Source organism: Prionailurus viverrinus, chromosome D2 (genome assembly GCF_022837055.1).
Source record: "Prionailurus viverrinus isolate Anna chromosome D2, UM_Priviv_1.0, whole genome shotgun sequence".
NCBI classification, from domain to species: Eukaryota; Metazoa; Chordata; class Mammalia; order Carnivora; family Felidae; genus Prionailurus; species Prionailurus viverrinus.
The window spans coordinates 23,942,067-24,086,245 of record NC_062571.1 but is presented as its reverse complement, the minus strand read 5'-3'; the positions used below and the strand labels follow the sequence as shown (position 1 = coordinate 24,086,245).

Here is a 144,179-nt window from a genome sequence, read left to right as displayed (position 1 = left end):
GATCCTGACTTTATTTCCTTTGGATATATACCCAGAATGGGATTGTTGGATCAAGAGAGACTTTCTTTTGCAGGAATTGTTTTTGATTGTCTCAAGATGGAAAACAACTCAAATCAAAAGACTCTGAGATACTGAAGCCGCTTTTATAACTGGCTCCCAAAGAATGTTCTTAAAATCCCTTTTTTTTAAATTAAAATTTTTTTTAATGTTTGTTTATTTTTGAGAGAAAGACAGAGCCCAAGTGGGGGAGGGACAGAGAGAGGGAGACACAGAATGTGAAGCAGGCTCCAGGCTCTGAGCTGTCAGCACAGAGCCCAACAAGGGGCTCAAACTCACAGACTGTGAGATCATGTGCTGAGCTGAAGTTGGACGCTTAACTGACTGAGCCACCCAGGAGCTCTGTTCTTAAAATCCTGACACCATAAGGAAAGTATACACTTGTTGGTATACTTGAAAGTATATACTAAGGGGGATTGTCAGGATTTTCTTATACCCCATGGACACTTGGACTATGTGACACTGAGGGTGCCTTACAGTGCCAATATTATCCAGGAATGTGAAAGTTCTTTCTTCAACAACTTTCTTTCCAAGTGAAGGACATCCAGCTTTTGACGGAGTGTCAAAGGATAGGAAGGATGATAGGAAACCCACTACTTTAGCCAGGTATTGTTTGGGATTTCTGTCATTGTGAAGATTTATCTCCCTACCCCCTATTGCTTCCACAGAACCTCTCTTCTAGAAGAAAAAGGGCCCATCAAATCCCTCCTCACATGACAGATCTTCAGTGTTGTCTTAACTTCTCTGAGTCATTCTTCATTGGGCCAAACATCTCTATGGTATTAACTGCTGTCCAGGTGTTTTATCATCTTGACCACTCCTGTGGAAACTCCAGCTAGTTAGGGTCTATATTTAGAAGACAGCATGAGGAGCTGGGGGTGCTTAGGTGAACAGAATTGTAATATCAACACTGAAGGTGGTGCAGTATCCTGGATGTGATCTAACCAGTGCAGAGCAGGCAAAGGTTCAGGAATCTCTTTCTGGAATCTTCTCATGTTCTTGTTTATAGGAGAAACATCTGCCTCCAAATACCGAAGTAATCCAGGCTCGTAGGCAGTGCCTGAGATTTGATATTTCTGCTCTGATACCCAAAGAACCACGTAAAATCAAATTTATTCGAAATCTAAACCGTGATCTCTAAACTGACACCACATTCAGCTCCTCCTCCTGACTTTGCTATTTCTGAGAGTGAGACACAGATTCTTCCATGCATCTGTGGTTCCTCCTTTTTCTCTTTCCCCTCCTTCCAAATGGCTGTCATTCCTCCTCCGTGGGGCATCCTGCTTCTCCTAGTCCCAGTTGCTTTCCCGATTATTCAGATCTGCCTTTCTACTGATACTGGGAATGGAGAAAACATAGACATTCCTGTAATACTTTATACAATCAGACTTTCTTTGAAGGTCACACCTAGGAGGGAGTCCTGCAAGACAACGGCTCTTCGGCAGTGCTAACCTGGGTTTTCCTGAAACACACATGCAAGAGGCAAAAGGGGCATGTGACAAGAAGAAAATGGAGAACGAAGCTATCTGTCTTCTGAAAGAGCCTAGTGTTGAAAGGGCCGTGGGGCAAACACAACCTCAGACTGGATCATCATCTACAAACAGTTAAAACAAAAGTTACTCCAGCCACTGCTGCACCCAGAGGAGTGGGGCAGAGGTTCTGATTGAGAACTTTGATTTCCCACAGATTGTTTGAGTCTTAAATGAAATTTGGAAAGGTTCCCTGACATCAAAGGCTGTTCCTTTTGGCTAATCGATTGAGTATGTTGTGTCTGTCCTCCCCCGAGTCCCCCACGACTGGGAACATATGTCAGATTCTCCCTTTGCCAGTAATTTGGAGGCTTGTGATAATAAAACATCCTTTTTCTACGTAAAAGGAAGGGTGGTCCTGGGGAATGTTAAAGCAGCAGAAAACAGCAATGATTTACTCCTCTCTGAAAAAAATATACAAAGCGTGATCCATCCATATCTGAATATCATTTGCATAATTTGAAAATAAGACATTGAGGGGAATAGGCCCAACCTCACGATCCTGTTCACGTTTACATCTGGAACAGCTGCCAGGGCCTCTCGGAGTTGATTTTGTTCAGTTCTGCAGGGCTGACTTGAAATCCAGGCAGAAAATGAAAGTGAGCAAATTTACCTCTGGCATTCAAAGAAATGCTTTTGGTCAAAGTGAGTATTTCTGACCATGACTCATTTTCAAAAGAAGCATTGAATTCGCTTTGTCATCTTTGCCTGGATCAGGCTCAATCGGCCCTTTTATGACTTTTAAAATATCCTGTATAGCCAGGATGGCATTTATTAGGCTTCAGCTATTCAATATTGCATTTCAATATATAAAAGTCACTGTTCAATTGAATATTGAGTTTTCTAAGGAAGTAAACCTAAAGAAAAGAAATTTGCAAGAATCTAAAATAAATGAGTTTGAGGAAGATCAAACTGCCCTTTTGGCTGTTTCAAAGATCAAAAGATCTCTCTTTTATAGAATTCAGGAACAACGTGAATAGCCTCTTTCCTCTACCGCAAAGCCCCATTTTTTTACGATCATTGATAGCTTGGGACTGCACCATAATGGTATGAAAGGCCCTGGGGAGGCGGGAAGATGGTTGCATTCCCGAAAAGCACCCAGGACTTTTGCGTCTGAAATAGCAGGTTTTTCATTTAATTTAATCTTGAGCCCAATAGAGTGAGAAAATGAAAATCTGTCCTCATCTCCTTCAGGAGGAGGGGTGGCCTTGAAAGGCTTGAGAGGGTCCCCTGAAAATTGTTTTTAAAGCCTGCGTGGTATTTTTGTCTCTACCTCTCACGGATGCTGGATTATATGTAAGGAGGCTCTCTTTAAGGTCATACTGCCCTACGGCCCACATAACCTTAGAGAGTTACCTAATCTCTACCTATGTCCCTATTGCTCCCTGTGTAAACTGGGGATAATATGTACCTCTCTGACTTAAGTTTCCTCCAACCTGAGGGCCTTTGCTGGTGCTGTTCCTTCAACTTGACCAACTTGTGTGCAGCCCCCAAGATTCAACTGGACTGGCTTTTCTTCTGGGAAGTATTCCACAAAACCTGAGACCTAGTTATGCTAACCCCCTTCCCCCATCAGATAGGGTGCTATGGTTTTTCCTTTGTAGCACTTGCCCCAATTACAGTTGATAAAATTCTGTGTGAGTACTGGTGTCCTATCTGGTTCCCCCTGTAAAGGATTAGGAAATGGAGTTTGTTCATCAGTGTCTACAATAAAAGGAAAACCACTAAGTGTCGAGTGAATGAAATTAATGGAGAAAAGTCCGTCACACAGAAGGTGATTGGGAAATGGCAATTCCTATTTTTCCAATTGTGAGCTCCACAAGTATTGGGGTAGCGCCTCCACAGAGTGGCTGCTCCAAGAGCATCTCTGGCTGTGCAGATGAACTTCATTGATCATCTTTCCCTCCAACTGCCCGTTCTTCACCTGCCCATTTCTTTGTCTTCTCTCTGAGAGTATGTTATTGACTTTCAGAGAGATTCTTGTTCATCCCCTTATGATGCAAGTTTTCTCTTTCCAGGGATGGTCATGACTTCATAGAGCTCTCTCTCTGACATATCTGCAGCGAGCGATGAGAAGCTGGGTGGTGACCAGGGTGTTTCCTGCCCTGGTTAGAGGATTGAGTGGGAGTGGGGAGGGTTGGGGACGTCAGCCCAGTAAACCTTACAAATTGGGTTCACTTTTAAACATCACCGTCACCATTGTCATCCCCATCATCATTAACAACTAGCAACAACTACTTTGCAGTTTAAAAACGCTTTGCTTCCCTGTCTAGGAACAAAACATTCTCATCAGCATTGTAAACCATTCATGTTTGGAAATTTACCATTAGAATCCTGTTGCTTGGGTTGAGGCAAGTACCCATGAGAAATTACTTTTTTAGTTATTAACTACCTTATTGTGAATTAATTTGTCAACTCATTTCATCTGAGAACATAAGGCACTTGGTTGTCTGTGTAGGAAGAAAGTGTCTTTGTCAGAGTTTAGTTGCAGTAACAGAATCCAGTCTAGCTATTTTTAGCAGAAATGGAGTTAATGGACAGAATCAAGAGTTTACAAAAACCCCTAGAAGAGCTGGAGGAGAAATCTTTCAGCCAGATGTTCAGGAATCACACCCTAGATCAACACCCCAGAACCTGCCCAGAGAGGAGCTGCTCTCTCTGCCACGATCTAGAAAGTCATCCCCACAACTGCTGACTATTGTACGTCACTGTGTCTATTCCAGCCCACACCAGCAAAACACATGCCCTTTGCTGGCCTCTCAGTAGCCACGGTGCTAGGGGTTGGACCCTGGAGAATCTGTTAGAGTTCCCACCTGTCTCTACACTTGCTGGCTAGTGTAGCTCCCACCTCAAAGTCTACTTCCACATTTCCTGGAGGAGTGTCTCGTTGGCTGAAGCTAGGTCCCATGTGGAACCCAAACTGTAGAGCACTCTGGGAAATGATACCACTTAGCCTGTCAGCCTCTGCAGGGCCATACAATGTCAATTAAGGGGTACAGATGGACTAGAGTGAACCAGCCTGGAGATTCTACCACAGGAGCTGTATGGTGGGAATGCAGGGAAGCTTTTTTGAGAGAGAAATGGAGAAGTTTTTTTCTATTTATTTATTTATTTATTTAGAGAAAGAGAGAGCACAAGTGGAGGAGGGGGAGAGAGAGAGAGAGAGAGAGAGAGAGAGGAGAGGGAGAATCTCAACCAGGCTCCACATGGTCAACGTGCAGAGCCCTGTGAGATCATGACCTGAGCCGAAATCAAGAGTCAGATGCTTAACTAACTGAGCCACCCAGGCACCCCAGGACTGGAAACAATTTTGACTGACCTCACAACTATGCCTAGACCTAGTCCCAGTTATCAGTAAATGCAGTATCGGGGAGACATTATGGTTTTCTTTGGATAGGTGGTTTTAAGATCTGCTTATAAACTTATTTGAGTAAATAGCCTCCTTCTCCTATGCCCTTGACATTTACGGTGGGGTGTTGGCTTGAAAACTGGTTCCCATATAAGGAGGGCAAGGAGAGACCCAAGAAGGAGGCAAACCACTCCAGATGGATAGGTGGAATATTTAGTAAACAAGGCAACTTCCATATGAGGCTTGTCTTGGGAAACTGCAAAATGAGTAGATGTCTGTACCCTCCTGCCAGAATCCTTAAAAGTTAAAATAGAGGTCTTAACTGGGCTCAGTCATGTATACTGTCCAGATGGTCTCAGCAACATATTGTTCTCTCAAGGCTACTTCCCTGAAACTGGCTCCCAGTGTGGGAACAATGGGTAGAATCTTTGTTCCAAGGACAGGGGAGGTGGTGGGGAGCCCCTGATTGTCGGGGTCCAGTTCACAGGTAGGCTGGTGGTCAAGTCCCCTCAAGGACCTCCTCCAATATGTTTTGGTTCCTTCCTTACCAGGGGAGGCAAGGTATTCAGATTCACCTGCAGCTGAGTGGCCTCCCTTCAGGTCTATGTCTATTTGACTTAGAAAACCACCACAGAAACCAATTCGACAATAAATTTCATATTAAAAAAAAAAAAGAAAAGAAAAAGAAAACCACCACAGTGGTTGAAAAGAGAAGCTTTGGATGTTACCCAGGAGTGTGTGGCACTTTTTTACCTACCAGGTAAATCTGTTTCCCTGATGAGGAGATCCCAAATGAAAGCTCAGAGTTACTCATTTTGAATGGATCATGGAAATCCCTCCGGGTTTTGGAAGCAGGCAGTCAGTAGTGCTAGCCCGCCATCTTCTTTTTAACATTCAATCCAGCAAACACCTTAAGCTTTAATAAACATCTTCTCCTTTAATAGTGTTGACTCCAAGCTAATAAGGCAACTAACGAATCAAGTGAAGGTAAATTTCTCATTAACAATTTATTTAACTTTGTTGAAGAGAGCAATTCCAACTTCTGCTAATTGAGTTTGTAACAAAAAGATGGATCCATTTTACTACCACCCTCAGGACCTTAATCAAACTCTGGGAAAGGTAAAGTAACTCTCATTAGCAGACTAAGAGGTAAAATCCAGGATGGAACGGAAGGTACCAGAACACTGTTAAATTCCAAAAACTTCAACAGGATTATAAAGCAGAGGCACAGACTGGCATTTCACAGTATTTTGAATTTTATTTGCCAGAGGAAGAGCCCTTTGACTTGAAGCTAAAGCCGTGTGTAAGACTTTGAAGATGCTGGCTTTAGGGGGTGGGTGATGTGTTCAATTTCTCCCCCTTTACTTCAGATCCCTCTGTGGAAGGTGGAAACACGTGCTGGGTAGACCTGTAAGGGGACTTACCCTTTGCAGCTGATCCAAAGCCTTTCCCTCTGGCTCCAGGAGGTGGCTGTAATTTAGGAGTTTTATAACGAAGGTCTGAGCAGGACTGCCTAACGGGACAGCCCTGCAGGCAGAGGGACATGTGGCGTGTCTGTGATCGGCCAGTGATTGAATTTGAAGGGATTTAATAATTCTTGAAATTCTCAGCTTTTTCCTGAGACTTTCCTCTGGAAGCCTGATTAAATGCGTATTATTTCTTCTTAAGTGATTTTACAGGTCGTTTATTTTGGATTTATGAGTATCAACACATTTTAAAAGGTATTAGTGAGCAGTACTGCTGCATACTTGTTCTCTAAATCATTAACTTTACTCTCTATCAGCATCAGGTAATAAGAAATCTTTCAAATATTACTTTGTTTTTTCTTCTTATGTATTCATTCAGGCAACAAATATTTTTTAAACACCTTCTGTGTGCTAGGTCCTTGAGATATTCCAATGAACAAGACAGGCATGGTCTTGCTCTTACTACATTGTAGAAATTAACAAAAAAAAATGTTTAGTAAAGTTCATATTATTGTGAAGTCATGGAGAATAAATTTGAATTTAAATTAGTCTTCCCTTCCCAATCAACACTGCAACCAACAAATCAAGTTCTATATGGAGAGGCACAAACAGGATATGATTCCTCTGTATTTTCACATATGCTACTGTGTAGTAGCATTTAAAGTAGGAAGATGAGGTGAATTGGGGGAAAAACTCTCCCTTTTCCTCTGTCACCTTCCCCTAAGGTACCTGTTGTATAGAATTTGAAATTGTCCCATTGTTCTAAGTCTATAGCTCCAAAAGAGGAAATGTCTATAGTGCTGGCAGAAACCCTTAGGTTGTCTGTCTTGGGAGGCACATCTAGCTTTTACACCTGCCTCTAAAACCTGCTCTTTGTCTGTTCATGGGGCTGGGGTTGTAAGGTTCTGGGACCAAGGTAAAGGGAATGTGAGTGACTCATTTGAATCATGATGGAGAAGAGAATCAAAAGGTCCAAACCAGATAACTAGAATGATCTAGGAAACAGGAGAGGTGAGGCAAATAATAGCAGAAAGGCTAGTCATGAGGTCAGAAACAAGGTAGGTCCAGGTGAGGATTCAGAATGGGGGCCGTAGGTAATGTTGGGCCCCAGGGAGTGTTGGTTCTCTGTATTGATCCGAAGCCAATTTTTGTATGTTGTGGGTGGAGCCTTGCCAGCGAGAAAGCTCCTGTTGGGACTCAGTATGTGGGGCCCCCCAGAAATGGCCAGCTGTGCCAGCTGGAAGTCTCCCTCAGAACAGCCTGTTCTCTTCACCCTTTGGAGAAACCTGGATGAAGAAGGATGAGGCAGAAGAGCCAAGGATGCTACCATTTTCTCAGAAGATAATGCAAAACAGAGAATTCAGCCATGTCTATAAGGCTTGAGACTTGACAAAGTACTTTCCCACCCATCTCTCCCCATGGACCAGATGCAGGTGGGTAGCTAGGGGAGTGTAATTCTCCTTCCTTGACAGATGATGAAACACAACGAAGGAGCAAGTGAGTTTAATGTCACATAACTATCTCGGGTCAACTTAGGGCTTCAGCCAAAATCTCATTCCAGCGGCAACTCTCTTTTCAGTACAATTTACATAATATTCAAATGATATGTAAAAATAAGCAAATGATGAAGCAGAGCATTACAAACGTATTGACTCATTGGTACGTAAGTTGTGGGATTGTAGCCAAGTATCTGTGATTCGTTTAAAAGCTTTGGCAATTCCCCCTGGCTGTCTCCTTTTCCACCATTTTGGCCCTGATCGGCACTGGCAGAAATGTGTCGCTGAGTGTTTACCACACCTTCTTCCAACAACATGCAGACCGAGCATTCCATCTATGGCCACAGTCTTCAGGGTAATTAAGATCTGGAGTACCAGGAAACATTTTATTCAGTAAGATTCCACTCATTTGCTTATTCAGTTGCTAAATTATCTTCCAGAAGTAAATCAGAAGGTTTTACCATTCTATTTGCTTGCTTTAGTTGGAAAATCTGAGGGAAATGAGTCTAATTCACTCTTCAAATTTCTAATTAAAACTTCTTACATTTCAAACTTTTTGACAGAAAAAAAAAGACAAGAAACATTGTGTAGAAGGCAGCTCTGAGAAGACACAATCCATGTGTGATTGCTTGAGCAGGAAGGGTTAAATGAGGCAACAACAAAAAGCTGCTTGTTTTTGCTTGCTTAAAAAAAAATTCAAACCATCTCCAAATGTAGCTTAATCCATTTTCAGACTCTATACATTATGCATCAAGGTTTTGTACAAAAGGAATTTGAGAGGAGTGTTTGCATGAAACCACTTCAGTGGATTAAATTTGCAGTTCAGCATATTAGACTCAAAAAGTATACAAGACATTTGAGAGTCCTGCCTCCTTCCCTTGTGTACAAGGTTCCTACTTCAGGTAAATAACTATAACTTTTTAAGAATGGGTAGATTCCATCAGCTGTCCTCAAAAAAAAAAAATAAGAAAGGATTTTGTGTCCCTTCCACTTAGTGATGACAACAAAAGCTTAAAGAAGAGAAAGAAGAGAAAATTGAGAAGGTTGGTCTCAGTGATTCTGCAGATCCTGAGGTTCTTTCAGGCAAAGCCACCCTACCCACGGTAGAAAAGCTAATGTGACAAGTCATTCCCAATAAAAGGAGTGCACACAGATACCTCTGTAGTAACTATAGACGTTACTCAGCTTCAGTGCAAAGTTGAGTTGCCACTATGGTTAAACATCTGGATCAAAAGCTCAGAAGTGGTCACCCAGATGTCTTCACCTAGTGGATGCCAAAAATCATTGAGACCATTTATGGGTGTTTGTAGGGCCAGCTGTATTTTTATTTCCTGTTTAAGTCATGAATTGTTGGAGTCTTGGAAACATAGTATCTCTTTCTTCTTTTAAAAAATTTAGTTTTTATTCTTTATTTTAGTGACAGAGAGAGAGAGAGAGAGAGCACACAAGTGGGGGAGAGGGGCAGAGGGAGAGGGAAAGAATCTTAAGCCGGCTCCATGCTCAGCACAGAGCCTGACATGGGGCCTGATCCCATGGCCCTGGGATCATGACCTGAGCTGAAATCAAGAGTTGGATGCTCAACTGCGCCGCCACGCAGGCACATCTTTATTTCTTTTTTTTAAAGGATGATCCACACTCAGCATGGAGCCCAGTGTGGGGCTTGAACTCATGACCCTGAGATCAAGACCTGAGTGAGCCAAGACCAAGAGTCCAACGCTTAACCAACTGAGCCACCCCGGGGCTCCTATTTCTTCTTACCCAGAGAAAATTCACCACTGAAGGGACACCCTTTATGGTGGCAATCAAGCAAGGGTCTGGAGAACCTCCAAAGCAACCCATTTCTGGACTGTTAATGATGGGAGGTCCTAAACTGACAGGTGAAGTCTAACCCTGGCATCATTACTGTTATAAGCCATGGGCTGTCCAAACAATCTAGAAAGCATCTGAAAGTTTCTATAGTAACTTGTATTTATTTTTTTTAAAGTGTTGAAAAGTTCCCAGTAGCATGGCTGGTTGCCTGGGCTACAATGTTGTGTTGACAGCTCCGGTCCTTTTCCTGGCGGCTGAAGACCCAGGACAGTGACCAATGAGAGGGCAGCATTTTTTCCTGAACTTTTCATTAGGCTGGTGATTCATTTTGAGACCCACATTTTATGAAGGCTGTGAATTCAATGCAATGTAGCTGTTGAGGTGTCTACATTCAAATTGGATTCCATTAAGTTTATGACGTGATTAAATGTCTGAATCATAAGGAGTCGGGGTTGAATTTATGTGCCTTCTGAAAGCACTTTCGAAGACTGGCAGCTTCGATGAGTGTAATATGATGCATGGGATTGAGAGAACAAACCTAAAGAGACACCAACTCAAAAATAACAAGGATCTGAGAATTGAGGTGGGTGTCACTCTTGGACATAGAGAGTGGAACTGTTATTCAGCGTGCATATTTTTTTTCCTTCAGAATATTTAATTTGGAGCATTAGAAGGGACTTGAAAGCATTGATTGGGGTGCTTGTTAAAAATGCCAATTTCTAGGTCCTGCCTTCTGATTTGGAAGGGATGGAGTTGGGTACAGGAATTTGAGAACTCACTAGGGAAAACACTGATTTAATCATCTTTCATTTGGTCAACTGATGTGCCTCTTCCATGACCTAGCTCACAGTTAGTGGTAAGAGCACAAGACTCAGAACAAGATCTCTTCAAGGTATCCTCAGAGATCTTTCATCACCCACTTAGTTCTTGCTCATCCACATTGATATTTATGATGTGGAAATGATCAGGTGTGACAGCTATGTGTGCCGTGTTCAAAAACTAGAGAACAACATGAGATGGCAGAAAGAGTGAGTCAACGGCATACTGCATGTTACCAAAAAGGAGTTCTAATATCTCAACAAAATTTTTGAAGTACATCTTAACACGTCAGGGTTAAATGGGAGTTGCACAGTGCTATTTGAGTCACTTTTAGACAATTTCTGGCATAATAGCACACAAAATACTTTCATTTCTGCATTTCCCTTTATTGATTTCTTTGACTTTAAATACATCAAATATATAGCCCTTGGAAATTCTAGAATTGATGAAGTTACAAACTTTTTCATTATTCTGACGATTTGTATTTATTCTTTAATTCTTTCATTTGTGAATCTGTTGTTCAGATCCTTTGAAATTTTTCTATTGAATTGTTAGCATTCTTTGTATTGATTTTAAAGAGATATTTATATATTAAAGCTATTAATTCCATATCTGTCATACATCTTGCTGAAAGCGTTTTTCTCTTTTATTTTTTTTTCTTTTTCTTTTTTTTTAACTTATGGTGAATTTTCTTTCACATGGAGCACTTCAAAATTTTTCTGTAGTTAAAATTATCCTTTTTGCCTTTCTTTGTGATGTTGTTTCATTGCTTTTTATTTGTTAAAGCTTTTCCCATCACAAGATTAGGAAAAGAATCATTTACTCTTTCTTCTAGCTGTTCTGTAGTTTTAACATTTGCATTTGCATTGAATGCTTTAACCTATTGATATGCTTGGTAAAATGTAACAAATAGAACGTGGGTATGTAACAAATAAACATTTTTTTTCTCAGTTTCTCCTCCCAGCATGATTTCTTGTAGATTTCTTTATTTTCCCATCTCTCCTGAAACTAGAGTTATTTTTATCCCTATTGTATAGATGAGTGAACAGAGACTTAGACAGTTTACACTGATTTTATCTACAGGGGGCAGGTCTAGGAATGGATCTCAGGACTGAGGGACTCCAGATTCATCATCTCAGCCACCCAAGTAAATTTTGCTGTAAAACAAATTCTTGGTATGAAGGCCATTTTAGGGTTCTCTATTCTGTTTCACTAATTTGGCGGCTATTTTTTCACTAACACCATACTTTAAAATATTTTACCTTTGTAATGTTTTTAAATTGGAAAGCCCTTGCCCCTTCTATTCTTTCAGCATTCATGTTGATCTCAGACTAGCATTGGCAATTACAAACCCTGAGATTTTCCACTGGAATTACATTTGAAAAGACATCTTTACTATATTTAAACATTGCATCTAGCAAAAAGGCCCTGTAGGGGAGTTTTATATTTTTCTTCAGACAGGTCCTTTACATGTCCTATTTTCACCGTAAGTATTTGGTATGTGCGTCACTACTGTAAGAGACTTTTTTTCCCCATTATATTTTGTAATCATTGTTAATTTATTGAAAAATCAATAATATTTATTTTTAGCTGATTTCTTTTTTTTTTTTTTAGAATGGGGCTTCATGGGCTTTCAATGTAGATAATCTTATGATCTGAAAACAATAGTAATTTCAGCTTTGTGTTAATTACACTTTTAGTTTCTATATGATGTTTTATTGTAGTGGTAGGAAAAGCTCCAGTGCCAGTGGTGAAAAGAGCCAGCCAGCCAGTCGGCTTGCTTTCTGCTCTCCTTTCTGCAAAATATTTATGAAGTACCTACTTTGCCAGGCACCGTGCTAGACGTTGCAGACAGAGCACAGTCCCTGCCCTCCTAGAGCTATAGCCTGGACTGGGAGACAGATATTAGACAGGTATTCATACAGTTACTCCATTACTTACTCCCCTTGTCTCATTCTTGGCTTAAATGAGAATACATCTGGTCTTTCAATTTTAAGCCAATTTGAGACATTCTTTAACATGCTGTGTTCCTTTAAGACTAGTTTCTAGGTTTTGAAAATCTGAAAGTTTTAGGAAAAGGCTTTTCCGTGTCACCTCCTTTTACCAACTGTCAATCATTTTATAAACAATAAACCCGAGGCACAGCGGGGTAATGTGGCATACCCACCATTCTGCGGTTTCTCCTGACAGAACCCTCTGTGGAGTCCAGCTCTAGAAGTGGTCTCAGGACTAGAAGGGCAATGTGTCTATTGCTTTTTGAGAACAGTAGCCTTTTTGGGTGGCTCTTTGTGCTTCCCCTTGTCCAAACGGTACCTGCTGCTTTCTAATGGTTTCCCAGAGAGCACAGGGAAGATACCCAAGCTTCCAACAGCTTGGTCCAGAAGCTGGCAAAAGGGCAGTGACAATGCAGGCTAGTGTATAGCATCAACCTGTTAGAAGCAGTGTTTATTTCTCATTAGTTAAAAACATAAAGTTAATTAAAGTGTATAGGAAATACAGCAAACATTTTAATCATCACCAGTACTCTCACCACCAAGAGATAACCTCCATTTTGTTTGAATGCTTTTTCTTTGCCTATCAAATTTTCTGCAGAAAACACATTTCATATTAAATGATAGATTTTTCCTTTTTTTTCATTCAATATTGTATCATAAAGAATTCCCCAAGTCTGTAATTGCCTCATCTTTTTGTTTGTTTTGTTTCCTCAGTTTAGCCCTGACACATGAGTTTTGCTTTGCAATGCTCTCATGATTCATCTGGCTATTCATTTTGAAATAGTTCTAACAAATAAAGGAGCCTATGAGGACACCTTGAATAAAGACACTTAACTGAATCTGAAATAGCCACACTTGGTTGAATGAATGATGGCCATGTCATCAAAATTTCAGCAGAAAGGAAATGGTAATAATAATTCAATATGAATCTAGCACCTTAAGAGCTGAAAAGGTTTGGTTTCAAAAATTTCTAGCTATTATTCATAGACATGTTGGAATGCAGGTAGCTTCTTCCATGGCAAACATTTAAAAAACCACACCTGGGGCGCCTGGGTGGCGTAGTCGGTTAAGCTTCCGACTTCAGCCAGGTCACGATCTCGCGGTCCCGGAGTTCGAGCCCCGCGTCAGGCTCTGGGCTGATGGCTCGGAGCCTGGAGCCTGTTTCCGATTCTGTGTCTCCCTCTCTCTCTGCCCCTCCCCTGTTCATGCTCTGTCTCTCTCTGTCCCAAAAATAAATAAACGTTGAAAAAAAAAAATTTAAAAAACCACACCTACCCATAAGAGGTAACAATCAGCACCAGTAGCGTAATCTTTGGAAAGGACAAGATTTCTTTCTCCCCCACCCCCCACCCCCCGCCTCTCTCTCTCTTTCTCTCTCTCTCTCTCTCTCCCTGTCATCCATCTATTGCTCTCTCTAAATTTGGAATTTGAGAATTCTGAGAACAGTAGGATATTCCGAAGCATGAAATGTTGTGGATGGGGCAGATGTGTGGTTGCCTACCCGATGGCCATTCTTGCTTTTCTCTCTGACAGACGCTCAATTAAAAAAAAAATAATGTTCATTTAGTTTTGAGAGAGAGAGAGAGAGAGAGACAGAAAGAGAGAGGCAGTGTGAGTGGGGGAGGGGCAGAGAGAGAGGTTAGACACAGAATCCGAAACAGGTTCCAGGCTCTGAGCTCTCAGCACAGAGCCCGATGCAGGGCTTGAACTCACAACCTGCAAGATCATGACCTGAGTCGAAGTTGGACACTTAAACGACTGAGACACCCAGGTGCCCCAGAATCTCAATTTTATAGTCTCAACTTTGTCTATGATCTGCGTGTGTCTTTTATTTTAACCCATCTACTATCCAAACCAGAATATTTCAGAAACACATGTTCATTTTTAGAAATAAATATGGTTAATATCGACAGCACCCAACATATCAATACTTCCTCTAATAAGGGACTTAGCCAAGTTCCTGTAGAGGTATTTAGTAAATAATTTTTAGTGAATTAAAGAATACTTCAGCTCCGGAAATAACCTGGGTTGAAAGGAAAAACTACTAGCAAATTAATAATTTAGAGTCTTATTTATACTTTTCTTATTATATTAGAGTAATCCCCAGCTAACCATAGACATTTAAAACTTCACAGGCCTCTCTTAAAGTAGAAAGTATTTAAGGTGTGTCCTCTCATGGGAAATTCCTGAGTGTGCAATTCATCACACTTGTGAGGCTTAGTCAATTATTTCATAGACTGTCAGTCTAGGAAGGGGCCGTGGGCTTATATAAACTAAGAAATAATTACCTTATGTAATAAAACTATAAGTAGGTCCCTAGTTAATGAATTTGCTAGTTGTTTTCCCAGTTTATAGACATTGACCCATGTGAGACATATTACATATGCATAAACACAGACATATTCATGGAGTTAATTAGGGCACGCTAAATTGCTGTAGCAGATAGACCCAGGAATGAAGTCACTCTAAGGAATGGAAGTTTATTTCTCCCTCATAAGATAGTCTGGACTTGTGATCCAGGTGGGAAAGTGTCTCCTGCCGCATGGTCACTTAGAAACCTAGGCAGATAGTTGCTCTATCACCTTCAAATTGTCACTCTCCTCACTGCCATCCAGCAGAAAGGCGGAAGAGAGAGCAGGGGGAGGAGTTGTCTGGTCTTGAGCAATACCCTTCAGGTAGCGCCTTTCCCTTCTGTTCACATTTCACCGGCTGGAGTTTAGTTACATGGCCACACCCAACTGCCACGTGACCTGGGAAATGGAGTCCCATCATTCTAAGAGAACAGTTTTTGGTGGACAGCTTCTGACATGCATGTGATGTTACAGACAGAGCAGTAGGCTGGAAGAGTCTCCTGAGTGATCCCACCCTGTCTAGGCTCTTTTCCACTCTCCCCACTGCGATTAGAATCATCTGTGCACAGTGCAAATGTGCTTGTCCTTCATCAACAAGCCCCATATCTCTTAAGACCTTTCAATAACTCCTCACTGTATTTCCGAAAAAGACAAAACTATCCTGACATACAAGGCTTTGCATAATCTAATCTCCTCTTACCTAAGCATTTTCAATTTTGCAAGATATTCCTTCTCACTATGAGGCTCCTGCCACATGGTCCCCTTTTCACATTCTCTGCTTCCCGTGTTCCCTTTTCTCAGGGACTTTCACACTGGCTGTCTCCTTGGCATGAAAACCCTTTTCTCCCCTCTTTGCCTCATTAGTGCCTATTGATCCTTTAAATGTGACTCTCCCAGTGGAACCTTTCTAGATTTGGTCAAAATCCTCTAAATAAGTTCTCACTGTAGAAGAGTGTATCTTTTTTTTTTCCCCAAGCACCCATTACTCTTTTGCTTTTTGCCTGTGTGACTGATTAAAATCTAGTCTTCTCCCAATAGACTATAAACTGCACGAGGTCAGCAATTATGTCTCTTTTAGCATAGATTCTTACCCACAGAAGATACTTAATAACATGTGTTGAACATAAATATGTTTGGATAAATGAATGAATGAATGAATGAAGATCTGTATTCTACTTTTGGCCCTGCCACAAATTAACTGTGTGATCACAAAGTCTTCCCTTTTCAGGGCCTCAGTTTCTTCATTGTGAAAGGGTTGAATTAGATGATGTTTAAGACCTTCAGCACCATGATCCTATGGTCCTACAATTTGAAAATTGAATCCTGTGGGTCATGAAGTTTGTTCAATCACTCAGTTACATTTCCTAAGCAGATGTAGCAAGTTCTGGGTCTGGCAAGGTAGAGTGAGAACACTAATTGTTTCATTTTGAGTTTCAGTGCAAACTTTATGCTAATCCATAAAGTCCAATAACAACTGAAAAGAAGATTGGAGAGGGTTAATGAAAAATAATAGTATTAGTTATTATACAGAAAAAGGTAAGTAAATAAAATCCACAAACATTTTGTTGATAGTTGTAAGATTAGCTTCTGTAGGGGGTTGGAAGATGAGCACTGTTACTTTCATTTTGGTTGAATTTAAAACTTGGTTTTATGAAGGTCATGTATTGACAATGAATGAATATTTCATTGGTGTAAGAACAGGTTTTTTTCCACTTTTTTGATTTTGAGATTGATATTCAATAAAAAGGATGAATATCCAAGCTATTTTACCCCCCTTCCTTTTTTTTTTTTTTTTTTTTTTTTTTTTTTTTTGTGATAGAATGGCAGAAGATCATTTTCCATGCCTGATTTCAAGTTGTTGGTTATCACTTACCTATATCATCTATCTATCATCTATCTTCTCTCCTTTTATCTATTTAAAAATAGCAATTTCCATATTAAACCCATATTATATAAGACAAGGAATGCTCATTGAGAGAAGTCTTAGTAGGATCTAGAGGAAATTTGCCTGAGAACAGCTTGAGAGACTGGAGCCATCTTATTAATGGCTGATCTCTTTATTTAAGGTTGGCTGATAGACCATATTATCATGTTATATTGTGGAGTTGGGTACTTAAAAGGAACCAATATACCCTTGCTTTTATAAGTCATGCACGTCTTTAGAAAGTTTCAACATCTACCATGGAACTGAGAAGGTAAGGTGAGGCAAGACTGATGATGCTTGTAGTTTCTCTTAAAAATGGGACCTTTATGAGCATTTCTTTTTCCTCCTAGTTTGCAAGATGGCTCTATCTGATTTTTCATGTGTCACTAGAAAGGGGATGTCACTACACGAGTGGTGACATCTGATTGGGGGCATCTTTCCTTCTAATTAATTTTGTTTTGTTTTGACATAGATTCTTCTAAATTAATAGATAATTTTTAAGAACAGTTTTAGATATACAGAAAAACTGAGTAGACAGGAGAGACACTTCCCACATACTGTTCCCCTGCCTCCCCACAGTTTCTCCTATTATTACTAATTATTACTGTTATTACTTGTCTTACATTAGTATGGTACATTTGGTACAGTTAATGAACCAATATTGATATATTTTATTAAGTAAAGTTCATCTTCATATGTCTTTGCATTTCCTTTTTCTGTTCCAGAATCGCATCCATGATTCTACATTTCATTACTTGTCATGTGTCTTTAAGCTCCCTTTGACTATTGACATTTTCTCACACTTTCCTCATTTTTGATGACCTTGATGGTTTTGTGTGGTACTGATCAGGTATGTTGTAGGATGCTCTTCTATTGGACTTTGTCTGATGTTCTTCTCATGATTAGTCTAGGGTTATGCATTTTGGGGAGAAGTATATATGCCATCAACATGATTTATGACTACTGATGTTGATATTAATCATACTGAAGAAGCAGCATTTGCCAGGTTTCTTAACTGTAAGGTACTCTTTCCATATTGTATTCTTTGGAAAGAAGTCACTATGCACAGCCCACATATAATGATGGCAGTTACGGTCCTCCTCTTTTGGAGTAGAGTATCTACATAATTTATTTGTAATTCTTCTGCAAGGGAGATCTGGACCAAGATTCTTTTAAGTAGGTGGGCTTATTTGGATTTGGGGATATTCTAATAAGCATTTTGTGGCTATGATTATGCATATATATTTTTAGATAAGGCAATATGACCATGGCAACATGATGGGGTGGAGAAGGTACTGGATTAGGAATGTGAGGTCTAAGGTTGCAAACCAGCCAGGTTACTTATCAAAAATGTGACCTGGGTATACACATCTCCTCTGAGAGCTGCTTTGTGTGATCAGAAGTTCTACTTGGCAATATCACCTTACTTGCCATCTTCGCTGTCTGGAACAAATGTTCCATGGCGTGGCCCAACGCTGGTTTCTTTTCGTACCCTGGTTTCAGCTTGAAGGTCACCCCATCCAATCAGAGTTCTCAGAGCACCCCAGGTAAGGTACCTCTCCCATATCCCAGAACCTTCTATCCCATGGCTTTGTATTAATCATTACCATCATTTATTGTTATCTAAGATCCTCTTATTTGTTCACTTGTGTATCATCTGTTTCTAGATTATAAACTTTATCAATTCTATGAACTCCTGGAAGTCAAGGACCTTATCTATCTTACTACATTTGTCCTACCTAGAAAGTGCCTTGAATATATTAAAAGGAAGACGCTGGGGCACCTGGGTGGCTCAGTTGCATAAGTATCTGGTTGTTGGTTTCAGCTCAGGTCATAATCTCATAGTTTGTAGGTTCAAGACCTGTGTCGGTTTCCATGCTGACAGTGTAGAGCCTCCTTAGGATTTTCTCTATCTCCTTCTCTCTGTTTCTGTCTCTGTCTCTCTCTGAAAATAAATAAATAAACTTAAAAAAAAATAAGAAGAAATAAACATCAAATGACCATTGGAGACATCTGCAGTGAACATTCTCTGAAGCTAAAAATTAAGTAAAATAACACAAAACTCTTTGGTGGCTCTGACCAAGAAACGAGATAAGCCAATCTCCACAGCTGGTGCTTCCATGAAAAAGGGAGTGATCCTAAAAACAAAAGAGATTTTTAGTATTCTTTCTTTGTTTTGGAATTTGAATTCCAACAAGATGGTATTATTTTGCTTTAGATTCCTTTTTGCTTGGGAAACTTAAATTAATAGGTATTTTGGCTGCCACGAAGGAGTACTGACTTCTCTTATTTAACAAATCAATGTCCAAGGGGAAAAAAAAAGACTTTGATGTCCAGAAGAGGGACGTCTTCCTGAGGCTCTCTGAAATTTGAGATGTCAGAAGTATTTCTCCTCTACAATTGTTGGGAAAAGGAGCACGTTTATTCTCTAGGGGAACTGAAGCATAATGAAATGCAATCTAAGAACATGCAAACTTATTATCTACCAGGATGGTTGAATGGTTCCAATCAAATGGAGGATAGAAATAGGGGCTTTATATTCGGATTTTGGAAAAATGACTCCACAGCTATATTTGGGCGCAACAGTGCCTGCAAATACCTGAAATTGTGGCAGTCTGTGGCTGTTCATAACATAATGAATATATTTTCTCTTTGAAACTTATCATGGGGGTGAGGAAAAAAGTGCCTCAAATTATTCCTGCAGATGGAAGAAAGATATCTTCCTGTGGATGGTAAGAGAAAGGTTGCTGCTTGTCTAAGTAATAGGTTGGTATTGGTTTTTAATTGGCTCTTCAAAAGGCTGCCTCTGTGCCAAAGACTGCTTAGAGTCAGTGAACCCTGAGACTTAAAAAAGTTAAAATTTTTCTTTACTTCTCCCACTCATAGGAATTGCTAAGAAGTGGAGGTTAGCATCATTAGCAGTAGGAATCCTTCTATGAAAATACTATTTTCCTTGTCTCCATGGATAGAAGTCCTAGCACCAGGGAGATGACCTTTCTAAAAAATACTAATCTGGTGTCAATTTCTACTTAAAACTTATCAACAAGTTTCCATTGTTATTAGTTTAAAAATGAAATTCTGTAATGTGGTCTACGGGACCCTGGGAGAGCTCTGACTATGGCTAAATTGTTCAGCCTCTCCTTGTGTCCCAGGGACTTTGTACATACTTCTCTGCCTGAAATTCCTCTTCCTTCACCTTCTTTTGTCTAGTTAATTCTATGTACTGCTCAGTCCCCAAATGTAAAAACCCATGGGACACATTCCCGACCTCCCAGACTAGATAAACTCCTTTGTTCAATACTCTCATAATTTCCCAAAGTTTGTCTTTATCACAGTTAGTATCTGTTTCCCCTATAGATTATCAGGGCAGAGACCAAGTCTGTTTGGCTCACTACTAAATGCCCAGGGATATAGTAGGTACTCAGTGGCTATATACTGGATAATGAATGAATGAGTGAATGATAATGAATGAATGAATGAACACAGCTGAATTGTACATTTCATTCTTGCATAACTTTTCTAAATACTTAATATGCTAATGATAAGATGAGTTTTTCTTTTTAAAAAAAATTTTAATGTTTATTTTTGAGAGAGACAGAGTGTGAATGGGGGAGGGGCAGAGAGAGAGAGGTAGACCCAGAATCCAAAACAAGCTCCAGACTCCCAGCTGTCAGCCACAGAGCCTGACGTGGGGCTCGAACCCACAGACCATGAAATCATGACCTGAGCCAAAGTCAGTTGCTTAACCGACTGAGTCAACCAGGCACCCCAAGTTTGTTCTTTTATTATATAACTAATAACTAATAAAAGAAAGTCCAGTGTTTACTTTTCACAGTTTCATGTTGGCAATGAGAACTCAATGAAGATAAAGGTGAAGAATGTAGGGTTTGTGATCATACAGGCCTAAGTTCAAAACCTGTTTCTACCACTTACTGGTCGTGTGATCATGGGAACAGTACTTAAAAATTTTCTGAGTTTCAGCTTCCTCATCTATAAAATAGATCAGCCCTGGGTTTGAAGCCCTCATCCATCAAGTAGTAATTGTACAAGTTGGTTCAAGTTAATAATCTCTTTAAGTTTCAGACTCTATAACTATATAATGAGGCCAATAATTCCTATCTTTCTCTGTCCTAGGCTTATTAGGAGGATAAACACACAGACACACACACAGACACATGCAAAGGCACACATACACACATTTGCCTATAAACATACCAATGGTGCTCAATTTGTGTAGAGTAAAAAGATAAAAGCAAATTAACACAACAGTGTGACATTATGTGCTACCTATCAGAATACCAAAGATAAGAAATTGGCCAATGCATGTTGTCAGTAACAATGCAGAGAGAGATAGGCATTCTCATACACTGTTGGTGAAATATCTTTTAAAGGCACTAAATTTGACCTAGAAACTTCCCTTCCTAGGAACCATACAATCACATGTGTTTATAAAAATGGCAATGTAGCATTGTGATAGTAAATTACTGGAAACAATAAAAAGTTCATCAATAGGACTAGTTTAAAAGTTATGAAATTGATAAAATGAAATATTATATGGTCATTAAAATGTAGAATTATCTCCAAAATATATTATTTGATGAAAAGGCCAAAGTAAACAACAGTGCAAATTACGTTTTTTAAAAAAGATCACTCTCTACAAGCATCCAGTGTTTAAATGGGTTAAAAATACTTCTCTAAGAATTTACTGGAAGCTGCAGTTGGCTTGTGGGGAGAGAAATGAGGGTGCCCAGATTGGGTGAAATTTATTTTTCATTGTCTGCACTTCGTTTTTGTTGTCTTTAACTGAGTGCATATATTCCTTTATAAACTCAAAATTAATTGAAATGAGCTGCTGCTACCATGGCTGCTCTTCCTCCTGTTATTAGAGGGTAGGGTTAGGCGACAACAGAGACCTCCGGGGTCCTCCAGCATGAAAGATGTAGGCGGCACAGTGGCAAAGTGGTTACCAGGGGAGGACACACTGGTCTACAGGTGCCAATAGAGAGACAGAGAAGGCCAGGAATTCTGGCAAAGAGGCTGATCAAACATCTGGGCAGTGGGTATGAGAGATGGCCTGTGCCTTTTCGGGTATCCTAAGAGGCGAACAGAAGCCAAACCTGACAGCAAGTGTCCTTTAATATGAATTTATTGGATCCTTATAACTACCTCAAAAATAAGTATCATCCTCATTGAATAGATGAGGAAATAGAGGTTGTGTAGTTTGTTCAAAGTCACATACTAGCCAGTGGCGAAGCCAGTCTTTTCCAAAGGCATGCCTTAGGTGTGCTTATTAGTATCTATGTAGTTTTAAGGGATCTTACTCCTACTTTTTTATTCACTTTTAGACTGCCGGTACTCTTGTTCAAAATAAGCACTTTATTAGAAATGCGGGTCCACTCTGTGCCAATGATTGCATTTGAAGCTGTGCTTGGTGATTTCCAGGAGCTCCTTTATTCCATTTGTGGTTTCTCTAGTTTCACCTCTGTTTTCCCTGGAGAAAAGACTGCTTGGCAAAATCAAGCCTCACAAGCCCTCCTACTGATCTCCTGTGGCCATCAATGTTTTCAGCTGGGAAGGACAGCTCAAGGAAGAAGCACAGCGTATCTCCAGGCCTTCCAGACTAGGAACCGATGAACAATAAACATGGCTTTATCTTAAGGACCACTCTTGGCTTTACTGATCAGCACAGTTAGAAAACTATCAAATGCTGTCAGGTCTGTCTCTACCTCAGATGAATACATTTTGGGCAATCCATCTGATACTGATAGAGAAGGTAAGGTCTGGCCCAAAGTTAGGATGTAGATAGAACATATTCAACCAAGTACCTCTGGTTCCGGTATAAACTGGGAATTTCTTAAAGGAACTCTCCCCTTCCTAGTAATGTTCTCCATTCTAGGATACTCTGAAGTCTAAGAAATTTGGAAAGGATATAGCTCATAATTAATTTAATTTATCCAACCTGAAACAATCAATTGGCAAATGGATATTTTTCTTCTAAAATTATATTTTCATAAAGGTATTTAAAGGCTTGAGATGTTTTCAATCATTCTACTGCAATATAATGGTTAATTTTAAGAGCTCTGTGAGTTTGATTTGTATTTAAGATTTTTACAATCTATATATAGGTTGGTCTTTAATAACCATTTATACATTGCTTCTTTTTATATAGGTCATGTATTCTCCTGGGAGAGTAACAAGATTAGAAATAACAAATACGGTACAGAATAAATTAAAGTGTTTCAAACTGCATTATATAATTTCAGAAAATTGGTTTCACACTGAAACGTTTAAATAAGAAAACCAAGCGATTTAAGGGGAAAAAAAACCCATAGTATATGCATTTTAATTGCTATTGTTTAGCAAGTTTTATCCTTGGCCATGTGGTTATCTGTTCACAGGGCTCCAGTAATGTGGCAGTTCATTGGGTCAATATGGATAAAATTATTATTATTTTTCCTTATTTAAAAAAAGCAGGCTTCATTCTCCCTGAAGATGAATAGCATTTATTAGTCAAAATGTCAAAGGAGTATCGTAATTGTATTTTTATATATAATTCTCCAAACTCTTGTATACAGAATGTTCTTATTACACTTAGTGCAATAAACTCAGAGGCTGTTATGGGACAGGAGATAGCAAAATGGGGGCCAATACTTTTCTAATTACTTAGGATAATAAAAAGTGGGGCTTGGTTTCCCTCTCCCAACGAAAGGAAGGATATCTGCTGCTCTGGAGAGTCTATTATTCTGGCTGGTTTTATTTGTTTCTCTGAAGTTTAGCATCACTCTCCTTGCACTAAGTCCTCAGGCCTTTTTCAGTTTTTCTATTCGTGCATTGAAGGCCTCTTCCTGTATTTGCAGCTTTTCGTTTATCTCGGTCTGTGAAGACAATCATAAAAAAGTGGTTATGATGAAGCTATCTTTTGCTGCACATTGTCTTTGCGGTTTTGACATACTATAGTGCCTAAAGACAGACATTATCCCTCACACACCTTCCTGTTTTGCAGACAGAGCCGTGTTTCGGCCTGTAGTGATGTGATAACACTCTATCATATTTCTCCGCACACTCCCCATGTATAGCGTGGCTGCTGCGAACAGGAAGTGGTATTTGGACAGCCATTTTTCACACAGCCTCTTGTTGGCAGATAGGCTAATTTATCTGTATTTTCAGACAGACTTTACCAATAAGCACCGAATCAGAATAACTGCTCTGGCCTCAGTTAATGCGCTCTTGTTGGTACCCCCACCCCTGTTCAATGATGTTTTTGTCTCCTGTGTAATACATTCTAAATGGGATCCCGGAAAGCCTCTGTTGTGGTATAACAACTCAAATAATCTCACAATTAGAACAATTCTGATAATTAAGAATATTCATCATACATTATAACTCTTGGAATTATGCCACTTTGTGGTATAGTTTTGGTATAAAAAAGTAAAGCGATTGCTGACAGGTTTTAGTGTTTGCTGCAGCTGTGATAGCATTTAGCCTCTGGCAGTGATATTCTGTGGGCTGACATTGCTACCTGCACAATTCCAGAAATCCTTTTACATTATCTGAACATTAGTAGTCCCGGAAATGTCTTCCCTTTTTCATGATAGATAATAAAATTAGGTATAGAGAAACCAGTGGTAAGCAATGTGGTAAATCTAGTGTTTTGTTTAGGGGATTTTAAAAATGTTTATGCATGTATGAGGAGTAGTTTCTACACATAAGTACTAATAAGCAATTCGAAGTTTAGAATGTGAACATCTGCAATGTAATTTGATGTCCTCAGGGTAACTGTATTTTGAGAAAACATCTATTATTTCAATTTTTACAGAATAAATTTAAAAAATCAAATACTGTTTTGGTCCACATATAAATTTTCATTCTTATTTATTTATTTATTTATTTATAAGTGTAACCATAACAGGTAGTTTCGAAATGTATACCCTGGTTACCTTACCTGATGAGATTTTGTTTCACCTTCACTGGTAAGAATCAGTATTTCTGAGAAGATGGCATTGGTGTCAACAATTCTGGATCCTCATGAAAGTATCCTTCTTCTTTGGTTCAAGTTTTATCAAGCCCTACAAGTTTTATCAAACTCTGGCCTCTGGTTTCCCATTGTATTCGTTTTTTGTTTCCTGGTGTTTAGGTGGAGGAGGCAAGGAAGAATGAACTTGGTTCTCAGGGTTACAAAGGAACTCTGTCATTGTTTAGGAGTCACTGATCCCCTTGGGCATGATTTTGGTAGATCTGGAAAGAGCACTGGTCTAGGAGCTGGAGACCAAGGGATTAATTTAGTTACATAATCTTGGACAAGTCACTTGGCTACCTTGGGTATTAGTTTTTACCTGAAAAATTAAGTGATTGATAATTAAGTATGTTAACATTACATGCTAATTTTTAAATTCTTAATTCCAACTCTTGATTTTGTGATATATTCACCAGTGTTATATTTCATTAGTATGACTTTGTGAATTTTTAAAAATTTTTTTAGAGAGAGCGATCGAATGCAACTGGGGGAGAGGGGCAGAGGGAAAGAGAAAGAATCCTAAGCAGGAGCCCGATGCGGGGCTGAATCCCTCAACCTTGGGATTATGACCTGAGCCGAAATCAAGAGTCTAACGCTCAACTGACTTACCCAGGGACCCCTTGAGAAATATTTCTAAAATGTGTTACTCTTGTTTCTTTCTGGCATGCAACATATTAGACCATATAGGTTTGAAGAAATAATCTTGTCTCAATTCCAGAGGATTGGGAAGCACTACTCTAACTAAACAGTTAATTCTTTCCACTTTCAATTCATGTGTTCTATGTCCACTAATAATTTCATTTCTTTTGACTACGGATATGTACTAGCATTGATCAGCCTCGGTTTCCCTGTGTCACCAGTGTTTTCACATTAACCTGTAGATCTTTCTGGTATTTCACTGAAACAAAATTCACGGACACAGGTGTGGGCTTTGGGGAGAAGGTTCATGTGGGTAAGATGTGTACCCAGCAGCACAGTGCACTGACAGAGGGGAGCTACGTTTCACAGCTCTGGACTGCGGTGATCAGTACTTCAGTTCAGGCACAACCAGCAGAGCCTGGATGAAAAGACTCCCTGTCTGGTCAAGAATGAGATTGTCAGTCTACCATGTCTCCTTGTTATTCCTCAGAACACTGCTGAACAGATAAGCTGTCCTAAGACCACTAGCAAGTGAAAGTTTCTATTTATTTTAAGGGAAGAATGGAAAATCCATGATCTGGGCTCAACAGCTTCTCAATGACCACTACCTTGTGGTGATGTCAAATTCAGCTTTTCTAACCTGGAAATTCAAATTTACCTAAAAATACCTAATGTCCCAAGATGGCAAACTTCCTTCAAGGTTTTCACATTATTTTACCCTATTGCTTAGACAGGGCCAAGAGCCAACATTTAATGTAAGAATTTAGTGTTAGTATTCATATTTCTCTGAAATGTAATTCTTTAAATATATTAAAGTTTGCTCCATTGGGTATAATTTTTATTATACAACTCAGGGCCAAAATAATTTCATCTTGAATGTATCTTTAAAATTAAAATACCTAAACTATATAAGCTTAAAATGTTTGCTCTCTTCAGTAATAATTTTAATTAACATCTCAGGGCCAAGATAACTTCATTCTTAATAAATCTCTAGAACTATAAAGTGAGTCGATGGGAAAGTAAGTGGATTAATATACAAAATGTAAAGATTCACACTACATTCTCTGAAATTTCTGAGCTATAGAAAGTGGAAAATGCCTGAAACCACATTGGAGAAGGAGCTCTAAAAAAAACTGAACCCAAAACATGAATTTTCTAACTGCCTTTTCCTCTAAAAATCATAATAACAGTATGGCTCTTAAATAAAGGAGGGAAAAATATTGGAAAATTTAAAACATCTTACAAATACTCATTCATTAAATGTTCCCACAGCAATTCAGTGTATTCATACCCTAACCACTTACAGGGGGCTACCTTTGAACAGGCATGCTGCAGTTTTAAGGGCCATTGACGCTGGAAGGCAGGGTTTAGAAGGCGAGAATAACTTACCCATCTAAAACAGGGGAAGACATTTAGGTAGGCAGAGAAATAATTAAACTTGGAACCTGACCAAGACACAAGGGTAAACACTGAAATAGTGCCACACCACGGTAGTATTAAAGTATCCAAAGTAGCTTGGTCATGATATTAGGGGTTATGTGGTTTTTGTGGGTAACACTGGAATTAGAACTAGAATCCAGGTCATAGCTTCCACTTAGGGCCTTTCATCAGTTTCTGACCCTGGAAACTCTGGACAAATGATTTAGTCTTCCTGTGTCTATCATTTTTCAATTTATTTATCAGGGAAGTGCCTGGCTAATTCTCATGTAGTTTATGAGGATTATTAAGCGAAAATACATAAAGGGGTTTGTTATCTTGAGACATTGTGTAAATCCACATCACCAAGCCATTTTATTGAAAAATTGGCAGTAATTGGCCCAGGCTAATGTCCGTGAATACACTGAAAATGGAAATGGTTGTGGCACCTAAAGGATCCGCACCTCCCACCCCTCGTCCACGTTCTTTCTATGTCTAATCACACTGGGATGAACCAGCTAATGAACATCCAGGCCTGGCAAGGTTGGCTTCAGGCCAAAGGGACAATAACACGCACATATAACAATCATACTCTGTTACAGAGGAGTGATATAAATGCTACAAACACTAACAGTAAAAAAAAAAAAAAAGTCAATGAATAGTTAAAAATACACTGCTCACTCCATGGAACATGGCCTCGGTAAAGATGTTTTCAATTTGGGGGCCTGCAAACAATTCTATTACTGTCTAGTAGTTCCTCAGCAATAATTTCAGAGCTGTAGGATGGCAAAGGAGCCCAGGGCCATGATTATACATAAACTATATTTAGATGAAACGTTATCAAATCTATAAAGCAGATATGTTCTGAACTCAGTTTATTTCAACTGCACTCTGCCCTTCCACACAGTAACCAGCTATTACATTCATGGGGTTGTTAACAATAAAGCTTTGTGTGAAACGTGTTCTACCACTATTTCTGGTAAACACTAAACACCCCTTATTAAGCCGAGGACTTTGGCTGATTCTGTTCATATCAAATCATTAAACGTTCACATAAATAGTGCATTAACATTTGATGATTAACAAGTAACAAGGTATGCTTATGCCAAGCTAACTAATCTTTTGCTCTTTCTAAATTAGTTGTTAATACAGTATGCTTTTTATATATAGTCTCATGTTCAGATAACAATTAAATCTTTCCCTGAGATGCATTAATATTTGAAACATGTAGTATATTGTTCTATTGATTCATAGTCATTTCTATAAGAAATTATAAATCTTCTTCAAATTTGCAATTCACTTGGTTAATCATTTTGCCTGGAAAATGATGCAAGCCTTTGTGTTGAGGTAGAAGTGGTTTTTGTCTTGGTTTGCTTTGTTTTCTTGGACAGGAAAAATATCCATGCACAGAGTTGAACTGACAGATACATCATTGACAGTTGCTACCAGGACAGCTGTTCCATCACTATTTCCATGCAGCCTTTGGTGTAAATTGCTTATTAGTGATATGTAAAATGGAACAAAGTATCTGAGAGAAAACCTTTCTCAGAGAGTAACCTCTGGGAGTATCTGAGAGTACCTGAGAGAAAGATTTGAAAACCTCTCGTTAGAAATTTGGTGAGAAGACTTCCTGAAGAATCAGTGTTTACTGTTAGCAATGTACTCCATTTACTCTTGCAGGAGCAATGTTTACAGTATGACAGGCACTAAGTCTTTACCGTGTTATTTTTTCGGTTTCAGTGCCAGATGATTTTGTAAACTGGCAACACACAGCACACTAGGTGCTGTTAGTGAATCTGTTTTGTGATCTTCTGGAATCTCCGATGACTCAACTGAGAATTATGTGGAGATGTTGAACTGAGGTCCTCCATCATTAAGCATCCCTCTTGTTAGCAGAGTGTGGATAATATTTACAGACCTAAGGTGGAGGTTGCCTAATTAACCAATAATAATAAAGTAAGTGAGCACGCTATCAAGGCTGAGTACCTGAATGCCGATTAAAATATCATCTGTGACTTGACCCAGCACTGATTTTATATCTTCAATGGTGAAACCCACTAAAGGATCCGCATCGGAAATGTTGGCTTCTGACTGGAATTCCTCAGGGACTTGTTCTTGATCCAACCCCTGGAATATCAAAAGAGAACAACACTCAAGTGATTTCAGGAGCGTTCAGTGATCTATATGTAACCTCAAGTTCTCTTGGCTACTTTTCTACAAGGAATGATGCCAGTTCGAAGGAGAATTTGATTTGCTATTATCCTGCATTTTCATTATTCATGAGCATCTTGACAGATCAAGTCACGGTGGCAATCAGTGCTTACTCTTAGGAAAGTGGAGGTGGAGACTGGGGAGGCTGGAGAAGGAGAGATTAAAATTGCTAAACCGTTCTCATCTGGCCCATCTGTGAAGCAACCCTAAAAGAAGTATTTGTATTAAGGTAGGAAAAATCAGAGGGGAAAGAAAATGGAAGAGCATTTGCTTTCTTTCCTTCTGCCCTTAGAGAATATAACACTGAGATAAGGTGAATTAGGAGACAAAAGGAAACATACCTTCACTTCTGCATCCAATGTTGGGGGTGGTTCTATGAATGTTGAATAAATGTCAAATGAGATTCCTTCTTCTAGAGGATCTGGGAGGAGACCACCTGAAGGCTTGACAACCTCTATCATTTGCTGGAGGGGAAGAAAAGAACTGTATCATGACAAAGCCTTTGGTGAGTAACCATAGTTTTGGCCAATCCATTAATTTCTCTCTATATATTATAATGAATATATAATATATAATACATAGCATATATTATATAACATATATAATAGGTAATCAAATTAATTAAAAGTATATGAGATTTAATATATAATTATATATAATTAATATAACTACACATATAATATATAATATTTATATTTATAAATATATAATATTTATATATTAAATATATATTTATATAGTTCCAATTCTATTATATTTTAAGTGCTATCTCCTCTGAATTCTTGACACCGCTGCCCTGTTAGTTCTCTATTGCTTTTTGGTCTCTGTATCTCTGTATCTTATAATTAGCATTTTATTCTTCCCACTGTCTTATTCTCTTTCTATACTATGTGGTTAGAACTTTATTTTATACTGCCTTGATCTTTAACTGTTTTATGTGTCAGTGTGTCCTTCCTGCTGCCTACAAGCTCTCTGTAGGAAACCATGTTTTAGATCTTCTGCATGCCTTATCCAGTTCTGGCAGAGGTTGGGTTCTTGAAACACCCAATGACAGCCTAATGGTGATTGATGTTACTCAGCAGAGTGCGGCTGTTCTTGGGGGCAATAACAGAGTGGCCACCAAGAACTTCGTGATGAGGACAATAAAGGCTCTAAAGGTTAATGTATAAAAGCCAGCACACTGTAAATCAGGGGGGATTTGCAAAATCAACCAAAAACACTGGGGACAAGACAAGACTTTACCGTGAGCATTGAATAATTCTAGCAAATGTGCAAATTTCAGGGAGGGTGATGGGTGGCCAACAGCAAAAATGAAAAACAGGAGTCAAAGAAGTCAACTTAGGCAGTGTCCATTCCACCCTGACTCGGAGGTTAGAAAGAGATGAGGTACTGATGGGATCAAACATCTGAATCATTTAATTAGTTCCTTTTGTTCTGATTCCATGTTTGACAAGCAACGTTTTGATCACAATTTGACTTCCCATCTCAATTGATCTGTAAAGACATGCTCAGTTGAGTGCTTTGATTTTCATGCCTATTACATTCTTCACTGTAAATCAGTACATTGATGTTCTAGTTTGTATAGTAAGCTCTCACGAGCTAATTTTTGAAGCCCTGAGGTGAAGTCACCCACTGTCTGCTGACAAACTCAGACCCTGAGCATACAAGTTTAAAGACAAAACTCTAGAAATGCAGAATATCACCAAATATTCACCATCCTATGGGACCTGGAAAATCTGAAGTCATCATACATTAATTTCTGACTTCTCCACAATAGTTCATGTTAACTTACCTGTTAAATATGTAATAATGTAATAATGTATAACTTACATGTTATAATATTTCATCATTTGAATATTAATACTATTATTTATTACGATAGGTTTGGGAAGGTCTCGGAAGCTAAGCTATTATCTAGCCATCCCCATATGTTTGCATTGAATTCATATTATTAATTTTAATTCAATTTTATAGGAAGTTGCTAGTTTGTATAGATATATAGAAGGACAGAAGTGTTAAAACTTTATAGTCAAGGCAATTTAGAAACCAAGCAATTAAATGATTGTCTTATGGTCAACTCATTACTAGTGACAGGATGGGGATTTAGACCCACTGTGCCAACTTCTTGGCCCATGTGGTTTTCAGTATGCACGTCATCATGCCACCATACTTGGAAATTATTGATATTATCAATTGCTTAATCTCTTCTGTTAGGTGACATCTTATATTGTTGTTCACCAGATTTTCATCTCAAATTGACTAAAGGTTAATCAATATAGAATACAAAAAAAATATCAGAGCAATTCTTTTCTCTCATCATGTTTATACGTGATTTTTTCCCCCCAAATGGGATGTACAAGCATTTTCATCTTCCCACAAAATTATTTGTACCTTTTTTCATCATGCTTGTTTTTCATCCTCCCAAACCTTACATTGCTCTTTATTTGCCCAAACTAGGAAAATGAAACAGCTAAATATATTTTAGTGTCCTTTGCAACATTACAGGTAAAATAAATAAGTTGCACATGGGAATCCAGAGACAAGGGCAGATGATGAGGTATTTATTTAGTAGTATAGACTCTAACAGAAGGTGAGGAATAGGAATTTGGGGGAAGTGGAGTTGAGTTAGACATTGGAAAGAGAAGAGAAAGGAACTGATGGGGTTTCCTGAGTTTACTGTAAGCACTGAGAAAGAAAGCATGAGGTAATCTGCAAAGTAAAACATTTCTTTTCATGAAACAGAATTTTATTTTGTTGCTTTTGCTAAATATGTCTTACAGCTCTGCTTTTCTACACACAGGTAGGGCTTTCTGCTAATTTTCTCTCACCCCTTGGTGGAAGTTCTCAGTAGGTCACCCCTGCATCCTGGTGGTAGCAAATTCTTCCCCCTGCCCCCCTGTGCCCTTCCTTCCATCGGATCATACACATAACTGCAAGCAGATATGGGTGCTCAGTTTTTTCACTCCATCCCTCACATCCCCTTGGTCTGCATTTCTTTATATGGCTCATCCAAAATACCTGCCAACTGCCAGTCTTCCTGGTCTCTGGCACTGGTTGTGTGTGTGTGTGTGTGTGTGTGTGTGTGTGTGCGCGCGCGCGCACTGGGCACACACTTGGGAACTTGGGTCACTCCCAGCTCTACATTATTATTTTTTTGGTGGAGTGAAGCTCCTGTTTATCTCAAGAACCTCTTTTGCTTGATTTTTATGAATATAGCTCATACGGGAATTCATTTGATTTAATTCCTGCACAAAAACTGGGGGTGAGAATTTCTCTTCTTCAGAGTGTCTTGCATACTATCAACGAATCAAATCACAGCTACATTTTTCTCTTTCACAAAGAGTTACATTTGGCTGTGTTAGTAAAAACACTGTAAAGGAAAGAAAAGTCCGGTTTCAGATGGGAGTAAATATAAAGTCATTTCATTAATAATAAGAAACGTACTGTCAAATATATAGTTTGAAATAAACATAATACCAGAAGCATCATAGTGATTTTTCCCCCCACTAAGTAGTCTTTTTCAAAAACGAGTTTAAGGAAAATTAGAATCAATAATTGTGGTGAGAGCACAGAGCCAGCAAATATGTTTAAATGAAACCGTCTGATGCAATACTTTCTTAAAAAAATACAATTAGGCCTTTGTATTTTTTTTTAACAAAACCTCATGTTTTACAACATCACTGGTTCTGTAATAAAATCTATTTAAAACAGAAAGACATGGTCAGCTTTATTAAGTTAGATTTTCTGAAAGAACGTTATAATTTCCTCAAGTCTATGAATAGTTGAAGCAAATTAAATAAAGCTAGTTTTATAACTATTTTTATACATTCCTGTAGCATTGTAATTGTCTCATATTTTTTTTCCTCAAAAGTCTAATACGTTACCTCTTAAACCTCAAAAAATAAAAACAGAAGAAAGATCAAGTGTGTTTATTAAAAAAACACTCCTCTTTGGTACCCTGTGTTAGCAACACCCTTTCTTCTTCTATAAGAGAATAGCACCCATAATCTTCAGATCAAGAAACAAAGGAAAAGACTTTAAGTGACTTGCCTGGGGCCTAATGCTGAGATTAAAAATCAGGAGTTTCTGATTATACACATACATCCATTTGGCCAAATGATTGGTTTTGCTTGACTTTCAAATACCCCCTAAATATTACTTTGAATGTAAAGCAATAAATGTGTTTCTCTTGCCATTTTTGAATGCTTGCACACAAATGGATATAATAAAAACAATCATGTTGTTCCATGTGAATGCCATTTATATTTTTTCTGATAATGAGCAGACCATTTGAACCAAGGTGAGTACATTAAAAGCTCTAATAAAGAAGAGAATAGATTTCTAAACAGAATAATGGACTGTTAAGTGAACATACAATAAATAACATCTACAGATGTGGTCGCTAGAAAATTAGTTTTGCATAACTTACCACTATACATTTCCCCCAGATGTTATCTGTTACATGAAAATTAACTTAAGTTAGTTATATTGTTCATTATGTGCATACTGCATTAGCATTATTTAAGATGGTTTACAATCTGAGCTTTAGTGGAATTGTACTATGGTATTTAAAGAATATCAAGTAAATGGTTTTTTGGCATAATTTAATACTCGTAAGTACAAAATTTCATCGCTGAACATTATGTAGGTTTTAAAAAATCCAAGATCTTTACTTTACAAGCCAAATGAAATCACTAGAATACTTTTAAGACTTTACATATTCAGTATGAAATGGACATCCATCATGGGAATAAATGGTAGGAATTTTGAACCCCCTTGGAACTAAGTACAGGAACAGTTTAGGTTTACAAAATGCTGACAGGAATTAGAATCTGCTTCAGATCTTTACTATGTCTGAGAAAAAGTATAAAAATTTTATCTGAAAACTGCATTACTTCCTGCTTTCTTTTTCTACTTTGTGTGTTAACATCATTGATAGTATCAACTCTGGTTAATTGTTTTTGCTATTTATTTGTTTTTGTTATTGTTTTGTTTTTTATTGTTTTTATTGTTACTTATTTTACTGTTATTGTTTTCCATTGGCAAAAAAGGGTAGATGATTTGTGGGTAGTGTTTGTACTGATGAAATCTATGATCAAGGTGGCAATTATTAAATTATTAAATACAATTATTAAATTATTCAAGATATTAAAAAATGTCATTGAAATGAAAACTTTCCACTGTTTTGAATGGCAGGAAGCAAGATAAATCTGTTAAGCCTTTTCTGAGCGATAGAAATACATACAAAAAACTGGTATGCTTTAAAAAGACATTTGTTTCAAATTGTCAGATGATGACTTCATATGTAAATCAAAACTTACTACAAAATGTCAAAGTTTCAAAAAGCAAACTTTATTGCACACATTTCCCAATACTAACTAAGGAGAAAAGGCACAAAAATTCCTGTAATGTTTTAACTATTTTCTCCCCTTGAAAAAAGGCATTACTCATTTGCAAGTCTAATGAAGTGGTACATGTGTGGTTCTGGAAATTTTTAACAAAAATCGTAACCCATTGCCCACAATATACTACACAAAAAGTAACAACATATGAATGCCACCTGTAAAATGCAATAAACTCTGGTAATGTCATACTGAGGCCATAAATTTGAAATCAAAAGAGAGGAAATTCACAAGCTAAGATTATCAGAGAAACTTCAATTAATCCATTTCTAAAGTGTTTTCTTTTGTGTTCAGGCCATTACAAACTTCTTAATATACCCTGTAAATGTAGAATATCAATTCTGCTACAAGAGCCCTCCTCCCCTTTGCATTTTTGACTTGGAAATAAATTTGCAAATGCAGCACATTAATTTTCTTTCCTGTGCTTAATATGCAGTATTTACATTTTGAAAAGGTTCAAAATGTTGCCAGGCTTCTGCAGGGTATGAATAGACATCTAATAGCAACTTCTATTTTTATCCACAACATACTGGCAGTTTGAACATCTATAACTTAATAGAGCTTTGAGACCACCAGATCCACACGCTAATCACCTGAACGGTGATGGGTGACACAGGACAAGTTAGGACAGGAAATGAAGACTACCCATTCCAGCTGAAGCTGCAAGGAGGAATTTAAGTTGGCAGGCTGCAGTAAACCAAATTGCAGTCTGGCTAGGACACTTGAGTTAACACCTTGTGCCCATTTTTATTTATATCCCCTGATTTGATCTTGTTTAACTTGGGCTTGAAATTTTTTTTTAAAGTTAAATAACTAAAGGAACTGATTCCAGAATATTTTAGACATCTTTAGCATTTCCAAGCCATAGTTCTGCTTAAGGCCAACATTACAATTTGAAAAGAAATCTGAGTACTCCTATCTTAATGACCTCCGACAGCAAAATCCTCTCTAATGAATTTGGAAAAAAAGTACCTTCTCATAATGTAAATGCAATTTAAAAGAAAAAGATGTTTTGATCTGGCTGTAGCATAAACATTTCCTGAGGGATAGAACAATTCTTCAGATACCCAGATATTTTCTAAAGATGGCAATAATCTGGAAGATAGACCACTGAATTACAGGCTTTAGACTTGGCTCTATTCCTAATTGTGTGATGCTAAGAAAATCCCTAGGCCTCAGTTTGTTTATCTGTAAAAGTAGGATAATGATAATTGCTACCTGGCTACTTCGTTGAATTGTTTCAAACACAAATTAGGTAATGTGGATGAAAATTCTGGGAGTTCTTCAAAGGGAAAGTATTATTAAACCCAAAGGTGTATTATTATTATTTATAATTACTGTTATTATTGAAAGGATCATTTTTCTAAAGCCAGAACTGAAAGAGTAGAGTAACCATATTAAGAATACTGGTCCATGCTATGTCTATATGTAATTGTTCACATTGCCCAAAGAGTCCAGCTAACTCAGAAGAATTTGTTAATAAGTACATGCCATCACCCTGTTTCTAAATAGTCACAGCCTTTAAATTACCAAACACATATCCAATGTCATCTTATTTGAAGAATTCCTTGGACCCAAATAACTTCTCTCTGGAGACCTAGATAGCATGACATACTTCTTTGTTGTGTGGCACGCTCAGGACTACAGCAAGACACCTATTTAGAAAGGGAGAATGTTTACATCTAACTTTCAAAAGTAGAAAATCTGCTTCTCCCCCGACCCGCCCACCACCCCCCCCTCAACCCCCGACCCCATTTATCATTCTTTTCACCTTTTGTTTCTCAGCAACCGATGTGGTCTGTGGTTGTCCAGACTGAGTTCATTTCAGAAAGATTTCCTTTAACAGATTTCATCAAAAGTAAAGAGTTAGGGCACACAGGACACATTTTTAGCATGTCCTTCTTGTGAAAATTGAAACACTGGAGCTCTTGAACCTGCTAAATTCAACACTGTACTTCTGATTCTTAGATTGACCTTATCTTGTGACTTCCTAAGGGTCAGAGAGCGAAAGTCTGGCTGGTTCTATTAGATATAGTTGGAAAATAACTAATGCTTTTCAAAAGTATTTTTTAAAAGCCACTCAGAGTATATTTGCTTAGCTTATACGTTAAAACGCATATCCTTGAATTCAGTATAAAGTATTTCAAAAAGTTCTGATCATGGATAAATTTGTTTTGGTTTTATCTTGGTGTTCCATGTAAAGTTTGATGGTTTTTATTATTTAAAATTGAGGAAATACTCTAAATTATCTCCTATTCTAAGAATTTGAAATTAAGTATCAGTATCTGTAAATTAGCATAATAAAGATGATTATGCAATTATCTTTGTGGAAAGCTTGTTTTGAATTTTCAAATATAAATTTTAAAAATTGATTTTATATATGTTGCATTTTAATTACATCGTATGATAACTTCTGTGAAGACAAAACTATTGTATGGTCTTAACACTATACTGAAATTAATTTCATTTAGAAATATAAAGCTTTTTTAGGCTAAATGAGAATATCTGTAAAGTACTCTGAAATCTTTACAGAAGTCAACATAATATTATTATTTCTGACCTCTTGGACAGAAGATGTCTATTTTAAGTAATCTGACATTAAAAATGTGCTGACAAATATAGATTAAAAAACAACACAGGAAGTTGTAAATCAGTTGGTAACCCTTAGCATCAAGGAAATAAGAGACCATGAAAATGTAGTCATTTACTTTAGTCAACCTCAACCTTAATTTTTAACTAAAGAAAATTCACAGAAGGCATGATGTTTACATTTTGGATATTTTATTCATAGTTTGTGTGTTTCCTTTTTCTCCAGTGGGCTCATAAATTATTACAAGGAAACATGTTGTCACAGTTATAAATATTTCCCCCTCAGCTTAGCTCCCTTCACCCACCCCACCCCCCTTTTTTAAATCTCCATTAACTGATTCTTTAACTGCTATAGTCATTCCTCTGTGATCAGCGGGTCAGGCTTTTCTTGCTTAGGAGGGAAGTGCTGCTGATTACTCTTGTGGGCCTGGCATTTAGAAACAAAGCTCTCTCAGGGAGCACCCCGGCCCTTCCTTCCATGCAGGGCAGTCCATTGTTATATACATGGGGGTGTCATTATTTCAGTAACTGAACAAGAGTCTTGTCTTTCCTTCCCAGGAAGAGCTCTAGGCCCTCTAAGTTTCCGAGGCTTTTCACGGAATCTAAATTCTTGGAAATTAACTACAAGACTGATTTTGTGGACAATGGCACATACAGCAATCGATTTTTTTCAAAAAGGCCCTTTCACCTATACTCTGTTAAAAACAAACTGAAATAATAGCAACTCTGAAAATCTTAGGTGGTGTTTGTATTCCAGATTTGAGTGTTTTAGCAATCTGGATTTTTTTCCCTTTACATGCACAGTCAGAGTCTTGGACTGGATCTGTCCCTCAGTAGAGAGTATCTCGGGAACATGTTTTCTTTATTTGTAAAATTAGGGGGTTAGACTAGGTCATCTCTAGTTCAGTCACAGATGCTGTATCCTATGTTACTAAACTTCAAGTGGCCTTTTCTCTATTTACACAAGACTCAAAGTTGCCAGCCTGTGCAGATCCTCAGATTCAGTATTTTTCTGTCACAAAGTTGGAGACTATTTGGATTACAGTCTTCGTACTTAATGGAATCTTATACAGGTTGCAGCTTGTCCATTTATTTCTACTTAATTATCTCCTGCAAACCTGTTTCTCCTTCATTTTCTTTATCTCTCAATGACGTCACCATTTTCTTGGTCTCAGGACTCAAAATTTTGAGATTGTCTTCAGTTGTTCCCTCTCCTTTAGCCCTACCATTCAATCAGGTGTTGGGGGCACCTTCGGATATCTGTCACACCTTCTTCCTTCTTCTTCTTAGCATTCCTACCATGTAGCCTCCAGATCCAAGATCTTGCCTTTAGAGATCCTGAGCTCCAGCCATACTGGATTACTCCCTACTTTCCCACTAAGCATGCTGCTACAACATAGTGGGTGCTCAATAAATATTCGCTGTATGAAAAGAGTGAGCCAGCTAGCCAGACATCAAGGGTGGGGGTCCTTTCCCAGAAGCGAGTCTTGCTTGTGCTGCCCTCTTTGCTGGGAGGGCATTTCTTCCTCATCCAAGCTAGTCAATATTCCATTTGCCCTTCCAGGTTAGCTCATTCACCTCAGTGGAGTTTTTCTTGATCCCCTTGTGCTTCAGAGTTTTTTGTTTGTTCCCCTTGTACAGTACTTGTTACCTTGTACTTTGAGTTATAGCCATGCATGAGATATCTCCCACCACTTTGTGGAAACAACTTGAGGGTATAGACCATGCCATTCATCTTGAGACAGTAGCTCAGGTCTTTGTACAAAGATGACATTCGTTAGGTGTTAGGTACTACATTAGGGTAACATTTCATTTAAGAGTTTTCAGGGCTGGGGTGCCTGAGTGGCTCAGTTGAGCATCGGACTTCAGCTCAGGTTATGATCTCATGGTTCGTGAGTTCCAGCCCCTCATCAGGGTCTGTGCTGACAACTCAGAACCTGAAGCCTGCTTCAGATTCTGTGTCTCCTTTTCTCTCTGCCTCTCCCCCACTTGCATCTTTCTCTGCCTCTCAAAAATAAAGACATGTAATAAAAAAATAAAAAAAAGTTTTCAGGGTTGCGAATTTGTTTGATGTGCTATGATTCAGTTTAAAAGTTTGTCATGAAAAATTATGCCACTTGGAGAAGGAAATCTAATGGTTTGTTGTTGTATCTGTGCAATACCTGTATTTCTCAGTTATGAACGGAGTCCTGGGTACTTGTTTGATTATCATAATGCCAAACGACAAAACAAGCTCTCACTGACTGGATTGCATTGCTTAAACTAACTAATGGTTGTTTTACACAGCATAGTTTAAAATTCTAAATCATTCATCAGAGATACCACTTCCCCCACATAGCTCCTGATGGATGTACCATCAGAAAATCCTTAAGTTTTCTGAGTTGCCCAACTCCAGGCTCCCATGATTCACATTGCTTTTCATAGGCCACCCGCCGGCATCCCCAATCCCCCAAGTACTGTGAATTGAACCCAGTGGAGTTGTGGCAGCACTGGTCACCAAGCAGTAAAATGAACATTGATGATGAAGAAAAGAAGCTCTTGTTTATTGGGAATCTACTCTGAGTTTGGAATGGGACTAGTTAGAAAGCACACTATAAATATTAGGTGCTTCAATTCATACTACATTGTGAGGAGAGGTTTTATTGAACTCATATTTTGGATGAAGAACGTAAAGCTCACAGGGTTAAGTAACTCAGTCAAGGTCACACAACTAGAGAATGACAAATTCGTCAGAACTTGAACCCACATCTCTTTGGCTCCAAAGCCCATGCACCCAACCCTTGGTGGCAAGTGGAATCCCGTGTGTGTGTGTGTGTGTGTGTGTGTGTGTGTATTGTCCCAAAAATGATTCTCTCTGGTTTACAGGTGAAAAAATGGGTTCAGACAAGTAAAATGATATATACACACTAGGGATCTGAAAGTATAAGTTCTCAGGGAATTTCAGAAAGAGTTTGTTCTCTGGTTCCTCACAGTCCTACTGTGCACAGTTCCAAAATACTCAACAAAAGATATGGAGGATTTATTTTTTTTTAAGATGGCAAGATATAAAAGGCATTTGGCTTATAAAGAAATTTGAGAACATGCTTAATTCATTTCTGTAAGCAGGAAAGTATACGAGCATCGGTTTGCTTTTGGTGACGAAAACTGCATGTTCCTGCTCAAATAGCATTTTGTCTCATTTGTTGTAATTGTAATTACTGTTTTCTTTGGAATCACAGTTTTTTTCTAGGAACAGGCATATGCAGAAAAGCAACCAATAACATAGACAGTTAAAAACACATTGAGAAATGAGTATGGTTATGTGAACAAATCTCTTGTGATTATTCTTCCACTGTGTGCTGTAATGTGCTTTAAATCCATTTCCATATTTTTAATTAACACTTAGTTCCAAAAAACTTTCTGGAGGCCATTTACATCACAAATGGAGGAAAAAACAAATTTGCTTTATCAGAAAATTGACTATAGACTATTTTGGTGGCTTTTATTATTTTTACATTTTAATGATTAAAATTAAATATAGTCCGATTACTCACAACAGAAGGCAGTGAAATAATTTTCATGGCTGATATAATTTTAAAGTCAAACCTGGGTGAATGAGATATTAGTTCTCTTGTGGATGAGTTTCATTGTCCATCCTGTGGCTCTAATTCCTGATCAGTCCCATCCATTTCATAAAAGGAATTAGACAACTGTACCAAGTTACTCTTCTAGCAGAGCCCAAGTGGTGCATTGGCTTTATCTCAACAGCTGTCCTATAGGGACTATAGTGTTTGTGCTGTCTTATAGATTTTAGACACCTGTTTTCAGTTTGAATCATTATTTTTTAAATGTCTATTTATTTATTTTGAGAAGGAGAGAGAGAGAAAGGGGCAGAGAGAGAGAGGGAGAGAGAGAAGCCCAAGCAGGCCACCTTGTCAGCACAGAGCCCAATGTGGGACCCAGACCCATGAACCATGAGATCATGACCTGGCCAAGAGTCAGATGTCTCACTGACTAAGCCACCCAGGAACTCCAAATTCATTTCTTTTGAGTGAAAAACAGACTGAACAAACATTATTTTAAAATTCTTTGCCCCCAAAATACGATCTGCTATTTTGAAACACAGTCATTGTCACAAGTAAAAGGCATAAGTGCAGCTCTCAGAGGATGGTTATTCATACCTGGTCCTACAACAAAGGCCACTGTCCTTGTCTAGAGAATGGGGATAACAGTCGTTCCCCACTGCAAGGGTTTTGTAAAGATTAAATCAACATGTGTAAAGCACTTACACAGTGCCAGGCATGTGGAAACAGCTTAAAAACGTGAAGCTTGATTTTTTAAAATATATATTTTCATGTCACATATTTATGTCTACAACAACAATAAATAAAGGGTAGGGTAGGGACTTGGTCTGTTTTGTTCCCCACTTCATTACCTGGCAGGTGGCTAGTAAATATTGAGAAAGTAATAAATATTTACTGAATAATTAAATGTAGGAAATCTTTGTGGTCAATAGACCATTCTATTACCATTTTCCCCCCTGCTATTAACATAGTGCCAAATTTTAAGATTTTTTTCTGTTTCTCTTCCCTGCTACCAGCCCATGCCCCAAACCTCGATCCTCTACTGTGACCTATAACTAAGACTTCCCCTCATCTGCACGTCCAGCCTGGTTCCTTGACTTGACATTTTCCTCCCCATTAATGGTTAGATTCTTCCAAAAGGTGCTCGTGTTAAATGGAGTCCTGCCAAATGAATACATTGTAGTGGTAAGACTGGAATATAAGCATGAGTGTAGCCGGTTCCCTGATGAAGAAATTATTCAGGACAGGAAAGCCCTTGAAGGATCGTTCTGGTTTTCACACTTGTATGAACACAGCCCTGGCATGAGGGGTTGCTAATGAAGCCAGAGAATGTGGCCCAGCATGTTAATTTACTTGATTCAGGGAACTTCCTGGTATTTATAAATGAACTTCATACATTAGGCAACTGATATTTAGATAAGAAAATCAGAAAACAGCACATGCTGTAATATAGTGCTTTAACAGATTGTAATATCGATTGATTCCAGCAAAGCTACCATCATTTAAGTAATCAAAAACAAGCAAGGACAATGAGCTACTGTTTTGAAATCCTGCTAGAAATAAGAAACCAGGACTGAAACCATTCAAATATTACAGGTAAATTGCAAAACTAAGCCATAATACCAATTGGGTTAATCTAATTATACAGTCTGCAACTAAGCCTTAACAGATTTTGGATTGGAGTATCATTGGAAGTTTCAGCCATCTGATTATCATCATTGCCCTAAGATGAAGCTTTTACCTTTGAAGGATCTGGTGTTCAAGGCATGTTTTGAAGAACAGATAGAGTATCAAAATGTTATGAAAAGGCACATTCTATTTCCTCAGCTTCTAGTTGTATTTGAAACATTTTATTTCTGTTCATCTCAGCAATGATTGCAAATACTAAGAAACAACTGGGAAGATGATATTTTACAGTAATTCGTTATTCTAAAGGATACCATTTTCCTTACAGTTTATTTGTTGTAATCACTTTGTTTACTTGCTTATTGGAAAGTAATTTTATTTTTGGTTGTAGACACAGAAGCACAGCATTATAACTGATTTATTCTTTTATTAGATTGATTTTTCTGCTAGTATATCATAAGGCATTTTATTATTTTAGCAAGAATTTTTTAAAGCGTTTGCTGCTACATCTCTGAACTTCACCATCTCACTAGCATCTGTCAGATTTAATCACCTACAGAACTACCTTATAAAGATTACCTTATCAGAAAAAGTGTCAACTTGTGAGCTTAGGTGTGAGAATTGCAAAATAAAGCTGAGCTACACTAACAACTGCTGTGCTAATTTATTGTAAATTATGTTTTTTTGTTTGCAGAGATAAGACACAGAAGTGCTTCTATTTAAATTCATTTCCTATTATTTTAACATAAATACCAAATAGCTCGACAAAAAATGTGAGAACATAGAGTATTCCTTAAATAGGTTCTAGTGATAGTGAAATTTATTTTTTAAGCTATTGGTACCAGTCTTGTCACATTGTTCTAGGTGCAGAATCAGACAGCACAATTAAGGCAAAACACGGATGTTTAGAATATTATATGGAAGTTGCTGATTGTCACGTGAAGAGTGATGATTTATATGATATGAACTGGAAATAATTGCATAGCAAGCTGGTCTACAACAAAGCCTTAATTCACTGGGCTGACACTATAAACTCATATAATGTGTCGACCTGGCACCAGCCATGATAGATTATGGCTGTTCAGAACACATAAGCACATCCCTTTCATGAGCATTCTGGGAACCGTAGTTCAGATGACCCCAGTAAAAACAACTACAATGGTTTTAGCCAAGCTCGTTCTCTAAGAAATGTAAAAATCATGATGAGTCATTATGTTATTAAAATTCAGAACTAGGTGGCAATGAATCACATGAAGTTATCACCTTCAAGTCATCAAAGGGAGTATAAATTGGGTCCTATAAAGTACCATGAGTCTCACTGCATTTTTAACTAGATGAACCTCTTATATAAACAAGGTTTTATTATTATATTTATTGTTATTATTATTAAAACTAGAGTGAAATTTAGTGCACATAAAAGTGAAGGGCTATTGTTGCTAGCTTGAGCCAGAAAGAGGATAGGCCTGTATTTGTAGACTGGTTACGTAGCACTGTCATTACATTTTGACCTATTCTTGTCCTTATGAGTCATTGCCAAACATGGGAATTTGTTTAATTCTTAAAAATGCATTAGTGGATGAGGCATGTGGTAAGAGGTCCTCAAATCAATTTTGTTTTTTAAGTTAAAATAAAATTTTAACATAGTTCTCTCAAGAGAACTTGAGAACCAGCTATAGGTCACCTCAAATGTTTCATTATCCTCTGTCCCCTCTTTTAATACACTGGATCTAGACATACCATTTAAGAGAAAAGTTAAAACACCATTTTGCTGGCTTTGCTATGACCTTCTGCTAGTAAGCTGTATGCTGTATCAGATCACATATTTAAAAGAGTTTTGCCTCGGGGCGCCTGGGTAGCTCAGTCCATTAAGTGTCCGACCTCAACTCAGGTCACGATCTCCGGTCGGTGAGTTCCAGCCCCGCGTCAGGCTCTGGGCTGATGGCTCAGAGCCTGGAGCCTGCTTCAGATTCTGTGTCTCCCTCTCTCTCTGCCCCTCCCCATTCATGCTCTGTCTCCCTCTGTCTCAAAAATAAATAAACGTTAAAAAAAATTTAAAAAAAAAAAGAGTTTTGCCTCTTGAGTAAGATTTTGATTTCAGTTCAATTCAGTTGATCTGGGTGCATTCTATCCAGGTAGGACTTCTGCACTCACAGGGTTACAAATTATAACTGGAGGTGAAGTTAGAAGGCAGGGGATACAAAATCAATTATAACAATATGTGAACATGGCTACAACTGGGCTAGAATAGGGGACTACAAGATTAGTCATACTTTATTTAGCGAATGACTGAATGATGTACTAGGTAGGAGATCAGTCAGACAAAGACACTAGCAAGGAAGGGAAGGGCATGGTGGAGTATGCGGGTGGATACCACTGTCAGCTATCTACTCTTCATATAATGATCCAAACCCAGAGGAATAAGTGGCATTAAACCACTTGAATATAAAAATATCTTAAAACAAATTTGATTCTTGAAGAAGTTGAGCATAATTATTAATTTGAGCATATTATTTGATTATAAGGAAGCGTATAATTGATTATAAGGAATTGAGTGTATTATTTGATTATAAAGAAGAACAGAAGAAATACCATTGTTTGTTAATGGTTACTTTTTTTTTTTTTTTTTTTTAAATTTTTTTTTTTTTTTTTTTCAACGTTTATTTATTTTTGGGACAGAGAGAGACAGAGCATGAATGGGGGAGGGGCAGAGAGAGAGGGAGACACAGAATCGGAAATAGGCTCCAGGCTCTGAGCCATCAGCCCAGAGCCTGACGCGGGGCTCGAACTCGTGGACCGCGAGATCGTGACCTGGCTGAAGTCGGACGCTTAACCGACTGCGCCACCCAGGCGCCCCCAGGTTACTTTTACTTAAAATGTTTATAGCTGGAGGGATACAAATAGGACTCTGGTCATAGATTATGGAAAACACATCGATAGCTAAATATATTTTAAAAATCCAAATATTAATATCTACTGACATTCATGTAGTCTTTTTTTCCCAAGCCCTTGACAAACATTACTGAAGATACATACAGGAATAGCACTGAAATGTTGCTACTCTTTCAAAGGACAAGATGTAGATTCAAGAGAAAAGTAGCAAATGGTTGATCTACTTAAATATAGGTCTGCAGAATATAGGTGTGCATTTGGAAATGAAAACTCACACCACAGTACTTCCCTCCCCAAGCATTTGTCATATTCTATTTCAACTTAATTGAATTAGTGGTTTTATTTAACTCCATTCTCTTACTAAGACACAGATGGTGTTTGTATTTTTTTCTTAGATGGAGATTGAGCTAGTTTAGGATTGTTGCATGACAGTGAGTACCTACCAGGGCTGATGGCATCTCGTCTCTGAGGACCTCAGCTCTGGCTCTGTAGCGCCTCCTAGCATGCGGAGGGCTGATATGCCAGTGCAACACAGGAGTACCTCCTAATGAAGGGCTAGTTTCATTTGGTTAAGAACCAAGACTATCCTTAGTTATCTGCAAGAATCCGCCTGGCTCAAACAGGTTTCATTTATGAAATATTAGATGAAATGAATTGTTGCTGGGCCGCTTCGTGACACTGATTAAAAATATGCCATGTTTTTCATACTTACTTAAACAAAGTGTAAATTACATGGCAATAATCATTTTTAAAGACAAGAGAACATAAAACGTTTAATGTATACTCTTAGGGCTCTTACTGTAAAATATTAATTATTTTATTGCATCCTCAAAGTATGACTGGCAGTGACAGAAATATAATTTGTTTCTTTATATTTCCTGTAAAGATGTTAATATAAATCCAATATGTCTTCAAAAGTTCAGCTCAACTCCCAGCTCCTCCTTAAAGCTTTCATAATTTTTTTCAGAAAACAAGGCACTCTGTTTCTAAAACTCTTACATATACAGTCATTTTTAGCATAGCTTCACTGAGCATGCACTAAAAGCCAAGCACTGTCTAGGCCCTGGGCATTCAGACACGACCAACGCATGTTCCTTGACTTTCACAGAGGTCACAATCTAGAGTATGGGTTGGGGGTTGGTGGGGATGACATACAAAGTAATTTGTAGAATGAAATAATTATTAGAAGTATATGTAGGGTATCTTAGAAGGGTAGAGGGAAGACAGCCACTTCATTGAAGTGGAAAGGAAGAGGGGAAGAGTTAGGGGAAATGTGAAGGGGAGATAGTGCCTGAATTAAATCTTGAAGAATAAATAGGGTTAGCAAGCAGATGGGGTCAGATAGAGAAAATCTCACACAGAAAGACAGACACAATGGAATTTACAAAAACACACTATGTAAGAAGAGCATTCTAGGGTAAGAGATGACACAGTGTTGGTGATGAGCTGGGGTCACACAGGTCTGGGTTTAGTCCCAGCTCTGGTGTTTATTATTAACTACATGACCTTTGGGCAAATCATTTAATTTCTTATATGTCTAGGTTTTTCACCTGTCATATGGGGCAAGTAACCTACTGACTGACATTTAATCAGTAGAACCCATTTTCTTAGGGAGTTGGGGGGAAGATATATCAAAAATTCAAAGCTCAGAGCAATGGTAATAAACATTATCATGTAAAAGTCTAACAACAAAATGAAATTCTGTTTGTTGAATACTAATGTTTTCAATATTTGGATATTTTAAATTTAAAATGTGATTTATAGGGGGATGGGGGGTGCGGGGGAGGCTCAGTCAATTAAGCCTCTGACTTCGGCTCAGATCATGATCTTGATCTCACACCTTGTGAGTTGGCGCCCCACGTGGGACTTTGTGCTGACAGCTCAGAGCCTGGAGCCTGCTTCAGATGCTGTGTCTCCCTGTCTCTCTGCCTCTCCCCTGCTCATGCTCTGTGTCTCTCTCTCTCAAAAATAAATAAACATTAAAATTTTTTAAATGTGATTTATAGTCATTTAGAGTATGTCATGTCCAAGAAGTAAGTGTATGTTTGTCTTTTGCTATAGCTACATTGAAACGATGGGAAAAAATAAAAAAAGAAATCAAAGGCTTTATTTTCCATATGTCCAAATAATATCTAGCAATTTTTAAAACAAGTTTTTTAGCAAAAGTTAGAACAATGCAGTTCCCTCATCCTTTGCTGAAAGGAAGCCTGCTTGATTAATGTAATTAAAGGCTTGCTTGTAACTCAAGACTCAATTAAAAAAATAAATTTGGCCTTATTACTTTACTTCCAACTGGTGGTTTTCCTAGTGTGATTTTTGAGCTAAAATCTGCGCCTGCTTTGTTCATGACACATGAATTGTTTTAGCACATCCTTTCCCCTGCTGTGCATATGATTAAGAAAGCAGAGGTTAAATAGTGCAGTAAAGAATTGGGTAAATTTATTCTATTTTTGTTCATAGTGCCTTTTAGTCCCCCCTCCCCCTTTTTGGGACTGAAAGAGTGCAGAAGCCTATTATCTTTTCCTGAAATAATTTAAGATAGGTTCTTATGCTGAAAGTGTAACTTTTCTCTCTCAACATTTTCTAGTGACTTCTAGTGATTTTGTGATGTCTGTGCTACAGACATTATTTGTATTATCAAGAAAACCAAATGCAAGCACATCCTACCATTTATTGAGTGCTCATGTGTGCTAGGCACTGTGATAAGCATTTTACATACACTGTTTTACTTGTGATAATTCTATGAGGTAAGGAGAGTCATTCTCATTTCTAGATGAGAAACAAGAGGCTCTTAGCAGATGTGGTATTTTTCCAAGATGCCACAATTAGCAAGAGACTGCTAAGGTGCTAACTCTGGTCTACTTCATTCTAAACCTGGGTTCTTATCCATTTGCATTTTTTTTTCTTTTTGTAGGATGAGTTTGATTCAAGTGATTTAAATTGAGTTCTGGTAGAGCATCTTGTATGTTTGGTGTGTTACATGTTAAATTCAATTGAATAGAAATTTTACGCTCATGGAGGACAAAGAGAAGTGAGTTCTTACCCTCCTCGAGTTTACAGTCTAGTGTGGATGTGACTATAATATGAAGCATAATATGATAAGCAGCAAGGAAGGTGGAGTGGCATTGTGGGGGAAATCATGACAAACTCACCATGTCCTAAGGAACTTTGTTCCTGCCCTTAAACCTGCTCCTTCCCCAATCTTTCAGGTAATGGTGTTAATACCCACCTGGCTGTTCAAGTCAGAATCCTGGGGCCATCCTTGATTCCTTCCTCTCCCTCACCCTTTGTGTCCAACACTTTCAGCAAGTCCTGTCATATCTGCTCAGAAATCTATCTGATATCTACTTCTGTGTATCTTCCCTGCCACCACCCTTTCTAAGCACCCTGGACCATAGCCATCACCTTCTAGCTGTGGAAAGTAAGGCTCGCTGCTCCCGTACACAGTAAGGACCATGGACAAGGAGCAGCCAGAGTAGGTTTTGGGGAGCCTGGAACTAAGTTATGATACAAAATTACATACAAAAGTGAATGTATAGAGTGATAAAAGTAGTAACGAGAAATCACATATATCAGAGAGCTGACAAATTCTACAAATACCACAAAACAAAAAAACAAGTTAAAGATCATTAACTGCTTGACCTTACACCTGTAATACATTTTACTCTACTCTAATCAGCTCTTCACATGACAATGATTTTGTAATATTATTTTCCATAGAAAGAAAGGAAAGATTAGTCTTTCCTCTAGCTTGTTAATGGAATTTCAGCCTCACAATTCATTATTGGTTGTATCATGTACATGTCAGGATTGATGTCAAATTTCAGAAAACCTGTATCAAGTTTCCTTTCCTAAATGAATTGCAAAGTTTAAAATTCTCTTTAGGTTCTCTTCTTCAGTGAATAATATAAAATAATCTTTACTACTCGAATGGATGGCACTCATTAACCAATTTGTGTCAATGTCTTCATTGTAGAGCCATATTATAGGTTTGATGTTATCTTCATTGATGTTAGTATTTTTTATAAAAATGCAAGAAATTTAAATCTTTTTACAATGTGTTCATATGATTCACTCCTCTTCACTAATTGGACTATCAAGCAATCCAGAAGGCTATTCATTGTTTCAATTTAAAATGCACTTCTTCCCCTAATTTGATTACTACTTTGGTTATGATCTGAGATTTAGGGGCTTACAGTTACTCATGGATGTCAGAGTAATTTCTATTGATTTAATTGCTCTTCTGTATTGCCCTGGTTTCATATTCTACCAAACTTTGAATTTTTCTCAGTTCTTTAATAAATCAATTTAAAGATGACAAAAGAAGGTACTCTGAATATAAGTCCAAATCACAAGCTGTAATTCTCACTTGTTGAACTAAAACATTCCAAAAGTCTGCCCAAATTGCAGTTAAAATGGTATATTCAAAATTTATTGAATAAAATGTTTGCATTTCATTTGCACTTGGATTTTTCTTCCAAGTCTTCAAAAATATATTTTAGAATTCTTAAAATGTCATTTAACTCTTATTGCAAGACTTGAATAGCTTTATACACTGCTGATAATTATTAGAATTTTCCATTGACTCGCTTGTAGCTCAATACATTTCAAACCTGGTTTCTCTTCCACTACTTACATGTGTTTGGAGCCTGGTCCTAAAGGACACACTCACATTACAATATGACCTTGAACCTTGGACCTTTGTGTCAATATGTCACAGTGGGTGGTAGAAGCCATACCTGCCCAAAGATGGCTAGATATAGATCATTATATGAGAGTTCCCTCTCCCGACTCAATGACCTCTCTAATATATCTAGCTATATACCTCCAACTGTCTGTAGGAAGTTTACACTTTGTCATTCCATTATCACATTACATTTAATGTATTTAACACTACAATTATCATCACAATCCTTACTATCGTTATGAAAATGTCTTTTCTAATTATGTCGATGGCACAATTACTTTCAGATTTTCTTCCTCAAATCGGTACAAGTTTTGATTCACCTTAACTTCTTAGTCTTTCATATCTAAACAGACATCAACTTCTGTGCTACTTGTCTTTATAATATTTCTTACATATGCTCATCCCTTTCCATTTCCATTGCTATATCCTAGGCCTATTTTTTTTTATCATTTCTCAATTTTATAATGTCCTCATTTATCTTTTTGTCTCTAATCCCTTTTCATTTCAAATGTTGTGTGTAACATTGCCAAGTTACTTTGATCAAAATACTGCTTTTATCATGCCAATCTCATGCTTCAAAACTGTAATCTAGAATTGCTTTTTTTTTTAACATTTAAGTATGGGCTCTTATCAAAGATGGAATAAAAAATTAAGTTCAAATTTCTGAGGAATTCAAATTAATATTATTAATTTGGATGACTTGAGTGAAAAGCCAGTCTCATTTTGACAGCAGTCACATTATAGAATATTTTCTAAGTAGAACTTTACTTTTAAGTGATAGCATGCTCAGCCTTTCAGCCAGGAGGAGTTAGCCCTTGTGCCTAAGACATCCACTATTTATCACAAATTAACTTCTCTCCTATGCATATAGAATCTTACTATGTATCATTCTTGAAGAAAATCAAGAAAATAGTCACCTAAACAACTTTCTGTAGGACTTAGTTCTCTTGTAGAACCTCTGTTAAAGTAACTGAAATAAACTGCTAATAAAATATTATAAGTAGAGATTCTGCGTCTACCTTAAACGACTTAAAAAAACCCACTTCATTTATAATAACAATGGCCATTTGTATATAAACAGTGAATACTGCCAAATTCAAATCCTGTCCTACTTAAGAAAGCAATAGGCTGTTTATAGACGGTCTCCATGTAATATTGTCTAAATTATGTGTCTCTATTCTTTAGAGACTAAAATTTTACTATTGGCACAGACTAGGTTGACATTCTGAACTTCTAAGTTATTTACGTTTGAATTAGTGAAATTTTTACTGCTTATAATTTGCAAAAACACTCTAACTGCTACAATGTATATTGTCCAACATAATTGTTAACATATAATGTATACTACCATGTTTATGTTAGAATTATATAAACATACAAATATTTTGAGAGGATTCTCAAATATTTGAAAGGATAAAATATGATACAATATTTTGACTCTGGGGCTATCATTAAAAATGTTTCCGGGGCACCTGGGTGGCTCCTGTTGGTTAAGCGTCTGACTCTTGTTTTCGGCTCAGGTCATGATCTCATGGTTGTGAGACTGAGCCTCACACTGGGCTCCACGCTGGGTGTGGAGCCTGCTTAAGAGTCTCTCTCCCTCTCCCTCTGCCCCTCCCGGATACACACTCTCTCTCTCTCAAAAAAAAAAAAAAGTTTTAAATTTAGTTTTTAAATTAAATTAAAAGTGGCTAACATTTGTTTGTTAATAATAAAAGGTAGTAATGTTGGTGTATTTGGATGGCAGTTAGCTGTTAAAGCGGCAGTAAATCCAAAAATTCAGCTTTAACAAGATACCTTGCCTTCACATAAAAATCCAGAGGTAAGCAACAAAAGGCTATTATTTTGGGGTCTAGTTCCTTCTATCTTGCTGCTCCTCCATGTTGGCCTCCATTCCCAAGATTACCTCATGGTCCAAAATAAGTGCTCCATCAGAGGCCATCCCTTTTATATTCTAGCCAGAAAAATATGAGAAAGGCAGAAAGATCTTGTCCTTCCCCTTTAGGGCACTTCCGTTAAGTTCCAAATTTTACTTCTGCTAACACCCTATCAGCCAGAATTGTTATGGCTAAGTTTACTTATTTATTTACTGAAAAAAAGTCTGGAAAATGAAGTCTATTCCAATCAACTATTTGCCCAGCTGAAAATCTATTAAGGGCAAAATGAAAGAGTGAATTTGGGGAGATAATTCAGCAGTTCTGCCACAGATCATATTGTCCTCATTGACAGTCTCCACTGTCTGATCATAAACCTTATGTGCTAAGGAGATGGTAAGAGCTATGCCATCAAATTACACCTAGCTGTAGCAGGCAAAGTTTAATTTGCCAGTTTTCACTGATGCTGGAACATCAAAGTCACCATGACTGTTAAAAAGTAGAGATGCCAAGCCCTAACCTACGTGTATTGAACTAGGATTATGGTGGGGGAGGTCAAGAGTTTATTTTTTAAAAGTTACAGATGATTCAGGTACATGGTGAGGTTTAGATGGCAGCATGATCCCTTGATGGGACATCTGAACCACTTTATTTCTGAACTGATAAGGGAAGAAAGTATAGGAAACATTGGATTAGAATTGTTAGCATCTCCTTCAATGTTCCTTTCTTCCCTCATTTGTCTGACCTGGTTACCTATTCTTCTCTTCGCCACCAGTCATCAAGCCCTCAGAGCAATTTGCCCATAGCTCATGTGACAAAGGAAGTAGAGGGAAAAAAGGAATTGAGGATTAAAAAAAAGTTTTCTGCAGGCAACTTAAGTGATAGATAAATGACATTGACAGCTATAAAGTGAAGTACTTGAAGGTAAGGGCTTCATCTTTTTCAAGAGGACCTCCAGGGACGATGGCCTGGAAGAGATCAAAAACTGTCGGTGTGAGGGAATACTAAGCTGTATTGGTACCAGACTGGTTTAGCTGGTGTAGCTGTTCCAGGGGCTTTTGGTGGGAAACTGAGACTCAATATTTAAGAGTTACCGTCACCTAGTCTTAGATGGTTTCATTTGGCTGACGTTATATGATTTTATTGACAGAGAACTGCTGTCAGACCTGCCTGGAGCCTAGAAAGAGACAGAAAGCTTCTTCTGTGCTGACTTAGCTTTCTGAGGTGGTCTTCTGAGCCCCACATGTTCCTTTCTGACTGTGGACCACGTGGTGCTTGTGCAGTACACAGTTCTGGGGGTTTATCCTAGATCCCTCTGAGGGAAACTTTCTGCTTGGGCCCCCATCTTACTCCACTGATTTTACAAAGATACTTTAGATTGTATAATTCCTTGTCAATGGAGCTTCCTATATTCCTGGACTTGGAAAATCCCATTTTTCTCCTAGATTCTCTTTAGAACATAGAAGAACAAGGATATGCAGTGCTAAGCATGCTTCATCTAAAATTTTAAGTTACTTTTTAAAAAAAAATTTTTGAGAGAGAGAGAGAGAGAAACCGTGAGTGGAGGAGGGGCAGAGAGAGACAGGGAGACACAGAATTTGAAGCTGGCTCCAGGTTCTGAGCTGTCAGCACAGAGACTGATCTGGGGCTTGAAACCACAAACTGTGAGATCATGACCTGAGCCGAAGTCGGACGTTTAACTGACTGAGCCACCCAGGTGCCCCATTTAAAAAAATTTTTTTGAACGTTTTATTTATTTGAGGGACAGAGAGAGACAGAGTGTGAGCAGGAGAGTTAGGTCACTTTAAGTTAGGTTGAGTGTCTCAACTATGGTTCTAATCTCATTTCACTAAAGAAAACTAACGCCATCCTCCACTCTGTTCCACATTATCTCATCCTATTTTTATTTTAAGATTTTATCCAACACTTCTAGTTTGGATGAGCTTACTTATAATCTCTTTGATCATGGCTATTGCTTCAGAAAGAGCTCCACTTATTTCTCTAGTCATGAATGTTGCCAGCTAACTAATGGTCTATAATTATAGACATTTAAACTTTGAAAAACCAGTGTTTTTCCCTTCTCATTTGCAGGAGACAGATTTAAAGAGATTTATGTGAAGAGACAAAAATCCATTGTATTTGTTGTTGACATAAAGCACTGCAGATAGCTTTCTGGTTTTTGTCTCAACTCTTGTTAATGTTTCCCCCCCACACCCTACTTCTTCAAGAAAGTCTTAATTAGGTTCTAGTGGTTCTTAACACCTGTTTAATTTCCCATTTAAGAAGGAAGGTGGGCTTTAGGCTTTGAGTAGTTAGCAGGCATCTTTGCATTAGCAAATGGAAAAGCTTGGGCAGTAAAGCAGTAGGCTACTGGAGGAAAAGACTAAACACAAAAGGAATAATCAGACACCTAAACCCACACATATGAGGATTTTGCACACATTGAACCTGATTGTTAACATGCACCCAGAGTAAAAAAGGGCTTGGGATACATATCCGTATGAGTGCACATGTGCGTGTGTGTGCTTGCCTCACATGGTAATTAACAACAGTTCCAAACCCCAGAAACTAAGAGTAAAAGGAGGTTTAGAACTTAGAGGTAAAACAAACAAATCAACTTATTTTGAAATAACTAATATGTAACATTAACTTATCCTCAGAAAAAAAAATTAAATCTTGAATTGGAAAAGTAAAAACACTTGAGTTTGAAGAAAGTTGCCTTTTGCATATTTTTGGCAAATATAAATAAGTATATATTCTCGACTAAACTTTTATTGTCATTTTTTCTTTTGTAGTTTAAAAATATTATAGTCTTTATGCTTCTCACAGTAAAACTCCATTTTCATTACATAAATCTAAAAATGTCTTAGATGAAGAATTTGTCTTTCTAGTTAAGGATTTGACTGTGCTCTTTATTCTTTATTATTTAATTATTTAAGGAAAAACCAAGGAAAGAAATCTATTTCAATAAAATAATTAAGAAATATAGATAACAAGCTGACATGCTTTAATTTGTATTTTGAACTGCAAATCTTCTGAACTTTGAATATATCTATATTTTAAAAGTAATTTAACATCTAGTTACAAATGAAAAAAAATGACCAAATTACATCAAACTTCAGTAATTTGAATGTAATGGTTTTGTCACTTAGTTTGAAAATCATCCTCATGGGCATAAAAATGAAGTTTTAACCAAACCTCCACAGGAGGGCACTGTAGTGTGATTCTCGTATAAATTGCAACTACAGCAACCCATTCTATCGTTATCTGGTCCTTGATTAAACATCTAAAATAGTGAGTCTTTCTCCTTAATTAGAAAATTCTAGTTTTCAAAACTCAAGACAGGCAGATTGCATATGTGTCAAATATTTTTTCCTTGATAAAAAGGAATATAGGTAATTTGATCTTTTTATGGCATATATTCAACATAAAATCTTATCTCAAGATACAGTAAAATTGGTATGATGTGTGGTCTGGATGAATATTTTACCAACAGTAGGGATAGTTTAGAACTATGAAGCTAAGCAATCAAAACTAAAAGACATTCAACAGATAAATGCATTATTACTTATAAGTGGTACATTGTTACAAGTAGTATATATAAATAATATATATAAATGTTATTACAAATAATATGTATTATAATGGTATGACTAGCTAACTAGACAGTAGACGGGTAAATCAATCTCAGTGAATGTAGAAAGAGAATCAAAATCCAAGTAGCAAAGCATTTCCAAACTGGTTTACCTTCTCCCAATAAGGCTTTAAAAACATTCACTGTAATGATAAAAATTAAGATTTTTAAAATGTTCCTGGTCATAACTTTCAATGTCACTACTGTATTTTCAAGTTGTTCTTCAGGAGATAAAATATTTTGATACTGAACCAGAGTCAAATCAACATGAAAGTAATTGTAATCTTGGCAGCTACCATGTAAGTCTTTGTGGGCCTTGGCTTGTTATTTTGAGGACTAACAGAATGCCATACAAGTCCAAAAAAGCTATACTGAATAGACAGTTGCATAACATTTGAAGAGTAAAAAGAGCAGTGGTTATAGATAAAGTTACACAGTTCTATGACTGTACATAACAAACCTGTTTCCATTAAGGAAATTAGTCATTTCATTATAGTTTTACCTAAAAATGTCAGGCATTTGGGTAAATCCTAATGATGAAGGAAAAGACTGGCCGAAAGTTAAAGGGGTGAAAATTCCTATATCAACCAGGCTTAACTTTTTGGTGGTACATATCCTTCTTTATGATCAAATACGGATAACTTTAATGTTCTGGGAATTCATAGTTGAAGCAAAATAACATAACTGGAATACAAATCTGACAGTTTTCTGAATCTACATTCTATATTAGAAGAAAACTAAAACTAAAACTTTTGATGCTTCACACCATCAAATGTTGGTTGAATAATTAAATTTGTTGGTAGTTAAAATGCTATTTCATCACTCCCCTGGGGATTCAAGACAGCCTGTTTTAATTTACATATCTTTTCTTTTAGCTCATAGTTACAGATTCTTTAGCCAATAAAGAATTGAAAAAGTAAATTGAAAAGTAATAAAAAAATAAGAAAGTAAGACTTGGATAATCTGTTTGCATATAATAAAAATTACTTTTAAATATTATCTTATGTAAAATTGGCAAATTACATAATCAGATACTTATCATAAATAATAGAGTCATATATCATCAAGGTTTTCTTTGCTTTTTAATGTGGAATCTAGCTAACCAGAATATTCCATTTACTTGATTTTTTGTGTTTTAGAACGTCTGTTTAAAAAAATTTTTTTCCCAGCTTTACTGAGGTGTACTGTTATTTATTTATTTTTAATTTCACATTTAATGGACACATTTTGATGAGTTTGGACATATGCATACACCCATGATACCATCACTGCAATCAGGATTATAAACATTATCTCCAAAAGATTTCTTATATCCCTTTTCTTCTTTCATTTGTTTATTTTTGTGGTTTTATCGCTTAGCATGAGATTTATCCTCTTAAGGAGTTTTTAAATTCGCAATACTGGATTGTTAACTATAGGCACTATGTTGCATAGCAGTTCTCTAGAACTTATCCATCTTGTATATCTTAAACTTCATATGCATTGAATAACTCCCCATCAATGCTCCCTTTATCCCCTGATGACTACCATTCTATTCTCTGCTTCTGAGTTTGACTATTTTATATCTGCCGTATAGGTGGAACCATTCGGTATTTGTCCTTCTGTGACTAGCTTATTTCACTTAGCATAATGTCTTCCAGATCCATCCATATGTTGCTGCAAATAGTAGAATTTCCTTCTTTTTAAATACTCAATAGTATTCCATTATATATGTACCATATTTTCTTTATCCATTCATCCATTGATGGACATTTATGTTGTTTCCACATCTTGTTATTTTGAGTAGTGCTGCAATTAATATGGGGTGCTAGTAGCTTTTCAAAGCCCTGATTTCAATTCTTTTGGCTACCTATGCAGAAGTGGGTTTGCTGGATCATATGGTAGTTCTATTAAAAAATGTTTTTTGGAAGAACCTCTTTACTATTTTCCACAGTGGCTGTACCTTTTAACATTCCCACCAACAGTACAAGAGTTCTAATTTTCCATATCCTTACCAATGTCTACTATATCTTTTCTTTTAAATAATAACCATCCTAGTGGCACCTCAGTGGCTCAGTTGGTTAAGTCTCGGACTTCAGGTCAGATCATGATTTTACGGTTCGTGAGTTTGAGCCCCAAACTGGGCTCTCTGCTGTCAGTGCAGAGCCTTCTTCAGATTCCCTGTACTCTTCTCTCAGCCCCTTCCCTGCTTGTGTGTGCATGTGCACATTCTCTCTCTCTCTCTCTCTCTCTCTCTCTCTCTGTCTAAAATAAATAAATATTAAAAAAATAAAGAATAACCATCCTAACTGGTGTGAGGTAATATCTCATTGTGGTTTTGATTTGCAGTTTTCTGATGATTAGGTATCTTTATCATACCTGTTGTTGATTTGTATGTCTTCTTTGGAGAAATGTCTGTTCAAGCCCTTTGCCCATTTTAAAAGCACTTTGATTTTTGTTTTTGTTTTGTTGCTATTGAAATGTAGGAGTTCCTTATATATTTTAAAATTAACCCTTTGTCATATATATAATTTGAAAGTATTTTCTCCCATACTGTAGGTTACCTTTTCACTGTTTTGTTTCCTTTTGCTGTGCAAAAGCCTTTTTAGTTTGATGTGGTACCACTTGTTTATTTTTTGTTTTTGTTGTCTATGCTTTGGTGTCATAGCCATGAAATCATTGTCAAGACCAATGTCATGAAGCTTTCCCCCTATGCTTTTTTCTAGATTTACAGTTTCAGGTATTATGTTTAAATCTTTAATCCATTTTGAGTTTATTTTTGTGTATGGTGTAAGGTAGAAGTCCAATTTCATCCTTTTGAATGTGGGTGTCCAGTTTTCCCAACACCACTTGTTGAAGAGACTATCCTTTCCCCATTGTGTACTCCTGGCACCCTTGTCGAAGATTATTTCAGTTGTAGTCAAAAGACTTAATGTTAGTAATTCAAAAAATTCACCTTCTGGGATCTATATTAGGGATAGGCCAAGTTTCCATTGAATTTTATATCACTCTTGGATACTAAAATGTCTTCCTTAAAAAACAAAAGTTTTATTAAGGAAACTTTTTTTCCTTTTCCATCTTTCTCTCTTCCCTTCTCTCTTTCTTTCTCCCACTCTCTCCATCCTTTCTTTTATTATTTTTACCAAAGTCGGTAGGTGATACCAGTAGATTTTTCACAAATCTAACATGTCAAAATAAAAGCAAGTTTTAGTTAATGAAAATGCTCCATTGCTTAAGTATAAGCAAAATTTTGCTGCAAAAATTTATTTAATTTACAAGTTTGACTCCACTAAAAAAAAAAAAAAAAAGAAAAAGAATCAGTATTTTGAGGAGTGATTGTTGTTCCTATTTTAGAAACAAGAACAACCAGAAGGTGAAATATGACATTGAGTACTAGAAACCATCACAATACAATAGTTAAAAAGAAGAAGATAATGGGAAGTTTACAATCCTGGATTTTATATGGGCTTCATCTTTGGGTGAATGAAATGGTACACTGTGCTTCCTTGGGCAGGATTATGTAATAAAATCCAATATAAACAGGAGCCAGGACATGTGGAAGTAACTTCTCTGAAGGGCCCACATAAACATTTTCAGTGCTCCCATAATTCAGACTTTAAGATTAAAAAAAAAGATTTGGTCAAAATTGTTTTTTGTCTGTTTTACATTTTTTCTTTTGAAATAATTTCTAATTTTCACATAAGTTATAGAAATAATGAAGAATTCCTGAATAACCATTCATATTAAATTGCAGAGTAATGCTGCATTTCTCATTAGACTTTAGAGTACATTTAAGTAGGATGGCCCTTTCCTATATAATCACAGAACAGCTATTAAAATTAAGTTTGATCTAATATTGCCATATAATCTCCAGACTCCAATAGAGTTTTGCCAATTATCCTAATAATGTCTTTTATAGGTCTAGGATCCAATCCAGAAGAGGCATGTTTGGTATTTAAATATTTCTTCAGTCTCTTTCAATTTATAAGCGTTCTTAACTTCTTTCCTTATTTTCCTTGACCTTGACATTTTTGAAGAGCCTAAAACAGTTATGTTTTAAGATATTGTTCTTTTAGGGTTTATTTGATGTTCCTCATGATTTATCCATTTTTGACAGGAGTACCCCAGAAGTGGTGTTATATTCTTTTCATTGCAGCTTATGAGGAAGCAACAGTGTGAATTGATATTAATGTGTATTTCTTGAATAAGATGGTATTGGTTAAGTTTCTCTGCTGCAAAGTTCATTATTCAGCATATTATACTTATTATTCAATAAACAGTAAGATATGTTTATTGAATATGGGAATATGGGAAGATATTGAGACTATGAAAACATTCATTTCCTTATCAAACTTACACCTTTAGCTTCAGCATTCTTTGATAAATCATGCTGCAATCAATTATTGTTGTGATAGTTACCGAATGGTAATATTCTAATTTCATTTTTCTTTTTGGATATATTAGTTGTTATTCTGTTGATTTTAGTATTTTTTAGATTTAGATTTAGTATTTTTAGATTGTTGATATTAGTTGTTATTCTACTATTTCCCCCCATATCTATTTTTTTAATTCATGTATTTTTGACAGTATTGCTTCATGGATATGTATTTTATTCAAATGGTTACAGTTTGTTACTATTGTAATTTATTTGGATGTTCAAATTGGCTAGTAGGAGTCACTTCAAGCTGAATCCTGTGCCCTTTGAACAAGATTCCATCACTCTTTGTATATTTCTTTGCTTTCTAGCACATTAACATATTCCAGATCCATCTAACTTGTTTTTCCCCAAACCCAAATTCAGCCATTTCTTTTATTGGATAATGGTATTTAGAAACCAAGAGCTGGGCACTTAGCGTGCTCACTGTTACTGAGGTATCATTGTGTTAGGTTCTCTCAGAAGATAATATTAGAAAAAGATTATCATTATGTTATCTATCTATCCATCTTAAAATCCATTAGTTCACACTGATAACTCCAATACCCTGTGGTTTATCGTAGTCTTCCCTCTTACCACATATGTAACTCCCTTCCCCTAGAGTGCAAAGCTCTTTTTTCTTGACATACTTATTTGTTCAATGCCTCCCCCTACCATATGCAGCCAATTTTCAAAGTTGTGCCAATCAAAAGTTCAACCCTCAACATATGCCTCCCTCTCTCTCTCCCTGTTCCCCCCCAGTCAGATTCCAAGATGGGAAAGGGAAATGGATGAAGAAAAGAAGGAGGAAAGGCTTAAGAATCTTGGCTCTGGCCACATCAGTCTCCCATCCTGCTGCTAGCTGTAGTGACTGAACGCTGGACTCTGGATGGATATACTTCATTTCTCCAGCCTCTTGCCTAGTGTGCTGGCAGAAGCTTGGCTCAGTCAAAATTTTTGAAGCTCCAAATTCTGATATAATCTTTTGGAGTCTATTCAATATTAATTGAAACAATCAGGTTATCTATATAAGCATATAAAAGGGATTAATATTGTTATATTCTCTTTCCCTTATAATCTCAAGGGTTAAATATGTTTATCATCTTTTAAGGAAGATATAAAATGCATATAAATATTATATGTTATTCTTTCTTTTATTTGACAAGGGGATATCTAATGAATTTGCTTATGAGGCTAGTTCCCCAATGATATGTTTTTGCCCAGAGATTCACAATCACCTGTGACATTGGTGCTGCTTTGTAAATACCCACAGGCCAACTGCAGTGCTGGCAGATATGTCTCATACTTCCATATTTTGAGAAAGATATTTTTATTGAAAAATATCTGAAAATTGATATGCCAAGTGTTAAAGGCCTTGATATAAACATGAGTGAGAACTATTTTGTATATTTAAAAAGAAAAACAAACAACACAAATAGAAAACTCAACAACGCATAAGAAGACTTACAGAGGTAAAAGGATCTAAAGAAATTAGATAGAGAGATATAATACCCATATCTTCATGTGCATTCAAAACAGGTTAAAACAAAGGAAGGTTGAAAAAATCGTTGTAGTCCTATGACATTATAGTCTAAAAACATTGAATGTGTATGACCCACAGATTTTAAGGCTCTAGAAATAAATTTAAAACCAATTCTGTAACAGATGTTAATGTAAATGATGCTTACAGGCATTGATAAAACACTTTGCCTTCCCTCTACTAACATATTCCATAATTATACTGTGATTTAAATAGTTTATATATAGAGAGATGAATGTGGAACAGGAGAAAAGTAGTCATACATTAGCATTTGGAGTAAGTAATTCAAACATCTAATTGTTCCAGCTCAAGGAATATTTAAAAATATTACCAGTTAGGTGTTCAGAATTATTTTGGTTTATTTTTTATTGAGTCATGCTGATCATTTACAAAATTAGAAAATGTTCTTGATCATTATAGATGCACATTACAGAAAATACAAAAATGGAACAGAATGACAGACAATTATCAGAAAAACATTTCTGCTTTTCTTTTATCCTCGATACATTCAAAAATCACTTTTTAAGACTGAGCTTGTGCTATTTGCAGAGTTATGGATGAAAACAGATATTTGTAGTTATTTTTTTTTACTGGAGAGAAATGTTGTGTGTAAGGGGCTTGATTGTACATTCTTTGAACTCCAGAGCTCTTTTAGATGAATTTTAATTAACTTGAAACAGTTTACATCTCTTTCTTCAATATTCTGAGAAGACTAGTGAAAATCTTACTCTTATAAAAATTATTCTTGAGATTTATGCAATGGCCAAGTCTTAAGTATTTCCATTTGTAACTAGTATAGAATCAAACTAAAATGAAGTCACTTATGTCAAGGACAAAATGGAGACAGTCAGTGCAGTCACATAAAGGAAACTTAACCTAACTTTACAGGAATTTACAGCTCTTTCCAGAAATCAGCAGAGGACACCTGCCAATATCCAAGCACCAGTACTGTTCATGCCATACCTGCACTTCCTGGTTCCCTTGCCTCAGCTACCCTGATCCAAATCAGAAAGAAGAGCAGTAGGCAACAAATCAGCTGAAAAAGCCAAATAACTTCCACATTTATCCCTAAAAAATCTTAGTGTGAGCAACTCAGAACTCTGTTCCTGTAGCCTCCAATTTCTGGGCTTGGAGGTCAAAAGCTTTGTGATAATCTCATCTTTCCACTTTCTTTTATTCAGTATGCAGAGTTTGGTTTTTGATTTCAGAATTATTTGAAAATTCCAGTTTGATTAGTATAGGTATAAAGATCATGATTTTTGTTAAATGGTTGCGTAAGTTTAATTGGTTCAACTCAATAAACATTTACTGAGTACATCCTTATGTTAAAGTCTGTAGGAGATGCAATTAAATAAGAAAGAGTCCTAACTTCAAGAATTTATAATCTAATGGAAGGTGATAGCTTAAAAATTACATTTTGTCTTTCATTATTGCAATTTATACAAGTGTAGTAAATGAAGTGATGTGGGAGTTCAAAGGAAGTCATCCAATTCTGGGCAACCATACATGATTCCACAGAGAAAAATATTTCCTATTAGAATAAGTAACATATCACCTATCACAGTACTTTTTCCCACCAATGAAAATAAGTTTATTGCACTTTAATCATAAAAATGAACAGAATCATTCTGAAAGAGGTCAAGCAATACAAAATAGTAAAATATAAAAGAAAAATAACTAACAATCATCCAAATTCCATAAACCTTTAACATGTAAACATTTCCCAGATGTTATTCTATGTAATCAAATATGACGTAAAAATAAATCCATCTTTTATATTGCTAGGTTTAATATTGCACATGTGTATATTTTATTTTAAGAAATTAGATTGATATGATATAGGTATTTGATAATCTTTCATTGTTTATCTTGTGGGAAAATACATGAGCTCATTATTTTTAATGGGTATTATGTAGTCTTATATTGGATGGATGTATGAATATGTGCTTAAGCAATTTCCTATTGAGGAACATTATTTTCCAAATTTTAATAATTGTAAAAAGCAAAACTAGGATAAAAATCCTCATATCCCGGTACATGTTGACTTATCTTCTTGGAATAAAGCCCTGAAATTGGAATTGCCAGGCCAGAGGATATGACTTTTTAAAATTTTGATACATTTTAACAAACTGTACTCTAGCAGAGTACCAGTTTAAATTTCCACAAACACTGCTGGAGAGTTGTTCACACATGGGCTAACACTCAGGATTGCCACTCTAATAAAGGAAGTGATATCACATTATCTTGTTTGTATTTCTTTGAGCCTGAATGTCTTTTTCGTATATCTAATGGCCAGTTTGTTTCTTCTTTTGTGAAGTGCTGTTTATGTTGTTTGTTTATTTTGCTGTTGGGATGTTTTCTTTCTCCTATTAATTTATAAGATGCTGGGGATATTAATTCTTTGTTTAACATGTGTTACAAATAAGATTTCTCTTTTAAAAATTTTTTTCAAAGTTACTTTTGGTGTCTCTTCCTATTAAAAATGTAATTATGATATTTTATGCTTACAGTCTTTTCCTACATGCTCAGATAGGCCCATCCAGAATTATAAAGAAATTAGAAATTAATTCACTCATATTTGCATCTAGTTCTAATATGGTTTAATTTTTTAACTTCATATATTTTATTTATCTGGTATTTTCTTTGATGTAAGGAGTGTGCTGGTAATGGGCATTTCTCCATTTTCCATATTTCAATCATTGATTTGAATGCCATCTTTATCATATATTAAGATCCCACAAATGCTCACAGCTATTTCTAAATTCTTTATTGTGCCACAATGATCTGTGGGTCTTTTCCAGATCCTGTATCATTGTATCTAATAGGATAAGTTTCTCTTCATTATATAATTTTATTCTTCCAGCTGGAAGAACAATTTTGTTATAGTCTCTCTTGTGAATCTACATACCCTACAATGAGGGTACCTCAGCCACAAATTTTAATAGAATTTTGAATGGCATTGCATTGGATTTAAACATTAAGAGCTTAAATTTTCACAATATCGAGCATTTCTATCAAAGAAAAAGAGATGTTTCTTTTGCTTTTCTGGCCACTTTTTCATTGCTATCTAAAAATTTTCTTGGGGCACCTGGGTGGGGCTCAGTTGGTTAAGCAACTGACTTTGGTTCAGGTCATGATCTCACAGTTCATGGATTCGAGTCCCACATCAGGCTCTGTGCTGATGGCCCAGAGCCTGAAGCCTGCTTCAGATGCTCTGGTTCCCTTGGTCTCTGCCCCTCACCCACTCATATCCTGTCTCTCTCTCAAAAATAAGTAAATGGTTAAAAAATTTAAAATTTTTCTTAGTTTTGCAAATGGAGTTTTTACTCCAATATGTACTTTCTAATTATACTGTTTAAACATAGAAATGCTATTGACTTTTATATTATAATTTTAATTATTAATAGCTACCATACTGAATGCTACTTTTTTATACAAGTTTTCAATTGATTCTCTTGGCTTTTTCAGATAAATAGTTATACAATTTGAAGCTAATAATAATGTTGCCTTTCCTTTTCCAGTACTAATATTTCTTGAACTGAATTGTGTCCTCCCACCCCAAATTAATATGTTGAAGACCTAAACCTCAACATGACTGTGCTTAGAATAAGATAGTAATTAAGGTTCATAACAGTAGAGCCCTGTTCCAGTAGGATTAGTGTCTTTATAAGAAGAGTGACCAGAGAGCTCCCTGTCCTTCCCTGCCACGTGAGGACACAGAGAGAAGGTGGCCATCTCGAAGCCAGGAAGAGCTGTCATCAGAAACTGATCATGCTGGCCCTGATTTCAGACTTCTAGCCTCCAGAACGGGGATAAAATAAATTTCTACTGCTTAAGCCATCCAGTCTGTGGTATTTTGTTATGGCAGCGAAAGCAGACTAATGTACTTCTTATTTTGTTCTCTTATTACACAAGCTCGAAGTCATTAAAAATATTAAATGACAGCAGGAATCCTATTTTTAATGGGATTGCTTGTGGTATTTATACTTCACCTTTAGGTTTGGGAAATGCATACTTTAGAAATGTTAAGCATCTTTCTATTACTATTTTAATAAGAGTTCCTATCAGCAATGTGCATGACTGTTAGATTTTATCAAATGGTTTTTAAATATTTGTCAGTGGGATAACATAATTTTTCTTCTTGTCTATTAAGAAATGACTTATGTTGATAACTCTACTAACAAAACTAATATAACCCTACTCGATCCCAGCATGTTATTCTTAAGTATCACTGAGTTATACTTGCTAAAATTGTATTTGGGTTATTTGTGCCAATATTCACTAGTAAATTGCTTTGTAATTTTCTCTTTTAGATTACTTTTGACAAGATTTAGAATTTTTATCTTGGCTTCATAAACAATATGAGCAGCCTTTCTTTCTGTAGCCCTTGGAAGAGTTTAAATACATGTTAACTATCTATCATTTGAAGGTTAAAAAATTCACCTCTGAAGACTTCCTTGTTTTTAGTTTCCATGCTACAGCTATCTATTGGTGTAGGCTTTCAAAATCATCTTGTGACTGTTTGGATAGTTTGTTCTTTCCTTCCAACCACATTTCTATGCAGGAATCTATGGCCATTATTACTTTTTAATTCATATTTAATTTTGTATCAGTGTTTATCCTTCATGTTTTTCTTTTTTTCTTTATGTTTTTAAATTTTAGGCTAGCTAATATTTTACCTAAGATACTTTCTTTTTGAAGAAGCAATTATTAAATTTATTAATTCTGCTGCTTTTCTTTTTTAAAATTCATTGATTTCTGGTTTTATCTTAATGATTTTCTTCTGATTTCTTTGCTATTACTGTTGTTTATTCCCTAAATTCTTGAGTAAAATGCTTTATTATTTTCTTTTTATTGCTTAATAGTAAACAACCTTAAGGTCCTGTGTAGAGTTTTCCTGTATCCAGTAGGTTTGGCAATTAGTGGTTGAATTGTTTTTTTCTAGCAATTTCGGTTTGGATTTATTCTTTGGCTATAGTCATTTTGGAGAATTTTAACATTTGCAAGTAGCTATTGTTGTGTTGTTTCTTTATACTTTGTTTTTCATTCATAATTTTAGTGAATTACTGTCAGTGTATTATGTACTATTTTTAATACAGGAATTTGTAGAGGCTTTTTGGAGGGACTAAAATATTATATTTTTTAAAAATTTTGGTGACTGCTTAAAATGATGCCTTCTCTGACAGGGATGTCCACTCTTGCCACTGTTATTCAACATAGTATTGGAAATCCTAGCCTCAGCAATCAGACAACACAAAGGAATAAAAACCATCCAAATGGGCAAGGAGGAAGTCAAACTTTCATCTTACACAGACGACATGATACTCTATGTGGAAAACCCAAAAGATTCCACCAAAAAACTGTGAGAACTGATCCATGAATTCAGCAAAGTTGTAGGATATAAAATCAATGCACAGAAATTGGTTGGAATTTCTATACACCAATAATGAAGCAACAGAAAGAGAAATCAAGGAATAAATCCCATGTACAAGTGCACCAAAAACCATAAAATACCTAAAAGTAAATCTAACCAAAGAGGTGAAAAATCTATACATTGAAAACTATAGAGAGCTTATGAAAAATTGAAGAAGACACACAAAAAATGGAAAAATATTCCATGTTCATGGAGTTGAAGAACAAATGTTGTTAAAATGTTGATACTACTCAAAGCAATCTACACATTCAATGCAATCCCTATCAAAATAACACCAACATTCTTCACAGAGCTAGAACAAACAATCCTAAAATTTGTATGGAATCAGAAAAGATCCCAAATAGCCAAAGGTCATTCCTGAAAAAGAAAACCAAAGCTGGAGGCATTACAATCCCGGACTTCAAGCTGTGTTACAAAGCTGTAATCATCAAGACAGTATGGTACTGGCACAAAAAACATATATCAGTGGAACAGAATAGAGAACCCAGAAATGGACCTACAAACGTTTGGTCAACTAATTTTGGACAAAGCAGGAAAGAATATCCAATGGAATAGAGATGATCTCTTTACCAAATGGTGTTCGAAAAACTGGACAGTGACATTCAGAAGAATGAACCTGGACCACATTCTTACACCATACACAAAAATAAACTCAAAATGGATGAAATACTTATATGTAACACAGGAAGCCATCAAAATCCTAGAGGAGAAAACAGGCAAAAACCTCTTTGACCTCAGCTGCAGCAACTTCTTACTCAACAAGTCTCTGGAGGAAAGGGAAACAAAAGCAAAAATGAACTATTGGGACCTCATCAAGATAAAAAGCGTCTGCACAGTGGAGGAAACAATCAGAAAAACTGAAAGGCAACCAATGGAATGGGAGAAGATATTTGCAAGAACATATCTGATAAAGGGTTAGTATCCAAAACCTATAAGGAACTTACCAAACTCAACAGCCAAAAAATAAATAATGCAGTGAAGAAATGGGCAGAAGACATGAATAGACACTTTTCTAAAGAAGACATACAGATGGCTAACAGACACATGAAAAAATGCTCCAACATCACTCATCATCAGGGAATTACAAATCAAAACCACAATGAGATACCACCTCATACCAGCCAGAATGGATAATATTAACAACTCAGGCAACAACAGATGTTGGCGAGGATGCAGAGAAAGAAGATCTCTTTTGCACTGTTGGCAGGAGTGCAAAGTGGTGCAATCACTCTGGAAAACAGTATGGAGGTTCCTCAAAAAATTAAAAATAGAACTACCCTATGACCCAGCAATTGCACTACTAGGTATTTATCCAAAGTATGGAAAGATATATATAAATACATATGTGTATGTATACACACACACACACACACACACACACACACACACACCCCAGAGTATTACTCAGCAATCAAAAAGAATGGAATATTGCCATTTGCAATATTGATGGAATATTGATGGAACTGCTAAGCGAAATTAGTCAGAGAAAGACAAACATCATAGGACTTCACTCAAATGTGGAATTTAAGACACAAAACAGATGAACATAAGGGAAGGGAAGCAAAAATAATATAAAACCAGGGAGGGGGATAGAACATAAGAATATAGAAAGAAATATGAAATACAGAGAAATATAAGAAATATAGAGAATAAGTTGAGGGTTGTTGGAGGGGTTGTGGGTGGGGGATAGGCTAAATGGGTAAGGGGCATTAAGGAAGACACTTGTTGGGATGAGCACTGGGTGTTATACATAGGGGATGAATCACTGGATTTTATTCCTGAAATCATTATTGCACTATATATTAAGTAATTTGGATGTAAATTAAAAATAAATTAAAAAATAAAAAATAATGTCTTCTCTGTTGACAATAATAAAATATAAATATAGTTTGTGTGTGTATATGTATCACATGTTAATGCCTACAGAGGCCATCCACCATGGAAGAACTAAACAACCAAGTAGACAAAATGACTCAGCCAGGTGACGTCAACTAGCTTTTGCTACTAGGCTTCCCATTGCTGGCAAGATGTGCACACATGACTGGCTGTTTTGGCCCTGTGTGGGATGCTCTGATAAGTAATTCTCACTCCAGAGCTCTCCAATGGGGTAGCTGATGTTTTGTAGCTCATTGGCTGTATTGTTCAATATCTTTGTCCAATCCTGTTTCATCCCCCTTTTCTTCACATGTGTTTATGCCTAGTACAGATTTTGCATCCAAACCCCATCTTAGCATCTGATTAAAGGAAACCCAACTTGTGACACTGAATTCTATGGAATGCCTTATTACTTAGACCTCTGCTTCCAGTTGGATTTGGCCAAATGGAGCCACAAGGAGAATGTGAGAGAAAGAGCAGAGAGAAATTGAAGTCAGAGCATTTATTACCCTATTTCCTGCTGCTTTGGGATAGTTTTGGCCTACCCTGTGTTTCTTTTTGACTTCGGTTCCAGCTTTGTGACTCCTTTTCCACGATTCCATAACTTTTTAGACTCTAGTGACAACCTGCCCTTTCCTTTTCCATTCAGGCTTAGGGGTAGTATACTCGTGAAAAAAACAAAACAAAACTAGATTTGCTGCTGTGAAAAATTACTCCCAAATCTCAGTGACTTATAACTATGAAAGTTATTTATTGTTCATTGGTCATGGTGCTACTTCCTGATGTCTGATCTGGGATCCAGGGGATGGAAGAAGCACAAACTAGCTTTAAAAATTTCTGTCCATCTGTTTCATGACATTTCAGCTCACATTTTATTGGCCCAGACAGGTAATGGGCAAGGCTAACTTCAGGGGAGCAGAGAAGTATAAGCCTCCCCATGAAGCAGAAATAGATGAAAGTAATACAATCTGCCAGAGCTCTTAATGTCTTTCCTGCTGTTGCTGGTACATATAGGTACTCACCAGCTTATGGGGATTCTTGCCCCTATGTAAAATAAGGTTTTTAAAAGTTTTTTGATGATACTGTCAGTTTCATTGATACTATGGTATTCACTGAGACTTTTATCATCATTTCCTTTCAACATTATGTAGTTTTTTTTTTTTAGAAATTATAATTACATTGTTTTATGCTTTGTTAGTTAGGAATTGGGCCTTAATTTTATGCTTAGCCAAATTCAGTACTCACCAACCATCTCTCATCCTGTGACTTTGCCATTTCCGTAGTTTTTATTTGGCTGAATCTCTCTATATTGACTGGATTGTGTAGACTAATGGATTTTTCAAAAATGTTACCTGGATATCTAGGAGATATGCTACCTCAAACTTTGTACATCTTAAATTATTCCATATTGTCTGGACATCTGAATACTAATTTGACTGAATATGCAATTTTAGAGTCAAATCTCTTTTCCCTCCAAACTCCATTGACATTGTTCCACAATATCCTTGCATCTAAAACTGCAAAGGAGAATTCTTAAGTCTGTATTTTTGTTTTTGTTTTTTGTTTGTTTTTACTTCCTCCTTTGTTGGTGACTTACTTTTTATTGCTTGAGTGTTTTAGCCATGAAGTTCAATAACTTCACCTGGCTAGCTCAGAGTTTGTCATTCTTCACCTTTTTCTTCTAGAACAGTGACTCTTTTTGTTCTTTATATCCATCCTATCTTCCTTCACTTCAGAAATGTTATTTCAATTATATCTTTGAGTGATGTTTTTTATTCCATTAATTCTGCTGTTTTCTTCAGAGGTGGCAGTCCTACATATATTGGGTTTCCATTGGACCTGTTGCAATCGTTGTCTCTGTTCTTTCCCTCACATTTCTTGTGTGATTTTCTAAAGCTGGTTCTCTGTGTCACGGGTTGGTTTTTCTACTGTGTCATTTCCACTCTTTATTATTTCTGAATATTTTAAGTTCTTCCATGTCATCATTTTTCTCTCTCTTTAGAATGTCAGTTCTTTTTTCATTTTATTTTGTTTCATATCTTTATATGTCATACATGTTTCCTTAATTTCTTTGGAAATATAAAGCATTTATAGTTTAAGTCTTTTCTCTAAAGTTAGTCATTTTCATCTAGTTTTACTAGGCCTATTTATATGTTTCATTCATTTTCCCTCCCTCCCTTCCCCTTTCTCTCCTCCTCTTTCTTTTCTTTTTCTCTTTCTTCCCTCCTCTTCCTCCTTCTTTTCCTCCTTTCTGATTTTTGTTGTTGTTAATTATAGATTCATTTTTTTAAATGCTTATTTATTTTTGATCAAGGGACTCTTTTTCTGGTACGCATTAATGTCATCCCAAGTCAGTAATTGGAAGGTAAGGAAGCAAACCACAAGATAGAACAAACTCTTAACAGAGAGAAGCTTCTTCCAGTCTAGAAATTTCAAACAATCTAGAGAAAAAACACAAAAGGAAGGCTTTCATGCCCTACCATGTAATATTTGCCCCAAGATGGCACCACTTTTGATTAAAAGAACCCCTCAGAGATAACAGCATACTGTTTGGAGAAACCACTTCCCATCTGTTTGGCGATCTTGCTCATCTGCAGAAGAGTAGGCCCTATGCTGAGTATTTTCTGGCTTTTTAAAGCTAACAATAACAAAAAAGTAGGAATCTTTTATTGCAACTCTGTACTGTGTTATAAACTAGAGAGTTTAAGCTTGGCTCTCTGAATCCTCTCTCAATGTGGTAAGAAGAGTATTGTACCAAATAGCTGTTCTGTGGAATTTATAGTAGAGACCTAACTTTCCTTAGTTTCATCTGGAAAGCAAAGAAAAGAGTTTTGTAAACATGCCCATGTCATTGCCTTTCTAAGAAGCCCATTACAATTTTCATAATTTGTTTTAGTAAGACCCAGGAAAGCAATGATCAGACTTAATGTTTGGTGTAAGATATAGGATGTCAGGGCTTTATTAATACTTTCTGAAACTCTGAGCCATTTAGAAGTAAATTATATATTGGAATTATTTTACTCCATTAGTAAGTGTATCCAAGTGGTAATTTATTTAACCTAATGACTTTCTGTAAAATTAACAGTGTTTTCAAAGCATATTTATGAAATGAAAAGTAACTGATGAAAGTTTCTTATTTAGCAATATTGCTGGACTTTTTATAATGAATTTGGATATCAATTTCTAAGCACCCAGAAGATTGGGGCATTGGGTAGAAATAGCCAATTTTTTGGTGAGAAATGTATCCCATCAGATTAATCAAATTTATTTCTATGGCAGAATGACAAGCTGTTAGATCTCAAGAAATAATTATTAATATTTTAATTAGATAAACTTACAGTGGCTTTTCACAGTGAGTTGGTAAATATATTGTTTTAAACTTAGTTTTTTGAACTTTTCCAAAAAATTGTCTACTTTGTGACCTGAGATAACTAACTTAATTGGTTGTATTGACTCAGTGTAGTACTAATCTGTCTTCTGACCCACACTTTGGAAATTAAAACTTATACACACACATACACACCCAAATTCTGACCTTTGCTTCATGTTTAAGTAATAATCTCCTTATGGAAAAACATGCTTATTTTTATACCTTTCTTTAAACAAGCTGGGATTGCTTTTCACAATAATTTGTAACTATTTTAATTTAAACTTAGTTGATTGAGTGTTTTCCAGTAAACTGACTACTTTCTGGACTGAAATGAAAGTTTGCCATGACACTGTGTAGCCCTAACCTGCCTCCTGACCCTGACTTTGTAAATTAAAACACCTACACACATCATCATGTTCAGGGACACAAATACACACCCAAACTCTGACCTTTGCTTCATGTCAAAAATAATAATCTCTTTATGGAAAATCATGCTGAATTTATGACAAACAAGTAGAAATCTTTCATTTCAACTGTACTTCAGGAAGGATTTTCCTATGTTAAAACTCAGTAAAGTTCCCTACTTCATTAAATAGTCTCACAGTCAAGTATGAAAATGGTTTCTAGTTGTTTATTGTACCAAGCCTGAACCGCACTGACTAGCATCCATTTAAAGCTTCTCATAATCTAGCCTGCCTTACCCATTAAATTATATTTTCCAATACTCTCCAATACACAGCGCTGCTCAAGATGAGTAGGCTCTTCCTGCTTATCTGGTTAAAACGTAGCATACTAGCCTCCATAACTTTGCTCATATTGTTACTAATTTCTATCTTCTTGAATCTGGAAAATTTATTGCTAACCTTTTCAAATCCTGCTCTACTTTGTAGGGCCATCTCACTTCCCAAGTCTTCTACCAAATTTTTTTTTTGTGTTATATTCCACAGTGGTTCCTCCCTTTCCTGACCCTTTATCTTTTTTTTTTTTTAAATTAAAGCTTTCCCTAAATATTTATCTTGTCAAATAGACTGCATATACTCTGACATCAGGTACAAGATTACACTCTTAAAATTTTTCAACAGTTATAAAGGATAGCACTGAGCATGTAATACTTTTTTATTGTTAAACAGAACTATGAGAAATATATTTAATTTTCTCTAATTGTAGTACTGGACTATTGACTCTAGGTAGAGTGCAATTTTTTAAGCTAAGTCACTGTTAGGTTTTGCTTTTCCTGTATGGATGAGTAAAGAATTTGATATTATATTAAAAACTACACAAAGGTAATGTGAAGCCTTTAAAATTCTATTAAGGCAGAAAATGGATGATTTTGTTTTCAAAAATAAGAATTCATGGGATAGACTGTATTTCATATATATATGAGAAATGTGGATTCTAATTCAGAGGAAAGATGCCTTTTTTTTCCTCCAGGGTCATTTCCTGAAAAAAAAAAAAGTTTTGTTTTTTTTTTTTTTTTGAGTCTGGTTTTCCTCATCAAGTAAGCCAACTTATGTCAGAATTTCAGAAGTCTTGGAACTGTTCAGGGTTCTATGGGTTCTATTTTCCTCCGACTTTTTTTGTTTCCTTTGTTCTTCATTCCTTGGTTATTTCTTCCTTTTCTTTGAAAGCTTTGTGGGGCTGTTAGGATGAAGTTTTCAGAGCTGTGCCTGGCACATGACTAAGAGCTCAGTAGTGTTACCCATTGTGTTATTTTCATTGTTTCTTTATTATGACACTCCCTCCATGTGAGCCTAGTGAAATATATACAAGCATTATTTAGTATTATTTTGCTTACTTGTATCTAAAAATATGATTAAGTCTAAGGAAGAAAGTAGCAAGTCAAATATTCTCAGAAGTACCTAGTATCGGCTTATTAGAAAGTTTGGATTTTATTCCAATTTTCCTCAATAAATGTTTATTAATCATCTCATATTTGTAAAGCAATGTTGGGGAGGCACATATAATTCAGAAATATATCCTGATAATTTTATACAATATGAATTTCTTATTTCAGCAACTAGAAATAATGTTATTTGAAATGTAGAGGAGATAAGACTTATATAAATAATTCAGGTTGAGAGTTAAAAGTGCCCCAAGAAAAGTACAGATAAAATGAGAGTTCACAGGGGGAAATGGAAGAGCTATTTTCAGTTTAGGGGGTTAATAATTCATAAAAGAGAGGATTTGAAATAGAGATAGTTTTGGACAAGCATAAATTTGAGGGAGGTGGGAAGATGTGATGGATTATGGATGGCTGCAAATCCTGGCACTTCCTGAACTGAGAGGTTGAATTCATTTCCCCTCCCCTGGAAGCCAACCTGGTTCTGTGACTGCTTTTACCAATGCAACTTGGTCAAAGTGACACCGTACTAGCTCTAAGCCTAACCTCAAAGAGGACTGGCAGCTTCCCCTTCCTTCTTGCGAATTTCACTAGTGGGATTCATGTAATGAACACCATGTAATGAGCCCAGCCCCACATAGAGAGACTATGTGGAGAAAGCATACACAGGGAGGTCAGCTTCCAAAAGTTTGCATTTTCTTGATGACTAACAAAGCTGGACACACTTTTTCATTTCTTTTGTGAAGTGTATGTTCAAGTTTTTGCCCATTTTTTGCCCGTTTTTTTCTTATTGGTTTATCTGCCTTCTAGCTTATTGCTTTGTAGCTGATTATCTATTGCAGATATGTCCTTTTTTTTTTCTCATACATTTTATGACAAATTTTTTCTCCCAAACCAGTTGAAGTTTTAATTGTGTCTTTTGTTGGAAAGAAGTCTGTAATGTTAATATAGTACAGTTTACCAAGTTTTTCTTTTATGGTTAGTATTTTTTAAGGCCATTATGATATTTTTTCTGTTTTCTTCTATAAGCCTAAATGTTTAACCTTGATATTTAGATCTATACCTCATTTGGAACTTATCTTTGCTTATATTGTGAGCTAAGAGTCCAGATTCATTCTTTTATTTTTTATTTAAAAAAAAAATTTTTTTTTTCAATGTTTATTTATTTTTGGGACAGAGAGAGACAGAGCATGAACGAGGGAGGGGCAGAGAGAGAGGGAGACACAGAATCGGAAACAGGCTCCAGGCTCCGAGCCATCAGCCCAGTGCCTGACGCGGGGCTCGAACTCACGGACCGCGAGATCGTGACCTGGCTGAAGTCGGACGCTTAACCGACTGCGCCACCCAGGCGCCCCTATTTATGGAGTTACACACTTGATCCAGCATCACTTATTGAAGAGACTACGTTTTCCTATCTGCATTACATTGTCACCTTTGTCATTAAAATGACCATGTACTTGTGGGTCTCTTTCTGCTCTCTTTTATTCTCTTCCAGTAGTCTTTTTGTCCAAAATTAAGCATGTTTTTTTAATCACTACAGATTTACAAATCTTGAAATACGGTAGCATAAACCTTTCAATTTTTTTTTTCTTCAAGATTGTTTTAGCCTTTTTTTGCCTTTCACTATTCTTCACACATTTTAGAATTAGATCGTCAATTCATGCACAAAACCTGCTGGGATTTTTTTTAAAGTTTATTTATTTATTTTGAGAGAGACAGACTCAGCATGAGTGGGGAGGGGTAGAGAAAAAGGAGAAAAAGAACCCCAAGCAGGCTGCATGCTGCCAGCACAGAGCCCTGATGCAGGGCTCAAACTCACAAAACTGGGAGATCATGACCTGAGCTTAAACCAAGAGTTGGAAGCTTAACTGACTGAGCCACCCAGGCATCCCCTGCTGGGATTTTTAATGAGGTTATGTTGACTATGTAGATCAATTTAGAGAGAATTGGCTATCTTTATTATATTGAGCCCTCCAATACATAGCCACTGGTATTCCTTCATTTGTTTAGATGTTCTTTAATTTCATTCATTAACATTTTGTAGTCTTCTATGTATATAACTTCCAGTTAGATCTTATGCTTCTTGATGTTATTATAAATACTGTCATTTTATTAAACTTTATTCCTTATTGTTTCTTGCTGGTATATAGGAAAAAATATTTTTGTATATTGCTTACTTGCCTATAAATTTACAAAATTCTTTTTTAAGTTCCAATAATTTTTCTGTAGATTCTTTTGCATTCCAAATACACAATCAAGTCAAATGTGAAAAATTGTAGTTTTACATCTTATTTTCCCATTTCTATACCCCTAATTTTTTCCTGCCTTATTGCACTAAGATTGCCAGTGTATATGGAATAGAAGTAATGAGAGCGGACATCCTTTTTCCCATTTTCAGGGGAAGTTTTCCATATTTGACCATTAATTATGAGACTTATTCCACATTTTCTAGCAGATTTTATAATGGCTGGGTGTCAGATTTATGAAATGATTGTTCTGCTCCTGATGAGAAGATCATATGATTGCCATTCTTTATTCTAAGGTGTTAAACTGCATTGATTCATTCTCAAATATTAAAAAAAAAACTTGCATTCCTGAAATAAAAAACTTGTTCATGGTGGAGTATCTTTTCATATACCATTGCATTTGATTTGTTAATGTCTGGTTCATTGTATGTTCATACGAGATGTGTCAAGAATTTGTCTTTGTTGTAATGTCCTTACCAGGTTTTGATATTAAGATTATGGTTGTTAAGGTTATGGTTTTGATATTAAGGATATTAAGGTTGATCATTTTCTAAACTTGAAAAGTTTATATAAATTAGTTTTAATGCAGGGGCACCTGGCTGGCTCAGTCAATTAAGCATCCGACTTTGGCTCAGGTCATAATCTCATGGTTCACGGGTTCCATCCCTGCATCAGGCTCTACACTGACAGTTCAGAGCCTAGAGCCTGCTTCAGATTCTGTCTCCCTGTCTGTCTGCCCCTCCCCAGCTCGCTCTCTATCTCTCTCTCAAAAATTAGTAAACAGTGTAAAGATTAATTTTATTTTGGGGGGCCCATGGGTGGCTCAGTCGGTTAAGCGTCCAACTTCAGCTCAGGTCATGATCTTGCAGTTGTGGGGTTGAGCCCTACATCAGGCTCTGTGCTGACAGCTCAGAGCCTGGATCCTGCTTCAGATTCTGTGTCTCCCTTTCTCTCTCTGTCCCTCCCCCCATTCATGTTCTGTCTCTCTCTCTCTCAAAGATAAACAAACATTAAAAAAAGATTAGTTTTACTTCTTTCTTAAATATGAAGATATCTGGCCTTGGAAATTTCCTATGGAAAATATTTTAAGTTAATTTAAAAAATATTTTATTTTAATTCAATTTATTTGATATAGAGTTATTTGAATTTTACAATATTATAATTTTTATATTGTATGAAATTTAGATATAATGTTGCTTATAATATCTTATTATCTTTTTAATGTCTGTATGATTTTTAAAGATCTCCAATTTATTACTAACATTGTATTTAGTGCCATCTCTATCTTTTTCCTTAAATAGTCTTGCTAGGACATTACTGATTGTATTAGTCTTTCTTTTTTTTTTTTTTAAATTTTTTTTTCAACGTTTATTTTTTTATTTTTGGGACAGAGAGAGACAAAGCATGAACAGGGGAGGGACAGAGAGAGAGAGGGAGACACAGAATCGGAAACAGGCTCCAGGCTCTGAGCCATCAGCCCAGAGCCTGACGCGGGGCTGGAACTCACAGACCGCGAGATCGTGACCTGGCTGAAGTCAAGATCGTGACCTGGCTGAAGTCGGACGCTTAACCGACTGCGCCACCCAGGCGCCCCTGTATTAGTCTTTCTAAAATAACCTCATAGGTTAGTTAATTTTCTCTACTGATTGCGAATTTTTTATTTTGTTAATTTCTGCTCTTAGCTTTTTAATTTCCTTCCTTATTCTTTCTTTGAATGTAATTTGGTATTTTTTACATTTATTTTTCTGACTTGTCCCTGGCTCAGGAGTCTGGGTTCTTCTGCCAGCATTAATGAAAATATGAAAGCTAACTTATTAAGTGTGTAAAATCTCAGGCCCTTCACAGTTCTTGACAATAATATTCCCTTATTATCTTTCCAACATTTGTGAAAATTTTAGTAATACCACCTTTCTTGTTGTTGTTACTGGTAATGATGTCTTCTCTCTTTTTTTCTCCACTCAGTCTCCACAGAGACATAAATTTTATCAATATTCTAATAGCTCTGCTTTTTTTCCTTGTTTTATTGGTTTCTATTGTTAATTACTGCTTTTCTTCTATTTATTTTGTGTTTAATCTTCTCTTTGCTAATTTCTTAAGGTAGAAGCTGAGGTCAGAGATATGAGATGTTTTCTTTAATAGTAGAAATTTCCCAGTAAATACTGCTTCAGCATTTATTCCACAAATTTGATATTTTTGGTTTTAATTTTCACCCCATTCAAAAGACTTTTAAAATTCCTTTCTGATTTCTTCTTTGATGAGAACTGTGTTAATTACAAATATGGAATTTTCTGTTACTGACTTCTAATTTAATTCAATTGCAATCAGAAAACGTATTTTGTAGGATTTGAATTCTTTGAAATTAATTCAGACTTGTTTTATGGTCCAAAATATGGACTGCTTGTAAATATTTTTTTGTTTACTTTAAATAAATGTTTTCTTTCTTTCTTCCTTTTTTAAAGTTGACTTATTTATTTTGAGAGAGAGGGACAGACCTCCAGCAGGGGAGGGGCAGAAAGAGAGGGAGATAGAGAAACCCAAGCACGTTCTGTGGTTTCCGCATGAAGGCCAAGCTCAAGCTCAAAAATGATGAGCTAATGACGTGAGCTGAAATCAAGAGTTGAACACTTCATTGACTGAGTCATCCAGGAACCCTATGAAATGTTTTCTGTTTTTGTTCTTTAATTGTCAATTATGTCAAGTTATTCCAAAATATTGTTCAAGTCTTCTACATATTTATTTAGTTTTCTTATTCTGTTAATTATTGAGAGAAAGAGCTCGAAATCTCCCACTGTAATTATGGATTTATCTATTTCTCTTTGTAATTCTATCAGTTTTTGTTTCATAGATTTTGAATCTGTTATTTGGTACCTGAATGTTTAGAATTGTCCTCTTGAATTGACCCCTTTATCATTTTGAAATGAACTTTTTCACTGGCCAATTCTTTACTCTGATATATACTTTCTCTGATATTTATAAAGTTATTCCTCCCTTGTTTTCGTGACTATTAGCCTGGAATATATATTGTACATCTTTTTTAATTTTAACTGATTTGTGTCCTTATATTCAAACTGTGTTTATTGTAGGCATCACATAGCTGGGTCATACAGTTGGCAATTTGATGATCTTTTATTTGAGTTGTTATATTTGATGTGATAATTGATATGGTTAGGTTTACATTTCTACTTAATGTGATAATTGATATAGTTGAGTTTAAATCTACCATCTTGCCATTTGTTTCTATTATCCTGTATGTCCTTTGTTCTTTTTCTTCTTTTTCCTCTTTTGGACTAATGGAGCATATTTTTATTTCATTTCAACTCTGCTTTCTTATTAGTTATATTTTTGGTATATTTTTAGTGGTTAACTTAGGAGTTATAGTATATACCTTTAATCCAGTCTATCCTAAGTGATATCCTGTATCACTCCATGTACAGAAACTTACAGCAATATACTTCCATTTCCCTCCTCTTGGCCTTAAACTACCATTGTCGCACATTTTAAGTTTCTTTATATGTTATAAATCCAATAATGTTTTTATTTTTGCTTTCAATAGTCAAATGTTTATAATTTTTTCATTATTTTATGTTTGTTCACATGTTTACTATTTCCACTGTTTTCATGCCTTTGTATAGATCCAGATATCCCACTAGTACCATTTTCTTCTGCCTGAAAGACTCTCTTACATTTCTTGTAATGTAGTCTGCTGTTGATATCTTTTAAGGTTTTGGTATTTCTGGAAAACTATTTATTTCACATGCAGTTTTGAAAGATATCTTCACTGGATATAGAATTCTATGTTGATAGTTTATTTTCTTTTAGTGCTTCACCATCTTCTGGCTTGCATTGTTGCCCAGGAGAACTTTGCTCTCATCCAATAAGAACTGTGCTCACTCTTATCTTTGTTCCTCCATGTAAAAAAAAAAAAAGATGATGTATTTTTATTCTCTGGTTGCTTTTAAGATTTCTCTTTAACACTGTTTTTATAGCAATTTGGTTATAATATATCATAGTTTAGGTTTATGTGTCTCATTTTGGGGTTTCTTGAGCTTCTTGGATCTGTTAATTTATAGTTTTCAAGAAATTTGGTTAAAGATTTGCCACTATTTCTTTGAATATTTTTTCTCCTTCTCCCTCTCTCTTTCTAGGAGTCCATTACACATTTTTGGCCAGTTGAAACTCACTGACTTGTTTTATCTTCCTCTAGACAAACACAAATTAGAAGTAGATGATTTCAATCCATTTATGGGCTAGAAAATAATGGAGCTGGTTTTCAAACATTATTAAGGCAAGTCATGCCTTTAATTCACCTCTACTCTTAGGATATATCACTCCAGGATCCCAAATAACCAGTTATTTAAATTTTATTTTTTTAATGCCCCTCATACAATAAGACTGCTAAAAGCTCTGCTTGGCTATACAGAAGCTATCTGCATAGCATGTGAGTCATCTGCCCGTCAAAGCTTAAGAATCAGCACATGCCTGGAGTGCATTGCTATCATAAAGTATCAGGCTTACTGATTTACACCTACCTTCCACTTGTGATTTTTATCTCAATCCTGACAGCCTTGGCATACTAACACTCTAATTTTTGTTTTCCTAGTCTTACAAAGTTGCCAAAAGTTCTACTGGCTTTTCTGCTTCTTCAAGACTGCCCTCTTCCCGTTTCTCAATTTCTTGCCTTGTACTTCCCAAAACAAATGTCTCAAGAGGAAAAGCAGCATACAAATACTGGGCTCACTTCTTCTGGGATTGTGGCCTCCTAAGCCCTGACTGCCTCGCAAGATATCCAAAGCCTTCAAATGAATGTCTAAAAAATTATCTACTTTTCTATTTATTCTTGATAAGTGCATGGTCTATTACAAGATAATCAATCCATCAGAGCTGGAAGAAGATGTGCCAAAATAATTATTTTTTGAAGTACTTTTCACATTGGAGAGATCTATAATTATCTCTAAAATTTATGCTTCATTGTTTATTGCCCCCAAAGAACATATTTCTACTGTTCTGAAAAGTGAGAATGTATTTTTTTCCTTTTACCTTTTGACTCTCTTCATCCATTTTCTCCTCCCCTCCTGCTCACACAACCCCTCTGGCAAACCACCAATTTGTTCTATCTGTGAACTTGGTTGTGTTTTTGGGTTTTAGGTTTTTTGGCTTTTTTTTTTTAAATCCCACATATAAGAGACATCATACAGTATTTGTCTTTCTTTGTCTGCCTTATTTCACTTTGCGTAACACCTTTGAAGTCCATTCATATTGATGCAAAATCTTGATTTTGTTCTTTCTTATGGCTGAATAATATTCATACACACATACATACATACATATGTACATACATACCACATCTTCTTTATCCATTCATCCATTGATAGAAACTCAGGTTGTTTCTTTATATTGGCTATTGTAAATAATGCTGCAATAAATATGGAGATGCAAATATCTATTTGAGTTAGTAGTGTTTTTTTGTTTGGGTAAATATCCAGAGGTTGAATTGCAGGATCATGTGGTAGTTCTATCTTTACGTTTTTGAGAAACTTCCATGCTATTTTCCATAGTGGCTGTACCAATTTACATTCCCATCAACAGAGTACAAGGGTTCCCTTTTCTCCACATCCTTGCCAACACTTGTTATCTCTTTTCTTTTTGATAACAGCCATTCTAACAGGTATGAAATACTATTTCATTGTGGTTTTGATTTGCATTTCTCTGATGATTAATGGTGTTCACCATATTTTCATGTACCTTTTGGCCTTCTTTGGAAAAATGTCTATTCTGATCATCTGCCCATTTTTCTGTTGGAATGTTTGTGATTTTTTGCTATTTAATTGTATGAGTTCTTTATAGACTTTAGATATTAATTAGTCCCATATCAGATACATGCTTTGCAAATATTTTCTCTCATTCAGCAGCTTGCCTTTTTATTTTGTGTATGGTTGCCTTTGCTATGCAGAAGCTTTTTAGTTTGATGTAGTCTCACTTGCTTATTTTTGCCTGTGTTGCTTTTGCTTTAGGTGTCAGATTCAAAAAATTATCATCAAGACCTATGTCAAGGTACTTACTGCCTATGTTTTTTTCTAGGGAGTTTTATGGTTTCAGGTCTTATATTCAACTCTTTAATCCATTTTGGGTTTATCTTTGTTTGTGTTATAAGATAGTCATTGAGTTTCATTCTTTTGTATGTGGCTGTTCAGTTTTCCCAACACCATTTATTGAAGAGAATGTTCCCTATTGTATATTCTTGGCTTTGTCTTAAAGTAATTGACCATATATGTGAAGAGTGTACTTCTGAGCTCTCCACACTGTTCCATTGATCTATATGTCTGTTTTTATGCCAATATCATAATGTTTTAAAATTATAGTTATGTAATATATTTTGAAATCAGGGATCATGATGCTTCTAGCTTTGTTCTTTCTCAATATTGCTTTGGCTATTTGGGGTCTCTTGTGATGCCATACAAATTTTAGGATTATTCTATTTCTTTGAAAAATGACATTTGAATTTGATCAGGATTGCACGGAATCTCTAAGAATACTTTGGGTAGTATGGACATTTTAAAAAAATTAATAATTTCAATCCATGAACACGGACTGTCTTTCCATTTGTCTGTGTCTTTATTTATTTTTTTCATTAATGTCCTAAAGATACAGGTCTTTTACCTTCTTGGTTAAATTTATTCCTAGGCATTTTATTCTTTTTCATGTAATTGTAAATAGGATTGTTTCATTAATTTCTCTTTCTGTTTGTTATCTAATAGTTTGATAGTGTATAGAAACAACAGATTTTTGTGTATTTGGCTTTAAATTCTGCAAATTTGTTGAATTTTTCTTACTGTTTTTTGATGGACTACTTAGGGTATTCTATATATAATATCATGCTTACTTTTGCTAAACATTTACCTTTCTAGTGAACTGAACTCTGTACTATGGTTTCTTATTACTAATTAGCGTCCTTTCCTCTAAGCTCATAGAAGTCCCTTTAACATTTCCTTTAAACATCAGTTTAGTGGTGATGAAGTCTATTAGCTTTTGCTTGTCTGGGATATTATTTATCTCTGATTCAATTCTGGAATATTCTTAGTTGACAGTTTTTTTCTTTCATTTTTTTTCTTTCTTATATTCTCCATCTCTTTGTTGAAGTGCTTATCCATTCTTTTCACCAGTTCAGTAAGCATCTTTATGATGATTATTTTGAACTCTCTATCAGGTACATTTCTTATCTCCATTTCATTAAGCTTTTTTTCTAAGGTTTTATGTTATTCTTTCATTGGAAATCTACTCCTCTGTTTCTTCCTTTGTTTGATTCTCTGTATTGGCTTCTATATGAGATAAATGCCTTTCCCAGTCTTGAAGGAGTGCCCTTATGTAAGAGATGATCCTTGTCACTCAGCCCTGCCTCTGCTCTTTGTTGTCTCTCAAACCTTTGTGCTTGTCCAAGCAACCTATTATGTTTTTAATAGTTCCCAGTAGTTGAAGATGTGCCAAGACCTGTCACTGTTCCTAAGGGGAGAATCTCAGCTCACTATATATTCAGGGAATGTCAGCAGCATCACAACTGCTTTTAGGATCCAAACTGTTCAACAGAAACTTAGAGTTTCTCTAGTTAAGTCTACGAGCTCATTAAAGAAGCTAATATAATGAAACCTTTATTATTATCTCTGTTTCTATCCATGTCTGTACACACACACACACACACACACACACACACACACACACATTCAGTATCTAAAGCTTCCAGTCACAATGCTGTATTAGGAACTGGAAATCTCTGGCATAGAACAAAAGGCTTCCATTGACTACATACACAAAAAAAGCTCATTGGAAATTTTATTTAAAATAGTAAGTAGGTAAATTTCTCCTTTTTTGGCAAATTAATGCATTATACTTTTAAATCATTCTGTTTTCAAGTTAAAAATTTAAATTTATAAGTTATGTAAAATGCTTATTTTATGAAGTCACTCATGCTTTAATTCATGTCCTTCATCCTTTAACTCATTTTATAATTTTGAAATGGCAAGTGGAGCTTATGTTACCACAAACATTTCCTTTAATCTGAAAAATGTGATTTCTGAAAAGCCACTCAACACAAATAAGCTCTAAGTAAAGCTTCCTTTTCTAAATCAGTTTAAATTACTTATATTTTAGATAGTGAGGCAGTGCTAGAGCCCTACAAAAAATGAGTGAAGAAACACTGAGTTTTGTCAATTATATGTTTTATTTTTTGTTTGAAGGGAAGAATATATATATATATATATAATAAATCTTTTCTCTTTTTGTCTTTTAGTTTTAGTGGTTTATTGGTTCTTGGGACTCCCTTGTATTTAAAGGGAATTTGTGTAAAGGCACTGATTTCGTGTTTGTGAATTTGTGTAAAGGCACTATGAATTTACCATTAAAATTTGAGTTTTTATGGTTATGGCATAAAGCTAATAAAACAATCCAAATATTGTAGCAATGTTTAATCAAAGGTAACTATCTTAAACTGATTTAATTCAAAATGTCTGGCCCTATTTTAACTTAATGGCTCTATGTCTAAGCAACAATTTAATTTTAGGCTTTTTGTTTATTCCAAGTAAAGCCAAACTATATGTACATTTGTTAGGAATAGTCTTTGGGCAACACCTGAGTTGATGTATCCTATTACAAATGATTTGGGGAACTTCTTTTGAGTACTCTATCTAAACTGTCTCTTCTTATGATTTGTGTAAATAAAAGGGAAAAATTAACTATATATCCTTTGTTATCCTTTGTTTGTCAAAATCAACTGTTGAATGTTAAATATTTTCCACATCTATACATTTTGGATTTATTGAAATGTTTCAGAAGTGGGGCCTCTTCCAAATTCTTAGAGAATTTGAACCATAAAAGGCTTAAAAATATTTTTCAATCCCATAGGCAGTAATCTGACATGCAGGATTTTTTTTTTAAATGAATGGTGTACAGGCTTTCAAAATTAGAAGTTCATGTGTGATCCATCACAGACAACATTATTTCAGTACATATAATGTGCCAGGCACTTGAGATACAAAGGAGGAATAGAAAAGGAAATAAAATTTATGGAGTATTCCATATTTTCCAGATCTCATAACTGTTATATAATTTATTTTTTATAGCACTTCTATGAGTATACAAAGTGTTATCTCAATTTCAAAGATGAGGAAACAACAGCTCAGTAAGATTAAATAATTTGCTCATGATTATAAAGGCAGCAGATGGAGATGGAATTTAAACACACAGAGGGATGCAAAGAAAGGTAAATCATAAGCTGACCACTTCCATTTCATTATCAGAATAAAACATATACTCATTCATTCAATTGCTCACACAGTTGGCCTCTGATATGTGTTGACACTGGGGATCCTAAACTCAAGGGGTTTGCAGTATGGTATGTTGTACTAGATTGCAAGTGCTATGAGAGAGAAATGCCCAAGGTGCTGGAGTTCAGAAGATGGCAAACTTAATTAGCTTGTGAGTTGAGTTGCTGTCCTCTTTTTTTTATCCTCACAACTATGAGAGGCATATATTATTCTTCTCATTTTGTGGATGAAGAAATTGAGCTTCATAGAGATTAAAAGAATTGTAAATGATAGCCCAAATGGTAAGTGGCTGACTTTTGGACAAAGCTCATGTGTTAGCTTGTGTTTTCACTTTGAGCCAAACTTGAAATAGGACTCAGTAATTTTCTGTATTGGTTATCCAGAGTACATTCATTAAGGCATTAGTGACCAGTGTAGATTCTACTGGAGATATTTTTAAAAGAGGATTTCATTGCAGCGCTCTTTTCTAACTGATATTATTAAAAATTCATTTAATGGTTAAAAAAGTATAAACGTGTCATAGGAAAGGCAAATGTGATCCATATCCCAAACACAGTTCTCAGCCTCACTCTCCAGCTCAGAGTTAGCCCACAGAGAACAGTCACCACAGTGACTATCATCACCAGTCATCACCAGTGATGGTACTGATTCCCTCACCAATATATTTCTTAATGCCTTAATGCCAACAATCCAAAGGACACACTCAGGAGTAATGGTTAGAAAGTGGTTAAATAGGTTATACATCATTTCCTCTTCCTGAACCATCTGAATCCTTTCTTTGCATTATAGGAGGGAAATTCTGACACATCGTTCTAATTGACTGTAGGCCACCATTGAGTTCAACCTTATAGTTAGCCAGTCTAGCAGACTAATAAAGCCACTTCTGGGTACTCAAGCCACATTGTCAAGCCCTGAATCCTGAGTAAGTGCACTTACATCAATACATTCATCTTCCTCAAGTTCTATTGTCTCATCTTTTGCTTTATCTTCTTTGTCTAATATCATGTTCCTCAGTATTGCATCCTTGCTTCCCTCTACTCTTGCCCAATAAGTTATCTGGACACCACATATGTATCTGATCAACCCAGTTCAGAATTCCACGAAGGCTAGTTTCTGAGGCCATTCCTATTATCAATTACTCTATAGTCAGGTTCTTTAAGGAAATAGGTCACTAGCCCTGGGTAATTGATGATGGCTTAAGAAAGGGGCTATTTACAAAGATGCCAGCTGGTTTGGGAAGAAGTTACAAGGATGGTTCAGCACCCTATCCGTTCTTGTCCCTGCACCTAATGAGGGAAGAGGTTGGAGCAGTTTCCAGAATTTAGACAGAATGGCTGCACAGATAGGATACGAATCCTATCGTTCTGTGGAGGACATACCCAACATGCATTGACCCAATAGAGAGGGAGCTGGAGGAAAGCCAGTTCAGCCTCTCCCCTCCCACTCATGCCCCTCCACTGTCCCAGCCAGAAGTCAAACCATAAAGGAGTCTACTGATAATTTCCAGAAATGTTGGCCTTCTAAGGCACAAGTAGGATAGAAAAGGGTAGAATGGATCTTAGGGGGCAAACAAAAGTTATCCAAATAATTAGGCCAAATATTTAATGTAGCATTGTCTACGGTATTACAAATGTATTTAGGAAACAGCTATGTTCAATTATAATTGCTTTTACCTAGATAGCTAATTACATTGAATAGGTGACTGCATTCATTTGTGAAAATGGAGCAATTATATATTCAGAATTTCAGTCAAAGAGTTTATCTTAAGGTACATTTTAAGTTTTAAACAATTTATATTTGTATCAGAGTTATGCTTATGTGCATTTAATTATCACATGACTCCAAACATTCATTACTTGACAAAGAATAATAAAGTACTTTCCTTTCTCTTTTCTCAGTTTTGGCAGTAATTTAATATGTAGTAACAGTGACCATTTTCAGAAACCATGTGTAAGCAGAGTATATATATTTGGTTAGCAGTATTTTTTGTAAAAAAAAATAACATGGGGTTTTGTGTAGAAAGCATAAAGAAATTAAAAAAAAATGTAAAAGTAATTAATAACTTAAAATTTTATAATAACATTTATATCATCTTATTTTTTTAGACTACATATTTGGAAGGTCATAAAATTAAACTATGTTCTATTTGTGTTTTAATTATTGAAACTTTTGTGGGTAACCAATATCATGGCATGCTACTTAGCTTAAAAGTGGTCTAAATAATGTCTTGCATTCAGAGTTGTCTTTGGTGCCTGTAGAGATGAAATCAAAGTCTCCACAGAGGAATTCTGGGACAGCAGTAAGCATGTGGACAGTATTCCTCAGGTTTATCTTAAAATGTGGTTACATTGGGGCCTACCTCCTATGGTGAATATTACATATGTTGATACCTAAAGTGCTTAGATAGTTCCTGGCATATTGTAAATGCTCAAATAATTTAGCTCCCCTTCCCCCTAAACTCTTGCCTAGTTACCTCTTATTATCCTAGATCTCCGCCCAAAGATAATTAGCTCAGAGCTTTCTGTGATTCACTATTCCTCAGATTAGAGAAAGCTTTGTAATACAGGTCTTTACTGTAATCTGTATTTTTCCTGTACAGTACTTGGCTTGTAATTACATGCCTGTGGGTTGATTAAATCACTGTCCATTTCTCTTGCCTATTTAGCATTATGAGTAACTGTGTTTGTTTTGCTAACCCATGTCACAAAATGATAGCAGAAAAAATATTTGTAAACAAACTGACTTGGAGAACTGAGTGCAACATCCCAATTGTTTAATAATGGTCTTACAAAAGGTGGCAATAGACACCAATCTGAAAATTACTGACAAGACCCAAAATTGGAAATACATTTATAAGACAGTGATCTTGAACCTGTAATTGTTCCTCAGGATAAAGTGCTTGTTGAGCATTGCCCATGTGTAACTTAAATGCATACCTAACCTTGGTTCCTGAAGCCAAAGAGTGCACTGAGTCCAATATCTGCTTGGCACAGGTACCAGGTGAAGTTGTACAGTTACCAGTAGTAAGCCTTGTTTACAAAAGGCTTAGCTTCAAACACTTAAAATGCTTCTCTCTATAACTCCAGTCTGAACTAATAAAAAAATACTATTTTTCAAATGAATGATTTTTGTTTTCATTAGGCAGAAGAAATTGAAATTGGTTATACTATGAAGAGATATTTATTAAGCACCTATTATGAACAATCCAGATTGCTATATAAGCCTTTCATGGTGGAGAATTTGGTTGTTTTTACTACAATTACAGCAGGCTTCCTCAGAGTGAAGAGCCATCAAAACAGGCTGAGTGGGCTGTGTAACAGCAGCTTGACACAAGGGAGGAGAAAAATGAAAGAAGATGAAAAAATGATCATTGGAGGGGGACTGAAACATGAGGTAAGAGAGGGAGATATCAGCAATTGCTGTAGATGGAAAATATATGACTTATCTGTTGCTATGTAAATTATCCCAAATTGGCAGCTAAAAACCACAAACATTTAGAATCAACCATTCTCTGGGTCAGGATCTGGGGCTGCCTAGGCTGGGTAGTTCTGGCTCAGGGGTTATCACCAGTCAGGCTGTTGGTCAAGGCTGTAATCATTTCACCTTAACCATTTCACCTTGGGGAGAATCCTCTTCCTACATTATTCATGTGGTTGTTGACAGGCTTCAGGTCCTTGCCAAGTTAACCTCTCCAGAAGCTTCCTGAGCATTCTTATGAAACAGCAGTTAAGTTTGCTTACTTCAGTGCAAATGATTCAAGAGACAGATAGCAAGAGAGTGAAAGCAAGCCTCATGGTAATCACAAGATGGAAGCCATTGTTTTTTATAGCCTTATTTTATTTTATTTTATTTTATTTTAATTGTTTTATTATGAAATTTATTGTCAAATTGGTTTCTGTACAACACCCAGTGCTCATCCCAACAGGTCCCTCCTCAATGCCCATCACCCACCCTCCCTTCCCTCCCACTCCCCATCAACTCTCAGTTTATTCTCAGTTTTTAAGAGTCTCTTATGCTTTGGCTCTCTCTCCCACTCTAACCTCTTTTTTTTCTTTTTCTTTATTCCTTCCCCTCCCCCACAGTCTTCTGTTAAGTTTCTCAGGATCCACATAAGAGTGAAAACATATGGTAGCTCTCTTTCTCTGTATGACTTATCTCACTTAGCATAACACTCTCCAGTTCCATCCACATCCACGTTGCTACAAAAGGCCATATTTCATTCTTTCTCATTGCCAAGTAGTTTTCCATTGTGTATATAAACCACAATTTCTTTATCCATTCATCAGTTGATGGACATTTAGGCTCTTTCCATAGTTTGTATAGCCTAATTTTAGAAGTGACATCCCATCAGTTCTGCCATATTCTATTCTCTAAAAAAGAGTATTAAATGCATCCTGCATTCAGGGAAAGGGAAATTAAGGTCTACCTCCCGAATGGAGAAGTGTTAAGGAACTTGTGCACATATATTTAAGAGTGATAGAGGAAACATGAAGGGAGAGGGAAATATCCAGATCTCTGTGTGGTACCTTATGCCTAATGTCTGTGCTGACTTTTTAATGAAAGCTTACAATACAAAGTAAGATTAACTATTTCCCTCTAGTTCCTAGGAATCAACTGCGGGTGTGTGTGTGTGTGTGTGTGTGTGTGTATGTGTGTGTGTTTCAAAAGGCAGGGCAAGACTGAAGGGAACCCTCCTATAGTCAGATAACACACAAATTAACACTGTAAGGCACAACGTTTTAATGTCAAATCCCAACAGTGGTCAGTAGGAAGGGAGGATTCAGCATGGTTTATGGACGTCAGGAATTGCTTCATAGAAGACACACAAGTTGCTTCAAATTGTAAATATTAATATGTGATATATGTTAATATATTTTGCTTTTTATGAAGAAAAGATAATTCAAGTTAGATTTTTGCTGTTTAAACGGAGCAAAAATATCTGTGTTCGTTTGTTAGTTGTGTGTGTCTTTTCCCGTCTAAAATTTTGTATCTCTTTAGTTAAAAGGCCTTAATTCTTTAAATTACTGAGTGCTTGGGGCGCCTGGGTGGCGCAGTTGGTTAAGCGTCCGACTTCAGCCAGGTCACGATCTCGCGGTCTGTGAGTTCCAGCCCCGCGTCAGGCTCTGGGCTGATGGCTCAGAGCCTGGAGCCTGTTTCCGATTCTGTGTCTCCCTCTCTCTCTGCCCCTCCCCCGTTCATGTTCTGTCTCTCTCTGTCCCAAAAATAAATAAACGTTGAAAAAAAAATTTAAAAAAAATTACTGAGTGCTGAATAAGGACTGAAAAACATTCTCTGAATAATGGATAGTTGCACCTATTTGGTTCTTCTTGAGAGAGAGAGAGAAAGAGAGAGAGAGAAAGACAGAGAGAGAGAGAGTCTCCACCCATAACCATTGGCATGATTCTGTGTGTACCAGCAGGCATGCAAATCGTGAAATAAGGGAAAGTAGGTTGCTGTTCCCATCTAAATTCTTATTAGTCCAAAAGCCATGCTCTGGGAGCTATGAAACTCTATATTCATCAGTTAAACTTGCCACGTTTGCTATGGTCATTAGTGCTTCAAGAAAACAAAAGAAATAAGCAATTAAAAAACACCCAACTAACCAAGAAACAAACAAAACTTTACCTCACCTACCCTTATATTATTTCCTTGATCTAGCACAGAGCTAGTTTGCCACAGAAAACTTTGGGGTTTTTATCCTCTTTACTCCTATAGTGTCAATGGTGCTGATGCAGCTGCATAATTTGCATAGAAAGTTGCTTGATTCTGTAGTCAGAATACCAATAAGGTGGCCTCTTTCTAAGCATGTTTATTCTCTCTTGATTGACTCTTCACTTGCATGCTTTTTTGCACAATGCACACTTACTTGCATATTCTCAGCCATCTGTCAAACACTTACCAAGATTTAAGTCTGGCCTCGTAATCAAACTTGAATGCTATGGAAACATTGGTAAATGTATGGCCCAATAGTATAGAGCTGTGACCAAAATCTTCTTCTTAAAGAAAGTAATCAATAAAAAATGTTACTCTACATACAATCTTGGTTGATTTCGTTTGATTACAGAAATTTATAACATTTAAGCCTACATTTACCAAGATAGAGCTAGCTATACATATATAGCAAATGACTTCCTAAACAACTGTAATTTTCTATCTACACCAACTGTAGCAGTCCAACGTAATTTTGAGGCTGTAGAAAAGAATCTACTTTGTCATTTTATTAGTTATGCTGCTTAGAGTAAGACCAGCTCATCATAAATTTTGGACTTTTCTAACAAGAACAACATTTAGAAATATACTCAAGGCAAGAATAAGACAAAATAGCTTAAATTGGAATTATACTAGAAAATCCTAGAAAAATCTAGGATAGATGGCCACACACTTATAGATAACTGACTCAATCACCCATCTAATGCTTTAAACAATTAAAAAAAATCTTTCCACAAAAATCATGCAGCTGAATCAGAATATACTCAATGAAGACATAATTTATTACCTCTCAATTTATTCAATAAAATTTAATATTTGCTTTTTGTTTGCAAGAACCTGTGCTAAGAATCACTCAAAGTGTGGAAGGCATAAGCTCCTGCCTTTGCACATCTTATCCTTTCCATTTCTGGATAATCTATCATTTCAAAAGTGATTGCATATACCTAAGTCAAAATCTGCCCCCAAAATAGCCAGTTACTGGTCTTTGGTGTACCATCTGGGAGTTACACAGACAAGACAAATCTCTTTTTTATCTTGCCAGAACTTTAGATCTGGAGACAGTTATTATATCTTCTCTGAACTTTTTCTTCTTCAGAATCAGTCCTCTGGTCCTGGAAAATCCAGGTTATTTTTCTCTGAACACAGTGTGATTTGAATATGCTCCTTTTCAAATGTGGGCTGCTGAACATTATATAATCTATTTTAGACATGTCTGGACATCTTAGAAAAGAACGAAAAGATCACTTTTTCTTTAAACCAGGAGCTTGGGTTATTAATGGATTCTGCTGAGTATGTAATCACAGTACAGAGACATATTGATTTTTCTTAGACTCTGTTCATCCTGCCACTTCTTACTATCTACTGGCCAGATAGTATCTTAACAGAGTAAATCCCTGTAGCTAGAGTCCTTGTTTTCTAGGTCTTGCTGTGATCACTGTGGACATTTTGGTGATTTATATAACTCATGAATAATAAGATGCTCATCCTTGAGTAATAATTAAATTTTCATTTGCAATAGAACCTTTTGCTTTAGAGAAAAAGAACACTGCCTAATCACATAAACATGAAATGCAGCTCTTCAAAATAAAACAGACATTTTCATAATGTTATGCAATCTTTTAAAGTTAAATAAGAAAGAAAAGAGAAATAATGCTGAATAAGGAAAATAAAAAGAAATAAGATAAAAGATAGTTTAAGTCTTTACTCTGAAAAAAAAGCTATATGCTATAAATACATGATAATTGCAAAAAAAAATCAGGACATACAGCAAGTGTAAAGGGAAAGCAGAGATTACCTGGTACATTATGAACATCAAATGACTATAGCTAACAATTTGGTGTATGTCCTTCAGAGCCTATTCTCTATGTGTAGACAGATGATGATGATAGATAGATAGATAGATACATACATACATAGATAGATACATAGATAGATAGATAGATAGATAGATAGATATGGATATAAAGTTTTAAACTGCAACCACAATAAACACATTTAGGAGTCTGTTTTTTTTACTTTAAATAGTATGAATAATTTTCCATCATAAGCACAATGCTATATGAGTACTTTGTTTTTTAGAAACGAGATTCTTTTTGAAAGTTTATTTATTTATTTTGAGAGAGAGAGAGAGAGAGAGAGAGAGAGAGAGAGAATCCCAAGCAGGCTCTGCACTACTGCACAGAGTCTGATGATGCAGGGATCAATCTGTGCGATCACTGAGCCAAAACCAAGAGTCAGAGGCTTAATGGGCTGAGCCACCCAAGTGCCCCGTTATATGAGTACTCTTAATAAAATGACAGAATTATATTAGAGGTACCGCAAATTTTTAAAAACTTCTTTCTAATGATAGACATTTAGGTATTTCACAGTTTGGGTTCTATTTTTTTTCCCACTGTAAACAAATATATGCAGCCATAGTTCTTTCTGCTCATTGTCTGATTACTTCCTTAGGATAGACTCAAAGTACAATTGTTGGCTCAAAAGGTGAACACATTTCAAAATTTGATATATCTTGCCAAACTGCTCTCTGAAAAGTTTACCAATTTACACTCTTCCCATCAGTATATGAGAGTGTCAGTTCACCACCCTCTGACAACACAATGTGTTATCATTGTGATTTTTGAGAATCTGATAATTTTAGTTCAATTTGCATTTCTTTGAGTACTAGTGTGAATGTCTTCATATAAATTTATTGGCTTTTTACATATTTATCTTCTAAAAATGCTTTGTGAGTTTTTCCATTAGCATGGTCACCTTTTTCTCATTGAATTATAAGAAATTACATAGAATATTAACAATAGTTTTGACTTTCTGTCATTTGTACTGCAAATTTTTTTTTTAGAATTTGTTTGATTTTTGTTTGTAGTGTTCCCCTCCCCTAAAATAGAAGTTATAAATTTTGATATTGTTGATATATTAGTGGCTGTGGTGTCTTAGAGTCTCAATTTATAATGACCATTCCCATTATACAATAAACATTCCCAAGGTGGTGCATATAAAGCAGATTCTTCATAATTAAAAATGACTAATGTAAGCATATTTCTTCTATATCAGGTTTTAATTTCCTAGTAATGGGTTTAATGACTGAGATTTAAAAAGGTTGATTCAGATTTTTTACTTCACACACCAAAATAACATTTTCCAAATAACGTTTTGGATTTAGTTAATGAAATAAGATTTTTCTTCTTTCACATTAACTGATTCGGTAAACAATTATCAAACACTGGAGAAAAACAATAGAAAAAATAATGCCAGTTACCCTGATCTCACAGAACTATGTAATTAGTTCCCAAGATGTAGCTCTATATTTAGAAGGCATTTAATACTGATGAAATAAAACGTAAAAAGTAATGTCAGAGAAAGTATTCTTCCTTCCCTCCCTTCCTTTCCGTCCAGTCTACCCTCCCCCTCCCTTTCTCTTTTCTTCTTTTCTTCCTTTCTTTTTCTATCTTTGATTCCTTGAGAGAAGTGTCCCTCAGGCAGAGCTGTAAGGGAATAATAGGTTTGGATTGGCAGAAAAGAGGTTGGGGAGCATTTCAGGCAGTAGGAAGAGCTTACTTCAAGGCAGCAATAAGTAGGAAACCTGCAATTATGAAAAGGCCAATCAGAGAACTGGTCACAGAGGAGCTGCGATTAATGCCAGTGGGCAAACTGATGAAGAGACTTGAGTGACAGGTTCAAGAGTTTAGGTGCCATGTGATCTGTGATGGAAACCATCTTTAAATTATGCTCTGCCATTTATCAATTATTTTACTGGAGACAGATCCCTGAATTTCTCTTAAAAGATTTATATTTAGGGAGGGATGATTATTTTTCTGTGCTTTGGAGAAAAAGGACTAGAGTGAAGTTTGATAAATTGTATACCCAAGCATCAACCATTTTCTTTAAATGATAGATTCTAAAGTCAGTCACACATGCCAGGTAGAGCAGATAGAGTTATTTTAACACAACGATTTCTGATTGATTTTCTTTAGCAACACCCAATGTGAGTAGGTCAAACTACAAATTATGTCCTGTATGATTTTCCCTTCCAGCAGTTTGCTAATAGGATCATCCAACAAGAAAAAAAAAGCCTTTCTCAAGATTAAAAATATCATCTGGATAAATTTAGATTATTTTGATAGGTACATCTCAAGGGTAAACTGAATAGAAAAAAGATATCTTTATACCTATGCTTCAGCTGCCTTTCTCCTTTTCAAAATATGATCAGACATGCAATGTTGTTTTTGCTGCCTTTTTTTCCCTTAAAGAGGTAAGTGTTTACATAAGTCTCATATTTTGTTTATTCAGGACACCGTAACTTTGGAGTTTAAAAAAATAAAATTTATGTTCCTATCTGGTTATTGCCACCACTCCCCACACAAAACTAACAGTTTTTAAGTATAGTGTCATTAACACCCATAATCTGTGTGGGTTTTGAAATAAGGAAGAAAAAAGTGTTTTCTTTGTTTTTCTTTAGGAATAAGTGCTCAGAACATGAAATTATATACAACTGACATTCACTGATTTTAGGGAGGTCTGAATTTTCTACAGCTGCTGACGTTAAGTTGTATTATTTTGGGTTATGAAACGCTGCCGAAACATGGCTCCAGGCAAGGTAACCACTTAGGTATATTTATCATTCTCTTTAAATATCTTTCTAAGTATACCATATTTATAATACTATGATTCTGCTGGAGTACCCCTTGTGCAAACAGGGCCTCCACCAGCAGCTGCACTGTCGGCACAATGCACAACCCCACTGATTACACAGACTAGAGTGTGACTGGTGCCTCCTGGAGTAGTGCAAAGGGGCTTGTGTGAAGATGTCTGCATGATAAAGCAAAATCCTGAAACATATTAAGTATGCTGGCTTAAACGGCAAAAAAATCAAACTATATCTCTCTATTATATTTTGTAAATTAGGGAACTATCAAAGCAGTCTTATGAGGTTTTTATATTCAAACACAAATATGTTCGTGTGGGGGATATATGTATATATATATATATATATATATATATATATATATAACCTTTGAAAGTACAAATGATCCAAGATTTGATGTGTTGTCACTTTGGTAAAATTAAAATGAATAAATATTTTTAAAATGTACTATGTATACATAATTCATGATATCAATTTTATTTTCTTAGGAAAAATTTGGGATGCTATAGCACAACGCCAGATTTTTACTCTATAAATGACTTTTCAGCTAAACCTAGTTTATACTTAAAATGTGGCAGCAACACACTTGCAAAGTATTTAATTTTATGGATTGAGAGTTCACCTATTTTTTTCTATTCAGTCTTTTAGTTTGTCAACACCCAGATGATCTCTCTCTGTCAATTTATTAGTATGGGAACATGTTTATATACGCCTGCACTTAATTTACAAAATGTGCCCAATACTTCTTGGGAATGTTCTAGGGAGCTCTACCTCCTTATTAGTATTTGGTGCTGTCAGTGCTCCAGCTGGCCATTCTAATAGGTGTGTAGTGCTATCCTATTGTTTTAATTTGCATTTCCCTGATGAAATATGATGTGGAACATCTTTTCATATGCTTATTTGCCATCTGTATATCTTCTTGGTAGTGGTGTGTGTTAAGGTGTTTGGACCATTTTATAATCAGACTGTTGTCTTACTGTTGAGTTCTAAGAGTTCTTTGTATATTCTGGATCAAGTGTATTTCTTGCAAATATTTACTCCCAGCCTGTGGCTTATCTTTACATTCTCATGATATTGACTTTCCCAGAACAGAAATTTTTGATTTTAATGAGGTCCAGCTAATCAACTGTTTCTTTCATGAACTGTGCCTTAATGTTGTATCTTAAAGTCATTGCCATACCCAAGATCATCTAGGTTTTTCCCTGTCATGATCTAGGAGTTTTATAGTTTTGTGTTTTACATTTAGATCTATGGTCCACTTCAAGCTAATTTTTTATGCAGTGTAAGTTTTGTGTCTAGATTCGTTTCTTGTTCCAGCACCATTTGTTAAAAATGCTACTTTGTTCCATTGCATTACTTTTCTCCTTTGTCAAAGATCAATTGAGTATATTTAAAAGGGTCTATTTCTGGATTCTCTATTCTGTTCTATTAATCTATTTGCCCATTCTTTACCATTGTCACACTGTCTTGATTACTTTAGCTTTATAGTAAGTCTTGAAGTTGGATAGTGTCAGTTCTCCAACTTTCTTCTTCTTCTTCAACATTGTATTGGCTATTCTGAGCCTTTTGCATCTCCATATAAACTTTAAAATGAGTTGTTTGATATTCATAAAATAACTTTTTGAGACTTTTATTGTGATTGCATTTAATCTATACATCAAATTGGGAAGGACAGGCATCATAACAGTAATGAGTCTTCCTATCCATGATCATAGACCATCCTTCTCCATTTATTTAGTTCTTTATTTCATTTATCAGAGTTTTGCAGTTCCACTCATATAGACCTTGTACTTATTTTTTCTAAATTTATACCTAAGTATTTTATTTTTTTGGACAAATGGTAAAGTGGCAAAAATAACTACTGAAGATAGGCCTTTAGTAATGTGGTGGTGAGGTATGAGGTTAGAGAACATGTTCTATGGTTCTATGATTACATCGAACATGTTCTATAGTTCTATGATTACATCTCAGTCTTTTAGGAAGCCTGTGCCTCTGGACTGCAAATTTCACAAGAGTTTTTGCCTTTTTCTCCCTCTTTAGATGGGACAGGATGGCTAGAGTGGGTTGAAGTTGGGTGTTTGCATTTGCCCGGGTTGGTCAGACTATGATAACACCTCAGCAGGTTAGACTCTGGTTAACCCCATTCCCTTAAGTACAGGACTTGTTAAGAATAAATAAGTGATCTGGCATATTTTGATATGGTTCTTTTTCCTCTCACCCTGCCAGAAGCACAATGGGAAGGATTAATATTTACTATGGACTTCTGATCAGGCTCTGTGAGGTAAATCTCACAATAGAGTGGGGCCCCTCAGGACTGGGTCCATTTGGAGTTTTTAACTCTCAGAGTTATTGGCACTGAGCCTCCACTGAGTAGTTCATCAGTTATAGTTCAGGTTTTCCTAACTTGGCACTGGGTCATAAGTCTGTTACCACTCATAAGTCTGTTACAATAAGCCACAATGGTCTGTATTTGCCTATCTCTCTAATCTTGGGGGTAACCATTTGCTCTGTGTCCTTCCCTCTCATATGGATCCAAGAGTTGTTGACTTTCAGTCTGTTCAGTTTTTTACTTGTCATTAGGATAGAGTGGAGAATTCAAACTCCTTACATGCAGATGTGGAAACCAGTACTCCCGCCTATGGTTTTTAGAAATTTTACTATGGAATGTTTAGATGTGGACATTTGTATTTGGAGTTCACAGTGAATCAAATCTAAAGTGGTTTAAAGTTTGTTATTTCCAGAAAATGAACTCTTTGAATGTTGTGTCTATCTCCTCATTCTGGAATTGACTTGTTTATCTCTATGTCAGACCTTTTTCACTCTATCAATATTCTTCTACACCTTTTACTGTGTTTATCATGATAGCTTTTGCATACCCATGCTTCATCTTAGTATTTTATTTTGACTTATCTTCCAATTTACCAATTTTCTCTTCATTCATGACTAACCTGTTGTTAAACACATCTATTTGGTTATTAATTTCAATTATTATATCTTCTAATTCCAGAATTTCCATTTAGTTTTTTTAAAAAAATTTTTTTTAACTTGTATTTATTATTGAGAGACAGAGAGAGACAGAGCATGAGCATGAGGGGCAGACAGGGACACAAAGAATCCGAAGCAGGCTCCAGGCTCTGAGCTGTCAGCACAGAGCCCAGTGGGGGGGGGGGGGGGCGGGGAGGGGGGTGTCAGGCTCGAACTCACAAACCTGATCATGACTTGAGCGGAAATCGGATGCTTAACTGACTGAGCCACCCAGGTGCCCCCATTTAGTATTCTTAATATTTTCTAATATTCTGCTGAAATTCACTGTCTTGTATTTTATTTTCCAGAATATTTCTTATTTCTTAAGCGTAATTATTTTACAGTATATGGCTAATAACTCCATTATCTGAAACACTTATGGGTCTGTTTCTATTTCTGTGTGCCTCATACTTTTACTGAGTGATAGACACTGGTTACAAAAACAGTTGGTATTATTTGAAGTGTAGCATGAGTTTGTTTTACTTACAGACGAGGTTAACAGCACTATACATGGATAATCTTAAATTTACCAAAAACTGAGATAACTTGAAGCTGAGGTTCAGTTTATGTGAAGGCTGATTTTTTAAAGTATGGTCCTTTGGAGTCCCAACATGCAACTTGTGGGATTTGCTATATTTCCCTTCTCCTCCAGTTTTTGTTCTCACACCAAACCATTTCTGGCTCACTTGTTGAGCTCCAATTGTTTTGAGTTTTGGTAGCTCCAATACCTTCAAACATTTTAAGTCTTAAAAAAAACTTGTCCAGCTTTTCTAGTTGTTCTCAGTGGAAGTATTGGGGCAAATTATAATTTGTCATTATAGGATATGTCTACTGTTATAGGAAATAGATTTGTTAATAGGTTAGACTCATTTTCCAGTTTGGGGTGAGGTAGAAATCTAGCTTTTTAAATGAAACACATAGCCAATTATCCCGACTGGTTTTAAATGCCACCTTTCTAAATACTTGTATATGTTGTATACTAGAAATACACATATGCATGGGTTTAACGATAAATTTCACATTGAAGGAAAACTAAACTATCATATATAAACTATATAATCAACCAAATGCTAATGGTGATGATGATGATAATGAAGGAGGAGGTGAAGGATGGGGAGGAGGAGAAGAAAAAGGAGGAAGAAAGGACAAGAAGGAGAAGGAGGAAAAGGAGAAGGCATTGCCATATCATATTCTAAAACAGTCTATAAAGTTATGGTAGTTAAAATAATATGGTATTAAGACAGGGACTGGCAAACAGAACGATGAGAACACTGGTCAAAGATGAGACAACTTGAGGATTAATAAGAATAGTAATTAAAATGGATCAAAATGCAAATAAAAATGTGTGCTATTAAGTCAAAGTCTATATTAGTTTCCTATTCCTGCTATAGCAAATTACCACAAACTTGATGGCTTAAAACAATGCAGATTTATTTATTTTACAGTTATGGATATGAGAAGTTCTCAACTTAGCATATTGACAGGGCTGCATTCATTCTAGAGGCTCTAGAGGAGAATGTTTCCTTGCCTTATCCATCCCCTAGAGGCCACCTTAATTCCTTGGTTCCTGGTCTTTTCTTCCATTTTTAAGGCCATCAGTAGCACCTTTAAACTTCTCTCCTTTGTCTCTGACTCTGACTTCCCTTTTTCCCTTTCTCTCTTATAAGAAAGTTTATGATTACACTGAGCCCACTTAGATAATCCAGGATAATCTCCCCCTCTCAAATCCTTTAATTTAGTCAATCTGCAATGTCCCTTTTGCCATGTAAGGTTATAAATTCAGAGGTCCTGAATTTATTGAATTAGCATGCAAGCATCTTGAGGTAGTGGGGGCATCAGTCAGTCTACCACAAGTACTTTTGGAGGATATTAAAAATCCAATTTATTATTCTGAAAACTATTAAAGAAAGGAGAAGAATCTAGCACTCATCCTGTCTTTTCTATATGAACTGTATCTCAGTTGAATCAAATAATTGAAGAGTGGAAGTTTCTATTCATGGAAATATCCAGCCCATAAATGAAAAAAAGCATGATGACATAGAATATCACCATTTTTTAACCCTTAATGAAATAATAGATCTAGGTAATAATGGTCAGTGGTTGCTAACATCACAAAAAAAGAGAAAACCAGACATTATTTGCTTCCTAATATAAATATACAAAACCACCTATAAATTCTTCTTGCTAAACATCTGAACTGAAGTCTAGCCAGTCTTCTGACATTTAACTACCCATTTGCTAGAAACATGGAAGGTAGAGAAATGTTAAGAATACCACAGGAATGCAATTGTGAAAGTAGCTGTGGAAAATTCTATAGGATAGAAGATGTGGATACTTCAACAAACAAATTACAAAGAAATTAAAAAATGCAAATAGTGAGCCTATAAACTTAAAATGACTTAAGAATCTAATTGCAACATAGGTATTTTATTTGGGTGCTATTTCAAACAAACAAACATACAAACAAACAAAGTGATACATAAATAAAACACAAATACACACCAGTTATAAGATAATCAGGGGCTTTTGAACACTGGCTGCACAACTGATGATATTGAAGAGTTACTTTAAATTCATTATATTTTAGAGTCACATATTAAAATACTTAACTATTATGGGCATAAGCTCACGTATGAGAGTTAATATCTAATTCCTTCTATTTTATATATGATTGAAATGTTCCACAACAAAAAAAAATTTTAAGAATTACTTGGTAAAGAGCCACCATAATCATAGCACTATGACTGTGATTACTCTGAGTTTATAGGTTAATTTGAAATGACATGATATCTTCATAAAACTGAGTCTTCTAAACTGGAAACATGTTTTACGTTCCATTTACTCAGAATGAAAAAAAAAACTATCTTTACTAAAACTACTCAATTTTTTTTGTATAATTCTTTAACATTTTTGTTAGGTTCATTTATAAAAATGTTATGGTTTTTATTTTTATCAATGTGATCCTTTTCTATTGGGTTATTATTAATATAATATGAAAATATTTTCTTAATGATGGTTTTATATCATACCATCTGCAAACAATGAAAGCTTTGTGTCTTGTTGTCAATACTTATCTTTTCTTCTATTTCTGACTTCTTTTTTGTTTTACTACATTGGCTAGGAACTAAAAAGCAATGTTGGTAATAATAATTAGCCTTGTCTTGTTCCTGTTGGGCATTTTAACGTTTTCATTAAGATATTTGTAGAGAGTTTTTTGTGTTGGTATATTCTGAGTTAAGAGTGTAATTATTTTTTTTTCAAAGAGTGTAATTCTATATTACTGATTAATAGAAGTCTAGTTAAAGTGAAAAATGAGTGTCTAATTTTCTCAAATACTTTACCATATCTATGGAGATGGTCACTTGGTTTTTCTTCCCTTAATCTGATAATGTACAGAATTACATTAACAGATATCTCAGTGTTAAATAATCCTTAAATATGTGGAATATATCCTATTTGAAGACCCAATCCTCTGCTATATTTCACTTCCTAATATTTTATTTAAGATTGTTGCATCTATTTTCATACCTGAGATTGCCCATAACTTTTATTCTTTTTTACTTTTGGTTATAATTCATTACCAATTCATGGAATAAGTTGAAACATTCTCAGAATTATACTAACTTCAAAGAATGAGTTGAAAGTTCTCCATCTCCTTCTATCCTCTATCACAATTTACATAAAAGGGAATGATCTACTTTAGAAATTTTGGTGAAACTAGCCTGTAAAATTGTCTAGGTCTGATGCCACTTTTACATTTGGATTTTTCAATATGTTACATAATTATCATTCTACTAAGATCATCAATATTCTTTTAAGTAAATATTGGTATAGTTCCGAGTATTGTTTTTTTGTAGATTTTCAAACCTATCAACATGAAATTGTACCTGATATCTTAATAAGAGTTTTCAAATCTTATTTTAAATCTCAAAGATCTCTATTAGTTAATTTTTCAAGAATACAGCAACCTTTAAAACTCTCTTAAGACTATTAATCGGACTTCAAGTCTTCTACCACTTGCTCTATCAACTCTGTTCCTTAGCTATTCTTTGATTTGTTCATAGAGTTTCATGTCTATCTATGATTTTGCTTTCCTCAACTGCTTGGTGATTTGGGGCTGCCATTTAAAATCTTTACATTAGATAATCCTTGTTCACTTGCCTGGCGATGTTTGTGTGCCATAGCTTGCCACTAGAGACTGTAGGAGAGGGGCAAATAAGAATGGTAGCTAGATGCACCAATAAGTTATATTTAGGGTATATTCATGATCTCTCCTGGAAACCTCAGAACTGCTCTCCTCTTCGGTGGCAATGTCCACAGTGGTTTCTTCAGTTTTGGGGAAAATGCTATGGAGTCCCTGTGCTCTGCACAGGCAGCAGAAGTGAAGGAGCTGAATGGCGCAGTTGCTCTGAAAGCAGTTCCCTACATGCTTTTGGCTTTTTTCCCACTAAAGCTTTTCCTATTTCTGTATCAATTGAGCATGCCTAAGGAAACTTCACTAACTCTGTAGCATCTTCTTTGTGCATACAGGGCTGTGGTTTCATCTAACCAGAAATCTATAATTTTACATGTCATAAAATCTTTTATCCATAGCATTGTGGATTTTGAAATTTTTGGCCTCGCATGGGATTTTGGATGGAAGAGTTGTACATGTCGGCTTAATTCACTCTTTTGATAAAATCACTCATCCCTCTTGCAAAGACTCTCTCTGTTTCTTTTGGGGATTTCTTTATCCTCTGTCACCCACTCAATAAGTTCTACTTTAGTCTTCGGGTAGCATTACTCCACTCCTCTGGCCACAGTAGTTAATCAAGGGTGGACACGTGGCATAAACATAGCCAATAATGTTAACACTGTGAGGAATATTTCCCCTTTTTCATAGATGTGCTAAACCAGAGCTGCTTCTATCAGGTCTCCCACCAGTTGGGAGGAAGACTGTCTGCAGTAGAGGGGAACGAGACCAAAGCAAAAAGAATCAGAGAAAAGAGATGAAAAACATCTAAGAGAGATGAAAGATTGAGATACATGCGTGTATACACATACACTCTTAACTACATTGTTTGACTACAGTTAACCTCTGTCCAGCTCACCCCTGTATTTACCAGTTAGTGATCACGTAATACACCTTTCCTTTTTTTAATTGGTTGAACTATTTTGAGTGGAATTTCTTTCACTGCACCAAAAAACTTACAGTACACTGACTATCTCATTCACAACCTTCAGATTTCCTCTTAGATTTCACTTGTTCCTAGAAACCCGTATAAGCTTAAATCTACAAGTTAGGTGTTCCTCTTTGTCTTCTATTTGTTCCCAGAGGATCATAATATTTGGGGCCCTATACTATAATGAATTATTTAATCACCTCTCTCCTCTCATTAGACAGTCAACCCCTTGAGGACAAGAATTGTTGCTTATCACTGTGGATCTCTGGAAGTTAGCACAAAACCCACAATGTCATAGGAACTGGGTCACATGTTGAATGAATAAATAAATAACTTATAGTTGTATCATTTAGTAGATGCCTTGTGCTAAATACCTGAGTAGAACCATGACTTTGGGTATCTGCTATGAGTTTTTGATCATCACCATTGCTAATACCTGAAAGTATTCTTTTTGTGTGCAATTATTAAATGTTATTTGTGGTTTTCAGGTAACAAAAGAAAGAACATAGCAGTTTCCAGATTTCTCTCTGGATGGGGCCTTAGGCCAAGGAAGGATATAGATCATATCCCCTAAGGAGAGTCTGTTTCCCTTACAATTCTTATGTCAGAGGATCTGTGAGCTAATTGCATTGTCAAAACAAGTCTTGGTGAGCTGGCTTAAATGACTGAAAGGTAGTCCTCATCTCTTTAAAGTGAGTGAAACTCATACACTTCATCCTTTCAGGTGGCTACAGCCACAGGTATTTGCTGCCTCCATTCTGTCATTATCCTGGTTTGTTCTGGTTGCTTACTACCTTTTCAACGTATATGATCTGTGAACCACTGAATGAACTACAAAACATGTCATTTATAGAACTCTATCTATCAGAAATATTCCTACATTATGCAGCATCTCATGTCAAGAATAATAATTTACTGAAAATGTGCCTCTATGATCTAAGCACAACATGAAATTTTTTGAAAAAGGTGAGTAGAGATTAGCCAGAAACAATTGCTAAATGCAAACACCAATTCCTTTAAACTAAAACCCAAGAAAAGTATGAGTATGACTTATTTATGTCCTATTAACAACTAAAATTAATATTTAACAATTATTCATAGAGGGGATTTATATATTTTGTTATAATTGCCTATCCACAATTAAGAGAGAAACTAAATTTTGTCAGTGTTCTTTAACTTGAACACCAGCCTGAGAGTTAAGCTTGGAACATTTATGCATTTGTTGTGTGGACCTTGTTTGCTCTCAGAGCACTGAGGTCAGCATGAATAATCACATTAACAGGGCAAGCCTCTGCATCCTGTATGAAAGGTTGTTAATTAAAAAACAGATATTAGCACCAAGGGTTATCAGACACTTCAACAATGTCATTAAATATTATAGTATAATACCTGCTTTGGTTAATCCTTTAAAATTCCAAGAGTGGCCTAATTCCTGAAGACCCAAAATCCCTTCATTAAAGATTATTTTTTATAACTCTGGTCAGCTTGGAGAAAATGTAAATGACAAAGGAAAATAAAAGCACCAATCCCAGTCTACTTTCTCCATTTTATCTTTCCATAAGCATAAATGTCACCTAAATATATCCTTACAACAAAGAAGAAAGGCACGATTGTGCAACTAACAAAGAGAAAAGGGAATTCAAATTCCTTTATGAAACTTTTTCTTGATGATTCTAAGTATCTGCTTATGCTACTGGCAAAGCCATTATCATTTTCCCAAAGTTTTGCTGAATAAATTATATAGCATTGTATTCTAAACTGATAATTTTTGCACCTGTTGCACTATATGATGTAATTCTCTCATGGAAATGTTGTCAGTGAAACTTTGTCAAGTGACACCTAATTTAAGCTCGTATGAGGAGACCACAAAGAAGAAATTTTAGAGAAGTCAAAGGCACAAAGGGCTCCTTGTTTTCCTTCAATTAACTTAAAAGGCCCACATGAGAACAAGTACCCAAATGGAAGATGAGTAACAGTGACTGAGGTGTTTATGAAGTAGGCATTTTATTAAATCCAGAACAACAGCACCCTGGCAGATATAATAGTTGGCACATTCCACCTGGTGCTTAGTATCAAGAAATTAAAAAGATAACATAAATATCCCTTTATTCACCATTTATGTGATTTAATTTTTTTAATACTTATTATTTTTTAAGAGAAAGAGAGAGGGAGGCAGAGCGTGAGTGGGGGAGGGACAGGGAGAGAGGGACACACAGAATCCAAAGCAGGCTCCAGGCTCTGAGCTGTCAGCACTGAGTCCAAGGCGGGGCTCGAACCCATGGACCGCGAGATCATGACCTGAGCCCAAATCCAACGCCCAACCTACTGAGCCACCCAGGAACCCCTATTCATTATTTATTTGTGACCATGGCCACTCCTATGTCTGATACTTCTAGGCAACATAGACTTCTCAAGTAGTTGGGAACCTAAGGAGCACTTTTTATGGCATCTTTAGCCTCCTTAAAGATGTTTTCTTACCTCGGATTAATTTGTAGCAATTATGAACATGTGATTATACATAAAGCTGTTCCAAAATATCTTAAGGTAGACCATTTATTGTAGAAATGCTATTGTATTCAATGTCACTGAATCACTTATGTAGTATTAATTGAGGGGCCACTATGGTTCATTCTACACTATGCTTTGGTAGAAAGGCATCACCTCATCCTTGCCTTCAAGGAAATTACAGTTTGGTTGTGCTGACTATATCAATCCACAAAAAATAATTAGAAAACCATATAGCACAGTGCATATTTATGTGCTTATACGTGTAAAAAGAGTAGCCAATATTCAGCAGAAAGAGATCAACCAGAATAAAATAATAGAATGTGATTAAAGAGTTTGTCTAAACCTTTCCTTTGAGATGTGATGCAATTAAGGAAGGTTTGCTTCATTGAGGAAGTGGGATTTGAATTAGACCTTAAAAATGATTAGATTGAAAAAATGCGATATTAGAAGAGATTTAACTGAATTAATTTATCTCACTTTTCCCAATTTTCTTTGTATGAAGACATACATAACCCGTTCAGCTTTTCTTTGTCAAATAATCCATAAATACATAAAGTATATGTGATTAACAATGCCTTTAATGCGAAAAGACAGCTTATTTTCTTAATCCAATGCTCGCTTTATGTAATTATTCTTTTTGCAAACTACTAGTTGGTTATATTAACACTCGAGTAATCTTGACAAGAAGTTGCTTTAAGCAGTTAAAGATCCAGATGCCGATCAGCATGCATTAAGTGATTCAGCTTAATTGGTTCCATCTAGATAAATTACTTACCTCAGTTCCTATCACAATTTCTTCCCTGGTAGAGTAGAATAGAAACTCATATAGCTTGTAGTGTTGAAATAAGCTGAAATACAAAATAAATGTGCAACTCTGATAAATTTATTTTAGTAAAGAAAGCAAATATGTAAGAGTATTTATGAAAGGGAAATTGTTCATATTGAGCAAGACATTAAATACTAACATGGAGTGAGCTACCTGTTTTACTCCAAATGAATTGTCCAGAAATGGTAAAAAACTAAAGATTTACTTTTTTGAGACGTTGACAGTATAACACAGTACCGAATATAAGATCAGTCAATTAATCTGTGATGAATGGATAGGTTTGGGATAAGGGAGCAATTAAATTGCATCTGGGCTTTTCTTGGTTGGCAATCAAATAATGCAGTGTCCCTAAATAACACCAAACTGCACATTATTTTTCATGTTTTGCTTTAAACTGGAGTCAGTTTCCTCTGGAATGAATGGACTGAAATCTATAATCTACATCTGTATTATTTACTTCTCACATTCTCAAACTGATTCAAGATTAAATTAATCTCTGATAACACCTGAAAATGATGCAGCATGTACTGAAATCCATTTAGGAGTTGTCTGATTTTCCTGTAGAATATTTGTTCACACGTCAAAGAGAGGAATTAATATAAGACAGGTAATTTCTTCAATTTTTACCCTAAAGAGCAGGTGGTCAGTGTCTAAAGACCATGAAGAGCTAAAGAATAGGAGCCTCTTAAAACAAGTATTTCTGGTAAGTTTAAAGATCTCAGCAATGTGTTATTGAGAGTTAAAAATTTACTGAAGGGCTGATTTCTAATATCCTGTTTGTGATAATATTTGAATTTTTCTAATTCTTTTCCTGCTGGTTGGGAAAATTAATAGACTCATAATACAGCAAAATGCCCAAGAACAAAAAAATTGTCTTACTGGTTTCTCTTTCACTCTGGTGCCTTTTGCTATTCAAGAAAATTGATTTTAATATAACTTAGAAATTAACATTTGCAAAATGTAGCTACAGAGCATGTATAATAATGGCTTCTCCTGAATGCTGTAATGGATCAAAGTTTCAATTCATTTGAAATCAATGAAGAAATCCTCAGGCAGCTGGGTCTCTCTGAGTTATATCAGCAGTTGATTTCACTACTAACACAATCCATTAAAAAGTGATGGGTATGCAGACTCAGTCATGGTATTATTATTCTTTTTTTTTTGAGGCGGGGTAGGGGGACCTCGTACATTCAAATTATTCCTCAACACTCAGAAAACTAACTTAGCTTTTGACATTACTTTGATTTGTTGGCTAGAAAATACATCAAGATTAGTGAAGTTTGATGATTCAATGAAGCAAAATAAATTCAAATTCTCCTTTCCTTACATTGCTTACCTAGAGAAAGCTTTAAGGTTAAAAATATTACACTGGCAATAACTGATTGAGTAGAAAAAATAAAGACTGTAGAGTATTTGGAAACAACTTGGCTTCTTCTGTGTGAATTAGTGTAAAATTTTTCTTCCATCTTATGTTACACAAAGAAGTTAATTCATAAATCTTCCTTCCTGCAATTTTATAATCTTTCAGCCTCACTCTCCTCATTGCATATAGGAATTAGATTGTCTCATGCTAAAGGGGAAATTCACTTCTCACAATGAAAATAAAATGCATGACTTGGATGCAGTGGTCAAAGAAGCGAGCTGGGGCAAGACCAGGACTAGGGTAAGATAGATGAGAGGAGGAAGGCACCTAACGAGGCACTTTTCAGGGGTGGGTCAAGTTGCCTCCATTACTTCGCTCTGGTCCCCATCTTGGTTGGGGTCTGTAACTTTACCAGGGAACTATTAGGTAACTTCTTCTGGGAGTGAAGTGACACCTCTGTTATGGGAATACATTTCCTCCCTCTTCCTTTGGAAGGAAGACTTCCAGCTGACTCAAGCCCCTAGACTATTTTGTCAAATACCTTGTCATAGTTCTAAATAAAAGGGAGAAGCCTAAGAAATAAAATGGGTCAAGACATCTGGGCTCACTGCCAGGAAGTATACCCTGTTGTGCACAGAGGGGCAGTGTTGATTTTCTTATATTGAGTAAATGCCTATGCACATTACCTTCACCTAATTTCCAAGGAATAGGTAGAATACACAATGACACAAGTGTAGTGGGACCAGATATATCTAAGTGATGTCTTATATTAAAAAGCTGCAGTAGCATTTATATGTATATGTATATGCATATGCATATGTATATGTATATCATATGTATATGCATATGCATATGTATATGTATATCATATGTATATGATGGAATATACAATTTATATTCTATTAACAGTATCAAACAAAATTCCAATTTTATTGCTAGTTAAGTTTCACGTGGTATGGGTCATGTTCCAAAAACTACTCTTCCTGAATTGACGAGGGCTTACATTGGTTGAGTAAATTTAATATCAGATTAAATTGAAACATGCTTACACTATATAAAACATAATATGAGTTAGCTTCATATTTATAAAACTTCTTTGTAGTCATTAAAATGAAAAATATTATATGGTTTAATTGCCATTAAATGTATATATGTGGACCTATGAGGCATTCTAAATAGGTATTGTAGAAAAGCACATTTCTTTTTATACAACTTCAGTACCAATTCTAGATATCCTACTAACTGATATTTTATTTTCTGTAAAAGGTGCATTTAAAATGTATAAGTTCCTTGGGCAGAAGACATGAATAGACACTTTTCCAAAGAAGACACCCAGATGGCTAATAGATACAAAAAAGATGCTCAACATCACTTGTCATCAGGGAAATACAAATCAAAACCATGATGAGATACCACCTCACACCTGTCAGAATGGCTAAAATTAACAACACAAGAAACAACAGGTGTTGGCAAGGATGCAGAGAAAGGGGAACCCTCTTGTACTGTTGGTGGAAATGCAAATTGGTATAGCCACTCTGGAGGACAGTATGGAGGTTCCCCAAAAAACTAAAAATAGAACTGCTCTACAATCCAGGAGTTGCACCACTAGGCATTTACTCAAAGGATACAAAAATAATGATTTGAAGAGGTAGTGTACCCCAGTGTTTATAGCAGCTTTCACAACAAGAACCAAACTATTGAGAGAGCCCAAATGTCCATCAACTGCTGATTGGATAAAGAAGATGTATATATGTACAATGGAATATTACCCAGCCATCAAAAAGAATGAAATCTTGCCATTTGCAGTGATACAGATGGACCTAAGTGTATTATGCTAAGCAAAATAAGTCAGTCAGAGAAGACAGATACCATACGATTTCACTCGTATGTGGAATTTAAGAAACAAAACAGATGAACATATGGATAGAGGGGAAAAAGAGGAGAGAAGAAAACAAACCACAAGAAACCCTTAAACACCGAGAACAAACTGAGGGTTGATGGAGGAAAGTGGGTGGAAGATGAGCTAAATGGGTGATGGGTATTAAGGAGGGCATTTACTGGAATGAGCACTGGGTGTTGTATGTAAGTGATGAATTACTGGAATCTACTCCTGAAACCAATATTGCACTGTATGTTAACCAAAATTTGAATAAAAAATTTAAAAGTGTATAACTTATTTGAAATCACAATATGAAGATTTAATGTCATCAAAAATAGTTCTGATTTGCTTCACGTGACCAATCTCTCAAACATTTTATGGTTGTTGTTGTTGTTTTTAGAAATGAGAATAGAAATTTTTGGTAAGTAAAGTTACTCTGGTTAGCATTTAATGATGACTAACACTGACATCCCTTCCTAACTTAATTTTCTGAAATGAAATGTCAAGTAATAGACTCATGAGCATCCTTCGATTAAAGAGAAAAGAGGTGCAATCTTGCACCATCTAGAAGATGTCAGTAGGGCACCTGCATAGAGTTGTGCTGCTATGGTTAGCTATCAGTCCTGGTGCCCATCATAAACCCCCTGGGCTTAGAGCTCAGATGTAAAAATGTGTTCTTCAAAGAGAAACCTGGCAGTTTCAAATAGATAAAGAAGAGAAAGAAGGTTGCTATACAAATATGCAGAAAATTCCCCTCACCTAGGGATTACCAAACTCTGATGGGCAAAAAGACCTTGGGGAGCAAGGTTTCCAGTTCTGGATTTCCATTCCCTTCCTGCCTCCAACACAGGGACCTTGCTTTACTCTAATTGATATGAAGGGTACTGCAGCTCTTAGCGAGAGACACACATTAGGAGGTATATATTTTACATTAAGAAATCAAATTATATCCAATGCTATTATATAAAAACATTTTATATCATATTCTATTATTAATTCATGCCAGAAACCAGCATATAAACCTTATCATATTAAACACATTAATATTTAAAAAGCTTCCAGACTACAGCCAGGATCCTTGCCAAGCAAATCATGAGCATGTCTAGGACATCATGCAGCACCCTTTATTTTGGAATTTTAAAGTTTAAAATTGGAAAACACTGCAGTGTATAGTGTTGGAGGAAAAAAAGATATTCTGCAGGAGCTTTTAGTTAGGCAAAAGACAGATTTTTTTTACCAACTCTTGTTTAAATATTTGCAAACTCTCAAAATGTCCTTTGGGAAAGATGCATGCCTCTAATGCAGACCTTGTGACAGATTATATAAAAGGCCAATTTCTTAGTTCACCACTGAAGAATCACTGTAATAAAAATATTTCCCCTCAATTCACCATAATTTCCTAAGCACAGAGAAAAACTTAATGAGTTTAATTGGTTAATACTACAAAGTATTTCAGGGCACACAATAAATTTGAGGAAGCATGGATATATACCTCTCTAACTTCTAGCACAAAGAATTTCAAATAAATGTTTAAATGGAAATTAATGTTGTTCTAAAATGTAAAATTTTGATGTCAAGGCCCACTACCTAAAATATAAAGTCCATTGTAATCAAGTTAGATTAATGTGAAAGAATAAATTTATTAATAAAATGTTATTAATTAGAGATTAAGAGAAAAAATAAATTTTTGTATCATTTATTATAATTCTACATGAAAAAAAATAATTCTACATGAACTTATACTTTTTAAACACAAACCTTTTTTTAAGAATGCAAGATTAGCCAAAAATTCAATGTTTTGAATTTTATTTATTGGATTAAAGATTTTAATATTATCTCATTATTGGCTGGGCTTATTATAGCATAAATACTGTGAATGTCTAAAAATTGAATTGGTTTCTATTTAGTAGACATTTTATAAAATAAAATGAAATGAAAAATAAATGCTACTGAAAGAAAATCCATACCTGATTTTTAAGTAATCGATGATAGCATTGGCTTGTTTTATATTAAAAAAACTCCATTCTTCATTTTTCTGTGAATGGGGTGGTCCTATTTCAGCCATAACTTCTCCAAGCCATTTTATGCTGTCTTCTAAGGACATATGCAGTGCTGAAATAAAACCCAGAGACTCTTAAGCATTATTTTGATAGATGTTTTGGGAACAAAATAATTCAAAATAATTCAAGATGTCCTTAACGTCCAAATATTTACTTTTCCAATATTGGTAAGGCCAATGCTAATAGCAATGTTGTTTTTTAATGATATGTTAGTAATTACATTTTTGTAAAAGAACAGCAACTGACACATCCAACAATAATAAATTACTGTCATGCTACACAATTGTCTAAAGATTTTGTTTCCATTTTAAGATGCACAAATAATTTAAAATCTACCTAAAGATAACTTTAAAATGGAAAATATACTTTTTAAATGATCTTAGAATAAAGGAAAATATGGAAATGACACAATGGTGGTTTGAATTAGCTGCTAAGGAACACCTACGTGGTGGATTCAGTTACTGTAGACAGGAGAGCTGAACTCAGAGCTGAAAATGTAGATTAACAGAGTCAACCAACACTTGGCTTTGGCTGATTGTTACCACGTGGCGATTTGGGACTGAAGATTTTCATTAGATGCCAGAAATATGTATTTTTACGGAAAACATCAAGATATTTTTTTTTTCTCCAAGATACAGACTTATAACTTATGTAAGCTGTTTCTCAAATGCATGGTGGTGGTGAGAGCCAGATGACAGCACAGAGCGAGGCTGACACCACTTTGCCACCATCACCAAAAATAAACAAGTCAATGGTTATGGTCTATTCTCCTGCAACTAAAAACAAACAAGAAAGGAATAGTATCTTTTATGGCATGTGTCAAGTTGAAAAAGAAGTAGATAAATGTCAAAAGCCTTAGGCTCAACATTTACAGTGTCTATAACACAAATATGAACTTCCATCTTCGTTTCCTATTTAATTATGCTCATTTTTATTTGTGGCAGGCAAAATATTATTTCCATCACTCACTCACACACACACACACACACACACACACACACACACACTGACAAGTGATGAGTGTATGGACATGAGACTGAAGAGACTGAGGTGGAGAGTTGAAAATCTCTGGCAAAGATGAGATTGGAGCAGCTGCTTGGGTTGGGGGAGGTGTTAGCTGGGGGTCTGGATGAAGGCTCTGGGGAGCACTGTGCTGCTCAATGTGAGCCCCACCCTCCCGGATCCAACCTCTATCTCTCTTAGGAAACCAGCAGTAAACTTTCTACTTCTTGCTAATGGAGTGCATCTTTCAGGGAGGTCGGAGTGGGTAATGCAGAGGATTTATGAGAACATAAGCAGATTGTTGGATCCAGCCACTTCTGGTAACACAGCTACTCTTTCACTCTGGGATGTGTTATGCCCTCAAATTACTGATCAAATAACAGTAAAATGATTAAAAATCTTAGGAAGACATGATGAACACTAACTTGAAATTTGTTTAGTCTAGATTCTTTTCTACCTGTGGGAATGAGAATGAAGCAAAAAACTGTGTAACAATTAAAATCTGGTTTGATGAATGACAATTGGTCCATTTCTCATAGCGCCCCTTCAGATTTTCTTTTATATATGTTAGACACACAAGTTATTGCTGGGCTTTACTGTATCATTCTAAGGGAAGCTCAGTTATTATTGTACATTTCTTTTCCTATGATAAACTTGAAACTGTTTGGGGATAACTTCAGAAATGAAAAATTTGTTGGATAAAAGCAATTAAAAAATGAATGGATTAAAAATCTGAATCATTTAATTACTAAAATGGTATTAATTAGAGATGCTGGAGGAAAAAGTAATTCTTAGATGATTATAATTCTAGATGTAATTACGTGTATCAAGCACAAAAATACATTTATATGACTATTTTCTTATGTTGAAATATAATTGACACTTTAAAACTGTTTTCTATGTCTAATGTCTTTCTATAGATAATGGCTTTAAAAATTAGGAAAGTTATCACTTCACTTATCTAACTGAAATATTTGCTTTTAAAAATCATATTTAGTGATATGATTAAAATATGAAAGATTAAACCATTTAAATAGTAAGGGCTATTAGAAATCAAAGTTATTCTTTGAAAATTTAGGATAATGAACAAACATGCTAGAATAATTAGTTGGAAGACGTAAGATGGTACCTTATAACTGCCACTTACTAGCTAGGTGATCTAAGTTTCATTTCCTAAATCTGTAAACGAACATAAGACTAACTTTCAAAATGATGGTGCTGTTGTGAGGCTCAAATAAGGCATGCATGTTAAACTCTTGGTAAACTGAAATATGTACACTACTATATTACATGTATATAGAGCTTTCTAGAGTCAGCTCAAAGCTGGCACATTTGATGTAGCAGTAGGAAGGATGAATTCTCAGTCACTGGGGTTGATGCTTGTGACCTTAAGGAGTTATTTAATCTTTCTAAATCTCATTTATTTTTCTCATTTTTAAAATGGGGAGAATAATAGAACTATTTCAAGGTTGTGTGTGAATTAATTAGACAGTATTTGGAAAGCAAATGCACTGACTGGCACAAGATAATCCTACACAAATGTTACCTATTATTATCATTCCTATTTAGGGGGAAATAATTAAACTTCGTGGAACAAAAAAAGTATTCTGTGGCTATTTGCTAATATTCATGTTATATAGAGGAGAATCAATCTAGGCCCATCAACCTGGACAGGGGTCAAATATCCAGTCTAATACTCAACAGCTTGTCCTTGGTCAGACCCTGGAAAAACTAGAGCCCAAAATGAATATTGTTAAGACAATCCTATGTTGCATTATCTTTTAGTTTTGATCCAATGTGATTCCAGGTGAGTTGTCTGCAGAATGCCTTGTGGATAATGCAGCACAAACTTGAGACAAGGAACAGATCAGAAACTGAGTCAGTAGAAAATGCAGTTCCTACGCTAGAATTTTATTAACGGTCAACCACGCTGCAGTCAACAGCCTAGACATGTTCTACGGTGCTTTTTCTGTTAAGATGTTGCTGGATGCAAATGTTCACTGTGTGCTCAGGACTCTACCTCCTCTGAGTCCAAGTATAAACAGACTACCTCTTTCTTTGACACACTTACCTATGATTATATTCTTTCATGATGATAACTATAACCTTCTTATGTTTAAAGGTTTGAGGGAATTTTTTTTTCCTGCCCAAAGGGAAAACTAGATCCCTTGCTTTTTTTCTGGTTAGATTTTACATATGTACTTTCACGCTCTCCTAGTTTATGAGTAGTTGCATGGGTCCTGCTCAAGTTTTTAAAACTCATTTTTGAACTGATATCAACAATATAAAATTTCACATAAAAGAAATATTTTTGAGTCATTTGTAAGTTACAGAAAAAAATAAAATGGAAATATCTTGTCAAATTTGGAATGTGAAGATTCATGAAAATGTTTTACTTTCCTTTATTCTGTTTCTAGATTGTGAACATTAAGCTAAGAGGTTGCAAACCATAGGACTGTTCACGTCATATATTCTTTTTTTTTTTTACCATAAGTCTGTCTGACTTATTTCAATTTTTGCATAGGTGATATATTCACATGGTTCAAAAAACATAGGTGAATGTATATTGTGAAAAGGCTTCCTCACCTTTGTTGCCCACACGTCCACTACCCACATCCTTCCCTACAGAAAAAATTCCCCAGTGCTATTGAGAAATAATTGACATATATCACTGTGTAAGTTTAGGGCACACAGCAAGATGGTTTGATTTATTGTCCAGTGGTTACTGCAGTAGATTTAGGTAACATCCATCTTCTCATATAGACACAATAGAGAGAAAAGAAGACAAAGGAAAAAAATTCTTGTGATGAGAACTCTTAGGATTTACTCTCTTAACAACTTTCTTGTATATCACACCTGGTAACTGTCATCAGCATGTTGTTCATTACATCCCTAGTACTTATTTATCTTGTATGTGGAAGTCTGTAGCTTGACCACCTTCCACATTCTGGTATCCACAATTTTTATGGGTTTGGTGTTTTGTTTCTTTGTTTTTGTTTTAAATTCCACATGTAAGTGCAATTGTACGGTATTAGTCTTTGTCTGATTTATTTCATTTAGCATAACGCCTTCAAGTTTCATCCATGTTGTCACAAATGGTGAGATTTGTTTCTTTAGGGTGAATAACAATGTTCCATGGTTATGTATATATACTACAACTTCTTTATCCATTCGCCCATAGATGGACACTTAGGTTGTTTCCATATATTGGTGATTGTAAATAATACTGCTATGAACATGGGGGTGCAGATATCTTCTTGAGTTAATGTTTTTGTTTCACTTGGATATATTCCCGGAAGTGGGGTTGCCAGATCATATGGTTGTTCTATTTTTAATGTTTTGAGGAAACTTCATACTGCTGATTATTTATATAAATCATTAATTTCTATCAGTATAGATTGGTGGATGTTAATTTTGTACTTTGGATTATAATTCAATACTATCATGCTATTTTGTTCATATTGTTCCAACTTTGGACATTGGAAACTTTTCAGTTGGTTTCTCTATTTCATTGACACACCAACCATCATTTTGATTTTTGAGCATTTACTCTTGGCCACTACAATATGCCCCCAGGCTCATCTTTTATGTTCCCTGCTCCAGGTCTACAGTAAGCCTTCTCTCCTTTTCTTGGAGAATTAAATTATAAACCAAGACCTGGTTCCTGGGTATGCTCATTACTACTGGGATGCTGTCGCTTCTAGGCCTTCTCTGCAGACAGAGCTAAGAAGTATATGTACATACACTTAACTCTACAAATATATGTGTATCTACATTAAGTTAAGTGAGTTCATGCTGATTTATCTCCAGGTGATATTTCTCATTTTTTGCTTTTACAAACATGACTGAAACTAACGACTTTACTTACACGTATATAAGTCAATATGTAGGATAAATTCACAAAAGTGGAATTGCTAGGTCAAAGGGGACAATACATTAGTGAATTTGATAGATAGCTGCTAACCTAAACTCCTCAGGAGGGTTTTAAATACATATTTCCATTAGCAATATAGGATAGTACCTATTTTCTTATAGCTTTGACAGCTGAAAATGCTACCAAAATTTTAAAGTTTTGTCAATCTGACATATGACATTTCTGTGTAGTTTTAATTAGCATTTTCCTTATTATCTTTAATGCTAAACTTTTCATTTAAGAATCACTTGTACTTATTTAGTCATATCCTTGGCTTACTCTTCTATTGAAGTATTGGTCTTTTTCTCCTTGCTTTTTCATGCTTTTTTTTTTTTATATTATAGAACTTAATTGTTTGCTGGTGTCTGAGATACAATAATCTCCCCAGTTTCTTATTCTTTTTTTGATTTTTCTCTTGGTATTTTTTCTTTGTAGACTTTTGGTTTTTATATATCAACTTTAATTATCTTTGTTTTTAGGAATTTTGAGGCATAGTTTTAAAGGTCTTCCCCATCCAAGGTTATAAGGCATTTATCCATGTTTTCCTCCAACATTTTTACAGTTCCATTTATTTTACATTTACATTAAGTAAAAAAAGTGATCCACTTGTAATATACCATGGTTTATGGAAATACGGAGGGTTGGATCCAATTCTATTTTTTTCTAGATGGACACAGTATTATTTACTAAATAGTACATCTTTTCACCATGGATATTTCAGATGTCATTTTATAAAATACTGAATTTCAATGCTTGGGTCTATTTCTAAACTTTCCATTGTGTTCTATTGGTCTGTCTCTTTAGTCATTAATCACTGTGTTCAAATATTTGAGATATTATAACACTACACTACTATTCTAATCCCAAGATAGGCTATAGTTTATTATACTTTTTATTTTTTAAGTTTATTTATTTTGAGAGAAAGAGATAGTGCATGTGCACAAGAAGAGGAGGGGAGAGAAGAGAAAGAGGCAGAAAGAGAGGGAGGAGAGAGAAACCCAAGCAGGCTCCACACTGCCAGTGCAGAGCCTGATGCTGTGCTTGAACTCATGAGATGTGAGATCATGACCTGAGCCAAAATCAAGAGTCGGACACTTAACCAACTGAGCCACCCAGGAACCCCTACACTTTTTAAAGGCAATTTGTATTTGCTTATTTTCTATATTTTTGTTAGAATTACCTTGCCTAGTAAGCCACCTCTAGGCAAAAACATCAACAGAAAACTTGGTAATTTTATTGCGATACTATTATTATACATTAACTTAGTGAGATTTAGCATTTTTTTTTGATGTGGAGTATTTCCATGAATATTGTCAAGTTCTTCCAAATGTTGAAAACTTCCTTGTGACCTTTAAAAGTTCTCTGAAGTTTTTTTCATATAGAACTTGTACATTTCTTTTTAAAGTTTATTCTTAAAAAGTTTGTCTTTTTTGTTAGAGCATATATTTTTTTCTTCCATTAAATCTTTGTTTTTATACATAAGTATATATTTTTAAAATTATTATTAGATTTCCTTAATTTTACTTAATGTTCTTTTTCTGTTTGAAGAGCCCATCTAGGATACCACATTACATTTTGGAGTCATGTCTCCTGAGGTTTCCCTAGAGTGATAATTTCTCAATCTTTTCTTAGTTTGAGGAGTACTGGTCAGATAGTTTGTACAATGTCCCTCAGTTTGGGTTTGTCTAGTGTTTTCCTCATGGTTGACAGGACTTATGGGTTTTGACAGCTTTGCCTATTTTTAATAGGATTGTTTTCTTATTGTTGTTTTGAGAGTTCTTTACATGTTATAGAAACAAGTCTTTTGTCAAATACCTGATTTGCAGATTTTTTTCTCTCTGTAGCTTTTCCTTCCTTTAAGAGTGACTTTAATAAAAGAAAAGATTTAAAATTTGGTGAAATCTAATTTATCAGTTTTTTCCTGTATGGGTCATGTTTTGGGGGTCATGGGTAAGAACTCTGTAAAACACCAGGCCATGAATATTTTCTTCGAATTTTTTTCCAAAAAATCCAATTAGAGCTAAGTGTATCAAGTAAAGGGTTTAGGCTGATGTGTATTTTTTTTTTTTTTAGCATAGGTGTTCCAATATTTGTTAAAAAGATTGCCCAGTTCAGTTGAATTGCTTTTGCATATTTATCAAAAAAATCAGATGACCTTTTTTGTGTCAGTGTATTTCGGCATTCTGTCTTCTGTTCCTTCTGTGTGTCATCTTCACTAATTCAACATTGACTTTATTTTCTTAACTTTACAATAAGTCTTAAAATTGGGTAGTATGATTTATGCAGCTTTATGCTTATTTTTCAAAGGTGCTTTAGCTATTCTGAGTCCTTAGCCATTCCATGTAAATTTAAAAATCAGCTTGGTATATCTAGAAAAAAATCCTGCTGGGATTTGGATTGATACTGCATTAAATGTACAGATCAATTTGGGAAGAAGTGACATCGTTACCATGTAGAAACTTCTAATCCAACAACACTGTATGTTTTCCATTTATTTGGGTTTTCTTTTCTTTGATCATCATTTTGTAGTTTATAGCATACAGATTTTGTACATTTTTGTTAGATTTATACTTAAGTATTTCTTTTATTTTTTGAGCTATTGTGAATAATACTATTTATTAAAATTTTGATATACAATGTATATGGCTAATACACTGAAATACAATTGACTTTTTGTATTTTGACCTTATTCTTGCAAACTTGCTTAACTTATTAGTTCTAGGATTTTTTTTTTATTTTGTGTATTTTTTATATAGACAATCCTTTCATCTGAGAACAGGGACTGTTTTATTTCTTCCTTCCCAATCTGCATGCATTTTATTTTTCTACTCTATTGCACTTATTGCTGAGAATTCCGTCCTATGTTGAATAGGAGTGCTAAGAGTAGACATTCTTGTCTTGATCCTGATCTTATGGGGAAAGAACTTGGTCTTTTACCACTAACTATAATGATAGGTTTAGGTATTTTGTAGATGTCATTTATGACGTTGAAAAGTATCATTTCTTGTCTTAGTTCTCTGACATTTGTAAAATAATGAATGGATGTTGTGTTTAGCCAAATGTTTTCTCTGTATCTATTTATCCCATGTAGCTCGTCCTCTTTTGATCATTTACATTGATGAAATTTTCAAATATTGAACCACCAGTGAATTTCTGGGATAAACCCCAATGGGTTGTGTTATTTTTTTTATATGTTGCTTGATTCATTTTGATAATATTTTGTTGAAAAAATGTTTTGTGCATGTTCATGAAGGATATTGGTCTGTAATTTCTCCTCCCCTTCCTCCTCCTCCTCCTCCTCTTGCTGTTGTTGCCTCCTTTTTTCCCTCTCTTTTTTTTCATACTATCTTTGTCAGGTTTTGGTATGACGATAACTCTAGCCCCATAAAATGAGTTAGGAAGAACTCTTTCTCTATTATTTCTAGAAGAGATTATGTACAATTGGTGGCATTTATTCATTAAATGCTTGATAGAACTTTCCAGTGAAAATATCTGGGCCTGCAGATTTTTTACTAGAAGTTTTGAGCAACAAATAATTCAATCTCTTAAATAGTTCTAAGACTATCATGTCATAAGTTTCATCTTGCACAAGTTTTGCTGGCTTGCGGTTTTGGGGGACTTGGTTCATTTCCTCTTTGCTTTCTAATTTATGTATATAAGTAGTATTCTCCTAATATCCTGTTAATGTCGGCAGAGTCTGTAGTGATATCCCCCTTTTTTAATACCTGATAATGATCTGTGCCTTCTATCTCTTTTTTTTTTTCTGAGACAAGTTTTTCTTCATGTTTAGCAATTTTATTGATGTTTTCAAATATCCAGATTTTGGTTTCATTGATTTTTGTCTATTTTTTTTTTTTACAATTTCATTGATTTCTGTTCTTTATTATGTCTTTTTTTTCTGCTTGATTTCTGCTTATTTTTTAAAACTGCCTTCTAAGGTCTAAGTTTAGATTGTTAATTTTAGACTTGTTTTATAATATAAGCATTATATTATAAATATATAATACAAACTTCCCTCTTCTCATGGACTCAGCTCTGCCACATAAATTTTCATACATTTTATTTTTACTTACTTAAAAGTCTTTTCTAACATCTGTCAAGATATATGACCTGCATACTATTTAGAATTGTATTGTTTGATATGTTTGAAGCTTTCCTGATATATTTCTGTTAATAATTTCTTGTTTAATACCATTATGATCAGAGAACATATTTGTATAATTTCAATTATTTTAAAAGTAAAGTTGTTGTATGGCCCAGGATATGGTCTGCCGTGGTGAATATTCTGTGTGCATTTGAAAACAATGACTATTCTGCTGTTTGGGGGTAGACTGTTCTATAAATGTCAATTAGACCCAGTTGGTTGATGGTGTTTTTCTTTTGGGTTAGCCTGTTTGTAGTCCAGTCAGTCTCTTGAATTTATGAGCTTATGCCTTTTGCCAAATTTGGGAAGTTTTCAGCCATTATTTCTTCAAATGTTTGTTTAGCAACATCCTCTTTCTCTGGTCCTTTTGGGACTTTAACAATACGGATATTAGAACTTTGGTTGTCCCACAAGTCTCTGAGGTTTTTTTCATTTGTTTGCCAATCGTTTTTCCTCTGTATTATTCAGACTGGATAATTGTTACCACTTCATATTCAAGTTCACTAATTTTTCCTTTGTCTTCTCTCCATTATATTCTTTCTACCTAATGAGATTTTGATTTTGGTTATTATATAATTTCATTCTAAAATTTCCATTTGTTTCTTCTTTATACCTTCTATTTCTTTCATGATTCTTTTTAACACTTATTTCAAGGATGTTCATGATTGTTCACTTAAGCACTTTTAGAATACCTGTTTTGAAGTCTTAAACATATAATCTCAATATCCATTTCATCTTATTGTCGGCACCTATTTCTTATATTCCATGCAAGTTGAGATTTACACGGTTCCTTGTTTGCCAAGCGATTCTGGCAATGGTATTGAAAAATTATTGTTTAGATATATATAGTACTCAAAGATTCTATAAATATTTGATCTTTGTTCATGAGAGGGAAAAAAAAACAGCCTTAGTCTGATCAGTTAATATCATACAATTTTTTTCATTATCAAGTATAATTATTTTTTCTCCTGTTGGTACTATTATTTATCTGTAACGTAGCACTATATACTTATGTATAAGCAAAGATAAAATTCCCCCACTTGCAGAGAAGAAAAATAGTGTTTTCTTTTTCTCACATACAAGAACTACTAACTCTTCCCTTGTAAGGTTGACTAAAAGCAGGAAGCGTGCATAAGGCATGAGTGGCTTCTCTATTAGTTTTGCTAATTCACTTAAAATTTCTCCTCCTAGAAACTGATACACAAAATGTGACCACAATAAGGCATCTATATATTTTGCCACAGAGATGGTGACAATTCTTTAGGAGGAGCAAGGTCTTCTACCTGCCGAATTAAAAAAAAAAAGAACTAAAAACAAGCAAACGACCAAAAAGAAAAGAAAAGTTTTAAAAAAGGAAGGAAGGAAGGAAGGAAGGAAGGAAGGAAGGAAGGAAAGAAGAAAGGAAGGGAGGAAGGAAGGAGCTATCAACTGACATTAGCATGTCTTTCAGTTGAGACACAAATACCTTTATGTTTATAGTGCTCATGGCCTTTTCATTATATACTGGGAGATTCAAGTTCTAGTTCTGCCACTTCACAGCTTGCAACCCTGCTCTGTGGACTACTTGCTCAGCTCTGATATAGTGGTTATAATACCTCCCATGTGGGAGTTGCTCTGAGATTCAATAATGCATGTTAAAGATTAGAACCAAACATAGTGCCTAGCACACAGAGTTGGCAATATATCAGTGATAGATTTCCTTCTTTTCTTCCTTCCAAGAAGCAATCCTATTTATTCTGAAATAAAATTTATCATATTTAAAAGGGCTCTAAGGAAGATCCGAATTTCCTATAGTAACTCATTCTATAGAAAATATAGAAATATATAAGAAAAAACTTATATATAAGTTATATAAGAAAAAAGTCACAAAATCTAAGTGAATGTGAGTAATGTCCATTTAATGGGGTTTAGATATTGACTAAAGTTACCTCCTCTCATTAATCATTCTGAGATATCTAGTAATACTTGTAGGTTAGATGAAATGAAACATCTCAAATAATTAAAAAATACCTAAATAAATGTGAACTACTTGACATTTTGGGGATAGATGGCATTGACACGATTTTTAAATGAAGTTAACATATCTTTGGCAAGTTAAGAGAACTTTAGCATTATTTAACACTACTTGAAATTTTACAACTTAATGAAGGTATGAACCAGATCTTTGATCTACCTGGGGAAAAAAAAACATAATTTTCATTAAAGGAATTACAATAAAATTAGGAACTTTTGTGTAAGAACATTCATTTAGACAGTGGACTAAATGTTTTCTTAAAAGAAAAAACAATGTACTTACTTCTAAGATTATGAAGTAACATATCTAGTAAAGTCATAAATTTTGAATATTGAGTAACAGAAAAGTCCATTCCTCTAGCCCACAAAAATCCAGATACATAATAATCTAGTAGAATGGCTTCCTTTAAACAGGTTTGAAGGTTTTTGAAATTCAAAAACTCTTTCAGTTTTCTGTAACGAAAAGAAAAATCCAGACATTAAAATCAGATTAGTGAACATTTCCTCTTCTACGTTTTAAAAACGCAGATATTTTTCTTGAATTAAAATTATATAACGCCCTGAATCTAAAAATATCCCTAAGTTACGTCAAAATCTTAAGTCTAAAATGACATTCAAAAGGGAAACAGAAAAAACAACAACAACAAAAAAGGAAACAAGAGAGGTAAGAAAAGAAAGAGATGAAGAGAACAAGCATGAGCACTCTTTTTGGGCTTCTTCCTCCACTTCTTCTATTCTTCTCATTGTTCTCTTCACCTTCTTCCTCTTCTGCCCCTTCCATCTTCCAAGTATAGTAACTTTACTAGCATTTTTTTCTCCAAAATTCAATTCCTTTTTCCATTTATATGATCAAATTTATTTCTGACAATGTTCTGGAACTGTATTGTGAAATATTTGTTCTGTTTTCTTTCTTTTTTTAATATTTACTTAATTTTGGGAGAGAGAGAGCATGAGCACGTGGGGGAAGGGCAAAGAGAGAGGGAGGCACAGAATCCCAAGCAGTCTCCGCAGCTGTCAGGGCAGGAGCCTGAAGTGGGTCTTGAACTCAGGAACCGTGAGATCATGACCTGAGCTGAAACCAAGAATCAGACACTTAACTGACTAGCCACCCAGGCGCCCTTGTTCTGTTTTCTTTTTTAAAGAATTCCAATTATGTCTATTTTACTTGTTTTGCCTATAGCTATAATTTCTGTTAACCTTCAAAAATTTTTCAAATCATTGCCTTTTCCTTTATGTATCTTTCTCAATACAGTTCCTTAGTGTTTACAGCAGTTTCAAACCCTTGGGCTGCTTATAGATCTCACCTCTATAAGAACTTTGTTTTCTATTCTTTGCTGTTTTACATGTTTTATCACCTTTTATCTCTTGTTATCTCTTCCTTGAGTTTTTGTATCTCTGTTTTATGCTCTTGTTGTGATTGTTTCATAAGTTTCTTTTTAGTTCATGATAAATATTTGACAGTATATTTTATGTACTCATGGCTATGTTCATTTGGTTGTATTTTCTTTGCCTGCCAGGTTTTTTACCCCTTACTCTTCAATTATTTAAAAATTTTTTTTAAATATTTATGTTTGACAGAGAGAGACACAGAGCATGAACGGGGGAGGGGCAGAGAGAGGAAGACACAGAATCTGAAGCAGGCTCCAGGCTCTGAGCTGTCAGCACAGAGCGTGATGCAGAGCTTGAACTCACAGACTGTGAGATCGTGACCTGAGCTGAAGTCGGATGCTCAACCGACTGAGCCACCCAGGCGCTCCTCTTCAATTATTTTTTAAATGTCATTGTATGCATATTCTTTGTTTTGTACTCAAACCTGGCCAAGTGACAAGCTACAAAATAAGTTTGTTCCAATTATTCCAGGTTATTACTCTTTTTTCAATTAGTGGGTTAAAAGAAAAGAAAAAAGTAGGATAGGTATTCATTACCATCACATAAACAATCTATTTCTTGTAAATATGGCAATTATCTGTTCCAAGCCTGTGCCTCCTCATCCTGATGTTGCATACAAGGGTTCTTGAAATGGCACTTCAGGTTTTTATTCTGATCTAGGAGAATACTTATCTTTTTTTAAGCTCATTCTAAGATCTTTAACTATGTATATCCTTCTTGCTCTTTCTCCTCCACTCCTGCTTGATCTATAATGCTTCTGGCCATCATCCTCACATTTTGTAGTTTGGATTTACAGCATTCCCCTTGTTTGGACAAAGAAGTGATTGGTATTTCCTCATTGCTTAATAGATTTCTGAGGGAGCATATGTGGGTGTGTGACAACTTTATACTGCCATTTTCACAAACAGGAAGTCTTTATTATTAATAATATTGAAATAGATTTTATGATCAGAATGATAAATACAGCAGGATTAAACAAGTTTGGGAACAAATGAAGCTGGTGTTGTGTTTAACTCTCTAACATCCATCTCATCTATAGTGGTATCAAAGTAGACCTCAATGCCAAAAATGAGTTCTGACTCTTCTAAACCAATTGTGATACTCTCACCCCCATCCCATCATGCCATAAAATGGCATTCCGTATATGTATTCCCTATAGTAACTATTGGTGTATGGTGAACACTCTCCTAAAAGTGTTTGAATTCATAACTAAGGATGAGGTTTACTTTCTTCTGTGGAACAGAAATACAAAAAAGTAAATAAATACATTTGACCACTACTGGTACCCATCTTATAATCATAAGAAAAATCAGTCCCCAAATTATACTCATTTCTTGATGATACCACTGAGGCCTTGCATCAATCAACTCTGGACTCAATCTATCTTTGAAAGTTGTTATGTATATTTTACATATACATAACATTGTCTTCTGTTTCCAACAGTTAGTCTTCCTTCTAACTGCACTCTTCATCTGCCATCTCCATATGTTTTTTTTTTTTTTTTTAATTTTTTTTTCAACGTTTATTTATTTTTGGGACAGAGAGAGACAGAGCATGAACGGGGGAGGGGCAGAGAGAGAGGGAGACACAGAATCGGAAACAGGCTCCAGGCTCTGAGCCATCAGCCCAGAGCCCGACGCGGGGCTCGAACTCACGGACCGCAAGATCGTGACCTGGCTGAAGTCGGACGCTTAACCGACTGCACCACCCAGGCGCCCCTCCATACGTTTTTTAAATATTAAATATTTTACCTAAATAGTTACATGTGCTCCTTGCCTTTCATTTTCATTTTTTCAGTGTTTTACTGTATGTAAATGAAGGCAACTATTTGTCTAAGAATATCTTAGTGAAACTTCTTTGGCATCCCTGTATCTTTGCTCTCCCTCATCCCCCTGCCACCACTTCCCCTAACACCATTTGAATCTTAACCTTCAACTTGAATTGCAGGGCCAAATATTAACCATTTCTATTCTTTGTTCAGTCATTTCACCCCAAAGGAGATTATGCAGGGAATCACTTGGAGCAAGATGCTGCCACAGTCTGAATGCAAAGCTTCCACGCATTTTACTGGCAAACTTGTAAGTTTTTCCTCTGGGGATAAGAAGAGACGGGACATGGGAGAGGGGAGAGATGGCTATTGTTGTGGCATTAGAGACTACAGGAAAAGAGAAAGATGCTTCACAGGGATCTAGGAAATTGTGCTATAGTGATAGGTGATGTAACTATCAACTTTGTCTCACCAAGAATTCCAGTGAAAGCATTACATTATTCCTACATGCTCTTGAAATTGGAGTGCATCTTATTTTTTAAATATGATGACATGCGGAAATAAGCCTTAAGGCAGGAGCTGCACAACGCATGAAGGCCCAGTTATGGAAAGGTTATTAAAAGATCTTTCAGGGTTATTTCTGTGTTCAAATAGTTATTTTCAATTTAGTCCTTATCCTTTTTTTCAAAAGGGATTTGGGCGGATCTGTAAAAAATCAGGGTTACATTAAAAGCATGAATGATTGATAATAGTTAGGAGATCATGAGAAATGTATGCAGACATTTAACTTCACTTGAAGTGTACTCTAGAAATATGTTTTAATGATACTATAATGTTTCATTTGGTTGGCTGCTTTCATGAAACACAATTTTTAATTTTAAAAGCTAAGGAAATGTGCTGATTTCCTGTAATTTATTTAAATAGGTTTATAGCTTTGTAGACTGTATGATTTTGGCATACTTCTGTCACTTGGTGACAGGATACCTAAATTATATTTCTGTCATTTTGAAAGGTATGTAATCCCCATTTATAATAATGCTATTTTAAATAGAAATGAATGATTGATTGCAAATATTTCAGGATTACTGTTCTAAAAATCACATAAAGAACCTCAAGAAAATTACTTTGTGAAGAAATGGCTCCTGACATAACACTGTCATTTATCCAAAATTGATATCCTAAAATATGAGATTACTTCAGGTGAATTCTATTAATGAGAAAGTCTAAAAGGTCAACCTGCACTGAACCTCATTGCTTCTATACTGCTAACTTCTGTATCACCCTCTGTATCATTTCTTTTATCCTAGAAGTCACCTCTTAAAGACTGAAAATACTTTTAAAATTTAAATATTTAACAACAAACAGAGCCAATAAGTGGAAAAAAAAAGATTGTCACACAAGGTATGGGATGCAGTAAAACTTAAAATTTGGTAAGAAATGAGTCTAAAAACAATTTGTTTGCAATACCTTTTATTTAATATTAATTGCATTTAATATAACATCTTTAATATTTAATACAAATAAATTGTAAAATATATTAAATATCTGTCATTTGCATCATATTATTTTGCCCAGTATTAAATAACCTATGTTTTGCATTTCAATGACCAACATTTGAGACTACCTAGAAATGGAAAATAATATTTTATTTACTAAGCACAAATAATCAGGGATACCATTGCAATGAATGCAGTTTACTAATCAATTCTCACACTAAAAACCAAAATTCCCAATGGGTATTCATTTCTTTAAAAATGGTAAAATCATCATGAGATATTTGTTTAAATATCTGTGAAATTTTTTAATTGACTGACTAATACTTATAAAGATATAAGCAGTATGGCCAAATCACAGGTTACCAGGATTTCTAGCAGGATTTGCAGGCCCTGAAGGTAAAGAGCATCGTGGGAAAAGGCCTGTCAGTGTCATTTGCCTGCTCTTAATATGCCTTCTCTTCTCAGATTTCTCTTCCAGCCAGTACATCTGTCATATTTTCTTCTCAGTAGTAAATCACCTCTATTTCACAATATTTGTAAGATCTGCAAATGACAGACACTGACAGGATCATTTTCTGTTTGTCCATTATGGTCCACAATACCCTAACATCTGGACGACAGGCCTACAGAAATCTTATGAGACATTATAATCCAGAACATCACATCATTCCCACTCTCTACACATTATAGTCAATGAGGTTTCCATTATTACAGCAACATAACTTTTGAAATGACTGATTATTCAAAACACGTTTTAGGAACTTGTGTGTTAGATATATCTAACTAGAATTCTAAGTAAATAATTTGCTGTAGAAATCAATGGCCTTAAGAATGAGATGTACATATACTAGAATTGTTGCCCATAAATTCAGTTTTACTCACATTTTTAGGCAAAATATATGAAATCAGAGTATTTAGTATAGATTCATATCTGATAAGAATCCCAGGTAGATGGCTTAATACTCAGGATTTCCAAAATATTAAAATGTATTAATTATTAATATTACAAAAAGTACAACTTATCCTTGTCACAATGAGACAGAAGACCTAAAGGTTATTGTGCATATTGAAAGTTTTATGAATGAAAAAGAAAAGAAGCAGAAGACAGCATATGTTAAAGGCTGCTTTTAACAATAAATCCTTACTCTCTCTTAACATTAACACATTGATCTGAAACACATTTCTCCCACAAAGAAGATAGCTGAGCAGTGTAAAAAGTCAGTTGTTTGAGAATTTTCATGTTCCAGACTCTGGATGGAGATATATATAATTATATATACACATAATCTCCAGAGTATATATATTTGCCTGATACAATAACTCTTTTTTAAAAAGTTTAAAATTTCTAATAGCATTTCATGGCCATTTATAGATGCAGAACTAGAACTGTTCTAGATTTCGTTGTAATATTGAAGTGCTTACTGTTGAACTCCATTTATGTCTTCTGTTAGCATTTCAGTGATTTGAGCAGCTGAAAGAAAATCTGGAGACAGAATCTTTCCATGCTCCTGGAATTCAGCATCTCTCTACCAACAACAACAAAAAAAGGTGGAATGAGTTATTTCAATCACATGTTCTACATATTAATCCAATGATATGAAAATTTGTTCTGTGTTCTAGTTGCAATAAGAAATAAAATTTAAATATGACAGTCTTCCAGATAATCATTTTTCTCCTCTGTTTTCAAGTAATGGTACCTCTCTTCTGAAAAGTTGAATTTCTAGTTAATTTGTCTTTTACACATATTTAAAACTGGGTGATGGCTTTCAGTTAACAAACTTCTTTATGATAGTTTGGCTATCATAAATATGATATTTATGGCTATCATAAGTAATGCTGCAATAAACACAGGGGTGCACATATCCCTGTGAATTAGTGTTTTTGTATTTTTTGGATAAATACCCTGCAGTGCAATTACTGGATCATAGGGTAGATATATTTTTAATTTTTTCGGGGACCTCCATACTATGTTCCAGTGGCTGCACCAGTTTACATTCCTCCAGATAGTGCATGAGGGTTCCTTTTTCTCTACATTCTCACCACTTGTTATTTCTTATATTTTTGATTTTAGCCATTTTGAGGTGATATCTCATTGTAGTTTTGATTTGCATTTCCCTGATGATGAGTGATGTTGAGCATCCTTTCATGTGTCAGTTGGCCATCTGGATGTTTTCTTTGGAGAAATGTCTGTTCATGTCTTCTGCCTGTTTTTAATGGGATTATTTGCTTTGGGGGTATTGAGTTGTATCAGTTCTTTATATATTTTAGATACTAACCTTTCATCAGATGTCATTTGTAAACATCTTCTCCCATTAGTATTTTGCCTTTTAGTTTCAGTTAGTTTTGTTGACTGTTTCATTTGTTGTGCAGAAACTTTATTTTGACGTAGTCCTAATTGTTCATTTTTGCTTTTATTTTTCTTGCCTCAGGACATATATTTAGAAAAATGTTGGTATGGCCAATGTCAGAGAGATGACTTCCTGTGCTCTCCTCAAGGATTCTTATGGTTTCAGGTGTCATATTTAGATCTTTAATCTATTTTCAGTTTATTTTTGTGTATGGTGAAAGTGGTCCAGTTTCACTCTCTTGCATGTGGCTGTCCAGTTTTCCAACACCATTTGTTGAAGAGACCGTCTTTTTCCCATTGTACATTCATTCCTCCTTTGTTGAAGATTAATTGGCCATACAATTGTGGGTTTGTTTCTGGGTTTTCTGTTCTATTCCATTGATCTATGTGTCTATGGTATGCCAGTACTATACTGTTTTTAAGTACTACTGCTTTGTAATATAACTTGAAACCTGCAATTGTGATACCTCCAGTTTTTTCTCTTTCAAGATTGCTTTATTTGAAATCTTTTGTGGTTCCATACAAATTTTAAGATTGTTTATTCTAGTTCTATAAAAAATGCTGTTGGTATTTTGATAGGGATTGCATTAAATCTGTAGATTTTTTGGGTATTACATACATTTTAACATTGTTGTTCTTCCAATCCATGAGTATGGAATGTCTTTCCATTTTTTTGTATCATCTTTCATTAGTGTGTTATAACATTCGGAGTATAGGTCTTTCAGCTCTTTGGTTAAGTTTATTCCTAGATATTTTATTGTTTTTGGTAAAATTGTATATGGGATTGCTTTCTTTTTTTTTTTTTTTTTTTTTAAATTTTTTTCAACATTTATTTATTTTTGGGACAGAGAGAGACAGAGAACAGGGGAGGGGCAGAGAGAGAGGGAGACACAGAATCGGAAACAGGCTCCAGGCTCTGAGCCATCAGCCCAGAGCCTGACGTGGGGCTGGAACCCACGGACCGTGAGATCGTGACCTGGCTGAAGTCGGACGCTTAACCGACCGCGCCACCCAGGCGCCCCTGGGATTGCTTTCTTAATTTCACTTCCCACTGCTTCATTATTAATGCACAGGAATGCAACAGATTTCTGCACATTGATTTTGTATCCTGTGACTTGACTGAATTCATTTATCAGTTCTTATAACTTTTTGGTGGTGTCTTTCAGATTTTCTATATATATAGTATCACATCATCTGCAAATAGTGGGTTTTACTTCTTCCTTACTAATTTGGATGTGTTTTATTTCTTTATGTTGTCTAATTGCTGTGACTAGGACTTCCAATACTATGTTGAATAAAAGTGGTGAGTGAACATCCTTGTCTTGTTCCTGACCTTAGGGGAAAAGCTCTCAGTTTTCACCATTGACTATGATATTGGCTGCGGGTTTTTCATATAAGGCCTTTATTATGTTGAGGTATATTCCCTCTAGACTTACTTTGTTGAAGTAGGAATAGATATTGTACTTTGTCAAATACTTTTTCTGCATCTATTGAAATGATCATATGGTTTTTATCCTTTCTCTTATTGATGTGATATATCACGTTGATTGTTTTATGAATATTGAACCACACTTGCATCCTGGGAATAAATCCCACTTGATTTTGGTGTATGATTTTTTAATGTATTATTGGATTCAGTCTGCTAATATTTTGTTAAGGATCTTTGCATCTTTATTCATAAGCGATAGTGGTCTGCAGTTCTCTTTTTTTTTTGGTGGTGCCTTTATCTGGTTTTGGTATCAGAGTGATTCGGGCCTCAGAGAATGAATTTGGAAGTTTTCCTTCCTCTTGTATTCTTTTGGTAAAGTTTGAGAAAAATAGGTGTTAACACTTCTTTAAATGTTTGGTAAAATTTGCCTGTGAAGCCATCTATCTGGTCCTGGACTATTGTTTACTGATTACTGATTCAATTTTATTGCTGGTAATTGGTCTGTTCAAATTTTCTATTTTTTCCTATGGCAGGTTACATGTTTCTAGGCAATCCAACAAGGAGATAACCACCCAGCAGTGACCAGCCTGCCACATGCCTCACCCAGATAAGCTGAAAACCCAGTGCAACCAGGGGTAGCAGGGCCACTTCTTTATTCTAAGAGTTTTGGTCAACAGGATTGGCCACCAATCCTCAACACAATACCAACATTCCGGAACTGCCATAAGGACACATCTACCCAGCACTGGAAAAGAAAGAAAAAGGGTTAGAAGCTGAAACTCTATTGTAGGGAAAGCATTTGGTGGGTCGAATGTGCTGCTTATGGCGAGAACTTCCCAGAGAGTCACCAAAGGGCTGATCTTCCCCTCATATGTGTCTTGGTTTCTCCCAGTGACAGTCTAAAACCACTGTGGGGCTCGGAGCACTGGATGATCAGTTTTACGTGTGCATCCCAGACAAGCCAAAAATGAATTATCATGGGGGAGATCTCCTCTATGGGACTGACACTTCCCTCAGTTCTGAGTCATCTAAGAACACCTTCTGGTGGGAAGGAGCAAGTGTCCTTTGTCTTTGGAGCTAAGTGAATCAGTCTCTTATTCTAGCTAACAGGCTTAAGAAAAACTGTCCAAGAGCTGAACCAGAGTCTTATGATTAAAATGAGACTAGGTTCAGGGCCAGCTAAAGAAATTTAGAGCACAAAGAGAATAGGAAGTGAGAACAGGTCTCCATATCAGTTCTCCCAGGTTTTCTTTTCCCCAGTGAATAGTTATTCAGAGAAGCACAGAGGCAAAAATTACATTGGCATTAAACCAACTCTGTTTCCCAGAGGAGGAACTTACTGATCCTAAAAGGTCAAATAAGTGGTGCTGTGCAGACTTAATTTGGGGGTACAACTGTTCCTCTGAGGGTCCCCTCATAATCACCAAGATGATTCAGGCAGCCCAGGTCCAAGGAACCCAGAAGTGGACCATTCAAGTGGGTTGTTGGCTTCCCACAGGATGGAAATCAAACATGAACCAAGAGGAAGAACAGAGTTTAGACAGAGAGACATAGAGAGAACATATAAACAGAGAGACACAGAGAGAACAGATACAGAGGATCTGGAAAACTCAGAAAGGAAAGGAGCATGAGTCCTATCTTTGCTTGAGTATTCTGGATTTTTTATGGAGGACAATGGTCTAGAATATGTATCTTCTTAGGCATCCAGGAATCGATAAAACAAGAATGAGTCAATTTACAAACTTTAAAAAATATCTACATCTTCTTCATTGTGCTTGGGCTTCAAGAGGAGGCAAAGAAAAGTAAAACAAAACAAAACGAAACAACTTGTTAGCCTCACTATCTTAACGTCTAGTGGAAGGAACAAACCAAGGGTGACTTTAAGACAAGAAAATAAAATGAAAAGTGAGCCATAATAAAGGAACAAGAACAGAGACAGGCCAAGGAAAGCCTATAGACAGGAGGTCCAGAAATGGATGTTGGTGAGATTGGGCAAGAATGATGCCCCAGGTGGATGAATCGGCAACAGGATACTTGGGGACTGGTTCTATAAATATCAACTAATTCACACAATGGTGCCATGGATACAAGTCAGGGACTAGTTGGATCTAAGTGGGAAGTGGGCATTGGAAACATATTGTGGGAGACCTCAAATTTAATAATTAAATAAATATTTGCTGATTACAACATGCAAGATACTGCACAAGAGATCACAAATATTTTAGACCTTGGCTGGTCAAAGAGTGATAGGCTGAAGAGTTTGTTTTTACTAATATAGGGAATAAGGAACCCATGAAATTTTTTAGCAGTCAACTGACAAGATAAAATTGTGCTTTAAGGAAAGGCATTTTGTAGGAGGGTGAAGGACAGACAGGAGCAGAGAAAGGACTTAGAGGAGAGTTCAATGAAAATGTTTTTGAACTTTTCAGGAATGAGGCACCAGACTGCACTGGGTTCCTAGCAGTGTGCATGAAAAGAAAGGGGTGAATGCAACATATTATATATGGGGGACTACAAGAGGCCAGAATGAATAGAGGGTATGAGTTTTTGAAATAGATGACTGAAAGAGAAAGGCGGTGATTCTTAGGGCCTCCAATAGCACCTATGCCACCTTTGTGTGACCAGGCAACCTCTGTGAGTAGAGGATGTGTTAAAAGGTTTAAGGCTGATACAGCCCTGCCTCTAAGTGCACTACTTGTGAATACAGTAGTTTTACCTCCTGTTCAACCCTCAGCCATGTCCTGTTGTTCAGAGTACAGTCTGTAAGAACCATACGTGGCACTCTCATTACACCAATAAAAATGGAAGCATCAGAAGATGATGCTGGTTTTAAGAAGGCAACGTGATGAGTTTGATTTCAATGGTTGAGTTTAAAGTGGAATATGCATATCAAGGAAGAAATGCTTAGAAGGTAATTAGAAATGGTAGACTCAGAAAGGTCAAGTTTTAAAATGTTGCTTTAGGAGTCACTCCAAGTGTGAGGATGGATCAAACTGCCTAGAGCCAGAGCATGAGGACAAGAGCTGTGAATGGGGGATGGAAGAGGTGATGGAGAAGTAGAAATAGGAAGCAGCAGCTCCACAAAAATCAAGAATTGTGAGATTTGGAGGGGTGGGGGAAGGAGCAAATGTTTTCAATGCAACAAATGGTTAACTATCCTTCTGTGTGAATGGGTTCCAATAAATAAGAACAGCAACAAAATGCTTTGCTATAGTTAACAAGATAACATCCCACATTTTCCTTATTTCTTTTCAAGAGTAGAGAAATCCCAAAGCTAACACTTATTGGGAATGGTAATCATCTTAATGTTTGTAATTTAATATTAAATTATTGTATTTTTATTTTTAAAAATCTAATTCAGACATACAATAATGTACTTTCTTACCTATCTTTTTGTAACCCAGGGTTAGCAAATTAAACTAGGTCATTCTATTAGATTATATACTCAATAAGAAAAAAATACTTTTATTACCTAATATAGTATCTTGCAGCTAGTAGGCCCTCAGATACTTGTAAATTGAGTTATATGCATTCAGTTTTTGGATAGGACAGCATTTTACTCTGTAACATATGACTATATATTTGTTAAATGTTTGTTGGTTATGTTTTTTATTATAGGCAGTAAAGTATAATTATTCTTGTACTGTCAACTCCATTAGATTGTAAATTTATCAGGGACAGTCATTCAATCTTTTACTTCTTTTTAGAATTCTGCAGATCCTAGTCATGTCAACATAGGTTGTTAATCAACTGCCTGAATTCATCTCTATCATCTGATGCCATTATAGGTGAAGGAGCATGATGAACAGTAGGACTTGGACTTGGAGGGCTCATGAGGCTTTGACTACTAATTTTGTGACTTACAGCAAGTCATCTGAACCTAGGTTTGAGTTCATGTTAAATATCATTATGATATTTTAACAAAGATTGCTGTCATTATTAACAAATAAAAATATGCATGAAAAGTACATTGTACATTCAATAAATTTTATTAGATGTGAAAATGTTCACACAGACATTAGAAGAAAATAGGTCACACAAGAGCTGTCTGAAAGAGACTACAACAATCTTAAACCTTTTTTACAATAATAACTCTAGCTAAGATGCTCAATATTAGTGTCTTTTTGCTAAAACTCGACAGCTTACGATAATCATCTTGTAGGAGGGCTTGCCTCTGGTTTTGTTGTTGTTTTCTTTTGTTTTAAATTGAATTCCTGAACCTATTTTAAACTATAACTCTTTTTTTGTTTGTTTATATGCTGCCTTGCACTTGAAAGAATATAAGGTGGTAAAAAATCTTTAATCTTTCAACACATATATTCTGACTTATAAAAATTAAAGATACAATAGAAAATTCATGAATAGCCTAATAAAATGTGGATATATAATTTGGTTTTCTCTGTAAAATTACATCTCTGACTAGAAAAATATGTAAGCTAAACTTCATTGTAACTCATTTTACTCCACCACCTGGTGGATTTTAGCAATTATTCCAGAAGCAATAAAACTGTAAGCCTAATATTATTTGCCAGATAATCTTGTCTCTGAATTTTTTCTCTAACTCACCTAAAATTTCCACATTGTATATATGTCTTTCTTGTAGAATTAAGCTTTCGGGGCATCTTTCTACACATCACCGGTAGTATTCTCAAAAGATTCTTAATAAATGTTCATTAAAAGAAGGACAACACAATTCATCAAACATGACTAAAGAGGGGTTTCACAGTCCTAGAGAACATAGACTAGTCTGCAATTTCCACACTCTGAAAGGCTCTCTTCAAGCATGAAAATAAATGTACTAAGAAGCAGCGCTGTGTTGAGTGATGTCAGAGCCTAAGGCAAAAGGAAAACTCAGTAGCTCTGATGCTGTCTCTATGTAAAATTTTGATCCATTATGGGCTTTTTGTATTAACTTTCAATTTTTAAAAAATGCCTTCAACTAAAGTTCATCTTGACTACTAAATTTTGGCATCCCTAAATTTTGTGCCCAAAGAGACTGCCTCACTCACCTCACTACAGTCCAGGCCATCCTAAGGAGCCAATGTAAGAAATAGAAAAAAATATATTTTTTTAAAATAATAGATGAAAGAAGGATAAGTCAAAACCTTTGGCAAATGTGATTAAAAGAAAAAATAACTATATGTCACATTATATGGAAATACATTTGGAAATTATAAGACAATGGGTGATTTCCTAGAATATAGAAGTTGTCAAATTTGAGCAGAGGTGAAAAAGGCAATGGAACTGACCAAATTAAACTGGAAGTCTACTTTTTAAAAAGTCACCATGCCCGCACAGTTGTACACTTGAAGTTCTACCTAACAATCAGGAAGACATAAATTCTGTTAGTCTAATAATTACAGACTGTAGACAATTTATTTTTAAGCAGTCAGCATAGTCCACACAGAAAAACCTAAACTAGAGCAAAATGGAAATTATAAACCAAAATCATTAATGAATTCAGATGCAAATATTTTAATTAAAATATTATCTTAGAAAGTTGTGTCCAACAGTGTACTCAAAGAAAAATAAGCTGTGACCAAATAAGGTTAATTTCAGAGATGCAAGGATGGATCATCATTAACAACTGCAGCATATTTTTTATGTCAAATTAAATGATTAAAATGGTATAATTATATAAGTAAATAATGAGCAAGCATTTGCTGGAATTCAGCAGCAAAACTCTTAGTAAAACATGAATAGAAAAAAAAAACTTAAACACAAAAATAATTGGTTGCCAAAACATCAGATTGAATGGTGAAAAACTGAAGTCATTCTTATGAAACCAGAAACTAAAAAGGGATCTTCGTTAGTAACATTATTGTAATTCAACACTCTACAGAGAACCTAACTAATATAATAAGAAACTAAATATGTGTCTTAAATATTGAAAATGAAGAAGTAAAAAATCTTTATTTGAAGATTACAGGGTTGCATACCTAAGAAACCTGACATTGTACTAACATGGTTTGAGTTAATAAGAAATTTGATAAGATGGTTACATAACATAAATATATAAAGGCCAATGGCTTTTCTCTATATTAGAAACTAATCAGAAATGGAAATGGTAGAAACTTGATTAAACTATACTTGGTTATAAATATAATAAGAAAGATATAGACCTAAAGAAGTTATAAACTTTATCAAAAGTTTAATAAAAAGGCTTAATAAAGGAGATTCACTGGAAAATTACAAATTAAAAAATTAAATCCTTCCCACATCATAAATGTAATGTGATGACAATTTTGAATCTCAATTGTATCATTCTGGAAACTTACAAAATAATTTTTTAAAATTATGCAAGAATACATACATCTTCAAGAAGAAAAATAGTGAGTGAAACCTTTCCAAATTAGGTCACTGGAAAAGAAAGGATATTAAAAATATAATAATGTACAATATATATAAGTTTTCAGAAATTCAAAAATACATACATATATATATATATATATACACACACACACATATATACATACATATACATTTATACACATACATGTGTACATATATAAGTTTGGATTCTCTATTCTGTTCTACTATTCTGGCCATCCTTGCGTTTATTCATGTGTATATACATACACATGTGATAGTGACAGTCCATTTTCGATGGAAAGAGAGGACAGTTTATTTAGTAAATGAAGCTGGCATAACTGATGGTTCATGTCTAGAAGAAGATAAAATTAGATCCTCATTTCAAATATACCAAATATATCTATCAAAAATTCATTTTAGCGATGTTAAAGACATAACTGTAGTAAAATAAAACTTTTTTTTAATTTATTTTTTTAACGTTTGTTTACTTTTGAGACAGAGAGAGACAGAGCATGAACAGGGGAGGGGCAGAGAGAGAGGGAGACACAGAATCTGAAAGGGGCTCCAGGCTCTGAGCTGTCAGCACAGAGCCCGACGCGGGGCTCAAACCAACAGACCGTGAGATCATGACCTGGGCCGAAGTCGGACGCTTAACGGACTGAGCCACCCAGGCACCCCGTAAAATAAAACTTTATATGTTAGAAAAATATTAAAGTTTACTTGCATAATCTTAAAGAGCTGAAGAGAGGAGAAGCAGGACTTTTAAAATAAGAGAGGAAACTCAAAGACCACTAGTAAAAAGAAAGACAAGCCCAAATGTCTGTCAATATCTCCAAACCCACAGCCACTATTCCCAGAGGTTCTAAATGTTTTATAAATAATACTACTGCATATTAACATTTTGAAGAACATTAGTACTATCTTCTCAACAATATTTTAAAAAGTAATATTTTTGGCATCCTCCCCATGGTTCTGCTCAGGTTTTCCCATGGTATGTGCTAAAAATGGTTTCAATAATATCTCTTGAGTGATACAGAAATTGCAAGACCCTGATCATCTTGCTGCTCAAGTTGAGCCCCAAGAGTTTCTCTCTAACCTGTTGATGATGCAGTGAAGTCTGCTTTCAAGGTCTGTAGGGAGATCACCTAATGTAGAGAGAATTGTCTATGGCCTCCTCCTGGACATGTTGAAGATCTCCAAGACAAGATCTCCAAGTGTAGATCTCCAACACTACCTTTCCATCCAAGATTATGTAAGTGCCCTTACTTCAGTAAGTAAGATAAAGTCTTGAAGGCACTGAGTAAATGTCATCCATTAGGAATGGGGTAACACTCAGAGACATAATTCAGAAGAAGCAATTGGGCAATAATCATTTATGTTTTCTTTTAGGTCTCCAATGTGAGTTGAAGTATAGTCCTTTTATGTATATACTACTTAAATGATTATATTTCCTAAACAGTATTTTTTTTAAGATAGTAAGAAAGTCAGTTTATGTATGAACAAGCTACTGATAAAAGACTACTGATTACAGTCTAAGTATTCATTTATAAACTCATTTATGATTTAATTTATAAATATTTATAAACACCTTTCATTTTCAGATCTATACATCGCAAACATTTTCAGATTTTTGTCATTTTTGTCTAGTCTTATGAATTTACACAGGTATTTCCAAAACATTTAGTCTTATCTTCTAGAGGGAGGCATTTACTCCCATGTTACTAAAGAAACTGGAATGTCGAATTCAAAAAGTTGGCAAAAATAGTTTATGCAGTGTTTACAGAAAAAAAAAAATCCTGGACCTGCATCTCATGCCTGCTTGTTCACAGTATCTCAATAGATTTTGGTTTATGATAAGTACCTTCCTTGGAGTATGTGAGACCACCTGTGATTTTAATTAGTTATCATGTTTTACTGAGTGCCTACTATGTGATCAGGATAATTGATTGTTTTTATTCTAGGTACTAACAACACATAAGTCTGGAAACCTCAAACTACTGGAAGCTTATGCTTTATTTTTGATCGACTTGGCGAAAAAGGAAATATTTCACTACTGTTTGGCTCAGATGACTTAGATGGTCTACTGGCTAAGTCAATTTGGATACAGAATATATTAGAAATGACACCATAAGGGACTAGGTCTTGGGGGATCAACTCTGGAAAGAATCTGAGCTGAGCTGCTTTTCAGTATCTAACTGAAAAGCAGTAGCCTTGGGAACAGACTCAGAGAGGTCTTTGCCATCTTTTCCATCTGCCCCCTAAAACACATTGTGGGCACCAGTGGACTGCAGGCAGGCCTTGTCACTCTAATGAATGCTAGCTGGATGGATCAGCTGGCTTCTCTGTGACCTACAGGAACTCTGCTTTCATTAGAATGGAAAATGGCATTCCTACCAAGCAGCATATCATATGCCTGTTCCTTTCAGTACAGGCTAAGTGAGTACAGCTAAGTGAGTCCAAATTCCATCTAGATTTCTTCAGTTTGTTACTAACTAAAAGAGTGAGCATTTTCTGAATTGCTTATTACAGGGAATACCTGCTCCTCCAGGAAATTAACAAATGTGCCCACGGACAGGTGCTAACATGGCAGATAATCATCTAAGGTCTATAACTAGCTCATTCATCTGACCCAACCAAAAAAAAAAAAAAAAAAAGGTGATTTTCTTTTCATGGAGTATTGCACTTCTTTGCATCTTTAAAAATGATTTGTTTTTTTTTTTTTTAAGTGCAGATTCATTAGCCCCAAATTTAGCAGTCTTCTTGGAAAGGACATATCTACGTGGATAAACAAGTATATGCAGTGTACAATGCCAAATGAGCATTTTCTTAAGTAAGTTTTTGTATATATTTAAGTAACACAATTTAATTGGGAAATTTCCTCTGCCACTTTTGAAACTGTATTACTTACATTAGAGGTCACAAGGGAGTAACTAGCTTAGTAATCAGTTTATCACATTAAAATGTGTTTTTAATATATGCTAATTTCAAAAGGCTCATAGGAGAGCCAGCATGCTTTAGCGGTCTGCATACAGTATTCAGAAGAATCTTGATTGGGAACAACTTGTATATATCTCTGAAGCCAGGCACTAAATTATTGACTCCGTGTTTCCTCATTTATAAAATAGCAGCTAATACTTATCTTCTGAACACAAAAAAATGTTATTTAGACTAATAAGAGAGTTGAGCATAGCAACGTTAATTATAACATTATTATGCACCTTCAGTCTTAAAAAAAAAAACAACTGAAGACAAACTTCATAGAACAACATGATGGACTCAGTGCATGAAGATTTAAACTTTTTTTTTTTAGCAATATCTGGCAAAGCAGATATGTCCTTAATTAAAATCATAGCATACTAAGCTTATGAGTAATTAAAGTTACCTAAAACCCATTTATTATTGAGAGTTGGTGTTGGGATGGGTCTAAAGATAAACCTTTTCTTTTTTTAATTTTTTTTTCTTTTAACACAGGAAACCACTGGGACCCAAGGAAGTTAAATAACTTTCCTAACGACAAGCTGATGCTGTGCAACTAAGCCATAAGCACAAGGTCGAGTTTCCAGCGCCCCTCCTTTGTCCTATCATGTGTTTCTTTATTTAGAGAAGTGATAAAATAACCAGGGAGACACCAAGCCCTGGCCTTCAAATATTAATCTACCAACAATGAAGAGTTATTATGCCATGACCTTTGAACAGTAAGAACAGTGATCATTGCAAAAAAATCAGTAGCACTTTCCAAAAACGGACTGGCCCATTTTAGATTCCAAGATCCCCTTTCAAGTGCAGAGAAGCGAAGAGAAGCGCGCCGTCGTGAGGTCGCGGGGACCCGAAAACGTCCAAGGGAGTTATTTCTACAGTTTCTACCCGAGGGCACTTCGCGCGGTCTGCGGCAGGGCTCGAGGGCGCGGGGCGGTGCCTCCGTGATCCCCGCCTGTCTCTGGGACCCCGACGCCGCCCTAGGCCCGCTCTCAACCCGACCTCATCCCGTGCCGCGCTCCCAACCCGGGCGCTGGGGGCCGACCTCAGCCGCGGACCCTGCGGGCCCGGGGCGTGCACTCGGGGGGTCGCGGGTGCGAGGAAGGAGCGGCGTACCTCTAACTCCGGTGTGGTTCCCGCCGGGGTCGTCGCCGCGGGGGTCGTTCCCCCGGGAGTAGTCCCCACAGACATCGTCATTAACTCGCCGCGGAGTTGCGGCCTTTCGTCGCCTAGGCAACCGGGGCGGGGCCGGGGTCTGGGTCTGGGGAACAGATTCATCTGCGAAGCGGCTTCCGGGTCGGCAAGAGGGCCCCTCTGGGAAAAGGCAGGGGCGGGGCCGGGGCGGCCGGAGACCCGGGTCCCGGCTGCTGCGGGCAGCTCTGCGAAGTCCCCTCACAGCAGAGCTTTGAATCATCGGGTAGAGAGACAGGCTCCTTCCTTTTAGTAAGAGTGAAAGCAAGGGAGGGGGGGGGGGGGGGGGAAGGCAATTTAAATGGCAGTATCTAATGCTAACATAGCCAGTTCTCAGTAAATACTGAAATGAGACATATTATTGGAACTTGGTCATTGATTGGTATTGAGATTTTACTGTATTGGTATTGAGAAATTACTGTAATTTTAAGGTGTTATTGTCACGTTTAGAAGGAGAAAGAAGTGTCGTATTAGAGATACATATTGAAAGATTTAGTGTTGATGGGATGATAGAATGTATGCATTTACTCCAAAATAATGAGGGAGGAGGGGTTTGCGTCATTGAGTGAAAGTAGACTAGATGAATCAAGACTGGGTACGTGGAGGAGGGTGCTCATTACACTACTTTTTCCATTTCGGATACATTTGAAGTTTTCAATGATAAAAGTATTTAAAAAATAATATATTAATGGCAGTATTCGTATTCTTCTCTGAATGACAATACCTGCTTTGAAAATCTACCTTGTATTTACCTGCGTGGAAGTTGCTATGCAGAAAGTTTCCTGTAAAAATCAGACATTTTTAAACAATTTTTTTAAGGTTTATTCATTTTTTAGAGGCAGAGACAGAGCATGAGGGGTAGAGAGAGAGGGAGACACAAAATCTAAAGCAGGCTCCAGGCTCTGATCTGTAAGCACAGAGCTGGATATGGGGCTCCAAACCACTAACTGTAAGATCATGACCTGAGCTAATGTCGGAAGCTCAACCAACTGAGCCACCCAGGCGCCCCAGAATCAGACATTTTTTAAAAAAATGTTTTGGTTTTCCCATCTGTAAAATGAGATAATAACAGTGCCTGCCTCCTAGCCTTACTGTGAGGATTTAACACGTTAATATACGAGAATGTTTAGAACAATGTCTGGCACCAGTAACTGCTAGATATTATTAGGATTACCATTAGTTTGTATTATATTTCTCTTGACTTTAGTCCACACTGTGCATAGCTGCCAGGATAATATTTCATTATGGGCCTCTTATACTTGCCCATTGCCTTTCAGGTCAAACTGAACACAAGCATAGGCTCGTGAGAATTGTGCCCAATTGCCTCACAGTTCAAATTATGCACAAAATTTGTACTATCAGTCCATGTTCATGAATTCTCTTGTTTTGTGTATGTTCGGCCAATGTTTCAAGTGGATTGTAGTGTCTTGATATTTTCATCCCTAAAGAAACTGGTTTAGTTCTTAATACAGAGTAGTCATTCAACAATGTGTTTATGACTTCCAACCCCATTTAAAAAGGACTACATTAGAACTTCCGCAATTAGTGAAAATATAGTCAATTTATAGTGATTGCCAGAGTTAATACAAGAACTACCACCTCACAAACTCATTACAATGCTTAATTATCTGATTGTTTCCTTATGATAGCTACTTCAAAGAAACTGAAAATAA

At 35.7% G+C, this 144,179-nt stretch overlaps 1 protein-coding gene across 5 annotated transcripts; it reads right to left on the bottom strand.

The window, feature by feature from the left end:
- Nucleotides 1–23,281: 23,281 nt before the first annotated feature.
- CABCOCO1 (ciliary associated calcium binding coiled-coil 1) lies at nt 23,282–142,740 on the bottom strand. Of its 5 annotated transcripts, XM_047826009.1 has the most exons (10): nt 142,432–142,491; nt 138,341–138,387; nt 132,631–132,772; nt 129,674–129,777; nt 123,882–124,051; nt 112,434–112,578; nt 107,174–107,246; nt 29,416–29,538; nt 28,850–28,990; nt 23,282–23,669 (listed from the first exon to the last, which is right to left on the bottom strand). In XM_047826009.1, the coding sequence occupies exons 4-10, from the start codon at nt 129,703–129,705 to the stop codon at nt 23,595–23,597; spliced, it is 759 nt and encodes a 252-aa protein (XP_047681965.1). In that variant the 5' UTR covers nt 129,706–129,777; nt 132,631–132,772; nt 138,341–138,387; nt 142,432–142,491; the 3' UTR covers nt 23,282–23,594. The 5 variants fall into 5 exon arrangements, with proteins under 5 accessions (XP_047681965.1, XP_047681964.1, XP_047681966.1 ...); XM_047826008.1 differs by lacking the exon at nt 138,341–138,387 and having other exon boundaries at nt 142,432–142,548; XM_047826010.1 differs by lacking the exon at nt 132,631–132,772.
- Between the last annotated feature and the right edge of the window lie 1,439 nt (nt 142,741–144,179).

Bases quoted from the DNA above. Each gene is read 5' to 3' on its own strand.
- CABCOCO1 (XM_047826006.1), bottom strand. From the start codon at position 142,593: ATGAATCTGTTCCCCAGACCCAGACCCCGGCCCCGCCCCGGTTGCCTA. The intron at 129,778-142,431 runs GTACGCCGCTCC...TGTTGTTGGTAG, and splicing joins GAACCACACCGGAGTTAGAG to AGAGATGCTGAATTCCAGGA. The intron at 124,052-129,673 runs GTAAGCACTTCA...TTTTCGTTACAG, and splicing joins GACATAAATGGAGTTCAACA to AAAACTGAAAGAGTTTTTGA.